Source organism: Rissa tridactyla, chromosome 6 (genome assembly GCF_028500815.1).
Source record: "Rissa tridactyla isolate bRisTri1 chromosome 6, bRisTri1.patW.cur.20221130, whole genome shotgun sequence".
Taxonomy (NCBI): Eukaryota; Metazoa; Chordata; class Aves; order Charadriiformes; family Laridae; genus Rissa; species Rissa tridactyla.
Genome location: NC_071471.1, coordinates 30,913,235 through 31,054,910, shown reverse-complemented (window position 1 = coordinate 31,054,910; position 141,676 = coordinate 30,913,235). Strand labels below are relative to the sequence as shown.

The window sequence follows — 141,676 nt, the reverse complement described above, 5'->3', positions numbered from 1 at the left end:
ATATATCTTCCCTCCCCTTTTCTTTTCTTGTTTGCTCCCCTTTTACACATTTAAAGAGGTCGCTCAAAAACTTTAAGTGTAGCAGGTTGTATGGTTCTCTTTTCATCAAATATAAGTAACAGTAGGGTTTATTTTTAAATATGAAATGCAGCATAAATTACTGCATTTAAATATGAAATGCAGCAGAAATTTAATCATTGTTAAAGATGAATAGCAATATATAGGCTTGGCATAGACAGCAAGTTCTTAAACTTTGTACTTGGGCGGGGGGGCGGAAATCAAAATTGTGCCTTGGCAAAACTTATTCATTCAGAATCCTGAAACATCAAGACTGAGATACTAATAATAAACTTTAATAGTATCTTACTGTGTGTGTTACTTAGTAATGTACTGTTCAGACATTTTTATTTGCACCAGTGAAATTTTAACTGAATTAATTGGTCTTATTCTATGAAGAAACTGTGTCTCTTTGTAAAGAAAATTGCTTCCTTCCAAAAGGAAAATGGCAATTTGTAGTTCTTTATATTTGTCTGTTAGCTAGCTAATTCCTGTTGATGATTGCAAAAGCCATCATATCTTGTAGGCCGTACAGTTGTTCTTATTTCCAAAAGAATTTGTGCACAATTTAAGCAAAAATGTACATTTAATACATAAACTATGATATTTACTAATCACAAATATGCATATCTGTATTTGGGAGGCTTAATGCTGTTTGGAGTGGGCCTGCAATTTTTTTAACTCTACAAGTAGAGCTAAGTAGTATAAATAGTACTAAACATTTGGAGCTTTTTTAAGTAGCCGAAATTGCCTTTGCCACTCAACAAATATAACGTAACTAATGTTATGTAGGAAAAAGCATAAAGGAGAGCGATCCACAAGGATGTTTGCACGTATACCTACTATCCAGTAGCAGGATACTTCATTATAGCTTTGTCGTCTGTAACATTTATGTTGTGAAACTTTGAGAAGGAAAAGACAGCGTCAGCTTCTGATTCTCTATGAAAAATTTAACTTGTGAATTAGCCAAAGAAGTTACAGGTGCTACACATCTGAAAATCATGGTTTATTATATGAGGAAGAAAACTTGAGGCAGTTCATTCAGCAGCTTGCAAAGCCAGATTCTCTGCATGTGTTTACATCTGTAGCCAATGGCTGGTAAAAAAAGAGGCATAGCTATCCACATTGGGAGACTGAAAGTAGCAACTGTAAGGAATTCCCCTATGCTTATTGGATTGCTAGACTTGTATCTTCCTCACCAGATCAAAAAATGTTTGAGTCCTGACTACTGCACTAACGTTGAGGTACGTAGATTCCAGTGCACACAAAGTTTCCTTGGCATGGGTCTGCCCTGTTTTGTGTGGACAGCAGTTGTCTGACAAGAGATCTCTTTATTTTATTTTTTTTTTTGTCTGTATGCCTGACTTCAGGCAGCAGCTGGGAGAAATAAACTCCTGAATACACATTTCAGTAATGCTGCAACTGGCTGTAAGCAGCAGGCTTAAAACAGCAGCATGCAGATACATGGAAGGCTGGTGCATTCCTGATGCTCCTGTGTGGAGCAGACAAGCTGTCCGCTCCGCTCCCAAACATTTCATAGGTGTTAAAATGGCTATATATAAATCCCACAGAAATCCCCTGGTGGGGCCATTTGCTTTTCACTGTTTTCCCGTCCCATTGTCAGTTGAAAGTGTATGTTACTGTTGCAAGGCCAAAAGTGACAGCATATGATGTGAAGTTTAGATGTTTTAGCATCAGTTACTTTATGGTGGCCACATCTGTATTCTATATAGGTGTTTGCTCTGCATGTTGCTTGGAGAAATCATCTAACTCTATAGATACTGTGAACATGATTTCATTTGCTGGGGTTTCTTTTTCCTCCTGATTTTAACAGAGATATGCAGCTGAAAATGGTCTCCTTCAGAGATACAAGTGGCCACAGTTAGTCATGGGCAGTTACAGTTGCCGGCTGCTGATCAGATCAGCCTTGCTGGCTGCTGTGCACGATTACTGCAAGTTGGCGGTTCTTTCAACAACACTGTCAAATATAACCAATCTCATCAGTTTGCTTATATAAGGTATATTATGTTTATGCTTTTTCAGAGTAGGGGAGGTAACCTCTCCCTCTAGGAGACATTGAAAATGTCTTGCACCAGGGAAACATCCACATCGCACTATCAGTCCCACCCTTGCAGACAGCGAGGAGCTCCCATGCTCTTTCAGAGTGATGGGAGAAGCCATGCAGCCACAAGGACAGTGCAGGTAACACTTGCTTTTTGGTGGTGCGCTGGCAGACGTAAGGCTTCACAGCTTTGTGCTCTGGAGAGTGTTTTAACTCTTCAGATGGGACGTAGAAACCTGCAGTCGCACCAGGCCCTCCTTCCTTCATCTTTGTGTATTATCACTTAGCCCACCGACCTGTGTTTGAGGGTGTACTTGTTTATTTTCTGGTGTTAAAAAGGAGCTTCTCAATCTCCTAATTGGCAAATACTACAAAAAGGTTGCAAAATGCTTGTGAAAGTAAATTTAACGTTCAGAGCTCTGAGAGCTGTGCTCTCCCAAAGGGAAATAGGAGTAGGAAAGTCCTTTCTAGTGATCTGTGCATGTTTTTATTCTGTTTGGTTGCTGCTGTGGAATGTGCTAGTGATTAACAGAAAGTATAAGTGAGAGGTATGAGAGGGTGATGAGCCGGAGCTGTCTGAAGAACTGTATTCCTTCCTCAGACAGCCAGATGGAGTCTATAACCATTTCTGTTACTGTTTTTGTGCTTTCTTTAGATGTTGCACATCTTCTTTAGTTTAGTATGCCTGTTGGTCGCTTAAAATAAATACATTGCCAAAGCAGATGTGGTGAAGAGTTGGGTTAAGCTTAGTCTGCTTTTTGTACATCTGTTTTACTCCCTACAGTAATCCTCTTCCTGTTTCCTTCCCTTTGTGGTGCTCTTAAGGGCTGCAGGAACACCCTTTTTCTTCTACAGCTCTATGTGTCATACATAAGCACGTGCCTTTTCTGTAGAGTCTAGAGATGTTTTCATTAGAACATAAAGGCTCAGGAATAGGACAATACAGGACATGCAAGTAAACTTCTGCTTCCTCAGCCTCTGTTTCCAGTGGTTGACTCTACTCAAGATGTCTGCATTAAACTTCTACAAGGAAAAAAAAAATCAGGCCTCCAGAGTTTAAACCAAAATAACTTCCACAAAGGCACCTTATGTGCAAAACAGCAGTCTTCCTATGAAGTGTCAGAAACTGTTTTGTTAGATTTGTTGCATTGTATACATTCTACCTTACTGTAGAACTTTGCTTACTCTTTTTAAAGGTGCTACTAAATATGTTGGAGTTTGGCATGGATCCTCAACAAGCCTTAGCTGGAGCCTGGCTTTGCTTGAACTCTTCAGAGAGAGGTATAATCTCAGTTTAATGCTTGAAAAATAGACAGTTAGGTCAGGAGTTTCCAAATGGAGCACAGACAGTAGCAGAAGTGACTTAGGACCATGTAACCAGCAGTTCTCAACATTATCTGTATGTAGCAGAAAAGGGGAGGTGCTGTACTGTACCTCCCTGCTGTTCTCAGGCATGTTGGTAAAGGAGTATTTTGCTTGCTTAGCACATAATCTGAAACAAAATAAATTTGCTATGAGGTGGCGTGGAAACTCATTCCTGTTGTGATAATCTTTTTATATTCATTAAGCGTTAATCATAGGCTGGATTAATCAGCCATCCACTCACAAAGTCTGTGTATGAAGACCTATGTAACAGCTTTATAATTGTAATGGTTCCACAGGACACATTTTAAGTTTCCTTCAGCCTTTTCTATGCCCCCGAGTAGCACTCAATTAGTAAATGCTATGACTTCAACTTAGGGCAGAATGTAATTGATCAAAATCTTGGGAGTTGATGGAGAGTAACACAAAAAAACCCCAAGGTGTCTTGCCTGAGAGGCAAGTGATATTGAATCATAGGACACTTGGATTGGAAGGAACCTTAAAGACCATCCAGTTCCAACCCCCCTGCCTTGGTCAGGGACATCTCCCACCAGACCAGGTTGCTCCAAGCCCCATCCAGCCTGGCCTTGAACACCTCCAGGGATGGGGCAGCCACAGCTTCTCTGGGCAACCTGGGCCAGTGTCTCATCACCCTCACAGTCAAGAATTTCTTCCTAATATCTCATCTAAATCTCCCCTCTTTCAGTTTAAAACCGTTCCCCCTCGTCCTATCACTCCCCTCCCTGTTCAAGAGTCCCTCCCCATCTCTCCTGTAGCCCCTTTAGGGACTGGAGGGGGCTCTAAGGTCTCCCTGGAGCCTTCTCTTTTCCAGTATTGTTGAGATGGCTGCAGTTTCCTCAGTGTCTGCCTTTTTGGAGGACAGTCACATCTGACTCAGTTCAGGTACAAGGGAAGGGCTGTTACTGGGTTTTTGTTGGGGTTGGGTGTTTTGTCCTCACCTTCAGAGGAAACTTCCACTAGTTTTGATTGTTTCCTTTGTCTTTGTGCTTGTGGAGAGCAAAGAGTGGGCCTACTTTTCTGCTGTGAAGATCTGTAAAAGAAAGTTGCCTTACTTCCTTTTTTAACTTACCATATAGTAGTGCTTTTCCTGGAAGAGCTCTCTTTTGGAACTAGCACCTGAACCAAACCCAGTCCTACTGAGACCATCAGGATGTGACTCTGGGGACGATGCCTCAGTTCATTTCCTATTACTGCAGAGTGAGTTGTGCCTGACTCCTGTGCCATCAGTAGCTGTTGTTATTGAGCATTGTTGTCTTATGTGGAAGGCAGGTGGCGTCTGTTGCTTGAAGACAGTATTTCATGAGCTGTTGTAGAAGATTTGAGAGCCAGAGGTCACTGGAGCCAGTGGCCCTTGAGTGGGCACAACAGAGCCTATCTGGTCATAGCCTGATTATTGCTAGAGGGAGCTGGTGGAAATCTTGGGACTGCCTGTTTTCCAAGCGCTTGTAGGAAGTCCTGTGGGTGGGATCTGACCCCTGAGGAGGTGGCTGTGCAGTGGCATACAACTCTGGAATGAACGTGTGTACTTCTGCGGCATTAACTTCCATGTCTAGGCGCACTAGTGACATGACTACTTTTAGCTGTAATTACAGTTCAAAAGAATATAAAACTCTTAACTCAGGAACTTAGTCTTTCCCCACCTCTGAACCAAACAGGGGTTCGTTAGAGTGGCACCACATATCTTGAGTTAGAAGGGCCTTGTGAAAGGAGCAGCCACAGTAAAGCATTGTATATAGTACAGGCACCACATCGCAGGCAGGTATCTTGTATATCTACACAGAATACAGCCTCAGTTGTATTCTTCCTGTACGTTTCCTTAAAAAAAGACTAAGAATTAGTTAAAATATAATCAGTGTTAAATGTTATTTTCTTCTGTTTTTCTCCATTAAATGTTGCTCAGATTAAAAGGGATCTTTTGCAGCCTCATTTATTCTTTAACTGTATCTCTTAATTGTTCTTTTTTTAATTACACATTCTGCTTTTAAAATGTGTGCTACATCTGTATAGCATTTTTGAGGTCTTGATGTGCCCAGTGGAGGAACGTGACCATGAAATAGTTAGCTAGATGACTGCCAGCTGGTTTAAGGACCAGCTGGCAGCAAAAGTTCAGTGCACTGAATGCATACTGATAAATGAACTTCAGAGTTCCAATTTAAATGATGGTAGTAAAGGTTGATGGAAGGGTGGGAATGCAGTTTAGGAAATCATCTTTCAAGAGTCTTGTGATCATGTCTGATTTGCTCTTCTCATCGTGATGTATGCGATCCAATTACTACTGATGCTGAAAGATTTGCAAGCAAATACAGCATGATGCATTATCAGTCATGACAACTTGAAAGACGTGTTAATTTTAAACACTAAATTCCACATTTTACTGCTATGGAATCAATACATAGACTGTTCCTAGTGAAGAAGTAGTTGTGGGATCATTCAGCAAGAATGACTTTTAAAGTTTTTAACTGGTAGGAACTTACTATGTCTAATTCCAGAGACAAGACTGCATGAAGCATATGCTAATGAAATAAAATGGGCAAGGAAATTTGTTGCTTTTCTTTTTTTCGTTCCTTTTTTTTTTTTTAGCATACAGATCCAAAATATTTGGTATGATAGAGGTAATCTTTGTTTTGCTAGATTAGAGGTAAGTAGAAAATTACTCGTAGGATCATTATATGAGAAACACAAAGATGCTTAATGATTTACTTCTGCACCACAGGAGCCAAAGACATAATCATGGTATTTTTTCGTTCCTTGTTCTCTGAAATGTCAGAATTGGATGTCTTTTACTGGACATCTGATTTATGCGTATTGCTACAGGGGAAGGGAGTCACAAAAACAGCACACATCAAGCCTGGAGACAGTCTGTTCATCAAGCTGCGCTATGCAGAGGTATGTACGTTGAGATGATTCCTACAGCCATGACATGCTACACAGTATAGAACAGAGTATGCTTATAGTACAGTGATGGCAATGCTTCATGCTTGTTTAACTTGTGCAAGAATGTCACAATTTAGGGATAGGCTGGAAAGACAGAATGCAAACATGCGTGTAAATATGAGAGTCCAAGGGAAACAAGCTTTTGTTGGTCTTTTTGCACGGCCAAGGTTTCTGCCACACAGGCTGTGGCAGAAATAGCATTTGTCTTATGTCCTACTTTTATCATAATAACACTGTTGCAAGAAGTAATGAATGCAGGCTACATCATGGCTTTTATATGTCACCAGAAAACAGTTTTTTTTGAAGTGGTTTATTTGATTGTGGAATCACCTTACAGAAGTGTTGCCTGTCTAGGGTCAATAATAGTTGTTCTTAAGTAAGATTTATGGGCTCTTCTTTAGAGAGAAGAATTTCTATATGCGTATTTAGTGGTAGCTCTGCCCTGACTGTAAGCTTTTGAATCTCCAAGCTGGTTGGTTGAGTGTCAAAACTGCTTTTGTTGCATCATTGCTGACTCCTCCTTAGGTCAGCACTATTACCAATAAATTAAATCTTCCCTATTTGTGTCAACGTGTGTTGTTGCATAAAAGTGTGAGCGCTCGCTTCAAGCTGACTTCTTCTATGGTTCACATTGGTTTTCTGTCTCAGAGGGTTGGCAGTGATAGCAAGCGAGCATATGCATGTGTGTTATAGCTGTGTGAGGAGCGGTTGATTTCATGTTCGGGGATCTGCCTCATGGCAACAGGTGTTTGCTGCTCCTCAGAAGTAGCTCATTACTTCATCTGAGGACCCGCATGTAATTAATAAAAGTAATGTGGAAACTTTCTTCTGGCTGTGACCAGGAGACCATAGACACCAAGGACTTCAAGGGAACAGTTTCCTCTTGTGACTGTCCAGGTGGAGTTTGCTGGTTGACGTGTCCTCGTGAGGTGATATGCCTGAGGACTGTTGTAGCTACAGTATAGTGTTTTTGTGGATGATGGCTGGAAAACATGAGCAATGCACCACTTGGACATTGAGAAATGGACAGTAACATGGACAGGTGTTGATCTATTTGATTGAAGGGAAGTCATGGGTGTTCCTAAGGTCACTGGGAGCTCTGTCTGAAGAGCTGGCCAAGAGGCTTCCCTTTCTTCAGCTAACAGGTGACTGCACGTTCATCACACACTCCCAGCAGTTGTCTGAGCCATATTTGCCTCTGTGAGCAGTAACCTGCTAAACAGTGGGAGAAGAACAAATGAGAACAGCTTATAAGGGAATACAAATGTGAGTTCATACCCTGTGTTTGATACACACCCATTGTGTTGCCCAGACTTTCCGAATGCATCTGTGCAGCCCATGCTATTATTTCCCAGGCCGTGTCTCATCTACAGATGTTATGCTGTTACCACACCCTGCCAGTGATGCCACAAGAGGTGCTTCCCTGCCATTAACCTTTTGCCGACGGTGGGGTGGGACCAGGAGTTTTGCAAGTTAGAATGAGAAGTTCTCTGGTAGAAGTTGTAGTGTAGGGTGTCCAAATAGCAATGATATTAGTAAAGCCCCCTCGATTCACATCTGACCTGTTTTCATAATGTACAAAAAAAAGCCAATTATTTGCCTCAAGGCTTTTTGGGTTTTCTCTTTAGACTGTTTTCAAGGTAATTGGAAGATATTTGTCATGTGTCTTTCAGCTGTGTCTCTTGATCACTATTGTTGTCTTTTAGCAAACCATGTCTAAGGTTGGCTGTAAGGCAGCGTAAAGCAGTAGGACTGACTGACTGGAGTGGTAGAAGAAACTATGGAGAAGAAAGACATTATGCTCTTCAGTAGAGTGACATCTTTCTTTCCATTTTTCTGGCATCTTTAATTTAAATCAGGAGATTGCCATCAGTGTTTTCTGAGCAAATATAAGAAGAAATGTTTATTGCAAATGTTTTATCCTTTGGTTATAAGGAATGAGAATCTCTTTAGGTGCTAAAACAGTAAAAAAAAAAAAAAAAAAAAAGGCAATGTTCGGTTTAGGTAGGATTAGCAAGATTAACACTGGGGATTTGGGATAGCTGAGCTATAAAAATCTCATTTCCGTGAAGGGAATAGCAGCCAAACTGTTCTGACTGTGTGCCAGAGAACTAAGGAAAGAGGGTTCTGTGGCATCCTCAGTGCCTTATGGCATGCACATGCAACAAGTTCGAATATGGTAGTGTGTCCAGTCAGGGAAAATGAGCCTTTTCTGCATGACCCTGCTCTTGACAGCATGTGGGCTCCACATGATGGGTCTGGGTCTGCCTCACCACTTCTGCATTTATTTTGCAGATATCCTTCCCTCCCATCCCCCTTCATTTCCTCTTTAGTAGAGGGATATGGGTGTTTCCAGGATTAAAATGTATTAGTGGAATCCAAAGATCTTTTTTTGTACAGCACTTTGCTGTTGCAATCAGTTTCTTCTGTTGATTATGATGAATCACTTTGGGAATCTGGCTTAGGGCGGAGGTCTAGATGTGGTTGAAGTAAATTGCCTTTGTAGAAGAAATGTGATATGTCATGGTTTTCTTTTTCTTGATAAAATTCTGTGGGTTTGTGTTGGGGTGTAGGGGAGACCTCTCTACAAGTGTTTTGTAACTTTGCAAGTTGTAGTGACTTTGACAGTCTTTGATAAAGTGATCCTCTTTGCAATAGGTAAACTTAGGACTTGTCCAAAAATATAGCAATGGTTTCCAATACACTGCTGAGCTGGAGAAAGTAATTTCTGTTACTCCTGTTGTGCTGGTTGAGGAGCAGGTACAGAAAGCTGGAGAATGCGCAGCTTTTCAGAGCTTGAATGTAGAGAGCTCTTCTAGTATTTATGAGATCTCCTGCTTTTTGGCATCAGGAAACGCCTAGTCTCTTTCTAACATCTTTATTTTGTGAAAGAAGCAGGCTTCTGTCTCCTGCAATAGAAGAGCCAAAGCAACAATGACCATTGAGTTGGATTTTTTTTGTCGTATAGAGGTGCTGCTGGATCCTTGGACCCCATGTGAAATTAGGCTTGGTATTAGATACCTCAGTAATTGGACAAGGCACCTAATATTAGCCACTTCTCTGGCGTGAAGGGTCAATGTCCTGCTCCATGTAACGCTGTTCTGCTGACAAGCTTTATCCTGCCAAATTGGTGATTTGGGGATACAAGCCAGTTGCTGTAATGGTTTACAAACCACCCCCTTCTGCCAGAGAGAATGTGGAAGTCTCTCACAATGGTGCAACCTGCGGGACCTTTAGAGTGTGCTATCAAAATTGCTTCACTGCCCCTCTGATTGGTCATTCCTGTACCACGCTGCAGTAGGTGCTTCTCAGCCAGAGCTGAGGACTGGACTTACAGCCTAAAGTTAGGCTTTAGCCTAGAAATAGACTTTTGTTGTCATTAATAACACTGGGTTATTGACTGCCTTTATAATATGCGTTCTTTGTCCAGGACAGGTATCGGAGCTACAGGAATAGTCCTGTGAGAGAGAAATAGTGGAGTTTCCCAGGCTGTGGGGAAGCACCTGTGAGTAAACAATTCTCTTACCTCTTTAAGTGCAAACTCTGTTGTTCTTGTATAAAAGACTCAAAACCTGATTCTGGTTTTGTTTATACTATTGCACACTCTGCCGTTTCATGGTGCTGCAGCATGTCCCAGGTTCCAGTCTGGGTCCTGCTGTTGATGAGAAGCTCATGTTTGGCTACTTGCATCATTTCAAACTCCACATGCACGCAATGCATTCCAAAAATCCACCACTGCTGGCTTTGCCAAGCAGTAAGATTAGGATTTATGAAGCAAACAGGCATGAGAAGGAAATAAGCTCAAGATTTTTGTAGCCTACATGATTATACAGGAGAGTGATCTGAACTACTGTTGTGTTGTTTGGGGTGTTTTTTTGGTAGTAACTGCAGACTGCAATGCCCATGCAATGCCCCGCATGCCTGATAATGTACCGAATTGATTTTAAATACAGTTCTTGATTATGTGAAATTTTATTTCAAATCAAGTGTTTAGAAAACAATTATACAGGTTATAAATAGAATAGATTTTAAATCTACTTCCCAGTGGCAGTATGTATGGTGTCGCGGTTGGTGGTGGAGTGTGTTGGGTGGTGTTTTGAGGGGGGGAGTGGTTTGGTTTTTTAGCAGAACACAATAAAGGGAGTTTTCAGTTTCAGCCATCTCCTTATGCAGAGGAAACTTGTAGGATGATGTTTATGCTTGGTTTAGTCATCAGAAGTGCACAATAATGGTAACCCTGTGTTTCTACAATTGGAGGATATTTCTCATGATGAAGGAAGTCTCCAAGGTCAACAGCTACAATACCCGGAGAAGTTACATCACAAAGCCGCATCTGCACAGGACTGCCCTCTTCCCTCCCCCCCCAACACTTCTTTTTGATATCTCTCTCTCTTTCTCTCTCAGATTGAGTGTTGTTCACATCACTTGCAAGAATACAATGGATTTGACTTGCACTTCTGTTTACAGTGTTATTTAGCTGTTAAAAAAAAAAAAAATACACACGCCCAAACCAAAAAAAACCTGAGTATTTTTCCCCCTAAATAACTGAAAAAGTCTCACTACAGTCATCTAACATACTGTACGTTCCCAAACTCAGTTTGTCTAGCTACTGGTTTTGCAATGGGAATTACATTGTGTTATGATGATGGCTGCAGCAGCACCTCCCAAAACTAGTCTGGGCCTGTGTGTTTCTTAGTTATCTTCATCATGTGATAGTAGTGTGCATGGCAGCTCATGCCTCTGTGTTGAGCTGTATCAATGTGAAGAAGGAAGCTTTTTGGCTATTCTGGCAAAATTTGCATGAGGAAAAAGAGAGAAGGCTAGATCTTAATTTTTCCAGGTCACTCTGTATCTCCATTTACTATGCAAATTAATGTTACTGGTACATATAACACAGTTTGGAAACCCCTAATATAATACATTTCTCTGCGATTTTTCTTTTTTGTGCTTCTATACGTGGAGTTTCAGTGTAAGGACAGTATTTTATAATCCTCTTTTTTGAAGTAGTGTTTTTCACCAGTGTTTGCTTGGTTTAGCTTTAACAAATGGCTGTTAATCTAAATCATCTTGTCTGAATTTGGCAAGAACAAGGACACTCTTTAGAACCTGTCCACTTCATTTGTTTTTCCAACCTTGTTCTTATTCCATCAACAGAATAGCAAAGCAAGAGGTTGCTCTACATACTCCTCATTGCTGTAGACCTTATTCTATTTATACCCAAAACTCTGACTCAGTACCGTTGAAGGCAGCTGAGTCTTTCCCTGGCTTCAGGTTGTTCTGAATCAGTCTATAAACCTAAAAGTCAAAGCTGCTCCTAACAAAGAAAACAAGACCTTTTTCCTTCAGTTCCTAACAGAACTTGTGTTGTGGTTAAGCCTGTTGTTCATGTCTAATCATGTTCACTGGTCATCATTCCAAGCATCATATGTTAGAGTGAAATTACCGAGTGTTCAGTATTTCATTGATTGCATTGGATTTGACAACAATTATTGCATTTAAAAAAGGGTGGTGGCTTTCTGCCATCCCTGTTCCCTCACTCTGCAATTGGGAATGGAAGTTATGAAGAGGTGTAAACGTCATCCAGGTAGCTAGGTAACCCTGAGTATTTAAGGAGGTGAGAATAAAGGCTGATCTTCTTTTAGGTGTGGACAGGTATGAGAGCAGTTAGATTGAACTAGTGGAAGAAGGATTTGTAAAGCTGAGGACATGTGTTTCGGAAGGCGTGCTAGATGTATTGGTTATAAGTTGCTCATCCTTGCCCTGCTCAGCATCGTGGCCAACATTTTACTCTATTTTCCCAATGGTGAAACAAGATTTGCTTCAGAGCATCATCTCAGCAAATATGTGGAGTGCCTTCATGGCATCGTAGGTGGAGGCTTTATGGTAAGTAACAAGCTAGTGGTTTCTTTCAAGTTTATTGTGGAGCTACTTGATATTACTGTTTCTTTACCAGTTACGTTAATTTATTGATCAAACATTCAGCAGGAACCTCTGGAGTTTTATCAAAAGAAATGAGTTATATTACCCCATAGATATTATTACTTACTATTGGTTCTCTTATCTACAACAGTATATCACTTTAGAGCTAAGAAAATCATAGGGTCTAGGTCACAGAATCCAAACGCAAAATTGGAACCAAGCCTCTCAGCATGTCACGGTTTGCGTAAAGAGTTAAATCTTACATTTTTGTTATATTATTGAACTATTCTCCTTTTAAATGTCCCTGGATAACTAGCATTTAGTTACAATTCCTTAATTCCTATTATCTGAGATGTTGACATTTCTCTGCCTTAGCTCTTTATTCCGAGGAATCAAGTGGCAAGTATCAAAGATTGCATTCGAGTAACAGCAAAGGATGAAGGATTGAGCGTGTTCATTGTAGGACATTGTTAATCTGAAGCTGCAGTTTTCTACCTTGTCAATTTTCTGGGCCACATCATAGCATATTTAAGTTCCTTGACTCCAGGCTTCCTTTTTCATTCATTTTAAAAGTCCTCTTAGACATAGGCTACAGATCTCAAGGTATCTGCAATCACAGGTTGAAAACGATTGCATGATAAGGCGCTCCGCCTTGTGAGAAGTGCTTACAGCTGTGTTACAGCCTCATTAGAACCTAGACTGGGATCTGCAAAGACTGGGCTCTACACACAGAGTAATAGAAGTGAAACTGATGGAACTGCTCCTGGAACACACTTGTACAACCTCTTCTGAACCTGCAGCAACTGGGGCTCAGGAACAGGTTTGAGTAAGGGCTGACTAGTATGTGACTGTTCAACTAGATAGTTTTTATATTAGCATCCTGTTAAGTAAGTCTTTGCAGTAATACTTTGCCGTTTCTTTATGGTTTTACAAGGTACTCCTGGCTGTAGAGTCTTTATATATACGAGCTATTATTAAGTCCTGTTAGTGCTGGTGGGGAGGATACTATGTTTAATCAACTCTGCTCCTTCTTGATTTTATGCTAAAAGCTCTGGCCTATGGATGATTTATGTTTCTTACAGATAGCTTCTGCTTTGTTATTTTGCATTTCTGCCACAGGAAACTGCTTGTGAAAACCTAGAAAAAGCTAGATGTCTGTAATGAGATGTTGGCCTGAATTGGGCAAAATATTCCTAGGCTTTCTACTCTAGTCAGACTGGCTTCACACAGGCAGTGATGGCTACTCTTCAGTAACTAATATCTTGTAGTAGTAATTGATTTCTTAATGAAATAATTATGAGAGACTTATCTTGTAGTCCTCATTTGGAAGAAAGTGCATGTTTTTGCAGAGCATTTTATTTACAGGATACAGCCTTTAATGTGAACAAAACCTCTTAAAGTTGAAGTACTTTAAATTGCAATTGTGTAATACCACAGCAGGCTCTTTATCGACAGGCTCTTTATGAGCTTCAGTGCTGTGTATACACAAAGTGGAAAAAGAATATACCTATCTTGGTGTTGGCGCTACTGATATCAGCAGCGAGATGCCTACTATGTTAAATCAGAGTAAACCTGAATAATTTATACAGGCTGCCCCCGCCCTCCTGCCAAGAAGCGATGTAAGTGAATGCAATGTGAGGACTGTGTTTTATCTGTGCTGTCTCTGCAACAAACGAGAACGGTGCGGTTTGTTTGCTCTGTGCCTAGGTGCTCATTCCAGCTGCAGTATTCATTGGGCTTCACAACGATGACTGCTGCGGGTGCTTTGGCCATGGGAACTGTGGGAAAAGCTGTACGGTAAGTGAGCCTTCATGCTCCAGCCCCAGATAATCCCAAAGGCAAGGCGATGGCTGTGTTGAAAATTCATGTCTATGTTTCTTTGCAGATGCTGTCCTCAGTTCTGGCAGCCTTTATTGGGATCCTTGGCTCTGGATACTGCATAATCATTTCAGCACTGGGCTTGTCTCATGGACCATATTGTTTGACTCACCTAGGAAGAAAGTGGGTCTACCCTTTCACTTCTGGAGGGTAAGTTGCCTCTTCATGAGGATAACTTCCCCTATGTACACATAGTCTTTATTCCAGTACCTTTCAGCAATATCCACTAACCATACACCAATATCCATTCGTAAGTTTATGCCTCTTACTTAATAAGAACTAAAGAGGTGGCATCAGTTACCCATGCTGCTATAGTTTAAAATCAAAGCAATATAAATCCTCTGACCTGCAAAAAGGGATCTGAACATATATAGGTAACAATATCTATATATCACATACTGTGCATGTCCGTGAACATCTCTAACACAAAGTATAAAGCTTTAGGACTTTGAGTAATTTACAAACAGTTGTGATGAAATTTTTCTTATTATTTGTGTAAGAATCTGTTTTGTGAGGCTTGCTTCTGAAGTTGCTTTGTGTCACTGTAAACTGGCATAATACCTTTGTTAGTGACAATGGCGTAGAACGATTGTAAATTGAATTTGAAAAGGTTTATAAGAATCATTGTACAATGCAGGGTGTGGAGGCCCAGAATCTCTTAATTATCCCTAATTAGGGTTCTCCAGCAAATGAAGCCTATGTAGCTGAGTTGGCTGCTATTCCCCATTAATCCCCTCAAGTCCTGTAGGTTGGAAGAGGATTTGGGTTGGATCGTGACATGCTTTTACAGTGTCTGTATGATTGACAACTTCAAGACTGTTTCTAGTAACAGTTTATGGCTGATGCCAAAATAGAGACAGTTTGAGTACTAAGAGGCCACATAAAGATCCTTTGCAGCAGAGTTTGAATTTTACATCTGCATCGCATCCCTCCCAAGAGGGGGGGCATTCTTGCTCCCCCACCCCTCCAACCATGACTGAATATAGAAGAACTGAGTTCGGTCCTTGCTGAAGACTCATGAGTGCTGCTGTTCTGCAGATGTGGGTGAGGAGTAGCCGCTGGAATACTGCAGTACCCCTCTACATTTCTTCTGTGTTAGGCTCTTCCAGAGCAGGCCTGTGAGGGGCCAAAGACAGCAGCACGAGAGAGGAAGTGACCCATTTGCATCAGATCAGTAATTGCATCCTTTAGAATATAGGCACAGTCCTGAAAAGCTCTGTGTTTTTATAGCTTAGATTTATTTTATTTTTTTTTTTTAGAGAAATTAAGACTTAACAAAAATTTGTGGTTGGTAATTCAGTACATTCTTAAACAGAGCAAACTTTGCATGGGATAAATAAACCACGTGATTTTCTTTTCCCACTGAGAGTGATTATTCTTGATGCAGTTACAGACTAGACATAATCTGTTTCTAGTGCATGGTAAGCATCCCACTCTCACAATGTTAATGTGCTTTAATTGCTGTGTACAGGTACTTGTTTGAGTATAACAAGTGGTCTCAATGTCAAGAACCTTACAACATCGTGCAGTGGAACGTCACCCTCTTTTCCATCCTCCTTGTCTTGGGAGGAATAGAGTTCATTCTATGCTTCATACAGATCATCAATGGCATTCTTGGAGGACTATGTGGGTTGTGCTGCAGTCATGAGGAGGTAAGCCATTTGCCATATAACCATGACTCTCAGATGAACGTGGAACACTGCTGTTACTGATGCTACTGTGGAGTCTTACTCAGCAGCTGTTTTTAGGTATAATTAAGCCACAATTTTTTTTTTCCAGTGTACAAGTGGTTTTGTTCTTTTTTTATAGTGCTGAAATTGTGTTCATCACTTTCGTGTAGTATTTGACCACATGCTTTCAGCTGATTCCTCAGCTGTCACAGTGAAGTTAATTTGCACAGGAGCTGGAAGTCTTGGTTTTTTTTTTTTTTTTTTCTCTCTTCTCCTTCCCCCTCTATGGCACATGTGGTCATCAGCACTATATAGATGAAATAACTGAAATACAAATCTCCTGGTGGTAGTGGTCTTTGCCATGGCCTAAGCCATTGTTGCATAGTGTGGCGCAGTTTTCTGGTAGGCAGCTTATTCTAACTATATTACTTTAGCCTTGTGTTTTGCTCACAGCAGCTGACAGACTACTGAGAATATGCCGTATGTAATGAAAACTGCAGCATGCTTGCATTGCTTAGTAAAAATAGGATAAGAGAAGGAATTAAATAGCACATAGCTAACAAAAGCTGCAGAAGGGTCTGAAGGGGTTTTTGAAGGTGGGGGATTTTTTGAGTGAGGAAGGGGGATTCCCTCCAAATTTCTTTAGAATCTTGTTAAACAGTTTGAGCGTGTTAATATCAGTATCGTAGTGGTAGTATTATAATTGCAGTGGGTTAAGGTATGAACCAGATATGGTTTATATCACATACACACATTACGGCTAAGAATGTTGTTCACATTTTTAATTGACATAGTTGAATGTTGGCGCTCTTTCAAAGCTATTACTGTCTTCTCACTCCTGTCGTCCATGCTGTAACTGCAGTACAAAAGAGCCATGTTATGGTTGTCCAAATGTGGCCAGGTTAATATTAACTCTTATAATTGGATATAGTATTAATGGTCTTCCCCTTAATATCTGTTTCTTTCTTTTTGTTTCCCCCACAGACATACGCTTGCTAGAAACTTGACAATGCCTTGACGTCGGTGCATGTGTGTGGTGTATTGAGTATTCTGTGGTTTGTTGTTTGGGTTTTTTATATTCCATGCATACTAAAATACACGTTGTTTGTTGTCAAACTGTGCTGTTGCCATCAATTTAATGGACTTGGGACCAACCTTTGTTGTTGGAGTCATATGCAGGTTTTCCACTAACCTGACTGTGCCTAAAGGCAAAACGTAGCCTGAATTTCTTTGGTCCATCTCATCTTAGTACAGGCAACTGCCTGAACAGGTCACTAAAGATGCTTCTCCTCCCCCCTCCCCCCACTTTCTGCTGACACAACAGCTCTGTACTTTGTGCTGCTTTCCCAATAAAGTTGCACTTTCATTCCGAAGTTGGAATGAACACAAACCAAATCTAGTCTGTCCTGGATATAAATGAATACTCAACTGGGGCAAAAACAAAGCAGCAGTAAAATGTAGATGGTCGAAGGCAAATCGAGGCACTTCACCTCTTCAGGATTTTTCTGAACTTTTCCTGTATTTCAGAAATAAAGATTTGTATTCAAAATACCCAGCAGGTGTCAGTGATTCTTTCCCTGCCCGTGCTGAAACACTGCTTTCCTGGTCTTAGAGTCAAGGATAGTGGTGGCAGGAGGACATGGACATGAAGTAGTCAGGTTATAACCTACTTCTCCTCTCCAGCAGGCTCTGTCAGAGTGAGACCTCTGTTTGGTTCAGATAATTTAGCTGAGCCAGGCAACGGTAGTTCAAGGACAGCTCTGTGACAGATACAACTCTGTATGCGGAGCCTGAGTCCTGGCTCTGGGCGAGCAGTTCACTGCTGCTGGACACTCCAAGGGCCGGAGGGAGGATTCTGTGCTGCTGAGCCTCAGCTCTGGCCCTTCTGCTGCCCGCCCAAGGAGGGCTTACCAGTCAGAGTCTTGAGACGAAACAAAACCTGGGTCTGGGTCCTGTTTTCTACCTCACTCAGCAGGCTCACAGGCACGGCAGAGTTCAGAAAATATAGTGCAAATTCAGGTCAGCAGTGATAGATTAATCTGAAATATTTGACTTTGCCAGTAAGCAGCTTGGAGGCACTATTTTAAGATCCTGCATAAGAACCTCTGAAGTGTGGCTTGTAGTATATTGCAGCAAATGTTTTATCTCAAGGTATGCTGACAACAGCATTGCTAGTAAGGTCAGTATGCTACTGGCAATAGCATTTTTCAAGTGAAAAACAAAACGTAGCATGCCCTTTATTTTGAAGAAATTAGGATGGTTGCCATTATTGCTCAGTTTTGAAATCTATCAATTAATGTTGTCTTGGAAAACAGGCAAGTTAGTTTCTCTTTATGGGAGAGAAAGAATTTTCCCTGGGTGTCAGTGCGTACTTAGTACCATTTGTAACTAGGAGGGTGGTCTTTAAAGGTAGCCAGAAACTTGCGGTGTATCTCAGGCTGTCCTCACAGCCAAGTCTGCCCAGTACAAATACATATTTGAAAAAAAGAAATTAACTGTGAAAACAAAATTGCGCACACACATCCACAGCAACAAAAGAACTCACAGATGGGAAAAGTTTGTGTTTAGAATCTCAGGATATCTGCTTCTTGCAATACCACTTATACATGTGTAAATGCATATAAGTAGTTGAGGGCGGTCTTTAATACCGTTTCTGCTTGTTGTATTTATCCCTGTCTTGCCCTGCTGTGGGAGGGAGGAGAATGTGCACGTGCACATACACACACAGAGACACAAAATTCCTTGCTGCTGTGCAGTGTGATGTCTTTGTATGTGAAGAGGCGGTGTTTGAAAAAGGACCTGCAAGTTTAAATTAAGTGTAGAGTGAGAGGAGGAGAAGACGGTCTTAATGGAATAGGGTATATTTCCCATGCAAATTACAGGTTTTTTGCCTTAGTTGCATAATTGTTGCTTGCCTTTCTGGTACACACAATTAATTAAAGAACTGAAACAATTTTAGAAATTCCAATGGACAGAATGATTAGGCTAGAGTTTAGCATGAAAACATTACCTCAGATCCATGTCGCGCTAATGCACAGCATTGCCACTCACTCTTTGTGCTGTTGGTTAAATTCCTTTATTGCCTGATGCATAAGACAGTGTTTGGAGAATTTTATTAGTTACGTTGTGGAGAAATGGTTGTTTTAGGTTAAATTTATTCCAGTTAGCTGAGAAGTCACTCATCCAGAGTAAACATGGCTTTTCGGTAAATGGGCTTGGCATCAACTCATGTGTGTTGACAGCAACAGGGAAGCAGTTCTTGCAACACTTGGTAAAATAATTGAGAAAATGGTTGCCAGGTTTGCTTAATACTTAGTATAAAATGGTTGCTTCCTCTTCTAGCAGTACAGTGTGGCAGCAAAAAACACTCCTTGATTTGGTATTTGCAGAGTTCAATTTAAATACAAAATAAGTCATGATGCTGTACTGCAGAATGAATGCTGCTTCAGGTGTCATTTTCCAAGTAAGTTTCTTCTAATCAGAACAGATTGCTATGGGAAGTAGCAGCAAATCCGATTATAAACTAAGCTGCTTGCTAGTAATTTTGGCCTTTGCTTTTAGAAAAAAAAATATTTCAGCCTATGACAGTCCTGGGGGTGTGATGCGCCTGCTTTTAATTCAGCTGTTTGATCTGTAAGGTGCAGTGTTGATGGCGTGAGCTCTGTCCATGCCTGTGAGCCTGCAGAGAGAGGTTTGCTGCTTATTTCGATTAGAGGGAGGCCTGGAAAAAGTGTCCATAGTGATTAGGAGCAAAACAGGAGACAGGGGAAGATCCTCAGAGTAAAGTTGGAGGACTTCAAAATGAAACCTCCTAGAAAAAGAAGGGGTGAGGGAAACCAGGGAGAGTCACAGCAGAGAATGGGTAGAAAAATGGTGTAATTGCATGAGTACCACCATGCCCATTTCCTTGGGTGATCTCATTTGAAGCAATAGGAAGGAATTACTTACCATGTGCGGCCTGAACAGCTTTTATGAGATTATGAGAGAAGCCTTATGTGTGCAGAGCCTAAAACAGCTCATGAGGAAACAGAAGGAAAATATGCCATGACATCATTGCTTCTAAAATCAGCCTTCTTGCTTTTGATAGAGCCCCAATTTTTTTTTATTCTCTGACTACAACTTTCCTATCGAGTAAACCCTAAGCTCATTCTTGAGTTGCTTTTCTGATGAGTCACAGGGGCATGGAAAGAAGGCTTGGGGTGTGCTGTGAGCATTCAAACAGCGCTGGCTCTGTGTTACTGGGGTGGATGTTTAGTGGTTTAGGGCTTAGGGAATGATGACACATGAAAATGGGGAAACTGTCTGGCTTTGGCTTTGCACAGTGCAAAACAGCAGGCATTTCAAAAAACAGCCAGACCTTTTGTCCTGTGCAAGGAGTCACGTGTACTTAGGTCAGATCTGTAGCTGTGCATACTCAGCTGTAAGCTCAGAGTAGAACAACTGGAGAAATAGCAGGATTTAATTCATGAAGCAGGTCAGCTTCATAATGCTGTGGAAAAGGGTAATTTACTAAAGCGTGACAGTAAGTCTGCCTGGCGGTTTCTAACCGGTGTTGTTTGGCCTTCTGTACTCTGCAAAGTGGCTGAGCAGCAAGTGTTGGTTCGCCCTTAGGGTTCTATCTACCAAGCTCTGGTGTTAATGAACTGTGGTGTGAGGCAATGTGAGGCCTTCTGTACAGAGACTGGACGTATTTATCATTTGACAGCCCCCTTCCCCATGTAAGGTAGGAAAACTTTTGAGCTTCAGTAAGGCTGAGTAACCTGCCTCGTATCACAGCACATCTGCATCGTAATCCTGTTTTCGGGAGGAGCGCGTTTCTAGGCAGTCACTAGGAAATGGGATTGTTGAAGTTCCTTCCCGAGTCTGACTTCTAGATATATTTCATTTGGAAGATCATAAAGGAGGATCTTTTAGAAGGGAAACTGCTGCTTAAAGGCATATGCTTAGAAAGGACAATGAGTTTAGACAGCGATATTCATCTATTGTTCTGCTAACTGTTAAGCACTTCTCTATCTCTGGAATCGTACCCCAGTCACCCGGTTCCTGTGAATATGAAATGACTGAAACAAACTGAGGAGGTCAAAACACTTTTCATATTTTAACCCTTGTGATCTTTTGTTAGCTTAGAAAAGCAAACTTCTAAACTTCTGGAGAGATGGCTTTAGAGACATGTGGAAGCTGTTTGAGCTGTCTGCTGATACCTCTTGCGCTTTGGAGTATTGTTGTTAACATCCTATTATACTTCCCTAATGGGAAAGCTTCATATGCTGCCAGTTACCAGCTTCCCAACTACGTGTGGTACTTTGAAGGGATCTGTTTCTCAGGTTTGATGGTAAGTGTTGATTCTATGGCTTTTTAACAAACTGCATTCTACTGCAAATAATACCGGATTACTGTGCGGGCTATGTAATTGTGCTTTTAAAGAGAAAATTATTTTGGACTACTTTGGCAACAACACTGCAGGCCGAAAAACTCAATCAAACAAACAAACAAAAAAAGATAATATTCTGAATGACATGCTATGTATACTATTTAATTTCATGTAAGTGATTTTGCGGGGTTGATTGGGGGTTTTTTTCTGCTGACTTTATGTGTAATTTATGCTTGTATTATGGAGGCATGCGCTATGTTGATTTAATCGTCTATGGAGGTTGCGTTAGAGCTCTTTTACCAAAACAAAATGAAACAAAAACTGAAAAAGCTTCTCATAACTGTTTAGATGTATTTAAGAGCTGTATGCAGTCCCGAATTTATAGGACTGGATACAGTTCACAATGCATCAAGTGCCACTGTTGTTAGGCTGAGTACAGAAGATTGTCTCGCTGTGATTGGCATAGCAGGATTTTTCTCCATTACGTTTGTAATATGCGCATCTGCAGTAATAAACACAGAATTGCTCACTGCTCATGCCGTCACTATGTTCGTAAAGAACAGCAGCCTCAGGGGCAGAAAGCAGTTTTGCAATAAAAATGCATGCACGCAATCAGCATTTAAAAAAGTCTCATCTGCGTAAGTAGTGTGTTTTTATGAAGGTGCTGAACTGGGAGAGTTATTAAAACATGAGACATCCTTTTGAAATCATGTATTCTTCCTAAAGCAAATAAAAAACCCCTGGTCTTTTCTAGCAGAGGAAAAAACTATCAGGCAGAGAATTTGAACAGAAAAGCCTAGTTGAAAATTGAGGAAAAAGTTAACTGCAACGGTGACATTCATATTCTGAAGCATTTTTAGCCTTAGGATTATTACCAATTTATTAAAAACATGTATATTATCCTGTTACGAACAGGGCAGCAGCATGTGAGAGCATAGTGCTGTGATTCAGAAACATTCCCTTTTCATATTTCCCCTTTCAAACCAGTGCCTCCCTGAGTGACAGTCTGTGGTTCTGGAGTCTACAGTTTACTATTTGAAATTATTCTAGTATCAGGTTTTAATAGTCCAATAGTCTGAGAAAAACAGTATGGATACTTGACAGAGAAAGTCCAGGTGAATTTAACAAAAAGCTTGCACTACTTTTTCTAGCATAACTGTGTTGGTAAGGAAGGTGATACCCTGATCCATGCAATTGGGTCAGCGAGAAGCAGTTGAACAGATGTGGTTGTATCAATAAAACATCCTTCCTGTCATTGGTATTGATTCTTTTCCTTGTGAGCTTGGTTTTATTCTTTCAGCATCACTGGTATCGCTCTGGCTGCGCTAGTAGCGCTTTGCTGTGATGGGGGCCACTGTACGCTTCCAAATACAAGAAACAAGGACAGTGACAGCCTCATAAAAACAGTCCAGTTCCATGGTGCACCTCGAGTAATTGTGCTTTCCTAGGGAGCAGCTTTAAACTCTCACCAGAGATTACAGAGCATTACAGATGCAGTCCCTTCCACAGGTGAAGGAGACTTTGGCTTAATATCTGCAGTCATTTCACTGACCTTACAATGTCTCCTTATAGATCCTTCTGTTGGCAGTAATTCTGATAGCGCTGGAGTGTAGCATGTTCTACCGGTGCTGCCAGAGTGAGAGCTGTAACAAAACCTACAGGGTGAGTCTGTCTTCTATTTTTGTGCATCTTGTTAGCATTTGTTCTGTGTGCCTTCCTGCTCCCGTGTCTCCAGCACATCCTTCTCCCTCTCCGCTGCTGTTTCCACTTCCTTTCGCAGAGAAGGGTTTTAGGCTGGGTTGGGAGGTCGCAGAAAATGTAGCTCCTTCCTTCTGATGCAGAAGCAGGATGGAAGAAACATAAACAAAAAATCCTTGTAAAATAAAATAAGAACGTAGAAGGCCTGAGAGTTTCAATGAAGTGCCTGAACTAAATAGCTTCATCCCCTTGCTTGTGTTATTTGGAAATTATTTTTTTCCAGTAACGACTCAATATGCACTATCATCTGGAATGCAAACACGTTTAATGCATGGTTGTGTTCCTCTAGCATTTTGGGAAATGATTTTGCAAAAATGCAAGTTAAAAAAAATAAAAAAATGCCCTAACAATATTTAACTGAGAGTTGTGAAACTGTCTTAAACTCTGTCTTAATCTTTATTTTGTATGTCTATGCTTACTGTTCTTTACCTGGTATTTTTTCTTTGTGAATATTGAAGTTTGGGACAATCAAATGTGAAATTCAACGCCAAGGAAGTAGCTAGGGAGGCCGAATGACTGTATTTGCTGTAGACACTGTCCCCACACAGTAATATTTTTCTCTCTTTACTTCAGAGTTTCATTTCAATTGTGCTAGCCCTGCTTGGAGTTGCTTTCTCTGGATACAGTTTCATCGTGTTTACTTTGGGGTTGATCCATGGTCCCTTCTGCAACTCCTCAGATGGATGGGATTATATCTTCAAAGACACTGCTGGAGGGTAAGAAACACCAGTGTAACTCTTCTGGAAGAAACTGTTCATCAAAACAATAGTCAGACAAATTCTCTCAGAATTTTACACAAAATGGCAGTGTCTCTTGAACACAAGACCTATAGTGATGAGTGAGGTTTTTCAACTTCTTGAATGAGCACCAGAATCCTCAAAGGTATTTGCCTCCTTGTAAGGAAAGATTAAATGTAAAAATCTTCGTACTGATCAGACCTGGAGGTCCATCTAGGTAAGTGTCCTTTATCTGGTGGTGACCACAATCATATGTGTAGTAAAGAATATAAGATTAGAGTGAGATAGATGGATACTTTCTCAGAATATTTTCTTGAATTCCTCAAGTTTTTGGTTCAAAAACTATAGATGGCGTTTTTATATTAAATAACTCAGTAGGCTTCTCTTTAGCTCCTAAAGTTCAATGAAGTCTGTGGTTTGACCACTAGTAGTTTTTGCATACAGCCGCTGTATCTCATAAAACACTTAAGCGAGGCTGACAAAGTGTTGTCCCTGTCCCAGCCTCCTAGAGGCATGAAAGGTTTGATTCAGATCTGTAACCTGAGGCTGCTTTTGCAAGATTTTACATTATCCCTTTAAAAGATCAAAGTTTTATGAGACTTGAATATTTCAAGTCATATAATGCCAAGCTCTTCCAGCTGCATTTGAATGCACTGAGGATTACATTTGTCAGAGGATCACAAACAAGTTCCTTCAGCATCCAACAGGAACAGTTCCTAAACTATGGCCTTCTCGGACTTAAGTCAGCTTTATTTTAAAACACTGAAGTGCATCCTGCAATCTCTGCTATGGGTCACCAGCATTACCATCCCATTTGGAAGTACAAAAATGAGAGTTTGAGTTCAAGGTAAAGGGACAAATGCGGCCTAATGCTCTCCAGATTTGGCTCAAAGCATTTCAGTTACGAATGTTTAGAAAAAAAGGCAACTGACGCTGAGCAAGTGAGTCTAACAAAGGTTCTTGCAGTTAACCTCCAGGCTATAGCAAGTCTCACAGTTAAAATGGCATGTTGGTTGTGCGTGTTATGATCCTCAAGGATGCAAAACATGGCTCTAGAACAGCTGGGAACTGCACGTGGTTTAGGCTGCGTGCTCTGGTTAGAATGATGGCTTTGGGATGTCCCTGGTCTCCACCACTGAAATTAAATCAATAAAAGGAAAATTCCCGTTTTAAACTTGGCTTTTGTCATTTGAAAAAAACAGCAGTGTCTTTCCAACACTTGGGTGTCCAACAGGGAAACTAATGAAGCAGATGTGTTTGAGGAAAATAAGTCTTTTCACTCAGCTGAGTTTGACAGACCTATGCAGGAGTTACGCTGGTGTAATAAAAGACTAGAGTCTGGCTCCTAAACTTGAAGCATATAAAGCCCAATATGTTTTTTTCTATACATTATAGGTAAAACAATGTGTATTAAAGTTGAATTGCACCCACCACATTTAATCTACTTCACACTGTTTCTCTAATAGGTACCTCACAGATTACTCGTCTTGGTCTCGGTGCACCGAACCTGCCAACGTGGTGGAGTGGAACATCATTTTACTCTCTGTTCTGATAGCTCTTAGTGGACTGCAGTTGATCATCTGTTTTCTCAAAGTGGCTGCTGAGTTGAAACGGACACTTTGTGGGACCTACTCTGGTTTTGTCCAGGTAGCAAAATAGCTGAGGTAATTTATTCAGCATCTTCAAGTCGGTGTAGCTTCAGCAATTTCTCTCAGTTGAGGACCTACCCTCTTATACATTCACTATGCTACCGTGTTTTTATTACCAGGGGATATGTACTGATAATACATCTATTGTGTTTGATGCACCCACTAATTCCTTGTGGTATACAGGGATTGGTGACTGCTCACTCTGACCTTTAAGGCTAGGATTGAGAAGAAAAAAATGTGGCTGGGAATTCAGCACCAATGCTGAGTCCGTTACTCCTATGTCAGCAGGGGTTTCTGAGGAGTTTTTTTCTGGCATTCAATTTAAAGTCATTCTTAGCAATGTGTGGGTTTCACAGCAAACAGAAACAAGACAACACGAGGCAATATATAGCAGTCATGATCTAGGCATCAGTTTTTACTGTTTTTTCAGTACCTTGTTGGAACAATAACTGAGAGGGCTCTGCTTTGGGCAGAATAATTGGTTGGAACCCCAGAGCTGCTGACCTGCACACGGGTGTGGAGTGGTGGGGTTTAGTGCAGCATTCAGTTCCCCCAGCTGGCGAGGCTGCGTGAAATAAGACATGCTTACCTTTCCTTGTCCAGCTGCACTGGGGTCAAGGAGCCCTCAGGGTTTTTACGTAGCCAACAATCTCAGTGATGACAGCAGGTTGGAGAAAGATTTCTAATTAGGAAAATCTGCAGCGCACACACACACACATATATATACGTCCACCTGCGCACGCAGAGAGTAGGGTTAGTTCTACTGTGTAGGTGGGAGACGCCGGGAGGCAGAGCAGGTAGGATGGTGGTGCCTCTGCAGCATGAAGCCTCCTGAGCAGTGCTGGTCACCAGGGGCAGAGGAGCTGCAGGTGCTCTTGGTCAAGCAGGCAGGGAAGCACTTCTTGGAGGAATGTACTGTTACAGCAACCTAGGATAAGGTCAAGGCCTGAAGCAATTTCTCTCAACACATTCCCCTTTCCAGTGAAAGAGCCTCGTCAGCCTGGGGCCCAGCCCAGCTTCCAGTGTGGTCCAAAGCCATGCTGCCGCTTGTCCCCAGGTGCAGAGTAGGGTCCCCTCTGCAGCCCTGCGTATGTGTTTGGTTTAGATCGGATGTGGATGTCAAACAGTCGAACAACTTCCATATTAACTTGAGTTGCAAAAAAGAGGGCAATTACTTCTTTGCTTTTTTTATTTGCAGGCCGGGATTCTCTGAAAATGGCAAGGAAATCTTCACTGGTTCTCCCAGAAAAAGAAAGAAATGGCTTCTCCAACACTTACGATGGTAGATTTGGGTGCTGCAAAGACAAATGAAACCCTTGTATTAAGTCTTTGTCTCTCAGTCCTCTCTATCTTGGATGAAGTTGTTTAAACATCTATATTTTTCTAGTTGCTTTCTAACCTGTCTGGTTGTCCCTGACATTGACTCTTCATTTTTTTTACCCTCCAGCTTCTTCTGACAATAGGGACGTTTTAATACCATGGAACTGCTTTTTGTATTGAAATCACCTTTGTTTGAATAAACTGCTGTAAAACTGCTATAGAACTGCTTTTATACTCCCCTCTTTGTTTAAAATGTAGAAATATTTGTCATTCCGAAAGGGCCTGATTCAAAGCCCAGTATGTCAGGAGGGGTTGTTCCCTTGATAATTAGTGCACTGGATGAAGCCATGATTTCTAAATGAATAAATTTTCATTACAGGCAGAATATGATGGTCACGAAAGGCAGCAGCCTATCCCGCTCAGTCTGTCTTGGAAGTTCTTAACTGCACAAAGCAATTACCGAAGAAAAGCCTATTTAAAAAGGTATCCAGGCCTGATTGAAAGATGAGATACACAGCTCTGACGTCAGCGGTGCTAATTAGTATATGTTAATAGCTGCACTGGGTTGCTTTTTATTTTATACTTAGAGGCAAACTTTTGGGGTTTTTGATCAAGTATTATGTGATTTGAGGGAATGTATGAGGGGACGTTGTGAGCACACAGTGCTAGCTTATTAATACTCTTCTGAATACCCTGAGCTTGCTGCAATGGAAGGCTAACGTTCTTCACAATAATAATCAGATGAAAAAGAATAATCTGTTTAAAATTAGCAGCTAAAAAGTCTTCTTAATTCCTCAAAGTATTGTTATTTAGTTCCCAGTGGAAATTCAGGGATCCAGAATAAAGTGGACATATGGCTCATGTGCAGCTGCATGGGCAGCATTTGGCTGTGTTCAGCACCCTGCTTTTGAGCGAATGAGCACCCAGAGGAATGTGGAATATGTACTTCAGACTCGCAGTAATGCATGTATCCTTATTGCGTCAGAACTAGTGGGATTCAGCTTTATCAACATCTGATATTAAACACTGTTAGAACTGCAAATCATACAATAAGTGGCAGCTGTGGGTAAGATATTTAGAAAAAATAGAGTATGTCAGTCATTTAATTCTGTTTCAAGACAATATTGAGATTTTGCCTTGATATTCCTTTATCGTGTTGTTTTGAAAAGCTGATTTCTTCCTGTAGGATTTGAAGAATGCATCTAAAGTTTTAATTACTTAGTTTCTATTAAGTTGCAAGAAGTAATAAAGAAATGAACGATGTTTAAGAATGGGGATAGTCTTTTGGGAGATGGTTCAAGGTGGCATGGATGTTCAGAGATGCGTAATAAAAAGGCATGATCACAAAATAGGGACTTTTTGCAACAGCACACTTGTTTTTCCCTAGGCTTAAATATACATCACGTCATATGTCTACTTAAATGATAATCCCACATTCTTATGAATTTATGGGTATTGTTTTTGGACAGAAGGAAAAGAAAGAAAACGTAACGATCAACCCGTACTCCTACCAAACATCTTGGAGAATCTTGTTGATTTCATGCCTGCAATCCATGGAGCTGTTTATTTTGAAAATGTTAGAAATATTTGAAAAAAGGTTTTGGTTATTTGGATAAAAAGTAGTATGTGTGGCGTAGACATTCAAAGCAGAAACCTCCTAGAACTGCTAAATATTCTTAAAGTGAATGGCGTCATTTCACTAAGGAAAGCAAGCAAACAGGGTATTCTATTCAGACTCCAGCTCAGCCATGGGGAAAATACAGGCTTATCTTTAGGCAAACAGAGTCTATTGAGATAGATTTTGCTATGCTGGATGAGAGCAATGAAATACCTTAAAGTCACACCTGGAAACTCTTAACCCTTTGTCTTGCTCCTGTATATGTCCTCTCCACTTTTCAATAACTTGTCTCTGGTCATGGAAAGTCTTGAGTGTGGCAGACAGGACACACAAAGAACAGTATCTAGCTTGACAGCTTTTTCCATAGTAGTAGTACTAGTGGCTGTACCTAACTACTGGCAAGGCTTGCCTGCCTTTAATTAATCTTTTCTTTTGTGATTGTGTCTTGTGAATTTGCATTTCTACTTTGTCACAGGCTGGTATCTCCTATTTTAACAGCTTAAATCAAAAAAAGAGACGTGTTATTTAGTTCTCGTTGTTCGTATTGACTCTGCAACCCTCTTTATCCATAATCCAGATATTGGCATCTCCATTGCTATAGCCAGACTCAACCATGACTTGATGGCTCAGCTTTTAAATGGGCAGTTTGTTAATTTCAAATTGGTGGTAAGAATTCAAAAGACTAACAGTGAGTTGCATTTACAAATTCAACAACTTGTTTCACACAGGGCTTTCGTATATAAGGCAAAGTTAAACTTGATCTAATCAACCTTATCGCTCTCTACAACTACCTGAAAGAAGGTTGTACTGAGGTGGGGGTTGGTCTCTTCTCTCAACTAACAAGAGGACATGGCCTCAAGTTTTACCCGAGGACATTTAGATTGGATATTAGGAAAAATTTCTTCACCCAAAGGGTTGTCAAGTATTGGAACAGGCTGCCCGGGAAGTGGTGGAGTCACCATCGCTGGAGGTATTTAAAAGACTTGTAGACGTGATGCTCAGGGCCATGGTTCAATGGTGGACTTGGCAGTGCTAGGTTAATGGTTGGACTCGATGATCTTAAAGGTCTTTTCCAACCTAAACAATTCTATTATATAAGTCCTGAATCAATCCTAAATAGGGTGTCTCTAATAAGAGGTGCTATGAACTGTGCCTGGTAGCAAAACCAATGTTTCTGTAAGGAATATTAACTGACTTGAAATCCAGCTGTGACCAACGACTCTGATGGTGGTGGTTGAGGGAACCAATCTGGATCTCCAGCTGCAGAATACAGACCTCAGCCTGACAACAGCATAGAGAAGTGGGCCATAGAGTCAGGACAAAGCTCACGCTGTGCTTGCGTACAAGAAACCCTTTCCTGAAGAAGCATTCCTGAACCTGAAGTGCATGTGCTGCCTGCTGAAATCCACACGGAAAATACCCCAGGCACACCTGGAAGAAAGCTGCAGATCTGAGTTTATAAACTTCTGTAAGTGAGGAGTTAAAGCTGAAACCTGGAAGTAAGAGTTCCAGCATTATTCGTTCCTCATAGCCAACGCACTTTGCCGGAGTATGATGATGCTGTGTCTGGAACAGGAATGTTATTCACTTAAAACACTGCAACTGGGAATAGCTGTAGAGATCTTAGTTTTGACCACAAATAATTGTGGACAGAGATTTGTAGTAAAATACGGTGGAGCCCCATCCACCTTTGCATTTTGGGGCATGCTATTCCTCACGTAAGTAAAAGTAAGTCTTACTGAAGTACGATTCCCTGATTGGGAATTCTTCACCTGTTGGATGGAGGGTTTTCTCCACACTGCAAACAAAAAAAGGGTGTCAGAGGACTCATGAAACTCCCCAGAACTTTTAAGGGTATTTACCTGCAGAGGTTTGCAGGAGGTCCGGGCAGCAGCCTATAAACACATCACTGAGAATAGGGAATTGTGAAATTGCGGGGTTTCAATTCAATCTCACTGGGAGCTTTTGTTGAGACTTTTTTGTCAGAATATTCCATTTTGGGGGTTTTTTTGTTTGTTTGTTTGTTCTTGTTTGTTTTCCCTCAAGGAAAATTTTTGAAGTAAAAGATCAGCTTTATCTTTTCAATGCAATTGTGAGGACTTTCAGAACAGTCATAGCATTTCAGCATCCTCAGTATGAGAAATGAGGTATTGTGGTGTAAAACAATAAGGGGATATTCATGACACCAGACTGCAGACTCATCGTTTAACCAATTAAATTAGGTGCTCGGTCCTTTTAGGCCCTGTTTACCAGAGAAGAGAGGTTTCTGCTCTTCAAACACCCTCTGAAGGTAATAATACAGGCTTGGGGAGCTCAGTCACCTCTGTCAGTTCTTTGAGTTCCTTAAGTGAAAGATAATAGGAGTGTGCTCAGGCGCATGAATATCTTAAAGTTTGGGTGAGGCACAATCAAAAGCTATAATGGAAAAATCTTGTCTGTCAGAAGTTTTTGGTTTATCTTTTTGTAAAAAAACAAACCATGCAGTTCTTTTGCAAATCAAGAAAAAGTAATTTAGGGGAGTCAGGGGTCTAAAGGCAAAGAAATGCTCGTTTTTCACCCTCAAATAATGTGGAGATTTCAAGACGACGACTCATGTGGTTTTTTCTCTTCCTCAGTCCAATGGAAATTTGAACAAAAATAAACCAAATAGCCCACATATACATGAACAGGCTGTTAGAGTATTAGCTGTTAGAGTATTAAGGAATGACTTTGAATTTTAGTAGTACAAGAGGAGATAAACATTTTATTATTTTTAGCTCAATTAATTTACAGATGCAACACATGCAACGTGTACAAGCTGACCTTTCCACTGAACCACTGACCTTCATCCACGGCAAAGAAAAAAAAAATCCCTACAGAAATCATTTTGAGCATGTGATGCCAACCTGGGAAACTCCAGAATTTCATCATAGATTCGGTCAGATTTCGAAAACTTGGCTTTGGTCACAGTCATGTAGACAAAACTCGAATCCTCCATTTAATGCAGATGTGTAGAAGGTTCAAAAAGCTGAGATTATGAACTTCAGTAGTGTGACAGTGCCTGAAATTTTTTATATGAATAGTGATTAAAATTGATAATTTGTATACCACAGTCCTGGTAAATGAGGTTTAGATTTGTATGTCATTAAAGGAAACCTGTCATACTTTAGTTATGTTCTAAATCTGAGTCTTCTATCCAAAATGATCACCTTTTTTTTCACCACTAAGAACATAGCTTCAAAGAAGATTGTGATTATTACAGATATAAGTTGCCATACAATGAAAAACGTAATTTAGAATAAGTGTGACTGTGTCAGTGCTCAGAGTGCAGAAGAGATTTTTTAAGAATTCTCAAGTAACTGAAGATATATATTTTTATAATAGAAGTATTTACAGTTTGCAAGTTTGCATGTGGCTTTGTATGTCGAAAGCTTCAGCCACAACCATGATGTGATGGATGTATGCTTGAAAAAAAAGGCACTTGCACGCTTTAGTTAGTGCTTTTTAAATGTCCCATGTTTAAGGTCCAGTTGTGTTCTTATTTTTTAATGAGACTAGCAGATACATAATGTTTACAGAACTTGAATAGAGTGAAAGGATAACCTTCTACACGGGGTAGTACCTTCAGATAATGGTAGCAGTTAAGATTATCTTGAGCTTTGTACATCTATTATGCTTTTAATCACTGAAGAATGTGACTTAGCCTGTCTGGTGATAGACTAGAAGGAAGATAACACAGGGAGTTAATTTTGTGAAATTTCTGAGGCTCATTTCCATTTGGCCAATACTGAAGCTACCTGGACATGAGATGCAAACATCCCCCCCAGCCCCGAACAGCAGTCCTCTTCATCTCTAGCTACATATGCTACATTTTGTGCTAAAATTGCATTTCCCAGGGAGCTGCGGTGGGTTAGCAGAGCTTATCGTAGAATCATGGAATGGTTTGGGTTGGAAGGGACCTTAAGGATCATCTCGTTCCAACCCCCGTGCCATGGGCAGGGATATCTCCCACTAGCTTCTCCACCTATACCTTGGTGTCCAAACGTGGCTCTGACGCCAGTGCCATCCCTCGTCCGTTTGTGTCACACCAGCGTGGCCACTGCTGGGCAAGGGGCAGCGATCTGTAGGGTTGGGACGAGCAAGGGCAGAGCCCACACCCGGGGGCTGCCTTCCCCGCGGCCGTGTCAGTGCAGAAACACCAGGGAAAAGTCATGTCATTTACAGCTTTTCCCAGGACACTTAAAAAGTTGTGTTCTTGTGCTGCGCTTCGCAGAAATTATATTCTCAGTAGTAGCTATAGCGAGAGTGATAAACATGGTGAAGAATGTAATTAAGCTTAAGGCTGTAAATCTATTTAAATCTACAGTCCTTTCAATTCAGCTACAAAATTTATAATCCGATAACAGTCTAAACGGTAATTTGTGTGATAGAAGGTTGGCAGAAATTGAAAAAATTTCTTTGAAGATTAGCTAAACCGACCAGAATCTTTTGTTTACTCTTGACACACAGAGACGTTGTGCAACATTTTATTGTGTTCACCAAAGCAAACAGGAGCCGGGAGGGGGGAGGTGAGGAGGGGTGGGCAGTGGGAGAGACAAGAATTTATAAAGGGAAATTGCTTGTATTTCACGTTTTCCACAAGGTTCGTGAATGCAAAATGAAGCTATTCTTCCTAAGCTGCTTGCTGGCTTCTTGCTGTTGCCGAGCTGGGGCAGTGAAGAGGGAGTACTACATCGGCATTACAGAGACAGTGTGGAACTATGCGCCTGGCAATACAGACATCATCTCTGGACAGCTTTTTGCAGAAGAAGAGTAAGTAAAAGTGTTTACACTGGATGAGTTTGATTTTACAGCATTGTCTGTTTTAGGCACTAGGACCAGAGTGAAAACCTGGTGAAGGCAGGGAAATGAATCATGTTGGTGTCAGTGGATTTTCTGTCAGACATATAAGGGAATTTTGATTTTTTCCTGGCTTGCTTGAGAATTGAGTTCCAATGTGGAGCATTGGAATATGCAGGGCGGTCTGTGAATTTGTCGGAATGAAATGTTTACTAAGTAGAGACTAGAAAAAGGCCCCAAATGTCTAGTGATGTTTAATTTTGAACGGCTAAGGTGCTAGTGCTAAAGAGAAGGCTGTTGCTGTTATGTTTTTAAATGCAGGAGTTTGACAAATTTTGAACTTTCCTGTTAGGCACAGGTTTCCTTTTTAGATAGTTACTGTTGGCTGTGGTCATTTCCGCTTGTTGGAGGTGCAGCCGCAGAGCTGGGTCCTTCCACCCACGGTGAAGGAGCTGGGGGGCTGGGGAGGAGACAGGAGGGTCCTGTGCAGGGTGAGAGCGAGAAGCAGGGTGAGGATAAGCATGGTGAGGAGGAGCAGAGTGCCCTGAAGATATGAATAATCAATAAGGAAAACTCAGATATAAAAGGCATCAGAGAAATATTTGAGAACAAAAATGTTCCTTCCTTCTATTTTTTCAGTGCCTTTAAAATGACAGAGGACTATACTAAAATAAAAACAATGGAGAGAGAAGTCAGAAATCAGAAAAATCTTAACAATACAGTTGTCATTTAGTCTGTAGATGAGGGATTAGATTTCCCGTGGTTTTCTCTGGTGAGAGCCAACAATATCTCAGCCATAATCTGCCACTTCATCAGACACAAGGCGAAGCAGTCAACTTGCTTTGTTTGGTGGTTGTTTTTTTTTTCCTCATAAACTGAGTGACATGTAAGATACTGCCAGTGGTTCAGCAGGCTAGAAATTCTGATAGGTGGTGGAAGCAGGGCATCTCGTCTGAAAACTGCGGGGCAGTGTTGTCATACAACAAGCTGCCACCGTTCACTGCACTTTCACTGCTTTTCTCTGCCTGGGGGCAACTTGCAGCATGATAAATTAATTCCAGTTTTTCAGTGGTTGTATGCCTGCAATGGGGCTGGTCCCTTTTATTGTACTTTTTGTTTTCAGCTTCTCGGATTCTTCCTCTCCGCCTGAACCCTTCAACTATGAGGCTGTGCTTGGCTGGAGATGAATATTTATAGGGGCAGGGAAGAGTGTGGTGTACCTGCTGGAAGGAATACTCTACAACTAAATGGTAGCTGTTTGAACAGTCCAAGAAGAGCCATAACATATTTGTTTGATTTAGTTTGCGGCTAAAAAGCTTCATGCACTCAGTCTTCCAGTAGCTGAGCCTTTGCAACTAAGTTTATGCTTTCCAAGTTTCGTGGAGCTCTGAATTGGCATTTTAATTACACTTCAGATCTGTGCTTGCCAAGGTACAAACAATTCCTTCCCCACATGCTCAAACAATGCTCAGCCTTGTGGGAAATACTTTGCATTTTTGGGCAGTATTAGCTCACTTCACAATATGGCCTTCTGGGAACATAAAACCAAGTTGGCTTGGTTTCCCGTCATCCCATCCCCTCATAAGATGAGCAATCGGGAGGCTGCTGATCTTCAGGCAGTGTTGACCTATCTCCTTCTGAAGTAGGTTTACTTCCACAGCTGCTACTTCCCACTGAAATGGGCAGGGAAGTGTGCAGGAGGATTTGTTGTTGGAGATTCTAGGGTTTGGCTTGACAGCACCAGCCAGAAGTAGCTCTATGGCTTTGAACAGCCAGTGCTGGCAGCTTCTCTCACCATTGTAGTTAGCAAATAGAAGCACGTTTTCCACAAAGATAACTCTTCTCAGAGACTAAAATACCTAATGAAAGGTACCTGACCCTCAGCACAGGCAAAGGTTGGCTCCAAAGCTGTTCCTGGTTGATCGTTGTTAGAGATCATGGTGACCCCTCGCCTGTGGCTGGTGGTGCTTGGGCAGCAGATCCGTGATAGCTACAGGGTTCAGAGGTATTGGTACCACCTGTGGGAAATACCATCTCCATCAGTCTCAGTTTAGCTCACGGCTGTTTCCTCGCTAACCAAGGTCTCATTTTTAATATCATTGATTTTAATATAATTAATAATTAATTGAGAGGAGCAACGGTCCAGCAGTTAAGGCACTTAGTGATTGAAGAGGTCATTGCTAATTCCCTGCTGTCATGTAACCTGTTTGTGTATTATCGGGATGAATCTGTAAAAATGAGACTTTATCAAGCTCTGATACTGTGATTCATCTATGACTGGTGAGCAAGCTGAGGGCTCGGTCTCACCGATTTTAGCACGCTGCATGTCCCCCTGCCCCATGCACACACGGGACGTTAGCAACACCTTGTAGTTTTGCTCATGTCCAAACATCTTAAATGTATTTTACAGCTGAAAAGTCTGTTCCTCATTGCAATGGAGCAAGGACTAGGCAGTAATAGTGTGATGATAGAAATTATTATTTTTAACAGGCCATGGAAAATTATACAGCAATTTAAGCATGCAAGTACAAAAGTTTTGAGCGATAAGAACTATTAATTGCCTTGTCCACATGGTCTCAAGTTTGCCTGAAATTGTATCAAATACCTTCATCTTCAGTGTGCAAAATAGGCAGAAAAAAATTCAGGTTGGTGCATAATATTTAATCTCTATCTGGGTGCCTAATTCTTTACAATAAGAGACATATTTACTCCTAAACACAGATATATTTGCGACAGCACTACGGAGGCCTGGTCTTTATTTGAGACCCTACTAATTAACACCATTCAACTATAAACTGAGTATCTGACACTACGGATGTGTTTGTGTATTTTCGTTACAGGCAGGCTGGAGTCTTTCTCAAAAGAGGCCCAAATAGGATAGGAAGCACCTACAAGAAGGCTGTCTACATTCAGTACACCAATCACTTATACGATGTGATAGTTGACAAACCTTCCTGGCTGGGTTTTTTAGGCCCTATCATTAAGGGAGAAGTCGGAGATTCCATTATTATTCACCTGAAAAACTTTGCTTCCAGAAACTACACGCTGCATCCACATGGTGTAAGATACACAAAGGAAAATGAAGGTAAGCTTGAGTCCGTTCTGTGCCAGAATTTATCAAAAGTTAGTCATTCCTCTGAGTGTAAGTGATATTCTCTCATCAAAGAGAAGACTGGTCAAGTAAATAAAGATTTAAAACAGAACATAAACAATTTAAAACAGGAGCTAAGAAGTTTGATAATTTTGTCAAGAGTGAAATACAAAGCCAAAAGTGGAATTCAAAAAGAAGGCATTTTTAGATCAACATTTCACCTGAAATAAAAGTACTTATGTTTCACATGAAATAAGCACATAATGGTGTACAAGAGATGCAAGTATTGAGGATATCTAAAGGAAAAATTGATGCCGTTAACAGGGATAACTTAAAGTTACAAATTCTTAACGCTAAATTTGTATATGTTGTCTATAAGATACACAAGATTTTCTTAAAATGGGGAAACAGCTACTGCTTATTAATAAATTAATGAGATAAAAGTCTGACATGCTTTAACATGTATTGTAGGGGTGCTATTGGGATTAGCGATGATTTGCCCTTGCAGTAGCTGATGTTCCCTCGCTCAGCGTGTGAGGCAATGAGGGATTTTCTGCACGGACGGCACCAGGATATGGCTGCTGAAAATTTTATTGAAAACAGTGCGTGAGTTGTTGAGAATATGATGTCGTCTCAAAAGCAGTCTTTAAAAATTATTCATCAGAAGAATTTATGAAGTATCAGTCTAACTTCTAATATTTTGTTAAGTTTTTCATTACAACTAGGATGTGGCTTGATACGGACACGTTCTGTGGGAGCAGAACAGCGTGTTATGTAGCAGTACATGCACTTTTTGGAACAACGTTTAAATATTCTTTTCTGTTGCTCTCGTTCCAGTGGCACCTATATTCCTTGAGGACATATGCAATATTTTAGAACACTTTCCAAGATTAATATTTAACAAGTGTTTCACAAATATTTGAATTGTTATCTTTTTAGCAGAAGTACATAGTGTCCTCCTAATAAATTAAGAACTAAATTTAATGTGCCATTAATCGAAGCACTGCCATGGAATTCAAAGGCAAATGAAGAGACTCCTAAAGGGAAGGAAAAGAGCTACTCACCTGATTTTAAAGAATTTTTTTACCTGTATTCAGATGTTCAGTCTGTGTTACTGCAACATGCAGTCAACTTTAAAGCATGGCAGGTGCTACCCTGGCACCATATTGTGAATGTGTTGTGTTAATGGCGGTGGTGTGGCATTCTTCAGGTGCTTTTTATCCCGACAACACCAAAAATTTGCAGAAGAGTGACGATGCTGTGGAGCCTGGAGGCCAGTACACTTATACATGGGACGTGACAGAAGATCAAGGTCCAGCTAAGGGAGATGCAGACTGCATAACCAGGGTTTACCACTCCCACATAGATGCTCCAAGAGATGTTGCCTCAGGACTCGTTGGACCTTTAATAATTTGCAGGAAAGGTAAACTGTAAATAAATCAGTAAGTAAGTAAATCAACACGTATGTGAGGTGATAGATAATGGTTATTGATAAATATCAGTGAAATAATTTACTGTGAGAGAAGATTACAGTTAATTTGGAAATAGCAGCTTTTTGTCTTCTCAATTAGCTGCCTTTCAATAATATAGGAAGTAGTTTGATTTTGTGTGTGATAGCAAACATAATTTGCAGAATACTTTGTCCACAAATCCATATGAGCGAGAAATGTTCATGCTAGTAATGCAAAAGGATGTGTAAATACTGGTATGAGAAACAGATTTACTGTAATCTTATCACATGCAACGTTTATTCTTAGTAAAGTTGTTTTATAGTATCTATCAACACTGATTTTTGTTTTCTGAGCGTGTCTGTAAGTTTACGTGTACACTTACAGTCAAGAAAAGTGGCAAAATATGAAATAAACTGATACTACACTTAAAAAGCTGTCAGCTGCCAAAAACTTTGAATATACTGCTTTCTTTTTCAGATACAATGAATAAGGGCAATGATAAACACTTTGATGCTGAATTTATCCTTATGTTTTCTGTGATGGATGAAAATCTCAGTTGGTATCTAGAGGATAATATCAGGACATACTGTTCTGAGCCTTCCAAAGTTGACAAAGACGACGAGGACTTCCAGGAAAGCAATAAAATGCACTGTGAGAGAATGTTATATTAATGTTGCTTGTCACTGATACGGTGAAGTAATATTTTCATGTGTTGTCTCTTTTAAAGATAAACTGTAGATAAATTCTTTTTTTTAAGCAGGGCCTTTTCTTGGAGGATTAAGAAAGATCTTTTTAAATAATAATGATAAAAAATTTTAAAAGTAATGGCAAGTGTTGTACAATCAAACCTTTGGAGTTGTGATATAAAATTCTTAGGGGCCAAGAACCTTTCTGCCAGTATGATTTCCCAGGTGCTCTAAACAGAGTTGTGTTGCTTTGTTCTGTTTCTTAGTCCTGAACTCTGTACTATAATATCATAGTTTAGAGAAACAGTTTTTACTGTTAGTGTCAACAAAGAAGATGCCTTTGGCTCTGACATGGATTCCAGCCTCGTGGCAGGAGCTGCTGGTTGTGCAGGTAGTTGTGCGGATGAGGCATGTGTCTGATGTTGGCTCCCTTCCAACGGTGTGGAGTTTTGTTTTGAGCCTCTCTCTATTTTGAAAAAATAGAGCAATGGTTGTATCACGCCTGCTTTTGAAGAAAAGATCCTAAGTTTTGTGAAGGTAACTGTAATAAATAACATTTCTTCTAGCAATCAATGGATACATGTATGGATACCTCCCAAACCTCACAATGTGTGTGGAAGATAAGGTAAAATGGCATCTTTTTGGCATGGGTAATGAAGCTGATATCCATGCAGCCTACTTTCATGGACAGACCTTAATAGAAAGGCATCATCGAGTCGACACCATCAACCTCTTCCCAGCCACATTTATTGATGCTGTCATGATACCAAGGGTTGCTGGGGAATGGCTGCTCAGCTGCCAAGTGAACGACCATATCGAAGGTACAGAATAAATTCCAATGATCGGAATTTTTTTTTAGCTTAAGCTAACAGTTTACTGAGTCACTTTAGCCTGACCTGGCTATACGCCAGACGATATTCTCTTCTAGGCAGCAAAACTCACATCGTACTTGAAATGCCTAGAAGTGTGTTAGGCGGCCTTGAGGAAATTCTTGTCTTGGATTTTATCAGTTGGCAGCAATTGGCACAGCTGCACTTTTGAAAGCCTCAACTTTAAAAAAAAATAGCATGATGCTTACCTCTTACTGAAGGGAATTAACTACAATTTTCTGTTTGCCAGCAAAATAGTCAGGGCTTATTCCATGTTTGGGCCAGGGGCACAGGACAGACAGGCTGACTTGCCTGCTGGCAAAGACGTGCTCTGGGAAGTGCACTGGCTAATAAGCAGAGAAGATCTGCATTTCTCTTCCCTGTGTCTTTCTGTATTTCCAGTGTTTGCTAACCATATGAAATACTTAGAAGCTAATTCTCCACTTTTCCATGATTCTATATCCCACTTTTCCATGATCTATATCCCTAGAAGTGAGTTAGAGAACTAATTTGTCACAAAAGTGGGAAGGAACACAGAACTCAAAATCATTCTCCAGGACTTGAAAATTCTGGCATAAAAAGGAGTATGTTTAGCCTATGGATTCAACTACACAGAGGTTATAAGTTTTGAAATAGCTATCACATCAAGCAGCATCCTGATGTTGTTGAAGCATCCTTGGCAAGAATTAAATCCTACAAATTGGCCTAATCTGTAGCTGTAAAAGGGTTCTCTTTATTATAGTATTTGTATCTCCAGCAAGCAGGTGTGCTAACAGACCTTTCTCCTAGGGTGCAGGGATCCGGGAGTTTCACAATTAAGCTTTGATTAGATTTAGAGGGAAGATGGTCAGCCTGGCAGCACCTGGCCTTGACTGAAGTGCTAACTGACTGCAGTTTGCACTCCACCCTGATCTCTGTAATACCACGTCAGGTGCAACTTTACCAGCAGAATGCACTTCACCACACCTGTCTGCCCACGTAAATACCATGGTTGTGTTTCTACACCCCAGTGCAGCTGGCCTCCATTCTTTTATATGATTCCTCTTCCCTTTGGTTTGTGATTTGCAAGTGCATCAATGGTATGGGAACTCTGCAGGAAAGAGAGGAGCTATTGTAGACAGGGAAAGAGAAAACCAAGTGCAGTTCCTTATCCCTTTCTCAGCTTCCTTGTTTGGTTGTTTTGTTTTTTTTTTGCAGGTGGTATGCAGGCCCTTTTTAAAGTAAAAGATTGTAGGAAATCCACAACAGTTCACAAGGAGAGTTCAAAGATAAGACAGTACTTCATTGCTGCTGAAGAGGTCATCTGGAATTATGGCCCATCTGCAATGAACCATTTTACAGGACAAGAATTAATCGCTGACAGGTAAATGCTTCTAATAAAAGAAGTTTTACTTTCCAAGCAGAATTGATATAAACATGCTAAATAAGGTAAGACATATGGTAGAGTTGACTTTTAAGCAGAACCTCTTATTGTCCTCACCTTTGCTTAAATATTAATGCCAGGATAAGTATCAGACCAAATTAGGTCTATTGTTTTCCTTGCAATCTTACTATAAATTTTGCTGTAATGTTAGTAATCTCACTGGGATGAAGATGAATTGTAATGTCCTATGTAAGCAGTGACCTCTGATGATTCAAGGCGGTTGATAATTCTGAGTTAGAGAATAAAGCTAGGAATTCATGATCATCTCCTCAGCTGATGAAAATCATGCTAAAGGCATCTCAGCTAGCAAATGACTTGCATGAGGTAGCTTTGCCCTTTGCTCTGTGTTTACATATTTAAGACCTGGATTAATTCACTGAATACAATGATTCCTCAGATTTTTGTTCTGTGAGTTAAAGAATACTTACCTTCCCCACAAGGGATGAGGTAGAGTTCATTGTTTGAATAGTGCTCGTAAAACATCGAAAGGTCCTTTTTTGAAGAGTAAAAGTGTAGACTAAAAAGCATAGGCTAAATCTTTTCACTTTCTATTTAGATGTTACATTTTCTTGGTGTTTGTATCTACTGTTGTTGAATTATTTGTAACTTTTAATAAAAAAAAAAAGACTAAACTTCAGGTTATGGAATATAGACTGGAAATCATTGTTGATGAGTCTCCAAGCGTGCTGGCTTTATAGTGTCTTCTTCTTAAAGAGAAGTTAGTGAAGGATAATGGATTCCTGCACATCCTCATATGGGACTGCAGGTAAGTGTGTGTCCAAATCACTGAAAGGAGACTCAAAAGAACCTTGGAAAATAGGGTTGATGTCCTGACTGCCTTTGCAAAGCTGAGCATTATGACGTGAACTGTTTGCATCTATTCCCGTTTCTTTTACACAGTGAATCTCACGTATTTTTTGAACAAAGTGAGACAAGAATTGGTGGCTCTTATAAAAAAGCCATTTACAAAGAATACACAGATGGTTCTTTCACTGAACATAAAAAAAGACTCGCAGAGGAAGCACATCTTGGACTCTTAGGTAAGACACCTAAAATTATTTCATGTCAAAGATATGAGAGTAAACTGTCAGTTCCACTGGCTAGCCAGCAGTGCCCCTCCACCTCCAAGGGGGGCCCTTGGCTCTCCCTGCCTCCTGCAGGTGCTGGTGCCTGTGGCTTCCTTCAGGAGACACCCCAGGCTGTAAGAAAGCTCTAGAAGGCAATGCTGTGGTCATCCCCAACCCGCCTGTGGGAATACGTCATGGTCTCTGAAGGTCAGGCTCTGGATTATAAGGCCAGGCAGGTCTAAACCTGTTAGTAACCTGTCTGCGTCTGGCATGGCTCTGGACTCAGTTTGAGGTTGGTGCAAAGGCCTGTAGGTCCCTTTCCAAAGGGAGGAACTGTCCTGCATGTCCCTGGGCCTCCGTGAGGAACCAGGAATGGAGCAGTGCAGCTGCTGCTGGGCTGCCACGTGATCCAGGCCGTGGGCTAGGGACCAGGTCTGTGGCCACAGAGGCCGGGGGCAGTTCCCCACGCAATGGGAAAAGCAGCCAGCCATTGATTGCGACGAGCTCGTGGTGATCTGTACATCACTTGACAGACACATCTTGTGACTAGCCCGTGTACTCTTTCCTAGGCCCTGTTATCAAGGCTGAAGTGGGCGAGAGGATCAGGGTGACCTTCCGGAACAACGCCAGCCGCCCGTTTAGCGTTCAGCCCCATGGTGTGAGTTACCGCAAGAGCGACGAGGGGGCACGGTACGGCGCCGCCTCCAGAGGTGCGCCTGCGGACGGGGATCCTGCGGGCACCAGGGAGCGAGCTCTCCTGCATGCTGATGTGTTAAAGCTGATAAATAAACGTAGGTGTAATTCCTAATGTTGATTTCTGTAATAGGTACTGAATCTCCAGCCTCTCACGTGAATCCTGGCGGTACGTTTACATACGAGTGGAACGTGCCAGAAGACGTGGGCCCCACAGACCAAGATCCAGACTGTCTAACCTGGCTCTATTACTCGGCGGTGGATGCAGTCAGAGACACCAGCTCCGGCCTTGTGGGTCCTCTCTTGGTGTGCAGGAAAGGAGCTCTGCTTCCTTCTGGAAAACAGGTCAGTCAAAGCAGAAAAATGGAAGCATTAGCATCATTGCAGCTGAATCTGCTTTCTCTTCCTGAAGTGTGCCCTCGGGGCCTGCCACACTAATGGCCACTGAGCAGCACCTCCTCTCCACACCACAGCCTCACCCGGGTGCTGAGGGGAACACAGAAGATGAAGAGAGTGGGTTTTGTTTTGTTTTTAAAAAAAAAAGGCAAACTCAGTCTGGTTCCTGATAGAAAGCCGTTGTGTTGTGAAACCACCACCGCAGTGAGTACCGCTGGTATTCAAGTCTCAGCTAGGATGAGAATGACTAAAAAGAAGCGGAGACTTTAAAGACCAAAACACACGTTCATTTCCGGAGGTGGTTCCTGCTGGTAGAAAAAGTATTAGCAGCAGATATCTAGTCACCAGATCCAGCAATTAGAGAGCTTTGAGATTATGAGAATGAAGTATCAATGTGTGCTTCTGTCCTACTTTGTGAATTATACTTACAAATTGTTATGCAGATATAACTTTCCCCCTGAGATTTTCTGTTCACTCACTTCTATTTTCCTTTGTGCTATTTCTTCTCAACAGAAAAACGTGAACATGGAGTTTTTTCTACTTGCCACAGTATTTGATGAGAATCTGAGCTGGTACTTGGATGACAATATTTTGATGTTTACACTAAATCCTAATAAAATTGACAAAGATGATGAGGACTTCCAAGAGTCTAACAAAATGCACTGTAAGAAAATTATTAGCTACCCAAATATTCATTTCTACAATAAGGCTGTTACTTTTGTGATCTTATGTTGGAGACTGGGAAACTGTAGAGTGGCAGAGACGTTTCATTCCTTTCAATTGGAAACAAAACCACGTTTGAATGAAATTCAATTTCAGCTAAATGTGGTAGTTCAAAATGTAATGCCAGCTGTTCAGTGTCTTGCCTGGCAGTTGAGCATTTAGCACTGTTAGGTATCACTTGGAGCAGACAGGAGGAGGAATTAGGTCTGTAGCCCGTGTGCAACCCCTATGAATGCAACCGGGCAGCAAGAGAAAACCAACCTCTGCCCTACAGGTGGTATAGCTGAAAGGAGGATTTTCACAGGATCGCAGACTGGTTGAGGTTGGAAGGGATCTCTGGAGGTCATCACCTCTAACCTCAAGCAGGGCCACCCAGAGCTGGTTGCCCAGGACCATGTTCAGGTGGGTTTTGAGTGTCTCCAAGGATGGAGACTCCACCACCTCCCTGGGCAACCTGTGCCTGTGCTCGGTCCCCCTCACAGTGATAAAGTGTTTCCTGATGTCCAGAGGGACCCTCCTGTGTGTCAGTGTGTGCCTGCGGCCTCTGGTCCTGCCAGCAGCCACCACTGGGAAGAGCCTGGCTCTGTCCTCTTTGCCCCCTCCCTGCAGGGGTTCATGCACATTGATGGGATCCCCCTGAGCCTTCTCCTCCCCAGGCTGAGCAGCCCCAGCTCCCTCAGGTGTTTCCTCACAGGAGAGATGCTTTTTTGTCCCTTTGTCGTCCTTGTGGCCCTTTGCTGGACTCCCCCCAGTATGTTCCCGTCTCTCTTGTACAGGGGCCATTCCTACTATTTACAGAGCCTTGATACTGAGCATTCAGTGGGACCTATGAGGCCCAGGCTTTGAAGGTTTTGCACAGGAGCAGGCAGAAAGGATTAGTAACCCAAACTAAAAACCCCTTCAGATTGTCTCCTCCGTGTGGCTGAAGGGTTTTGCAGGGGATAAAGCAGGATGCTTTACGCATCCTGCATACTCGACGGGTTTTGTACTGTGGAAGTGCCAGTTGGTCAAGTCAGCTACCTCTGCTTTAGACATTGAAAGGAAGAGCAGTTAGAAATTGTTTTTAATCACTTTGTTTTAAAAGTTGTTTTGCTTGAGTTCACTCTAGTTTTGCTGATGTGATAAAGTGTTCTATTACTGATATTTCCACCAGTCTAAGGCATCGCATTACATCTGAAGCGTGCATTATTTAAGCCGTACAGCAGCATTAAGTAATATGTTAATCAAGGTGGGTTTTCCTTCTTCAAATTTTCTGCAGCCATTAATGGTTACATGTACGGAAATCAACCTGGCCTCGAGATGTGCAAAGGAAGTGTGGTCTCCTGGCATTTGATGGGCTTGGGGTCAGAAGTTGATGTCCATGGGATATACTTTTCTGAAAACACATTCGTAACTAAAGGAACAACAAGGGATACAGCAAATCTGTTTCCACATACATTTCTTACGGCTATTATGAAACCTGATTCTGAAGGTAAACGACTTGTTTAAAAATCCCATTACTAGTTTAGAAACTGTTGACCTATGAACATTTTATGCATAGAGACAAGCTTTAAATAGTTGGTATTTTGATCCTTTGGGTGCTAAAACTATGTACAGCTGTGTTTGAAGGACAGCAAACTTGTGTTCATGGGACATACGCTCTTAATGCTAAAGCCTTGATTTGTCTAGCTTCTATGTATGCTGAATTTTATTACTACAAGTAGCCATACTACACAAAGAATTTGGATTTTATATGAGCAATAGCCTGTGTCTCAGTCTCTGTACACTAAATCAACATAGGTAATACAATCTCAAGATCTACTAGGAACAGATTTTTGTCCTCAAGTCTTTGTTTCTTGTACAACCTCTAGGAGTTTTTGAAGTGTCGTGCCTGACAACAGATCACTACACAGGGGGCATGAAACAGAATTACAAAGTGAAACAATGCCACTGGTGGAATGTGGATCTGTCTATGTATTTGCATGAAAAGACTTACTACATTGCTGCAGTGGAAGTTGAATGGGATTATTCTCCTAACAGGACATGGGAATTTGAGCGGCATCAATACCATGAGGAAAGGTACTTTGGAATATACACAAGGGGAAAAAAAAATGCAAAAAAGTCAAGAAGCAACTCGCTTCTCCTCTGAACCTTTTCCTCCTCAAGGCATTTCTAGACACGCTTTCTTTGCATATTTATTCTTAGGGCTCACTTGAATTTGTGGTCCTTCTCTAGTAATGTTGTTGTGTAGCTGTGAGCCAGACAGCACGATGTTTGTGAAATGGTCCAGCATTTCTGGTCCAGAAAGGCAGCATGGTCCTTCTGTGGGCCAGCTGCGGATTTTCATGAATCCTGGATAGTGCACATGCATTTATTGTTTACTGACGTTGGTACAGTCCTTGATGTGCAATGCTTAGAATGTTCATTGTTGTAGATATGATGACTGCTTTGTCCTGATATTTGATTACTTTCAGTATGTAACGTGTCTTTGTCTCGTGTTTATCTCTGCTCTGAGTAAGGTTCTTTCTCACTCCTCTCAATTTCATTAGCTTACACAAGAGAAGTCCATGATCGAATCCACTCACTTTGAAGCTTGTCATCTTAGTGTTTTATTCACAGTATTTGAATCTCAATAAGAGGGAACTGACAAGTTAGCAGAGGAGACTAAACAATTAACAGATGAATTTCTATGCATTCCATCTGTATAACTTCATTTGAGGTTCAAGTAGTACACTGTAGTTTCCTAGGTGTTTTTATATTTTATATATATTTATATTTTCATATTTTATTCTTTTTCCTCAGCTTGGCAGCACATGTCCTTGCCCTGCACACCACAGTGGATGCTGTCATAGTTCTAAGCACAAGTAATATGGACTATTCTGTTATGGGACTCTTTTTTTTTCCCCACTGTCTCCAGCCCCCATGATCTCAGCGGAGAATCCGTCACCCATGTTTTGTTTCAGCAAGACACTTAAATTTCACAAGTTTTAGGCTTCATTTCAGATCTACAGAAGTCACTGAGGGCTCTACTTTTCAGTACACAAGTTGCTGGATGACTTCTTGCAATTTGAAATATCTGCCAGGCCGAGCACTCAGCATTCTCTTAAATACTGTATAGACTTGGACTATTTATACTGTTTTTTTAACCTTCCAGGTTCAGAGAAACCACCCAGCTTAACAAGAATGTTTTCATGTTGAAGATACCAGTTATCTATGAGATAGATTACTGTTTCACTGAGATGGATTTTTGTTTGATGTTTAATTGACATACCTGCAAAAGATGTTTTAAAATACATGAAGAAATGTATGACGTATTCTTATCTCTACGTTTTCGTTTGTTGTTTTGTTTTGTTTTCCCAGCCCTGGCAACCCATTTTTGAATAAAGATGACAAATTCATTGGCTCAAAATACAGAAAAGTAGTATATCGTGAGTACACTGATCAGACATTCAGCACTCCCAAACACAGAGCAGAGGAGCAGCAGCACCTGGAAATTCAAGGTAGAATCATCATAAAGTTCAGCTTTGAAACTGGGAAAAATGCAGTGAAACAAACCAAGAAGATGCTATTTGAATAATACCGAGTATAGTTCTACCTGCACAAACTGCCTAAACCTACATGGAATTGCTACTTTTATTATGGTGCTTTCCACACAAGATTACATTGCTTGCTCTACAAGGAAAAAACCCTCCTGGTTTGCTGCCTGATCACAGGCCGGTATTTTCAAAGTCAGCGTAAAACTGGGCAGCAACATCCAAAGTGACTTGAAATACACAGTAGGTGCTTGGAGCTTTTGAAACTTAGGCCTTTACTTATTTTCAGTGACTCAAGATGGCATATCATAGTGAATGACATCATCCGTGTATAGTTTTTAGTTAAATTATGAGCCAATGTTGTGTATTTGCACACAAGAATCTGACTCTCTCTCTCTGCTCTGATATTTTGTAAAACCAAGTTAATCTTTCTTTTCAATCCAACAGGGCCACTGCTTATGTCAAACATTGGAGATAAAATTATAATAGTTTTTAAGAACTTGGCATCAAGACCTTATTCTATACATGCCCATGGAGTGAAAACAGACAGTTCCGCTGTGGCTGTAACTAACCCAGGTATGAAAGCATCCTTGGTTATTTCTAGCACGTAACACCAAGCCTTCTAGCAAGGTTTAGCGAGCTTTCAGTTTAGCATAGCAAGAAAGACTTTGGGTTTTTGTGTTTGTTTTTACCTCAGGTTCTTAAATTTTTGATGCTGATTATGACAAATATTTCTACAATTAAGATGGCACTGCTTCCTATTGCCCTTGACAGATCAGTACTTTTTTGACGCAGCGTGGCTGCACCTTTATGAAAGCAAACATTTGGCTGCACAGGGAGAGCATAGCTCATGCTAGCTGTTGTTTCAGAAGTTCCTCTGTGACCTTTACAAAAGATACTTTTTTTTTTTTTTTTAATTAACTATGGTAAACTGGACAGTGCAGCCACACACACACACAAAAAAAAAACCGCCGGCAAGAAGAGTCAGGGATCTGCAGAAGGGAAATAACAATAAGCCAGCCAGAGCAGTAACTGGGAAGAGGATGTTTGAGACAAATAAAGGCTATAAATGGAGCTAACGTCTGTTTCAGGATGACCTCTTATAGGTCAGCACATTCATCGATATTTATTAAATTCAGGTGAAACAAAAACATATGTCTGGAAAATCCCAGAGAGATCTAGTTCTGGGAGAGGAGATCCACACTGCATTGCATGGGCCTACCATTCAACGGTGGACATTATTAAGGTACATTATCAATTATCAATCTCAAGGGTTTTGTTCGTGACTTCAACACAGATATACTTCCAGCAAAAGATGCGATGAGTTTGAAATGCTTTCTTCCCTGTCAAGTCACTCCCCCCATTCCCACACCTTTGAATTTAAATGTCTGTTGAAAAACGCAAGGAAGTCAGCAAGTCATGGCCCTTCATGTTCTTGCTCCCTGGTTCTGCTGTTGGTACAGATCACCTCCCTCACACTTCATTCTTAAAGCTAACACTTTGTAGCTTGCTCAATAGCTAAACAGTCACGTGTGGGAAAACTAACACGCAACTGTGGAATCTGCCATTTTTGTACAAGCACCCATTAACTTAAGATGACTAATAATTTTTAATGGAAATTAATGTATTCTTTCCTTCGTGTCTCAGCAAACACAAATAAAGCGTCAAGAAGTATATTTTGAATGGAAACCAAGCTCGAAATCCTAAAACATAATAAGAATTTGGAGAAAAAAGATGAGCAAGAAATTAAAATGGAATAAACTTTTATTTCTAGCAAGAGATGAAAAAGGGGCAGCTACTCTTCATAGTCCATTGAACTTGATCCATGGGTAGCACCAAGCAGTGAAGAAATAACCTTGTTTTGTCTGACACTGGCTACCTTTATTCTCAGATACTGACAGCTGTAAAAGTAGTAAGAGGATTCACATCTGTCATTTAAAGTGCTTCTGCTTAGTTTGCAACTTGTAATTATATAATTTTTCATGTGTAATTTCAGGACACTTACAGTGGATTAATAGGCACACTTGTTGTGTGTCATAAACATTATCTGCCATCATTTCATACCAAAAGGAAAGTTCAGTTTGCTCTGCTTTTTATGGTTTTTGATGAAAATGAGTCCTGGTACTTGGATGAAAACATTAAAACCTATTCTGCCAACCCGCACCTTGTTGACAAAGAGGATGAGGAATTCCTTGAAAGTAATAAAATGCATGGTATGTTTCCCAATTTAGTTAATATAACTCCGGAAACTATGAAATTATGTATTTGAAAGTACTGCACGTAAATTTTACTTTCTCATCCCCTGTGAATTTCCAGTTCCAGGGCAGAAGGCCTGAAAAATTTAATTCAAACTATTTGAAAACACTGTTAATGCCACTGAATGACTTTGTTTGGTTTTGTTTTTTTAAACTATGGAAACATGGTCCCACATTGAAATTTTGAGGAGAGAAAGAGTAAAAATGAAACTTGAAATTTTGATTTGATGTCAGCAAACAACTGTTGTGGCTAAGTTGGAACGGCAATGTGCGTCCTGAACGCACGTCCTAGCAGAGCGTACCCTTTGCAAAGAGCTGCGGGAAATGCAGATCTTCAACTGCAATGTTAGCAATGGTGTATAGTAAAGAACTTTTCTTTTAACTATGTCTTATTTTCTAGTTAAATACGGAATATAATCAGACCCATTTGGAATATGCTGTCCAGTTGTTTTGTTTTTATATACCATTCAAAGCCATTATTTTGCCTGGCATTGGCTTTCAAATCTTGTATCCTATTAGTTTAGAGAATAACACTACACAAAATCTAATTTGTTTTCTCTGTCTTGCTCTTTCGCTCTTTTTAGCCATTAATGGCAAGGTGTTTGGAAATTTACACGGTCTGACTATGCACGTTGGAGATAAAGTAACCTGGTATTTGATGGGAATGGGCAATGAAATAGACATTCACACAGCGCACTTCCATGGCCACAGCTTTGACTATAAGGTAACGGGTCCTTCCCACTAATTTTATGTTGTCTTAAGAAGGAGAGGTAAATTGAATACAAAGGACTGTAACCTCTGGTGAAAAGTCAGATGTTACGACATTAAGCAGGACTTGTCATTTGACCGTAGAGTTTTTATGCCCCAAACCTGTATTTGATGAACACCCGAGAGATGGAGACTAGCTGCCAGTAGCATCTGCTGACTGGTAACCTCACAGGTTGCTTCGAGGAGGTAGCTGTGAATTTTCATGGCTGTGGCGAGACAACAGCTGTAGTCTTCCTTCATTTCCACTAAGTTGCTAGTTTATTAATCTTTTAAGCATGAAGTCGATGTACAAAGTGATGTTTCTGTAAAAATGACATACAGTAGAAGTTTTTTCACTCAACTGTGATTAAAAAATTTGGTGGGAATATGCATAAAACGTAGCTTAAATTATTGCCGTCTGGTAATGCCATGCCCTTTAACCATTATTTCTTTTTGTCCTGAAGCAAACAGGGGTTTATCGGGCAGATGTCTTTGATCTGTTCCCTGGGACCTTTCAGACTGTGGAAATGACCCCGCAGAACCCTGGAACCTGGCTATTGCACTGCCACGTCACTGACCACATCCACGCAGGCATGGAAGCAACCTACACCGTGCTCCCAAAGGAAGGTAGGAGCTTATCTATCTCAGTAATGGTCATTATGTTTAAAGATGCAGAAGGGGGCTCTCAGACGGGCCAGCGTACTCAGAACCAGTTCAGCATCCAGCAGTGTTTCATGTCGTAACATTGATGTCTGGAGGCCAGAACCCTGCAAGCCACCCAATCATATTTGCCTCAGCGCTGCTGCTCAGAAAACAGAAGTAGCTAAAGGACTGGGTGTTAACTGACTATTGCTTCAGCTTCCCATCAATTAAATTAAAATGACAGACTTTTATTTAAAAAGAATTCTTCGTGAGACAGAGTATTTCTGTACCCAAGAAGTGCCAGTAGTGTCAGACTCCCTCTCAATCTTCATTTAAAACAAAAAGAAGAGCTGGTAAATAAAGCTGAAGTCATCACCCCTAACACTTCAAGTACTGAAAAACTAAATAGTGTTTTCTTTCTACAGGATGTGTTTTAGCTTTACAGACACTATTATCTCGCTTTAGCAGTATTACCTGTAAAAATAATTGAATCTTGAACAACTGTGCAAGTTCTTCTTTCTACAAAATCAATACAATTTTAAAAGCAACACTTTCCTGTACTCAAAAGACAGAGCATAATAGGTATGCATTATAGCTAACTGGCAGAAAGAGAACAGTAGGAACATTTCAAAATGTGTGTATGTATATATAAATACGCCACTATATAATGTACATGTGTATCTATACTAAAAACATAGACTAGAATGTTAAACACAATCTAGTTCTATTTTATAAACCATTCTGACGTACAGAATACATTGTGCCAAACTTGCACAGATAATAAAAAAGTTGACTTAAGAGTTCACAGAAAGAGATGCAGAAACAGACTTTAACTTGTAGAAGCAGCGTGTTGGATTTCTCATCATCAGCCATCTGAAGTGCATTAAAACGTACCCCTCAGCGCATTTTAAATGCTGTTTTTAAATCTAACTCTAGAAGGTATTGAGATCCATTGCTCTCATTTTGGACTCTGCTGTCCACAGGCATAGAGTATTCTTTTGATGAAATGTGTGTAACAAAAGCTATTTTCCCCCTACAGACAATCATTCTTTGTTCCTAAGATTATTCAATCAGTTCAAGTGTAACAGTACGGCAGACACACGAGAATGATGAAAACGTTTTACCACAGTGATTCTCCAAGGACTCCCTTCAGTCAAGCATTTCTTGAGAAATACTATGTCCTGGACCTCCACGTGTGTTTTGGAAGACTTCATTTGGTGGCCCACGGCTAACAAAAGGGCCACAGACTAAGACAGCTGAATGGATACAACAGCTTTATAAGTATCTCTTTCTCTAAATAAAAATAGTATCTTGCAAGCTAAACATATTCTAGGTGATGCCTAATGCATGTTATTTAACTGCTGAGGAACACAGAAGAGACAAATGAAAATGTAATTACTTTTTTTTTTTAAAAAAAGTTTGTAAATAACACTGTGTAACAGCGAAATTTGTTTTAGGTATCTGCTGTCACGTTTTACTAGTCAGATATGTTAGTAGTTATTGCTTGGAAAACAGAAATTTGGTTATCACTTTAGGTTCACACTTAAAATATATACACTGTCATATACTCAAACAGCTAAAAAAAATAGTTCTGTTATCTCCATTGAATTATTTTTAAATTTTATCCAGTAGCATCTTTTAAGATAGTGAAAAAGATGCAATGGCCGAGGGATGATGGTTGCACAAGATGTTTTTGTTTTTCTGTTATAAAAATAATTACGACAGACAAAGTTATGCTGAAATAAGTCTGATGAAATTCAGACAGCGAAGGACAAAATTTGGTGACTACTACACCTGAGAGCTTTGCTCTGATGAATGGCCTTTTGCTGTCCGTTACGTAGTGCAGACCTGGGCAAATTAAGCAGCAGTATTAGTGCGTGACCAATGCTGGTCAAAAATGAAAGCCGTAAGAGCAGGCATCGTCCATGCCATCCAGTTATGGTTTAATAGCCGAAATCTACATAGGTTAGACCCTGTGAAGAGAGGGAAGGACGTATGGGACAGACAGGCAAAACAAAACGTGGGCTTTACAGCTACCAGAACAAAGGAAGCTGCTTCTCTGTAACAAGTCTAAATCTCTTTAGCCTTTTTTACGGTAGAAAGATTTCACCGAAATCAGCATAACCCCTACTAGTAAATTAGATCACTGATTTTGGCTATAGCAGGAATCCTACATAGATAAGTTAATATTTTTTTTCTTTCTCCTTTTTTTAAAAATATATTTTATTTGTAATGTAGACGATCTCTTCTGATTCACTTCTACAGGTTTAAGTAGCATTATAGCTCCAGTCAAAATGGATTTGATAAGAGTCAATGTCAGCTAATTAGGCCTTTAGATGTTTATGGGATCATGGAGTCATTGTTTTATTTGTGGTAGAGTCTCAAAGAACCAAACTGCATTCATAAGAAGGTCATAAACACTGTGACAGTTTATTATGATTGAATTCTAGCTGAAGGAACAGAAGGATGTTTTCTGGAAAGACAAACAGCAGTACATACCTGCACTAGTACCTGAGATGCTTACCAAAAAAACCTAGAAGAAATGAGTTTTCAGCTGGATTTGTGACCTAGTGATACTTCAAATACTTGTCTACTGACTGAGCACAACAGGAGAAGAAAGAAAACAAAAAAGAGCAAGCAAGCAAGCAGAAGTTTGTATCTTCCACTGCCCTTGGGAACACTTCTCTTTCTCTTTGATTTATGGCCTCTTTTTGTGAACTGCTAGACGAAAACATCTTCAGTGTAACACTTGCATGGGTATGTAATTAAGACAACAGAACAGCTGACTGGTTTTGCCAGCTGGAATTCAAGGGAATGTAAGTGGGGCCCAGTTCCCCTTGGAAGCGTAAGGCACGCACTCCTACCGTCAGCCACATGCCGGAGCTTAAACTCCTCCTCAGCTCAGTGCTCCAACCAGCTAACACAGAACTGGGACTGCTTTACTTTCAGTGAGCACTGCATGCCCCAGCGCTCTGTACAGTCTGTATTTTTAGCCGCCTTGGCCGTAAGTTCACCCTCATGGAGAAGATGAGCGACCCTGCCCAAGAGCCAAATAGCTGTGCTTTTACCAGTCCAACCACCCTCCAGTTCTGGTCTGCTGCCTCCGTCAGAGCATAACAGTATTAGCTTCAAAACAGATGCTTTGCCTCAGACAATAGCTGCCATTCACTAGCTGTCGTAAGGTTTCAACTGAGAAATAAGCCGATTTACAGTCCCTGTACCTTATACGTCCCACAGGACCTTATACGTAGTTCTACTGTTCGTTTCATTTACTTTTTCATTCCAGCACATCCCTTGTGTTTGAGCGCATAGTAGACTTTCCTTGGTTTAGGTCAGCAGCTTCCTTTGGCTGCAGTGAAGCAGATGTGGCAGGAAAAATGCTGCAGTTCCATCTTCTGGTAGAAGACTGAGGAAATCCCTTAGTTCCAGCTCCATTGCAACAACTGATAAAGTTTCTGCCCAGAGCAGGGGAGAAAAATCTTTTTTAGGTATTTTGGTTTTAGAACAAAGAAACAAAAAAACATTAACAATGTAATTACTAACTGAAGTCATCAAATTATCTACATATTGCAACTGTAATGAAATTTGAGACACTATACAGCTATAGGCAATCTCAAAAGTAAACTGAAATTATGTCTTAGATTAAAACCATACCTCTGCCTTGACTCAGGTCTACGTCTGGCACTGATGCTTACGGAAGTCTGATCTAGTACTTGACGTGTTTTGTATCCAATGCAAAGGAAGCCCTAGACATCTGTACTAGCACCGTAACTTAGCACGTCTGTAAAATGGGAAGTTCTGCGAGCAGCATCTCCCAGCGATCTGTTTAGTATTATGTTCTTAAGCAATTACAGCACAGTTACTGCGTGAAAACAATGTTTCAAATGAACAAACCACCAGCACTAGAAACTAGAACTTTATGATAGAGCATGGCAACTGTGCTGCACAATGCAACCCCGTAATGCTGTTTTTCTACCCTCAGGCATTACATTGCGGGTTTTAAAAAAAAAAAAAAAAAAAAAAAAAAATGCTTTATTCAATCTTATTCTATCAAAACAAATGCACTGGCCCCTCCTCTATACACAATATTATGGCCTTCCTACAAACATGTAATAGGACTACATCAACTACTGGGCTTGCTTTCTCTACTTCTAGTAGTAACACATTGTGTTTTTTTCAGTCTATGACCTAATCATCAATACACACTTAAAAGCCCACAGGTTTATCAACAGCAGCCTGTTACACTGTCATTGCTTAGAACCATATAGTCATTTAGCCTAAAATACCCCCAATTACTATCTGTGAGTTCTATTTAGTAAGGGGTTTTAATGGCGTCCATTCCTGACCTATATAGGAATTTCCACAATTATAAGCTCCCCACAATTTACCTGTTTTCAATACAAAATAAATGTCGTGATTTTTATATGAGGCAGCAAACAGACTGTACATTGCAAAATCCTGTGCTGGTGACTAGAAAGCCTGCTGAGCTGCATTAGCTTTAACTGTAGAAAAAAGTCCCCCCCCTTTTTTTTTCCAAATTATCACATCCGTAGTCCATCACCTGAGCAGTATTTAGAATGTCAGATGACGTACAAAGGCTTCCGGAGTTGAGCTGCAATCAACCGATTTACCTTTCAGTGATGAAATAAGAACAGGGCAGTCATTTCCAGTGAGTCTGGCTCTCTTGCAAAGTTCAGGAAGCAGCTTGTTCCACCACAAAGCCTAATCCACAAAAACCCACAACAAAAGTGTAAATTAACAAGCGCTGCAAGTAAGAGTATGAAAGACCTGCTAAAAATAATACACTGAACTAAGCTCAGATGTGTACAGAGACAGGTAGGTTACGATGAACTCAATAATTAATTTATATAATGCTTTGAAATGCAGTGGTTTTGCACATGTTGTATTTTCAATTTTCAGTGCAATCTTTCTATGCTCGAAAATTTTTTTACACAGTGCCCCCTAGTGCCTCTATAGATAAAAGTTTATAATAGGAAAAAAGTCACATAATTAGCAAGACTAATGCAGTCAGAAGATTAAGGTTTTTCCCTCCAAATAGCTCCAAGCAAAGTGTGAAAAGCACTACAGCAAGGACACTGCTCTGTCTCCTGACCTGATTTGTCTACTTCCAACAGCTGGAGCAGTGAATTATCTTTTGTGTATAATTTTGTTGATAAGAATGAAGAGAGAGGAAGAGATTTCTCTCCTTCCTTTTAAATGTGTCATCTCTTTTCTTCCACCCGTGTGCACACTCAGTACTGCAGCCTCACATTCAGCTCTAACTAACGTGGAAACAATCAAAGAAAACTATTTCCACATCTGAATAAAAAGCACAAATCTGTTCTAGTACGTCCATCTGGTAGCGGATCACCTTTGCTGACTCTGGCTAGCAAAACTGTACAATTAATTGAGTAGCTGTGATGCAAAATGGACGTAAACTCCTTTACTCCTGGAACACTGGAACAAAATCAGTTCCAAAATTAAAACTGTATAGAGACCTAAAGGGAAAACAGGACATAAAGAACATCATTTTTCCACTAGTGCAGCAGTAATGTTCTGATGTTATAAGGTCAGAAGATGCCACTAGAACACAGGAAAAACACATTTACATGTGATTTTATTTGAAGGAGTATATTCTCTTGCCAGTTAGCTTATCACTAAAATGTCACATTTTGTACCACAGTGTCAAAACATTTAGAACACTGACTAGTGAGAAACTAGCTAGTTTTTCACTTACAGTGGAAAAAGGAACACATTACTCTCCCTTTTCCTGAGGCACTGTCCCATCTGAAAAGACTATGCTTTAAATTTACTAGAGCAAACACAAGAAGTCACAGAAGAAAGTGGGCAAAAAAAATCCATTAAAATTAGTGAGGACTGAGTTATGGAATTCAAACGCCAAGCAAGAGGTGCAAAGCAAGCTAGGCAATTTACTTTGTCTGAAAGCTGGGCTGTTTGATCCATCCAGAGTCTGTCTGTACACAATAGCATTTTAGTTAGAAAAAAACCCCAACAAAACCAAAACAACAAAACTGAACAACTTTAATGGAAGTAGCTCACCCGATTGTCATCTTTCAGCTCGTGCTGAGCGTACGATACAGCTGCATCAGGACACTTTTCGAGAAGCTGCTCAATGGCTTCCTCGTACTTGCCAAGACGGGTACTGCAGAGCACACGGATGGTGAGGCCGACATCGCCAGCCTCTGTCAGAGGCTCCAAGACAGGCAGAGCTGAAGCTATATCGATTGACTGACTACATAAAAGAGACTGAAGACAAGAAGAAAAAGCATTGTTGAGATTTAAGACAAACTTTGCCAAAAAAAAAAAATAATGCTAACCATAACCCTAGAGCAGAAGCCTTTACTTAACGGAATAATTTTGAAATAATATTTCTTTTAATAGATGTTACTGAAAACTCAGAAAGCAAGTTTAGAGTGGACTGCAAATGTAAATATCATTGTTATCGCCATATCTTGTATTTTTTTCTTCCACCATTCTAATGGGCCTTTTAGTTCAACTTGGATAATCTCAGGGAGAAGGAGGAGTGGAGTCCGCTACGGAAAGCTGTTCATACATACACGAACATTTGCAGAATGGATCTAAGCTGCAAACAGTAAGATTTAAGGGTTTCATACCTGTAGTTTTGAGATATCTTCATGGTAATCTTTATCAGATGGAGTGCCCATTGACATTATCGAAGTTACCCATGGGAAAATCAACCCAAAATGATTACAGGAGTTTATCTATACAAGAAAGAATCAAGTTGCAATAAAAGAAATACTTCTGGTAGTGACAGTTCCATGTGAAACCCACCATAAATGAGGAAGATTTTGCTCTCAAATAGCATCATTTTGAATAGCAGCCACTCTTTCTTCTGGTTCATACAATTTAGTAACAAATAAACCGGAAACTTCTATTTAATTCTGTATTTCAGATTTTCCATTCAAGATCCTTTAAAATTCATCATTCACACATTTTTCTCATTTAGTCAGCTTTATAAAATTGCAAACACTCCACCTGACAAACTCTCATCCTTTCATTTTAGCTCTTATTTCTGTCCAGAGCCAAGATTCCTATTGGAAGTGTATTTGTAAATGTCCCCAAAGAGTAGGACTCCCCAGAGCCAGCAATAAAGAGATAAACTGTCCAGAATTAAAATATTAAGGATAGTATTTGGATAGATTTTGGAGGGACAATGCAGTCACAAAGCTTCCTCTGGGTGGTATACTTACCAGATCCTCTGTTGTTTTCAGCGGCTTGGTCTCAGGAAGTTGCTGCTTTGATATTCTCCAAACATACTGAGAAGTAACCCTCAATAAAAGCTCCTGAAGTATTTCTTCCTGAGAGCACACTACAAGAAGAGCTTCCCAGAAATCCACCAAGAGCTGAGGAACGGTGTTTTCACTGTTACTACACAACACCTAAGGACAAAACCATTAGAAGACAGAACTTAGCAGAGACGACGGTAATTGTTAGCAGCAGAAGTAAGAAGAGGCAGGAAGAACGTTTTTTCACTTTTACTAGAAGCAGAATTTTGGTTCCTTTTTTGTCTTGATGTTTTTCTGATAGATGTGATTCTACATAATACAGTGCTAGGGAAAGTAAAAGTAAGGTAATCAATTCTAAATGATAGATTTGATTTCTTCTTCAAGATTTACTCCACTACCAGAGACGTCAGCACTGTCAGCAGGTATTTGCAGACTGCTAATTTGGAGGATTTTATATATGCCAATAGCCAAGCAGGTGTCTGCGAAAGAAGGATCTAAAGGCTGTGATAAGAGATGCTGTGTAGCTCAGTTGGGTATAAATGGTAAGACCCACAAGGGAGATGCTTTAAGGTCTGGTGTGCCAGCGAAAGAGACTTTTACTTGGTTTCCAACTGGCTTTAAACAATTTCTGATACAGGTCTTTCACAGTAACAGATACAAGACTGCCACATACCTACACTGAAGAATACCTGGTTTTGATCCGAACAATGTTATTCATTGTGGAGAAAAGAAAAAGAGTTTCTCTATTCCCAACGTAAGTAAAGAAAACTTCAGTGACATCAGAAAAAATACTCTATTTAATTCTTCTCATAAACTGCAGAGACTGACTCATTGTTCAGATTATACAGAACATCAGAACATTATATGCCTTCATATTTAAGTCTGATTCTTTAGAAGCATGTTTCAATCCTAATGATTGATGCGGAAGGAGCTTAAGGAAGTGATTTACTTAAATTCTGTTAAATTTCAGTAGCCTTAGGAAGCCCAGTTACTAGGAAGACACTGAAAGATCTCTGAGATCAGGGTATTCTCCACTCAAATGACATGGTCAAAACAAAGAACTGGACGTAATTATTTTTTTTCTTGATTTAACCAGTATTTCTTTCCAGAAGGTTGAGATTCTGACTCTATTGTTACCTAGCATGACTGGAATATATATAACCCTCATCTCCCTCTTTATGAAGAAATGCTGAAATGTGAGTGAAGGAGTGACTGAGGCTGCTTTGCTTACCCGTAACAACATCAGTATGAGAAAAACAGAAGCAAAAAAATTACCACAGGCCAACCTTGAAAAAGGTATCTGCTTCTTCCAGTTCAATTTTATTGTTCTCATGTAAAGCCACAATGGCAGCCACCAGTAAACCCGGCTGCATCTCCTTCAGGTGAACAGCAAACTCCGTTGGAATAACAATTCCTTCCTTACGCTGTCTCAAGAGTTTTGGTTGCCCAATGAAGCCACAGGCCAGTATCGTCTACAAACATAGTCAGATATAAATCAGGTAAAGAATTCAATCCACATATGATTCAACAGAGCAAACTCAGAATTTCCTCAGGCAGTGAAGTTTAGACAGATGAAATGAAGGAAAGTCAGGGCATGGAAATAAACCCTTCCTGCAACTGACAAACCAGCTCTCCAGAGACCGAGCTCCAACCCGTGTGCCGGAGCAGCAATAGGTCATTTGCCTCAACACTGCAAGGAACATGCTGTTGAAATCTGGAGTTACTGTACGTATAAGACAGACAGATTTCACTGTGAAACCCAAAATATTCAATACACATGGTGTTTTGAAAAATCCCTGGCTGAAATTTCAATAGACTACTTCGCTAAATTTCAGTAGACTACTTCGCTGAAGTATGATTTTTATTTTGAAAATACCCCTGAAACAATGATCACGATGTTCTGCACTATGTGCAACAGTAAGCTGTTTCTGGATATCTGAGTGCTTTTGAAGGTAAGCATGACAAGATACTATTTCCACTTTAAAAGACAGTGGGGAAATGATGCCCAGGCAGATTAAATGAATTACACAGGAAATATAAGGTAGACCTAGGAGTAAATTCAGATTTCACCCCGCTATGCTTACAAACTATCTTTCCTTTCTTTATCTTTCTGAAACTGCTGTTGTTTCTACTTTGCAACAAAATGCCTTTTAAAGGTGAGGTGCAATAGAACATTTTTTTAATAGCTCCGATTAAAAAGAAACAAAAAGGAAAAAACCCAACACGCAAACCCCAGCCACCTTGTTTTCTAAATAACATCCATGCAGTGGAAGGTGCACGTTTGCTCACAACACGGCAACTTTACTTGATGGTGCTGCAAATGGTTAGAAAGCAGGTGGTGCTGAATGTCGTTGTTGAAACAGCCCTCCACAGCTCCCACCTTGCAATTCAAAAACTGCTAACTTTGAAAGCTCTCCAGGACTTCTCCAACCAAAGCATGATACCTGACTTTGAAACAGCTATCAGTTCATTTTAAAAGTTTCTAGACCTCCAACATCTCACTCTCAGAAAGAGTCTGTACTTCAAGCTCTGTCACCTTTGAATATTCTGACAGTGCTCATCAACCATAACAAGAAGTAATTTACAGACTGGTCTCAGTCTAAAGAGCACACGTGAACATGTATGGCAGAGACTACTTCACTAACATTTTTCCCTCATTAATACGGAATTCTTGCCTTGATAGCACTGAAGTAGGCTCTGATCTGATCTTACTAAGGGTTAAGTACTTTGGTTCCACATAAGATGGGAAACGGTATACAGACACTGTAGTTTGTGTGCACCATGGACATTCCCCTCCAAGAGCAATTTTATAAGGACACACAGATGGCATTTTCAGGGGCATATCACATATCAATTACAGGTGGAGAGGTGTAAAAATGCTCCTATACAACCCTGCCATACTGCTGAAGAGCGATGCCTTGTTACGCCCCAGTAAACAGCATTTAATTTATCAAGAATTAACAGCTTCAAAACTTTTGCGTATTTAGTAAGGCTTTGGCAAGCTAAGACTACCCTCCCTGCAGGGTAAACAGTACAGTCCCAGTATATGCCAGCCCTCGATTCTGCTGCCATTGCTGACATTCAGTGGAGCCTATACTGCACATCAGGGGGAAGGGGAGTAACTGAAAGTTTATTTTACTGTAAAATACAACTGCCAGCCAAACCTACTGACTTAGCCTTTGCAAAGTGTGAATAGCTCATGCTTTCGGCATACTTTACCTCCTTATAGGAGTCCATCTCGTGTTCATACATCACCAGGTCTCCCATTTTCAGAGCCATGAAAGCCTTAGTAAGTGTCAGGACCACTGATGGCATCATCTTTTCTACTTTCTGAAGATACTTCACAGCTGTCAAAGGACATACGTTTGTCATGCAGGGGCTGCAGAGGATATGCGGCAGCTGCACAGGGTCAGCAACACAGAATATTTGGAGAACTTTATTTGCTGATTCCTATTAAAATAAAAGCCATTTGACAGTTTAGACCTTTCCAGATATACAGTCTTCTATGGCATATGAAAATATTGTGGGGTTTGGGGGGCGGGGGGTTGTTTTGTTTTTTTTATAAAACAGACAGAACAGCTTAGCTATCAAATCACAGTGCCTTTCCTGCCTCTTTCCTCCCTCCTGGTAAAAGTAAAGGATCTCTAACCAGCAGGGACTCAACCCATATTCTGGGGTGCTAAGAGAACATCCACCACCACAGTGAATTGGTTTTACCAACCCGTACAATTTGGCAATGTTCAAAGAAACAATTTGTTTTGTTACAGAAAGGGGAGATGAAAGAAATTTGTGGCAGAGCTTTCCTAAAACAGAAGTGCCCCTGTCTGCAAGCAGCAACTAGGTCATTAGCAATTTGCATCGTGATAGCCAAGCCCATAATATGCTACTCAAAAGCAGCCCAAAGCATCGCAGGTGCTGTTTGCTATTTTGTCAAGAAAAACGGGAAAATAAAAACCATGTGAAAAAGAACAACGGTGAAACTAAATCAGCAGCTCAGCATTTTCAAAGGGAATTTAATTAAAATTTGATACACAGTTCTTAAAAATAAAAACTAAATCAATAGATTAAGAAAAAAACACTTGTTTCTACCTTACTTAATTCTTCATTTAAGTCTTCATTAAGAGAATGAGTTAAGTAAAATATAAGTCCTCTCTCATATGTCTGTATTTCATCACCTTCTGAAACTAGTCTCTTTAAAACTTCAGTCATGGATAAACCTGACATTCTGTAGTATGGCAAAGCAAGGTGGTAATCCTTTGTGTCAAACCTGAAGGCAACAGAGAGGAAGGAAACTAAGAACAAAACAACTAAGGGCAACACTTTCGCCATCACTGTTCGTAAGAGCTGGAATAATACATCCAGCAAAGCTGCAGACACACCGGTATCTGCAAATACATAGCTAATATTCAACATAATGTTGTATTCTGTAATCAATGACAACGAAGACAACCAGATACTGCAGAGACGACTAGATTAAGCTGTTTTCATAGAACATAACGATTTATATTACATATGCGATGATACTAACGTAAAACAGCAAAGACTGATGGATTTTCATTTTAAGGTTACACTACTGGAAACAAAAGCTCATCTAATATCACTTTGACATCTAAAACATACCTGCTGTAGCAGTCTCCTAGGAAGGCACAACTTTCTCTGAATGCTCTTAGAAGTTCTTCTTTCTCATCTAATTTAAGGAAACTAGGGTCCATCATAGCTGCTCTGACCAGTAAGTGAGCCTCACTTAGAAGATGGATGCAACTCTCAGTTTTTACATTTTCATACGTTCTACTATAATCTACCTAGAACAGACACAGGATAGACTTAGGCTGCTGGCGAAAATTAAGAATATACAGGAACAATTCCAATGAGGGCAGCAGTCATTTGAAACAGGATTATAGGCTATTCATGAGAAATACACTACGTTATATTCAGCAATGACATGCATCAGAGATTAATTAACAGTACTTATTTTTAGTCACCAAACAACAAAAGCAGGAGTTGGGCAATACCATTTCTCTGTAAAGCTGAATGGTTGAAACAGTGTTTATAATATATAAATTCCAGCCAGGCTCTGACTCAGAATTTGTTCTGGATTTGATGCTGTCAGCCTTTCTGGAACTAGAGAGAAAGAAAGAGTTGAGTTGTCAGTGTCCAAATAAACACTATGCAGCAAAAACCCCCCACTCACTCAATAACTGAAATGCATAAAGAAGTATGTTTGCAGGCTCCTAAATGCTTGACAGTTACGTTGTGAATTTTAGTCATAATGGCTAATAACAAAACGGGGATAGGCATCTTCGTATAGAGGAACAGCATCAAAACTATCCACTACATCTTCTCCCGGGCTTAAGACCAGGTAGTATCAGATATTTACATAAAGGTAAGTAATTCAAATTAGCTACGACGTTTACTTACTTTCTGTAAGGACTTACTGCAGCTGCCCCTGCAGCTCTATTAAAGTGTTTGCCAAGACATGGCACAAGAAAAATATTTGAATGCTTTTACTCTAATGCATTACATGTGTAATGTAATGCCCTAAGGTTAAAACACTGTAAGAAAACACAAACTCCTTTTGTTCTGTTTTTTTGGGAGGTTGGTTTTAACTGTTCTGGGATACTTACATCTTCATTTTCAAATTATGGTGTTAAGTAGACTAGTATTTGTTCAACTTATGTTCTTTACAGAAGACAAAAAGCGTATCTTCCTCAAATGCCAACAACAATCTTTGAAACAACACAACTAGCAGAAGAAACTGTGCTGTATACACAGAGAGCTACAGTATTTTGAATTACCATTCTCCTTGATGGACTTATCCTCATCTTCTCCTGAATAATGTCTGTTCTAGGCTTCAAGAAATACTGGTTCCAATAACTCTTCCATCAACTATAGCTGTCCCACTTTTGTTAATGAACTTGAACCAACTTTAGAACAAATGTGATTTCTGAACAGCTGTTTTAGGATAGCTGTTTAGCTGCTTTATTGAAAAGCCCTCCAAAAAGAATGGGAATAGCCATTCTCATGGAAATAGATAAAAAGTTTCAAATGCCTCTAGCTACATACATCCTATAAGAGTATCTTGGGCCAAAGTCCAGTCCTTCTTTTGTCATGGGTTACTATAGTGATGTTCGTAACTTGTCTTGGAAAGAACCCTTAGCCAAATGTAAGACATTCTCATTTTGTGCTACAGCACATTTTGTTAGCCTGTAGCTTCGGTACTCCTACATATTTTTGTTCCTAAGGATAAAGATTTTTTTCTTCTCCATAGCAGGTATGTTCTTAGTAACATTATTTCAACATTATTTACGAAAGTTAAGTTTTTTACAATCTTAAGTAACTTATTTTGTTGATTTCAAGCATTTGTGACCCCACCCTCATTTCCTATATGTCAGTTAATACAGTAGAATTGGAGGAAAAAAAAAAAAAAAAAAAAAGCGCTGGATTTCTGTTCTCATGCACTAACTAGGGAATTATTTCCAAACAGTTTCTCCACAGAGGAACCTCTCTAAAACTCCAACACCCACAAATTCAGCACTGTACACAGAGCTATAAATACCATCTCCCCAAAAGACACAAATCCTTACAGCATCCTTCTTGTAGGCTTTCTTCTCTCAGTAATGTCTTCTGAGTCCGCCTTAGTCAAAAGAATTATATGGTTTTTGAAATGACAGATAGCTCTGGGTCCTATAAAAAGCTGCATTCTTAATGTGCAGACATCCAGTGCGACAGGTGGACAAGCCTACAAAGGAAAGTGAGTGTTTTGCAATTTCAGCTAGTATTTATTTTGAGTCTTTAAATAAAATAAAATAAAATAAAATAAAATTAAAAAAAGAAAACTATGAAAATAGGTAATCTTTGACCAATGATCTGACACTAAAAACATTCACTGGCTTTCCTAACTTTTCAGTGCTTTACTTAAACAAGAATAAAAATACTTTAAAACTATGACATAAATAATTTAACAAAGGGTAAAAAAAAAAAAAATCATTTCACTCTTCAAAGCAACTACACAGTTACAGCTGTGTGTCTCAAAATAACTGAGCCTGTAACCCACAGTGAAAACACAGAAAGCTGAGACTGGAGAAGGGACAAGACAGATCGTGTCATGTGTTTATATTCTTTATCTCAATACCTCTATGGAGAGCAGAGAATACAGGTTCGGCTCTTGAAAATTTTATACTACTTCTACTGTCCCATTGTTTCTTTATGTCTGCTATCTACATGCTCAAAAGAAATCCTTAAATGCTAACTTAAAATACACTTCAGTCTATCTTCCCTGGTATTTTTATTAATGTATATCTCAATCTTTACAATTCAACATATTTCTACTGATAAGCAATTTAAGGAAGAGGAAAAGTCTAGGCCTCCAAGGATCAAAAGCCCTCCTCCTAAAAAGCATGCACCGAGTATCTGGTAGGAGACTTGTCTGAGTGCCTACACTCCTGTTAAAAAACTGGTTTCTTCAGGACACCTGAGAGAGAGAAACATCATCAGCTGCAATAAGGAAAAAACTGCACCCTTCATTCAGATTTATAAAGGAAAGTATGGAATTTAGTTTAAAACGCAAGTGATTTTATAGCTTTTGATGTTTTTGAAAACCTTCTACGAATAGTCTAGAGTCTTAAACGGCAATACTAGATTGTTTCATTGAGACATTTGTAGACAATTAAAATACAATATGCCATATATGTGAGTAAAATATTAATTTTGGATGTTATTTTATTGGTTTGGCCAACAGAAACTAACAGGATTTCAGAAGGAAACTAAACGCCGTACTACTACCCACATTCTTTTAGCAAGATAACAACAGGCGCACCTTCACAGTCGTATCAATATATGGATCCTCATCACGAGCTGCTGCTGCACTGCACCGCACTGTGAAACACTGCAGTTTCTCACTAGAGGGGAAGAAGAAACCACGACGATGAAGGAAAAAAATGAAGACTTGCAAAAATCAAGTAGCCAAGACCACAGAGAATCAGATCTTCTTTCTTTGTAGAAATGGGCCTTGAAGCCTAGGCAGGAGGGCGTGCCGCACTACCACATGAGCCTACCCAGAGAGTTCAGGAGGGTATGAAGAATATATCACAGGAGAAAGAAAGGAGAAAAAAAAAAAAAAGGCAGCAGCATAGAGAAACATAGTAATACTATCAGTAAAATCATAAGCATAGTACCTTGTAATGACGTGCAGGAACTGTGGAGTGAGAACTGCCTGCTCTGACTTCTCCGAATACTGATAAGTAGAAATCAGTTCTACTAACTTCCCAACAGAGTAGAGATATCCAACGTGAGGTAAAGAGAAAAAGCAAAAGAGACTCAGTAGTTCTCTCTCATTCTCAGTTTCCTCATGGGCAGTCACGGAACCTCCTAGAGGTAACAATTAGAAAGACATTTTATACACCTCATAAATCAAAACCTGGCAATTCCTTTGCGAGCCTGATGCCTAAAAGATACTACCAGACCTGCCCAGGTTGCAGACTGGTTTTGTTAGTAGCTAGTTAAGAGAAAAAGAACTACACGAAGATCAGCGTACAGGTCAGATCAGTGCGCAGATCAAAAATCTGTACGTCATCTCATTTGGAGGCATTATTAACAAAAGTGTGGATATACCACCGCGTGAAGAAATTCTATAGACATAACAGAATCTGAGAGCCCTGGCAGATTCATCACAACGAAGCATCCATGGATTGAATGATCGGCCTGATCTCAGACAGCTGCTTGCGAGCTCATCCATAACTGCAGTGCACCAAAACACAGGTCCTCGCTGTAGGGAAAGAAAGGCTGGGAATGGCAGGATTTATCTACAAAGCCACATGTAAAGGTTGTGTTCAGATTCTACAGAGCCTTTCTCAAAGACCGCAGATGACACGAGAAGATAAGGTTGCTGGAGTTAAATGGCAAGCAGCTCATTCTCTTGAGTCAGCTGCAACTTAAATGGCGCTTTGCTACTTGGCAGACAGACAACCACAAACTGGGTGAGCAGGCAGGAAAGCTGACTGATAACATACAGCATTAAATTTTTCCACGGGTCTGCTGGGGCTTGAGCTTGCGTGTGTTACTGAGCCCCTAAAATCTGCCTTCATCCCTTGCGGTTTTAATTACAGCCTGGCAGAAAAGTAAATAATCTTAGAATTGGAAAGAATCTTATCTTAGAAAGAAAACAAATAATCTTAATGATTATTAAGGTTTACTACTCTGATTTACAGCGTTCACTAATGAGAGGCAGCCTAGCATCCGAGGATAATTTTATGAATGCGATGTAAAGAGTGACTGTTTTGTGACGTAACGTTGATCAGTAGAGAACTGATAAAAGCTGATTTAGTCTTCCTCTTTTGTTGTGGTGAACTGATATTTTAGTTCAAGGTTTATGCAGAACTTGGAGAAACTTGAAGACTTTTTCGTTAACAGAAGCTCAGTTTAAATTATTGAAAAGGAAGGAAAGACCTTAATTTAAAAACAAATTATACAGAAACAGTATACAAAACAGAATATACAAAGACACCCCTTCCTTTCCCAGGTCTCCCATGACACAGGCCATAATGCATCCATGCATATCCATATACCTGTCCGGTATACAGGAAGCAGCTGAACAGAGTGCAGCTTTGTCTCTTCACAAAACCCAAAAGGCGACTGGTCGGGTGTAAAACGTCTAGAGAAAAAAATCCAAAACAGCAACATGAGACCTCAGTGAGAAATGACAATGAGCTACTTTGGACAAGTAAACAGCACCGCCTGTAACAGGCATGGCTGGCGTTTTAATACTCCACAACAATGTGCACTCCTACTACTACTGTGAGAAGCACAGCAATGCCAAGAAGCACGTGGCATAATAGAGACAACTATCTCGAGTTCTTGCAACCAAAAATCCTCTTTCTTTGCTTGTCTACAAGACACATGTCAAAGTCTGGGATCACCGGAAGACATGTTCCAAATGATCTGAACCTCAGTTTAACCTTTTGCCCCTGCCTCTCTTTTTATTCAACTGAGCTATATGTAACATGGTGCCATCTCCAATCCCGCTTTTCTTTCCTATTGTGTGTCATCCTGTTTCCTGCTTTGCTTTGGAATTCACTGATGGACTGTCAGAGCAATTCTTCCTCAGTTTGGGATAAAAGTTTAATGGCTTTGTTCACTAACAAAATTAAAAGTATAGTTTCTTAGCGCTTAAGATATTTCGTAAACTCCCTTTGCTAGCTGGAGAAAGGGAGAATATTTTTTTTTTAGAGGTACTCAAATAAGTATCACTTCAGCTGAAGCTGATGAAAGCTGCAGAATAAATAACAGAAGGCAATACCTTGATTAAGGTCACACAGACAGGACTGCAGATCAGTCTTGTGCATAATCCTTTAAAATCCTTCTCTAAACAATAACAGAATTTATAGAATCATAGAATTACAGTACGGTTTGGGTTGGAAGGGACCTTAGAGACCATCCAGTTCCACCCCCCTGCCCTGGGCAGGGACACCTCCCACTAGACCAGGTTGCTCCAAGCCCCATCCAGCCTGGCCTTGAACACCTCCAGGGATGGGGCAGACACAGCTTCTCTGGGCAACCTGGGACAGTGTCTCACCACCCCCACAGTCAGGAATTCCTTCCTAATGCCTAATCCTAAATTAGATGGATATCTAATCCCAGATTAAATAGATCCCAAATTCCTAAATTTAACATAAACCGCTTCAGAGTAAGGTGTGTTTCACGGAATGAGGTGCCGGATTCTGCGCCTGGGAAGGAGTAACGCCTGGCATAAGTATAAACTGGGAGGGAGCGGAGTGGCTGGAGAGCAGCCCAGCACAAAAGGACCTGGGGATGCTGGTCAGCAGCAGCTCAGTAGGAGCCAGCAGCACGCCCTGACACCAAGGGGCAGATGGCATTCTGGGGGGCATCCAACACAGCACAACCAGCTGGTCAAGAGAGGGGATCATCCCGCTGTATTCAGCATTGGTGCGGCCTCACCTGGAGCACCGTGTGAAGTTCTGGACCCCACCATTCAAGAAGGATGTGAAGGTCCTCAAACGCATCCAGAGGAGGGCAACCAAGCCGCTGGCTGGGCTAGAAGGCATGTCCTGTGAGGAGCGGCTAAGGACCTTGGGTTTGTCTAGTTGTGAGAGAAGGAGGCTGAGGGGCAACCTCATTGCTCTGCAGCTTCCTGAGGAGGGGGCGTGGAGAGGGGGGTGCTGAGCTCTTCTCCCTGGGATCCAGCGACAGGACACTTGCAAATGGTTCTGAAGTAGGGTTTGCTATATTAAAGCTTTAAACTAATTGAAGTAGGTGCTTAATATATTAGAACTGTAAATTAAAGTAGGAGCTTAATTTAAAAGACTGGGTGCCTTAAGGCTGTACAAAGAGCAGATGCAACAGTTGTAGTACTAACTGTCAGAACTTATCTCCTATTTTTTAAAAAAGAATGCTTTAGGTCAATATAACCTTGTAGTAGAAGCTTATCTCTCAAAACAAGGGGCCCAGGGTTACTGAGGAACGCAGAGACTAGTCAAAACTAACACTTTTGATGCGCCAGCAAGAATAAAGAAGTAGAGCAGAGGCCTGCAGTTCACCCACAAGTCACAACGATGAAGAGGAGTGGAGGAAGTAAACGACCACCAGATGTCTCTGAAAACCACCGAGAGACTCTTGTGCGCATGCGGGAGTGGGCAGTAACCTGTAATAATGAGTTAATGAATGGGTAATCATTTCTTGGAAGACTAGTAAATATGCATACATATCATGTATTTAATCTGTACATCTAAATCAGTCGCCGCGCACATTAGGTGGAGCAATCCCCTGTGCGCCCGGCGCTGCAATAAACAATACCTGCTTAATAGTCACCAAGGCTACTGAGTCTTAACTTCGGCATTTCACTGCATCAGTTCAAAGCTGTGTCCATCAGGCGAGGTTTGGACTTGGCATTAGGAAGGATTTCTTTACCCAGAGGGTGGTCACACACAGGAACAGGCTTCCTGGAGAGATGGTCGATGCCCCACGCCTGCCAGTGTTTAAGAGGCATTTGGACAATGCCCTTAATAATCTGCTTTAACACTGGGTCAGCCCTGTTGGACTAGATGATTGCTGCAGGTCCCTTCCAACTCAATTATTTGATTCTATTAAAAAACAGGCTGGTTTTGGTATCACATTATTTGCTTAGTGAAAAAAAAACACACCAAAACTTGTAAAAACCCCAGAAGTCAAAGTACCAGGATTTTTCTTTCAACAACATGTGAACCACAGCTTATTTCGGTTTCTTGTAGTAAATTAACTCATGATGGGGAAAATACATTGGTAATACCTGAAAAGCAGATACCGCACTTGGAAGCGCTTTGTGTCTTCTGTCGGTAACTCTGTGGACTCCAGCGTGATGGGTATCTCACATAGCTTACTTTCTTCCCCAAGCAGCTCCACTGGCTTCTGACATATGATGAACTCATCTAATTCCAGCTGCGAAGTATGTGATGAAGGGTCTTCATCTCTTACACCTTAACAATGAAAATGCTATATTAATTGTCCAAACCATTCAATTTTGCAGTGAGAAAATGATATGACACAGTATCAATTAAATACCCAATCACAGCTACCTAGTTAGCATCGGCTACCTCAAACCATGAGATTTTGAAAACAGTGATGCCAGAAGATGAGAACAATCCTTCATTTAAGCCTCAACAGTCTTAATAACCAAGAGCCAAGGCTGCTAAAAGAACTAGTGAACTGTTCATCGTAGGGCAAGTCCAAGGCAATCTGTGCTGCAAAGGGCTGGCTGTCAAAAAGTGTCATTCCACCGGGGAGGTTTTAAGAAGGAAAAGGCAGCTATGATAGAAAGCTGCATTATCTTAAACTCACTTAAGTTCTGAAAAACAAATCCTAACAGCATTCAGAAAATAATGTGAACTTTTCTCTGTGGTCTTTAGAAATAAAAACAACTAGTGGCAGATGTCATTATCTGAGTTAAGACCCATCTTCACTCTACGAAGAACATTCCAGTTTATACTTTCCCTATCTGACAAAAGTGCACATACGTCACCACAGAAGCATTCTTAAATGTCCAAGTCAGTACGCACAGTCCTTTTCAAGCTTCATGAGATGCTGCTTCCGTTCGGCCTCCCACCGGTCCCTTAGAGGAGACACAGTTATTTGGGCAGCGACACTGGTGGAATAATTTTTCTGAAGACAGCACACTGAACTACTACCGCTTTGATCTGGACCATGATGGCACCCCAGAGCGGGGACCCAACTCTTTGTCTGCAGAGGCTCCGCTGTCCTGAAAGGGTCTGCAGAACGATGGCGTATTTGCGTTACCTCCAACTGCAGGTGGTACAACCTTCCATGCACTAGACTATTCAGCTGACAGTCCTAAGATGATCAGGAAATATTTCCTGAAGGGCAATGACCTTGTTTAAGCTGACTGTGAGAACAACCGGAATGAGTTAGCAGATTCTTGGAAATAAAAAAAAATAAAAATTCTGTACTTACCTCCATCCACAGGTTTTTCTAGCGTGCTAACGTTATGTGCGCATTGCTCCGTCCTGTCTGCACTTTGCTCGACCAGTTCCAGTTTCAGGATCAGAACATCCAGCTCTGTTGTTACGGCTATATGTCTGGCACAAAATGCAACTTCAGCAGGAATGAAGTTATCAACGTGTAAAATTAAGGAGCGTTCGAAGTCTAGCACAGTCAAATTCTCGTTTATGACCAGATATTTCAAACAGAACATGACTAGTTTATTTTTGCAGCCCACAAGAAGATCTCCATTTACAGGACAACATGAAATGCACAGGGGAGGATCTGAAAGTGGCATTTCCACAATTGACATCTGTTCTTTTAAGGTTTCGCTGTATGACTCTTCCATCTTGTGACCAACCATCCGAACGCAAACACGAGAACTCCCTGCAGACATGCACCTCCAGTTCGTATACGCTCTCAGGAAAGTGGCTTTGCTCTTTTCTTCAATTGTCACCAGATAGTCTCCTTAAAAGAAAGCAGCAGTACTGATGAGACACTTAAGGACTAGATGACACAGTTCTTGAGCTCTTTCTTTACCTGCTGTAGTGCATTACAGAAAACATCTTACATTCTCAACTCTTACCTAAAATTCCAAAAACAGTTTCCACCAGATTTTCTCTAATTATGGCCAATGCGCAAGTTTCTTTGCTGGGTGGAACACACTCCACATACCATTAAAAAAAAAGGCTTCTAGATCTAGGTCCAGCCTAACTCTAAAGCGAATGCACTGCAGGAGCTGGGATTGCAGACAAGGTGTTTCCTCCCCCACGAACGCGCATTAACGGGAAAATGTTTTGTTCTCTGAAGCCCGGGGGAAGTCGCGGATCCCCGAGGAGCCCTGGGCCCGGCCGGAGCGACCGCCCGCCCGCGGACAGCGAGGGCAGGAGCCCAGGCTCCGACCGGGCCGCGGGCATACGGCAAAGACAGCGCCGTGCCGCCCGGGCACCCCGCACCGGCCCGGCCACCTCCAGCGCCCGCACGGCTCCCAGCGCCGGCCCGGGACGGGCCCTAACGCGGCCTCAGCGCCGCGGCGGCCGAGGAGCGCTGCGCCCGCCGCCTGCCCCGACCGCCTCCGCCCGGCCCGGCGCGGCCTCTCCCCTCAGCCTCTCCCCTCAGCCCAGACGCTGGCGCCCGAGCCGAGCGGCACCGACCTGCCTGGCTGTGCGCCATGCGCAGCACGGGGCCCAGCGTGGCGAAGGAACCCAAGGCCTCGCAGCGGCCCTGGTCGCCCAGCGCGAAGGCCTCCACCCGGCAGCTGGCCGCCGTGCCGGCCACGAAGAGGACATCGCGGCCGCAGCAGAAGCGGGCCGGCTCCCGCTCGCAGGGCACCACTCGCTGCGACCCGAAGGGGTGCAAGTTGTAGAGCCGCACCATGTTCCCCGCGCGGCGGCACAGCACCCGCGCCCCCAGCCGCGCTCCGCCGCACCCGCCTCCCGGCCGGGGCCGCCCCCAGGCGGGGCCGCAGCAGCCGCCGGGTGCTGTCGGCTTACGGTCTCGCGTGCAAAAACAGAGGCGATTTTGGCCGTTTTGTATCTAAATACAGCCAGGCTTCTTTACAACTCCATAAATTGCGCATACACTGCAGGCAGCCCTTACGAGGGCTTCCGAAAATGGTTTGCTTCTGGGGTATCGTCAGCACACACTGCCCTTTTTCTGCCTCCTGGTTTTGCAGAACATGTAGGGAAGGGAAAAAACAAAGCCAAACTTAACAAAAACCCGAAACAAAACCCTAGAGTTTTTCTCCTATTCAGGACGAAAAAAAACATTAAGCTAGTGGGTCAGCAGTTTTTGCCTGAGCTGCATCCTACAATTTAACTGTTTCCAAGTGCCTATGAAGCCCCATTCATTTGAACATGCTGTTAAACATTAATATTTTTCTTTACTAGGACAAGGTAGAAATTTTAAAATGGCAATGCTCTTTTGTTTTCCTTTTATCTGAATCAAATGCAGGGAGCTGTGCAGGAAAAATTTTACTTTTGCCTTTGTATAATGTCACAACCACACCACCACCACCCCCTTTTTTTTTAAGTAGCAAGTTTTATGTCATTAGCAAGTAACCTGGTAGCAAGCTGTAGTTCTGTTCAAAAGTGTAATAGCATCTGTCATAACTAGTCAGGTAAACCTCTGGAGTGCAGTATTACTCAGTTAGTTAACTCTGGGGATTTTAATGCAAATCTGTGAAGCCAGCCTTACTGGGAAAATCTCTTTAGGAAAGCTCAGGTTCCTTTGTATTGCATAGACAGGCTTGGAATAGTAACCGTGTTGTTAGTGCTACAACAACCTGAAGTGGCAGCAGTCTCCTGCTTGTGAGAAACCAAAAATCAAAGACAGTATGTCTCAGAACATGTTGGGATCACAGGAAAGTGCACACAATGTCCTGATTTGATAATTTGCACATGACTAAATGCTACCAAAACCTGCAATCTCAAATGGTCCTTACTTCGTGAGTATACACATAAATAGTAAAGAAGAAAAAAACAGAAGGTAGAACCTTTAAAACTTTATTTGAAAACAATTGAACAAGTGAACAGGGTTCTTAAATTCTTTTTTTTCTCTAATAAGTGTTTGCAGGCTTCAGTTTTCCAAATACTCATCTGCTTCTTCAGCCTCTGCTTCCACTGAGTCTATGCCGACTTCTTCATAATCTTTTTCAAGGGCAGCCAGATCTTCCCGGGCTTCAGAAAATTCTCCTTCCTCCATTCCTTCCCCAACATACCAATGTACGAAGGCACGCTTAGCATACATCAAGTCAAATTTGTGGTCGAGACGAGCCCACGCTTCAGCAATAGCAGTTGTATTGCTTAGCATGCACACAGCCCGCTGCACCTTTGCGAGGTCACCACCTGGCACCACAGTTGGAGGCTGGTAATTAATGCCCACCTTCAAGAAAACAAACAAAAACTTTACGTACAAGTGCTAAGGCTTAAAGACTTATTTCTGTTAATAATTAAAAATCACTATGGCTATGAACAAATAAAATAGCTTACAGTTACTTTGCACTTCATAGAAGTATTTAACAAAGACATCACAACACTGTAGAATGATTGTTACCACTGAATACTATACAGTTCCTAACAATTCAAACATTGAGCACTTAAAAAGCTATGTACATACCTTGAATCCAGTCGGGCACCAGTCCACAAATTGAATTGTACGTTTAGTCTTGATAGTAGCGATCGCGGCATTGACGTCTTTGGGAACAACATCACCTCTGTATAACATACAGCAGGCCATGTATTTGCCATGGCGAGGATCGCATTTTACCATCTGGTTGGCAGGTTCAAAACAAGCATTGGTGATCTCAGCCACAGATAACTGCTCATGATATGCTTTTTCAGCGGAGATGACAGGGGCGTATGTTACCAGGGGGAAATGGATGCGTGGGTATGGAACAAGGTTAGTTTGAAATTCTGTCAGATCTACATTGAGGGCTCCATCAAAACGCAGTGAAGCTGTGATGGATGAAACGATTTGCCCAATTAATCGGTTTAAATTGGTGTAAGTGGGACGTTCAATGTCAAGGTTACGACGACATATGTCGTAAATGGCTTCATTATCTACCATGAAGGCACAGTCTGAATGCTCTAATGTTGTGTGGGTAGTTAGAATAGAGTTGTAAGGTTCCACCACAGCTGTGGAAACTTGTGGTGCTGGGTAAATCGCAAACTCTAGTTTAGATTTTTTTCCATAATCAACAGAGAGCCTTTCCATGAGCAGAGACGCAAACCCTGAACCAGTGCCACCTCCAAAACTATGAAAGATAAGGAAGCCTTGCAGCCCTGTGCACAGATCAGCCTATAATGGGGTGGGGGGAAAAAAAAAAAGTTATTGATGATTTTGGAAAAAGCAGTATTAAAATAATCGTTCAAACACATTTCTTAACGTTTGTTAGTTTTAGATTGTTATAATAAAAAACCAGCATTCTTGAAAGGTGGTCTTCCTCTTCTCTTCCGTGTTTTTTACTCAAAAGTACCAGTGCCTCCACATAACTTTTTCTGAATAGCAGTATTTTAATATCTAAAAGTTGCTTATTGTCTTTGATGCCATTTTAATACTACTGTAAGAAGAGCAGCTGTGCACCACTGTCATAAGTTACTATAAATTACAGCTGAGCTACAGCTTTAGAATCTGTTTATGTTCCCATTCTAACTTTCAGCAAGTATCAATTAGATGTTGAAAACAAGAGGGTTTTTTATTTTTGTAATTTTAAACAGACAATTGCTATTTCACTTTGAATCTTATTACCCTATGGGAGTTTCTCACAATGCAGTGTCAATATAAAAAAACACTAGAGAAGTAATTAAAATTGCTAAGCGTTCAACCAAAATCTGAGGTTCAGGGTACTAGAAATATTTTGCGTTGACACATAATGGCATGATTCAAACTGAAAATAACAAATAAAAAAGTATGAAAGTATTTCAGAACCTAAAAAATTTTAAATTCTACTGATTGCATTTTTCATTAACTGGGGGGGGAATAAAGAGATAAACATTTGGTTTTGTTTTGAACAATTAACTATGCACAAAATTCTTAGGGAAAAAACACAGCAAGCCATCATTACAGATAGCTACACAGCATGAATTCTTACCAGTTTGCGAATGCGGTCTAGCACTAGATCAACAATCTCTTTTCCAATAGTATAATGGCCTCTGGCATAATTATTGGCTGCATCCTCTTTCCCAGTAATGAGCTGCTCAGGATGGAATAACTGCCTATATGTACCTGTACGCACTTCATCTACAAAGAAACAAAATACCACCACATAAATTTGATCTGTTAATTTCTGTGTGCGTTGCCTAGTGACTACACAATAACCGCACATGTCAAAAGAGTGCAGACAGCATCCCTGGCTATACACAGCTCGTCTAACTAGCTAAAAAGCTCACACAATTCAGCCCCTTTGTTTAGGGGAAAACATCAGGCACTCGCAGAGCACTATTTGCACGTGAGAACGCAGGTCACTCAGAAAACTACATTACAGGTACAGACAAGATTCTGGGTAGCAATTAAACAAAACTCTGGATGCAGTGCAGCAGTCTACAAAGATAATCCACACTCTAAAAAAAGGTCTGTTGTTTTCCAGATGTTGTTACCTGTAGACCATTGTTTCACTCCTTTCAAATAATAACCTCAAATGTCAAAAAGGCATCCAGACACACATCTTTTCAAATCTACAGTGTTCTGAACAAACAAAAAAGACTGTAAGGAATCTGTAGGGGATCTTCACTTTTACACTGGAGATCTTTAATGCTGGGTACATACCAACTACGGTTGGCTCAAGGTCCACAAACACTGCTCTGGGAACATGTTTACCAGCTCCTGTCTCACTGAAGAAAGTGTTAAATGAATCATCTCCACTTCCCATAGTTTTATCACTTGGCATTTGACCATCAGGCTGGATCCCATGTTCAAGACAATACAATTCCCAACACGCATTTCCAATCTGAACACCAGCCTGACCAACATGGATGGATATGCATTCACGCTGCAAATTAAAAACAGAACAATGATAACGCAATATGGGGCTATCTGTCTTCTAGATTTTATTCTCATGATAACTAGCTACCTGTGGGTTGTATCTTTGCATGATCTTTCTCTGCTGCAGTATTAGTCTGGTGGAAGGTGTCCCTGCCCATGGCAGAGGGGCTGGATCTAGATTATCTTTAAGGTCCCTTCCCACCCAAACTATTCTGATTCCCTGGTTGCTCTTGAGTGACAATTTAACAGATCAAATTGTCTGACTCTACTCATATTAGCTGACCTGGGCTGACTTTGAGAATATTGAAAGATCTTTAAGACAACATAGTCCCTATGAACATATAGGGTGAATACAGATTCATCATCCCTTGCTATGCCGCACATATGTTATAGTTTCTTTTTCACCTTCCTTCAGTTTTGGAAGACTTCTTTATAAAATATCCCCTTGATTTGCTGACAAATGATGTACTGGGTAACTGCTGCAAGAATCTTTCCTGCACTTAATATGTTTTCCTTTATAATAAGCATAGGGATATCCAGCCCCTGGCAATTCATACACATTTGAGTTCCTCTGTGACATCATCTGAGAGTCCCCATCAAGTGTCATCTGCCCACGTTTGGCCATCTCCTTTGATCCTAAGCAACTGCGCCATGTATGTTTAATCTCTCAATATCTCAATTTTGTCTTACATCCTGGACAGAAATAATCTGTTTTTCTAGCGTATCTAGGAAAAAGAAGGGGTGGAAAAGAGAACGCAGGGTGTCTGGGCTGCTCTTTCCCGTTTTCTTGACAGCTTCATCAAGGCTTGTATCTTCGATCTCACGTTTCTACGACCCCCCCCGCCGCGGCTCTCCGGGAACCTTACAGCAGCGGGGCCAACCCCGCGCTCGCTTCCACCTCAGCCCCTCCCCTCCCCGCCACCACGCGCCGGCCGCGCGCGCGGCGCCTACCAACCACCGCCGGCCCCGTCCCCCTCCCCCCTCCCCGGCGCGGCCCTTTCCAGCCGTTGGCTGTCGCTCAGGCTCCTCTCCGCTGATTGGCTTCGCTTTCCCGCCGTCCCTGCCGCCCGCCTCGGGCTTCAGTCAGCCTCGCGGCCCCCGCCACTAACAGGCCTCTCCCGCTTTCTGCGCGTCTCGTCTCGCTAACCGCCGGCCAGCTTCTCTGCCTCGCCCCCCTTCAACTACTAACTCTCTAACAATATTAATGTAATAATAATAAACTGACTTCTCTCCTCACCGATCCTGCCATACTGCTACCGCCGAGAGACTGCCTGCAAGTCCTGCTGCAGTACGTGCAGCCACAGTCCCTCAGACTGCTGCCACAGCGCTCCCAAACGCCCGGCCCGGCCCGGCCCTGCCCTTCCCTTCCCCCTTCCCCTCCTAAGCCGCGGGGTCCGTTCCCCACCATGACGCCGCCCTAAGCCCAGCTGCTCCGGCTGTGCCGCGTCGACACCTCCTTCACCGCCCGCCGAACTGCACCAACTGTCGCGATCCAACCGCCTCCAGCCCCTGGCGCTCGCGCGCTGGCTCCCCATTGGCTGTAACCCGGGGCGGTCCGTAGGCTAAAGGAGACCTCTGATTAGCCGAGGGCGCTCTTCTCCTTCACGTGGGGCGATGATTGCCACATGCTCTCCCGACAGCGGCCACGCAGCGGAGCATGCGGTGGGCGGGGCTTGAGCGGCCGGAGCGCTGGCGGGCGCCTCAGCTGCGGGTTCTGAGGTGAGGTCGGGGGGGGCTAGCCTTCGCCAGGCCGGGGCCCGGGCCCTGCGCCGCGTTGCCTCGCGTCCCCCGGGGCCCGTACCGGCGCTGGGGCTGCCTTGGGCCACCGAGGGTCCGTGGCCGGCGGTGGGGATGGCTGCGAGGAACCATCCCGGGGCCGTTCTGGAGGCCGCGTGAGGGCTGAGCCTGTCGGGGAGAGCTCTGGCGGGCGAAGCGGGGTGTGCAGGGTTGCAATGAGCTCGCTCGGCTGTTTCCTGAGGTAGCGGCCGTGCCACAGGTGGGGGCTTTCCCCTCCTTTCCTCTTTCTTCTTTGCTTCCCTTCCTTTCAGATCCTACTTACCTTCCAGTAGCCGCCATATCCCCTGTAATGCTCCCCATGGAGCCTTCCTGCCTGGAGGATTTTCCTGGTGATTACGTGAGGCAGGAATCGGAGACCAGATGGGCACACGAAATGTGGCAAATGGTCTATGAATTTTTTTACTAGCAGCAAAGCTTATTTTCCTGTATTAACAGAAATCTCACAGCAAGAAATCCAGCTAGAAATCTTTATTTATTTTAAGGTACTTCTCATCAAGATTGGCCAGGAAGGCATTACAATCAAATAGTCCTTTTTTTTTTGTATTGTCTTTTTTTTTTTTTTTAACTTGGGCACAGCCTTGTACAATAGAAATATTCAATCTAGATTATGACAGAGTGAATGAAAGTTGAAAAAATTTGAGAGGGAGGTGCCTGAAAGTTGAAATGGGAAATGAAATTCCACATGTTATTATAAATGTCAACCTATTCACATTCTACTCCTGTAAATTTTATCCTTGCTCTGTATTTAAAAAAGGTCATGCTGAGCAAAAGATGTTCTCTGTTTCAGGAGTCTGCCCACAAGGCTTGATTTCAGGTTATTGGGGGTAGTTTTCTGTTTGTCTGCAAAATGCAAGCTATGTATCTGTGGTTCAAGGAGAAAACAAAACCTTTCAAAAGAAACTCAACAGTGCTTTGTTGTTTGTTTTTGTTTTTAAAGATTGAAGCTAGAGTATTTTTCTATGAGATACCAATTGTTCCAGTGCAAGTTTCATACAATTTTTTATATGAGGTTTTTGGTAATTTACAAACTATACAAAATTTGTTGGCAAAGTTTTAAGGGCAAGTAATTGAAAAGCTGGAATTTGGCTGCTTCTTGTTGTTTGTGGTTTTTTGTTTGGTTGGGTGTTTTTGTTTACCATCTTTACTCCATCTTTAGATAAAATGATATAATTTTATTTCATCTAGCATCCAGGTTTATGGAATAATGCTGCATAAATCCCGTTTTAACAAAACATTTCTTTCAATCAATAGTGGCTGCCTCGGTGACTTTGTGAAAGTGTTTATTTTCAATTATTTAATGGAATGGAACAGCACCTCGGAATGGTGGGTAAAAGTATTCGTTTTTAGCTAAGGAAGCTTTTAAAACTCATCCTCTTTCTTGTTCTTTAACAGTAGGCCAACAAAGAAGAAAAATTGTATTTTCCTCATCTGTTGTTGGTTGCAGCAAGTAGATTACAGCTCATTTGGCTACAGTTTTTGAGGGAACCTGCAGAACTACCACAGTGGTTTCACTGAAGTGACATGAAAATATTTTTCAAAAGGCTCTGTCCTGCAAGGATATAAACGTGCTTGATTGTCACCGACCAGGACAATGGTTGATGAGTTCACATGTAGCTACTTTATTGGTTCTCAGCAACGTACCTTTTGTGCATACGGTGGTGTACCGTACGCTTGTATCTTGTTTGGTGTACTAGAGGTACTTTCTAAGGCAGATTCTTATTACAAGATGGACTCTCAGAAACCGCATTCTGACGACCTCAGGCCTTGCCCTTTGCATCCTCTTTCATTTTTCTTGGCGCGTTTGCAAATTCCCTCACGTGTTCTTGTCTGTAAGTTACGGTTAGTGGCAGCGTTCTCCGCCACCGCAAGTCCGTCCTGGCGGGGGGGTGGGCGAAAGGCGTCCCCGCCCCTCCGCCGTGTCCTCATTGGCCAGCGCCTGGGAGGCCTCCGGCCGCGATTCGTGTTTGCCTGCTGGGGTCTGGCGCGCGGGCTGACGGCCGGGGCGGGGGCGGTGCGCACCGGGCTCGGCGGGAGCCGCCATGTCGTGGAGGCTGCCGAAGTGAGGCGGGGGAGGACGGGGTGGCGGGGGGCGGCGCGCGACGGTCCGGTCCGGTTTTGACCTGTTCTGTCCCGTCCTGTCCCGTCCCGGCCCCTGTCTGTGCCGCGCCGTGCCGTGCCGGCCCGCACCGCGGCGGGTCCCGCCTGCCCTCGGCCGCTTCGCGCCGTAGCCTGCGGGCGAGGCGGGCTGAGGTGGCCAGCGTAGAAACTCGGAGCCTCCGCCGCCGCCCTGTTCTTGTCCTTGTCGATGCTGAGTGCCAAGGCCATTGGCGCGGCTCGAGCATTGGGGCAGGGTCCCCTCAGCAGGGTAGCGGCAAAATGGCGGCCGGATAACCCGTGGCTGGCTCGGCTGCGGCGAGCTCGGAGCAAAGCCTCTCAAACTGTTCCTTCGTCCTCTCAGAGGAAACGGAATGCCGATTATACAGTAGCTTTAGATACCATTTGCAAAAGAAACCAAAGTTTTACTATTCTAAGCTTTGAGTAACTAGTATATGGAAACTAATTTCTTTAATTGGCAGCACTAAATTAATTCACTGCCACAGTGGGGTAGTTTTGGGATGTACCAAAGGTCATGGTTATTAAATATGTGTTGGAACTTGTAATGAGATTTTATTGTTAGGTATTACTTGATTAAAACGATTGTTAGTGTGTCGACTTTAATTCCACAATGCATCAAATGCATGGCCAGAGCCATTTCCATCCTTTGGTGTTCCATAACACCAGTTACACCTCTGTCCCCACCAAAAGGGGCACCGGGCTGACGGAGATACATAGTGTAATTATCCGAGTCAAGTTGGAGTAGCTGATTAAAGTCCATTACTATTAAAGTAGTAATAACAGATGTCAAGGTGTGATAGTAAGCTTAGTAAATATGTAGAGAACTGTTGTAGCATTTCAACTTTTGTGGATACAGGCATGGAGTTATAAGAGTTAATCAGTTACAAACAGGGGGTTTTAACCTTTTTTATCTATGAGAAAAACTGGTGTTAGGAAAATACATGGAAATTTTGCTGTGTCAGATATAATTAGAGATGTAACTAAATCTGGAGAATTAATGTTGTTGACAAAGATAATCTTTTGAGGGAAGGTAGGGTGAAATGCACAAATACCATAGTTTAGTCAGTAGTCAGCTCTTTATTGTGATTGGCTTAAACTAATTTATTGGGGATTAAAAAACGGCAGACAAGGTTTTTTCCTAATATGAAACTTTTTTTTTAATGTTTCCAGGTAGATATTGTCTGAATAAAGTTGTGAATCTCGGCTTTATGGGTAGCCTTATATAAAGGGGTAAAATAGATTACAAGGAATTAATAGTTCTATTATTAAAGTAATTGTCCAGTATTTCACACTTTATCTTTCTGCAGAGATTCCGCAAGAGGATGCTCTCAACAGAACATCTGCAGAGGAGAGAGAAACTATTCCAGTTTTTCCTCTTCTGACTTTTACTCCAGACTTGGGTTGGAAGACTTCATCTCTGTAGATGACACCTCTGGAACAGAGGAGGATACAGACTCAGCTGTCTTATATGGAACTTTGCGAGGAAGTGTTGTTGGATTACGATACTACACGGGGATTGTAAGTGCATGGTAAATTATAAAGCAGAATAAAAAGTTGTCAGCTTTGGAAAAAATATGTTTAATTAAATTTAAAAAAATCCTAGAACTTTTGGCCAAGTATAATTTTAATAGATTTTTTTTTTTTAACTTGCTGTATTGGTCATTCTTCACGGTAAGTAGTTAATCTAAAACTTCACTTCAAAATTTAGTTAAGGTAGCAAACTTTCAAATCTGGTTTAGTTACTTTGTAGTCCTGCTCACCACCATAAGGCAAATGAAAGTGACAGAAAACAAGAAATCAGATTTGTCTTCGAACTGTTTACATTGACAAGAGGGGCTGTTTATTCCCTTACGGAATACCTTAGCAGTTGAAAGTAGTTCTTGCTCCTAGGAATACTTTTGAAATTGCTGACATCTATCTAGCTCTTATGTAATGCTTTTGGTATTCTGAATAAGTAGTATGTTAATAGACTGAACAGAATGCTATACCAAATTAATCTTTAAGCTTCATTATATTTAAGTAAATGTATATTAGATAGTTCGGACAATAATTTGCAATTAAATTAATGTGTTCTGGTGTTTTGTTTGTCTTGCTTTATTAGGTTAATAACAATGAAATGGTTGCACTTCAGAGGGAGCCCAATAATCCTTATGATAAAAATGCAGTGAAAGTAAATAATGTGAATGGAGACCAGGTAGGCCATATAAAAAAAGAACTAGCAGCAGCATTGGCAGGCATTATGGACAACAAACTAGCATTAATTGAAGGGTAAGCATGAAGATTATGCTTTTGGTTCCATGAATATAAATAATGGAAACTGTTGTTGCTACACTAGCAAATTCTGAAAACTATTTGTAAGCGTTCTCTTGATAGAAATGACAGCTCTTTGTAATAAGATTAAAGCTGTGTGTGTTCAGACTCTGTTCTTCTGTTGAACTACTTGCATACAGTTCTTTCCCATATATGATAAATGTAGAGACATTAGTGAGAGCACATTCCTTAAAGATTGTTATGGAACGCTTAAATTAACTGCATGTGGTGGTTTGTATAAAAGGTTTACATGGTATGAGTACTAACACCTATCTGGAACATTCTGTGTTTTGATGAAAATAAGCACTTTGTAGTACCTTTTGGTGAAGAAATGGTTTATTCTAAAAATTTAAACAATTAAAAGATTACTGCTGTGGGTTTTTTCCCTGCTTTTTATCAGGGTTGTCCCTTACGGAGCGAAAAATACCTTTACCATGCCTGTACAAATGAGCTTTTGGGGAAGAGACGAGAACAAGGAAGCAGTGCTAGATCATCTAAAAAGGCACGGATTTAAATTGGCTCCTCCTCTAAAAGGTAAGCTTTGAAGCTTTGTGGGTTTTTTTCCTTTTTAAAATACTCAGATTGAACTTGCCACAGGTTGGAAGGGCTTAATCCTTGTCATAGTCTTGTCATTAACAAAATTATTTTTTAATTTAATTGGGGAATAATGCAGAGCCCACAGCTATTAATTTTAAACTTCATAGGAAGTACACTTTTGTGTCCTGTCTTTTATGTTACCTGCCAGCAATCGGAGATGCATTTGAACAACCTCAGAAATATACTCAATTGCATAAGTTCCTTAACAATCCATAATGATTCTCTGCATTTCTCCAGACTGGAAAAAAAAATTTTTAAGAAACATGTTAGGCCCTTTCATAGGGTGAGTGTTTCAGGGACAGTGCTGCTTTTTAGCAGAGTGCTAGGGCGTATATCCTGCTAGTGAGGTATGAGCAAATGGAGATGAGATGTCTGAACAAATAAGCTTAGCACATCTGATGCTTTGCAGAGCCAGCCCCACATCAAAAGCACCTGTGTTCCTGGAACCTACTAGGCCTTGTGGAAGCAGTGGTAGTCAGGAGTACAGATGCCTGTAGAAGTAAACACTTGGTGGGGTATAGATCTGTTTTACATATAGCAAGATTTCAGTTTTTATCTTAGGGGTTCTATTGAGCGTAGTTAACAGAAAAAGAGTTTGGAGTAAAAAACATTTTGTGTTATCATTCATCATACTGTTACAACTCAAATTCCATGTAACACAGCAATTTCTGAGAAACGTGGTTGCCATCTTAAAGGATCCCAACCCATAGCTCATTGCCTGTGAGTCTTACAAAGCTTAGTGGAAAGCTTTTGTGGCCCATTGAAAGTAAAGGGTAAATTGAGGCGAAAAGACAAATGGTGAAAGCTACTGTCTCAGCCCGCAGTCTGATCAGCATGGTTACTCATGAGCCAGTGAAGGCTGAGATTGGGAAGTTGTCATACTGTTGTGTGTCAAAATACTATCTTTTTAATGACAAGTAGGTTCAGAATGTGGTTTTGGATCAAAGTGGATTTCTGGGAGAGCTGGTCCAAGTTACAGCGCACCGGTTCATGCTGCTGTGCAGTTGACAACTGAACAGGTTTGCATTTTATACTTAAACACTTGGAAGCTGGAATTTTAACAATGGGGGCCTTTACATTTTTCATTAATGAAACAGTGCTTGTGAAGGGAAGTTTTGGTTGTTCAGTAATTTTTTTTACATTGTTGTGGTGGTGAGTTTTCTTTTCTCTGTCCTGATGCTTTACCAGGTAACAAGTATGTTAAATTCTCAAATGAAAATAAAATCAGACTTCCAGACTTTATCTTCAGATTTGACCCAGGGTGATAGGTGAAGGGTTGGGTGGTGGTTTGTTTTGGGTTTTGATTTTTGCTTTTTGTTTGCTTTTTCGAATTAGAATAAGGTAGTTACTTTAGTGAGTATTGTACAAGATGTGAATATATTTAGCCACCCCTTCTCAAGTTTTTGCTAGTATTGGCATGTGTTTGTCTTGGAAAAACTGAACTGAATTTTTATATAGCAGTAGCTAACAAACATACTTCAGGAAATCAGGTCTAAAGTGGTAGACCTGTCTATACTGTTTACCATATGACAGGTAATTGTAATTTAATAGAATCATTGGTTATTTATTGAGGTTATTTTTAATGGCAATAATTTTAATTGCTATTTTTGTGTTCATTTATGCAGCTTAAAAGTGAATTTGACAAATTGTTTGAGGATCTGAAGGAAGATGATAAAAGTTGTGAAATGGAAGGAGCAGAGGTATTTCTTAAGCTAGAAACTGTTTTCTATAAAAATATAAATACTTAAACATCTTCATGCATATTTGGCTTTGTTGTCTGGACATTGGAGATGCTTGAATCAGAAACAAATTTAGTAGATACGAAGGACTTTATAAAAATTTTTTATTCCAAAAATTGAATGTCTTATTTAATAGGCGAATAGTGCATAACATATCTCTCTGATTTGCAGGCTGTTGGCACACTTTTGCTTCCCCATCAGAAGCAGGCTTTGGCTTGGATGGTTTCACGTGAGAACAGTAATGATTTGCCACCGTTTTGGGAAGAGAGAAATAACTTCTATTACAATATACTTACAAATTTTGCAGAAAAGCAGCGACCTAAAAATGTTCTTGGAGGAATACTGGCTGATGACATGGGGCTGGTAATATTAGTTAATGAGTTTGAATTTTTTTATGCAGAACATGTGTGCGTATTTCTTGATTGGTTGTTCATTTGATCCATATTAATATGTGCAAAATATGATGTTTTTTTCTGTTATGCAGGGTAAAACGCTTACTACTATTGCATTGATTCTCACAAATTTTCAAGATGGCAAGCCTCTTCCTGTTGAAAAGATCACAAGTGATAAGTGTTACGAGGTAAGTTAAAGAAAAAGATTGTTTTAACAGAGTTAATATAGCAGTTAATAAAAAACGTTGTGCCTAGTAATTTTCTGTATGGTGAACTTTGTATGCATTTTGTAGAAAAAGTTATTCAAGTACATCAAATAAGAGGAAGAGTAGGATAGATTAATTGAAGGTAGGCAGACTGTTATTTCAGAGTCTGTAATTGAGCTATAGACTGTGTTATCTTTGGAGTGTATACTTAAGTATGCCCCAAGGAATACTTTATGAAGACATAAGCATATTCAATATTAAGTTTTATAAATTCTTAAGTTTCTTCTAGATTTCTCCTGTAGGCAAGTTGTGACTGCACAAATAGAAGTGGTGTTTTTTTCTAGAGGGTATGCATGTGTAGTTCCTATGTGGTTTGGAGGAAATGCCTGAAACAACCACAACAGCAAGCAGAGGGTCTTGGCATAAAGTACACAAATAAATAAATAAATATCAGTTTATATTATTGCCAAATACTTGAAAAGAGAGGAGGGGAAACTACAGTTAGTGAACTAACAGCAATGTGCAGACTCTTCTTACATAGTGTAATTCAGGTGTTTTTTGCTTTTGTTATGATACAATTTTCAAGATGATGAAATAAATGCTAGGATTAGGTGATTTATTATGGAATATTCCCTGACAGTATTAAGGCTGGGGGTTTTGTTTCTTTTTACTATACTTGTCTAAATTTAAGAAAATAATGCTTTGTGTTTGACTGCAGAATGTTAGCTGGAAAGTGTTATTAGTGTGTTTTCTTTCAAGGGCAACGTGTAGGCTGAGTTTCCCTGCTCTGCCTCTCTACACTTTCATTGAAGCCTATATGTGGCTACTACAAAAAAAAATATACAGCTTTTTCAGCACCTTTAAGTGACTTATTTGCCACTGAGCAAGTCTTTTCATGTTTCAGAGCAGTAATTACTCACTGGTCAGACTAGTGTAGTAATGTTATTGGCATTTTTTCCAGTTGTTACATTAAAGAATAAAAGTTTCCATTCCTCAATAGGAATCTCGTACTAACAGCATGAACAGCGTTGGACGCGGACTATGTAAAGGTGACAGCAAATTATGAAAAGTCCAGTAATGTTTGCATGATAATGTTATTACGTAGAGTACTCTTAATCTGTGATCAGTGCTGGTCTTCACAAACTCTTGACAAACTATGTATCTCAGAGAAGTATTTCAAACATTCCATTAAAGAAATTTCAGTTATGTATGAGAAGATCGAATGCCTTGTGAGAAAGTTGCACCCTGTCAGGAGAGTCACAACATCCAGGAAACGTATTCTGGGTTCCTTTTCCTTTCCTTTTTCCTTCCTTGAGGAAGGAAAAGCTCCTAGAGGAGCACTTAAGCATCTGTTAGAATCTTGTTTGTTTAAACAGTGAACATTAATAGTTAAATTGTAATTAGGTTCTGTATTAAGTCACTTTTTTCTCTTTTAAATATTTTTAAGTAATGAGCAAATTACAAGTATTTAGAAGGATTTTATCACAGCTGTGGTTTTCAGGTTGTATTGGGAGAATTTATAGGTGTATATGAAAAATTACACTTGCTGTTGGTATGTTTTGTAACTCATCATGCTCTTGAAAATGACTGAAGAAACGTATGGGGCTTTAAGTTTCGCGGTAACTTTCCCTCGCTGTTCTCCCATGCAAGGAATTTTAATATGGATGGTCTAACTGATAGCACAAGAGAAATGAAAGGGACCAATAGGGAGAAAATACATTAGTAAGAACTGCCTCTGGTGAAAGTTGTTTTTATCAGTACTCTGGAAGGGAGAAAATGCAGACTTTCATGGGGGTCAATGCGAATGTGACCAGAAAATCAGAACCTTTACCAAACCTGAAGTGCCTACACTGGCGTCCAAGATAGTTGTTTTTTTTTTTTTCCAGAGCATCAAGCATTTTAACAAGATACTGTTTACAGCAGTGAGGGGAGAGCCTGTTTCTACTATTTAAACTGAAGAAGTGATGATAATGTCTTTCAAACCATTACAGCCTGCCCGCCCCCATTTCTCGTCCTATTGAACATTAAATTGATACCTATTTCTTGAGTCTTTGCAAGTTTTGCCATCTTCAGGATTGTTTTAAACTTTTAAAAATATTTTTAAAAAATCTTTACTGAAGCTTAAATCTGGAATTCAAGCATGAATTTACTTACTGGAGTTATAGGAAAACTCTTTTTGCAAACGCTGTTGCTTTCAGTTTTGATATCAATTCTGTCCTAATGCATTTTCATTTTTGCATTTGCTTCTGATAGGCTGTTGTTGGCAGAGCATGGAGGTGATGCTTTGCTCACTACCTGATAGAAGACCTTAAAAAAAAAAAAAACCCAAACAACCCCAACTAAACAAAACACCCCCCGTTATCCCTTCAGTGCCCCCCCGCCTGCATGCACATCTGTGATGTTACCACATTTTATCTGTTAATGTTGCTGTTATTCATTTAGTTTGGGGCAATGTAGAAATCATTAATTAATAAGGTTTGACATGTAAATTACCTATTTAGCATTATTTAAAACTTCTTTGTAGAACTGTATCCTTACTGTTAACAGTACAGTGCTTACATTTGATTTTTCCTCTTTTCTTCTTTTTGTTTTTGATCACCTTCAAATTCAGTACACATTTATAACTTTGTAAATACTTACCATTGTTTTAAGAGTATTTTTCTTTTTCATTTGTGATCGCAGTATCAGTAGTACTTGTCCTATTCAGAACTCAGGTTGTTTTAAAGGAAGTTTGTACTTGTTCTGGATCGAGTTATGCTAAAGTTGGTTTGATAACCAAGTTGAAGACTATGTATGTTTTTCATAAATACCAATTTCTTCTTTATGAAGACTCTAGCAATGTGAAGGAGCCTGGTGTTTCTAACATAAAAAAGTCTGAAACTACACTGTTGAAATACTCAAGCTGTATTCCAAAAAGGTAGGTAGCTGGAATAATCTTTTCCTTTTTGTTGGTTTGCTACATAGATTTTGAGTGAAAATAAAGTGATACTTGGTTATGATTAACCTCAGTCTAAAATGTGTTCCTGCTCTCACCTTGCCTTTCAGTGTGCTATGCTTCCACTTACATTTATCATAAGCGTTCTGTATCTGTGTTGCACGTTGAAATATATTTAAAAAGCATTAATTCATTCTGCGTGGCTTGACCGACTGCATGTTTGGATGTCTCCTTCAGTAATAAAGGTGTCTACTAACATCAGTGTGTGGCATCTGAAAAACTGGCTGTGAAGTAATCTTTCTACTAGTGTCAGTTCGGCTTTTAAGGGGTTAAGAAATACTTTGCGGGCATGCTTCTTACAGAGAGACAGTTTTGGGCTGATGAAGTTGTGATGCTTACTGATGTGTTTGAACCTTCCCACCACACTAGCCTTTTCCTATAATTGGTGTGAACTTCAGTGATAATCTGTTCCAAGTTTTATGGGCATCATTCACATCATTCACCCCGTAGCTTTGTGTTCTGTGCTTTCCCTTTTTCTAACCCTTCTAAAGAGAAAAATTTCAAATCACAGTGGTATCTTAGTTGCAATATCAAGTTCATTTGCTTTATGCTCTTGAGATTTAATACATAAATTCAAGCAGTAGTCGAGTTGGGTTTTGGTGTTTGTTTGGTTTTTTTTCTTTCTTAATGATGATATCTTAGGGATAAAGCCAAGAAGCCCAGATATTCAGGAAGCAGTGATCTGGGAGAGTCTGAAGAATGGCTACCGCAACAAACAGAAAGTAAGTTGCTAGGAATTTTTTTAATTTGTTACTGTGACACCCAGTGTCTTGCTTTCTGGAGCCAAACCGAAAAGGATTTATGATTAACTGGAAAAGGAATTAACTAAACTACCTGGGTTATTTTGGGTTTTTTGTTTTGTTTTTTTTTTTATTCAAACAAAACTTTAAGCAGAAAATTTTAGAAATTGCTGAATGGGAAAGCAATGTTTTAGTCCTAAGTGTTGTAGTTTGTTTCCTTAGCTGAACGAGCGGTGGTGTAACAAGCTATTAGCAGGGTCAGACAGATGGTGAAAAACAAAATTGCCAAAATGTTACAGTTTGACATAGACTTGTTAGGGCACTGCGGTTGGAAAAACAAATGCAAAATATTAAGCCCGTCTTTTGTGGTAAATACCTGAAACTGATCATGAAAAGGCGAGAACATGTGTCATTTGTTGAACTGAGTATCTTGCATGGAAAAAAGTGAAGTGGTACAGGTGCTCTGGAGTAAGCAGTTCAGGTTTAAAGTACTTGGGGTGAAATCTGTGCTAAACTATTTTTTTTTAATGACTGGTAAATGGCATTCCTCTGAGGATTCGTAACCTGAAATAGATGTATAAGATACTATATTTCTGCATGCACACCTGCCAGTGTTCAAGGGACGTCTGGGTGATGCTTATGGCTTATTTTTAAGTAGTCCTGCAAGGAGCAGGACTTGATGATCCTTATGGGTCCCTTCCAACTTGAGATACTCTACGTTATTGTATGGGAGAGAAGTTGTTTAACAGGTTTGACTTTTATGAAACTTGTCATAAAAATAAATGTATGCATATGTTCTGCATGGTATGAAACATGTATGTTTGTTTGGCTTTTTGCAGCAACCTCTTGTCATGTCCAAGAAGACAGTGGCTTTGCATCTGTTCTTCTATCTGCATCTACTTGTTTAAAAAGACAAACAAAGAGAAAAGGTAATGAGGAGATAAACAGATAACGTTAATTTCTGAGTTTTTCTGAAGCTGAAGTATTATACATATTTGACTTAGGTGAAGCTTAAGTCTTTGTAAATTGTTTTGATGTTTTTCGGGTAAAGAAATCTAGAAAGGACTTCAGGGAACCATAAGTTTCTTGAACTTCTACTTTGCTTTGAAGTGAGCTGTTAATGCCGCTAAATACGGCTTCTTTGTTCTCAGGTACCACTAGTGTTCAGAGTATTTCTTCTCAACTGACTGATGTTGGCCCCAGAGCAACACTGATTGTATGTCCACTGTCTGTCCTAAGCAACTGGATTGTAAGTGCTGTTAATGTGTAAATGTGATGGATGTTCATTACGATCCTGTAGTAGTAGTACTCCCTCTAGTCTTTCATGCTAGTAAAAGGTCATGATTTTCCTTTTTTATGGAACAGAGCTGATTTCACAAGGGAGGCTTTGATAGAAATTTAGAAACCGGAGTAATATTGTGATGAGAGTGCAGTTCCGTGAGTAGCGAGCTCACTGCTATCAGAAAGAGCAAGCTCACTTTGCATTCCCTGCTTTTGACTAGGCGGATTCACTTTTGCGTTTCTGGAACTCGTGTGAATTAACTCCTCTAAACCAGATGAGGAAGGTGGAGGAGAACATGTCCTTCTTCTGGCATGCTCAAAATAAAGTATTATTGTACATTATTGGTAGTGCATGTGACACTTAATTTCACAGAAGTGCTCAGTAATTTGGCGATCCTGTTGGTGATTTGTGGGAGTAGGTCTGCTAGGGCAAACAGGCTGAAGGACCCTTCTGGCTTCCGTCTCTGCATTAGTTAAACTTTTTTGTTTTCCTGACAAATATTAAGGGGATATCTAACTTTCAAGTTACGTTTTTGGAAGTTTTTGCTGTCTGTGGTTAGAACATTAATAAGAAAAGGATTGTAGGTAAAACATTAAAATCATGTAATTGGGAAACATCAAATAGTGTAAAAAAACTAGTACTCTGTCAATTCAAAACTGAAAAAAGAAAAGTTATGAGTCTGGTGCTTCAAAAATCAAAGTATTGATTTTTTTTTTTGGCTGTCGAGATTACTTTATGCTGAGTGCTTCATAGAACAAACACAGGGAATATAAACGCTGGTTTTAAAATGAATACTTTGACAATTGTGCAGTCATTTATGTTAAAACTCAGGTGGTTAATCCAGTAAGGGGAAGAAGCTGTAAATGAACAGTGAAAGAATAAACAAAGAGAAGATGAAGGCAGAAAGTGAAAAAGAACATAAAAGCTCTTCCACTACAGTTTGGGAGGAACAGTGGATTCTGAAGTGCATATACCACCAGGATGTGAATTTATACTGTGCAAGAAGTAGAGGTAGAGTTATCAGGATCTTATACCATGTCTATTACTAATGACTGAGGTGACTAATTCTGGTCCCTCTTCTCACCTGAGTGGAAAGGTAAAAAGAAACCCAAGTTCAAATTGCTTTTGTATAAGTGGATGTAGAATGGCTCAGAGCTAGAGGAAGTGATTTTTAGTTAAGGCAACTTACAAGAATTTTATTGTAACAGTATCTTTTGGATGACTTCTGACAACTTTTCTTTCAGGACCAGTTTGAACAACATATCCGCCAAGATTTTCATGTAAATATTTATGTTTATTATGGTTCTGACCGTAGCAAAGACCCATCAGTTCTTTCAGAACAAGACATCGTTCTGACAACGTACAACATCTTAGCTACTGATTACGGAGTAAGTAAATGAGAAAAAAGTGTTCTTTGAAGATCCCTTACTGTTAAAGTCTCCCCATGTTTGGGCTAATGGTGGCGGTATATGCAAGTGCTATAGTGGTAGGCAATCAAAAGGTTATAACTGTAGTTTTTCTTTACATGCTTTCTTACGGGTTCACTGTGGTAGTGAAAGGAGCTTTTTATTGATTGCTCCTGTAGAGAAAATTTGACTACAATAATGACAGCTTAGGGAAGAGTCTTTTTAAGGATAGAAAAGGATAGCAAGTGTGTATGTAAAAAAAAAAAAAAAAAAAAAAAAAAAAAAAAAATAATCTCAGTGACATGAGGATCTCATTTCTGCCTGCCCCTATCAAATTCAAAGAGTATGGAGCATATAAAAACATAATTCCATAGTTCTTGTTGCACATGGGCTGCAACCAGGTAGCTCATTGCATGAGATGTATTTGTAAAGTTTGTAAAGTTATGTTTTCGTAGAAATTCCAGCCATTTTAAAAGCCTGAAGATTACATCTTTAAATATAAGATAAACTTGTAATTTGCTCTCTGATCCATTTTCCATATCTCTGTCTTTGAAGCCTGCCTTCTTTTCAGGCTTAGCTTATTTTTGCTGTAGCTCATTGCTCATATTCAAGTATGAGAAGAGTGGTAACATTTTCCGGGAATTGTTAAACCTAAAAGAAGGAACGCCTCATTCTTAGTTTTGCTCTTCTGTGCCGATAAATAAACAAGATGTGAATAAATACTATCCATCATTAATTGTGGAATTGTTGTATTTCATCCAAACTGAAAAAACGTATTTTAATTTGAGTAAAAGATTAAAAAAATACCGTGTTTCAGATCAGAGGTGACAGCCCTTTACACAAAGTCAAATGGCTGAGAATTGTGCTGGATGAAGGGCACACTATACGAAACCCAAATGCTCAGCAAACTAAAGCTGCCTTAAATCTGGAGGGACACAGAAGATGGGTACTTACAGGTAAAATATTTGACAGCAGAGAAAATGCAGTGCAGATCATCTCAGAATAACACCATCTTGTGTTTTCCATTTGGGCTTTCCACTTTGGCTTTTTCTGGGAGATGGCTAATGTCTGTCTGTGTCAGATTCGTTTGGAATGTTTTTCATCTCGTTTTTGACAGTTCGTTAGATGTGTCTTCTTTTAGTTGTTTTTGATTTTGTTTGCTTGGTTTTGTGGTTTGGTTGGGCTTTTTTAGTTTTTGTTTTTATTCAGTTAGTAGACACAAATTTTTAAAATAACTTTTGATATGCATGTTTGGTGGAAGTGCAAGTAAAAAGGGACCTATTTATGATGTGACATGCCTGGTTAGAAGCTCAACCTCTTGCATACTTATCTAAACCTTAGTAGCTTTTTGAAATGTAGTAGTCATCCTAAAAACTGCCAGGGACTATGCAAGCATATGATCCTTAAATGTAATTTAAAGAAGATCATGATGTAACCACTGCTCGTGAAGCTGAAATGGAAAGATTAACATCCAAGTCTTTCTAGAACTGAGACCTACAGTTTTCTCAGTCTTACACTTTTAAGTGTTTTGTAATATTTTAATTTAAAAAAATAACTTGTATTATACTTAATGACATGTCAACCTAGTTATGAGAGGCCTTGTCCATGATGCATGGTTTGGAGAAAGCACAGAACTTTCACTTTGACCAAACATTTGTTTTTTTTAGTTTCTTTGAGGTTTTACAATCTTTTTTTGTTTGTTTCTTTTCTGTTTAGGCACTCCTATCCAGAATTCTGTAAAGGATTTGTGGTCTCTTATTTCCTTCTTAAAACTGAAACCTTTTACTGATCGAGAGTGGTGGCACAGAACAATTCAACGTCCAGTCACAATGGGAGCTCAAGGAGGACTTGGGTATGAAGTGTTCCTAAAGGGTTTGTGAATGAGTATGACTGGCAGTGCTTGGGCAATGGGATGAATTAGTGCTTTACGTTTAAAATTGAAATGCATGTGTCATCAGGGCTTATTTCAGCTTTTTTAGTTCAAATTAATAAATACTATATAATTCAAATTATTTAATATTTCAAATTAATGAATTATATTGTACTGTTGCACTTGGATTTTGTACAGAATATGTATTTATGCAATAAAATGAAAAAAAAAAAGAAACAAACAACAAACCAACCCCAGCTGGGTAATATATTGTCTATAATACGTATTTTTAGGCGTTTACAGTCTCTGATTAGGAGTATTACCCTTAGAAGAACTAAAACAAGTAAAGTTAAAGGAAAACCCATTTTGGAGTTACCAGAACGTAAAGTACTTATTCAGCATGTTACGCTGACAGAGGAAGAGAGACAAATCTATCAGTCTGTGAAGAAGGAGGGCAAAGCTGCTATTAGCAGGTAAGTAGAAGGCTTTCTTAATCCTGAAGGTTGAAGTTTGATATCACAAACTTGTGTTTTGGAAGTTTTGATTATGTTAGCTCTAGTAGTGAAGTGTATCAGTTTGTATGCTGTAAGCTAATAATTGCAAATTAGCATAGCATCTGTTCAGTTCTGAAGAATGAAATAGAGACTATTGCAGAACTATATATTAAAAGTCCTGTCTTGTGAGAAACAAGGGTACCAGGTACGTAAAGAATGACCGTAAATTTTTGTCACCACGTATTAGCATTTCTTCTAGTAAAACATGGTACTGGTAGCATTTTGTACCTTGTTTCAGAAGCGGATTTGAGAAGATATGTTCAAACAGGAAAGTGAAAAATCAAAACATCATTCTAACAGCTAAACTTAATCACTGATACCTGTTACTTGAGGCTGTAGCATTTCACACTAACGATAAAACTCTTGTTCAGATTTTTCAGTGAAGGGACTGTGCTAGCTCACTATGCTGACATCCTTGGTGTCCTGCTTAGATTGAGGCAGCTTTGTTGCCATCCTCATCTTTGCATAAATACATCTTCCTCTAGTTTTTCAGCTGGTGAGTGAACGCTTTTGTGTTTTCCAAGCTTTCTAGCTTCAGCCTTCCTCTTTTCAGCTTGGATTATTGAATTTTTAGCTTTGTTACCTTTATTTTTTTTGTACCATAATATGTTTGAATATGTTTGAGTAGTGGGTACTTGAGCACATACTCGAATATGAATGAAAGCAATGATGTATGAATAGTTACAAAAGCTGGAAGCAGGAGTTAATAAGCTTTGACAGCCCATACAGAAATGACCGAAGAGGACCTCTGCTGAGCCAAATGCAGTATGCTTGTTAAAAAGCAATGTATCTGTTGTTGTAATAATTTACAGAAGTGCTTTTACAGCAAATTTTTTTCTTTGCCTCAGGAGAGAAGATGTAGAGGAGCTTTGGGGAATGGCTTGTAGATTGGTAGCCATGTCAGCAGAACAACTGCCTCTTCAGCAGAATAGGAAACTGTTGACTTTGTTGCAGCTGTAAGGAAGGGTGAACACAGAGAACTGAAAGGAGAGTGGGATTTAATTTTTGACAAGCCAGAGCTGTACGGCTGCATAGAGTTAAAAATGATATGCATGTCTTTCAGAAGAAAGTAGAGTCTGTTTGAAATACTCTAAATTTGAGAAATCTCAAACTTACTATTTTGAAAAATACTATTTTGAGATGCTGTTGGCATAGGCGTGATTTTTTTTTTTTTTTAGGAAACTGAAAGATCAGTGAGGTATGGTCAGAACCTTTTTTAGAAGGTTTTCGTTTATCTTCCTGAAAAATACAGGATGGAGAAATGATTGGATAATTGTTCAATAATTATTTAGAAGTTAATTAGTAATTAGTGTGATTTGAATTTCTTTACTTAAAAAATAAAGCAGTCTTAACTATAAATAGTGTCATCTCCATAGTCTTGTTACTACTTGAACTGTTGCCATATGAAAACTGCTTGTTCCCATTAGGCTTTGTGTCGTATGTGTACTTACCACTGAGCGTGCAGTTGAGGTTCTTTGAATTCTATTTACCATTTTTCCAAGTAAGATTACTCTTAATGTCTTTTGAAATAGTAAGTTGGAATTTTTTGTAGGATTTGGCAGCTAGTGTTTTTATACATTGAGGGCTATATTCTCATTGTGTATAAACTGTCCTAATTTCATTTTGGATGTGTGCCAGCACACAGTGTTTCCTGTATGGTGACCTCTGGTTTTAAGTATCTTCCTATATTTGCAGATAATAAAACTCCTGAAGAACTGCGTGAGACATTAGTGAGTAAAATGAAGTTGGTTCTGAGCTCTGGTTCAGATGAAGAATGTGCAGTTTGCTTGGAATCACTGACTCTTCCTGTGATAACACGCTGTGCGCATGTGTTTTGTAAGCCATGTATTTTTGAAGTCATCAGAAGTGAACAGGTTGGTTTTTCTATGGTTACAGTTAATTGTAATAGCTATTCAAAAGCAATGAACTGGTATCACCAGAAGGCAATCTAGCTATTGTTTTAAATCGTAAATGGTGAACAGTGCAAGCCGTGTTATCAGCTGGGTTATCCAGCTGATAGCCAACTGTATCCTGGGCTGCATCCCCAGTAGTGTGGCCAGCAGGTCGAGGAAGGGGATTCTGCCCCTCTACTCCGCTCTGGTGAGACCCCCTGCAGTGCTGCCTCCAGCTCTGGGGCCCCCAACATAAGAAGGCCATGGACCGGTTGGAGCGGGTACAGAGGAGGCCACACAGATGATCAGAGTGCTGGAGCCCCTCTGCTGTGAGGACAGGCTGAGAGAGTTGGGGTTGTTCAGCCTGGAGAAGAGAAGGCTCCGGGGAGACCTTAGAGCCCCTTCCAGTCCCTAAAGGGGCTACAGGAAAGCTGGGGAGGGACTCTTGATCAAGGAGTGGAGTGATAGGACAAGGGGTAACGGTTTTAAACTGAAAGAGGGGAGATTTAGATTAGATATTAAAGAAGGAGTGCTTGACTGTGAGGGTGGTGAGACCCTGGCCCAGGTTGCCCAGAGAAGCTGTGGCTGCCTCATCCCTGGAGGTGTTCAAGGCCAGGCTGGATGGGGCTTTGAGCAACCTGGTCTAGTGGGAGGTGTCCCTGCCCACGGCAAGGAGGTTGGAACTAAGTGGCCTTCAAGGTCCCTTCCAACTCTAACCATTCTATGATTATAAAAACTCTTGGCCTGAAGTCAAACTACGGAGAGAGTAGCTGTCAAACTGAATGTTAAGGTCCATCAGTATTTTCAGAGACCTTTTCTGTAGTTCTCACCTTACTTTGTCCCTAGGGTAAAAGCAATTGCATCCAGTATACCTTCATATGGCTGGATGCCTCTTCGCTGCTTGTATGGGATGTGATGCATATATACATATGCATGTATGCATGCATACATATATATATATATATATATATATATATATATATTTGTGCTTAAAAGAGACCACAGCTGTGCATTGGAATTTGACTGTTGAACTAAAATCATGAACTAAAATAAACTAAAACTCTCCTTCCTGTAGAAGCTGATAACCATGCGGTTATCCATGGCCTAACCATGAGGGCCACCTTTATGGCCCTTCTCTGCACTCTCTCCAGAATAAGCTTGTGGATGAGCGTCTTTTGATTGCTTTTTTGAAAAACATGGTATTTATTTTTGTTGTGCACTTCTAAGCTATGCTTTTCCTTCTTGTTTGCCCTTTCCTTTCTAGGGCAACCTGATAGTGTGGTAGTCTCACCATCCAGTGCTACTACACTTTCTCTCTGAAATTGTTATGCCACAGTCGAGCTGCAAGTGCCAGGCTAAACCTAGGTGGTGTTCTTTATAGGAGGCAGCAGGGGACAAATTAGTCCCTGCTTGTGCATAATCAGTCAACATAACAAGACAAAGGTGGGAATTGTTGGTCTGGGATGTAGACTGACGTTGTTTCGTTGCCAGACACAAAAGATTCTGATGCAGATATCCCAGTCGAGAGTTTCTGAGAATTTTGAGGGGAAACTAGTGACGTGAAATTATTCTCTTAAGGAAAGAGCACTTGAAGGGGCCTTTTTCCAGTGGAGAGGTTCTTGATGTGTCTGTAACAGTTGGTGCCCCTACTCAACCTTCAGGCGTATTTAGGCATGCAGAGAAATAAATTGTGTTACGACATGGAATCTGTATTACTTGACTGTACAGTCAAGTTATTTACTATGCTTTGCCTAGAAAGGACCTTGGAATCTGTAGAAGTAGGGCGTTTGTCCCATCCCACATTGTTCCACAGATAGCTTTCATGGTAGTGAAGTCTGAACAGGGGTGGGTGTGGATTCTGCTCTTTTGAAGTTGAACTATCATATGAGTTTATAAATCAGAGAGTGAGTAAGGCTTTCTTAAATTTGAAGTGATTCTTCATTTGAATCAATTCCCAAGGAAGTTTTTGCAGCTTTTTTTGAGACTCTTATTTCAGATTCGTTTGTGTTAAGATTCTGTCTCTTGAAAGGATATCTTTATTGCTTCAGTAAATTCATGTATGCAGATTGTGACTGCCAGCCTCTTTAATGGGCTGGGGGTTCATTCCATGAGATTAGTAGCCCGCAGTATTCATAATCTTTGTGAGGTTTGCTTTGCAGGCTGTCTAAAGATGCCTTGGTTTTGTGGCCAGGTTACTCTATAAACCGAGTTAGCTAATTTTAAAGGGTTGCTCTGTTTGCCAAAAGTTTTTAACGTTTGTTGTTTTTGCTTCGCAAAGTTGTGTATTTTTATAGTGCACACAGTCTTTTGTTAAATTTTGTGAGTAGTCCTACGGAAGTGCTATTGTATAAAGTCTAAACTTTGCCTTATTGAGAGTATGCTTCAGAAAAAAAGCATTTGGTGTTAAATTATGTCTCGTTTCTCATGTCTGTTGGGGAAAAAGAGAAGATACCCCGTGTCTGGCCCTGACAAAGCATATTTCATCAGACTGCTATTATTTCTGTGCAGGCTTTGAAGAAAAAGGGTAAAAGGTCATTCTTTGTTTGTAACTAAGAAAGATCTTGTCTTTGAAAGTTGGTTTATTTTTCTGGTATTTTAAATAGTCTTCTCCCCATAGCACAAGTATTTGCTTGCTTTTAAATCTTGAGCTGCTTATTTCAAGTATAAATATGCTCAGAAAGAAAACCACTTTCAGGGGAGGCTGAGTGTTTTTAAAACATGTAGCATTTATGTCACCTTGTGTTCTCACAAAGTATTTTAATTGTTATGTCAGAAGTGACAAAGCAGTGTGTTACAAGAATGAATGCACTTCTGAGGATTTTTTTGTGTGAACACACCTATGTAATAATTTCATAAATTGAATGAAATACAAATGCTTTGTAAAGTCTTTAGTACTCACTATAAATAATTTGACCTAATATGTTTCTTCTAATGTTATTTGGGGTTTTTCGTAGCCAAATGCCAAATGCCCTCTCTGTAGGAATGAGCTTCAAGTAGAGCAGTTGGTGGAATGTCCCCTAGAAGAGGAAATAGACACCAATAATGGAAAAAAGTCTGATCAGGAGTGGATATCCAGTTCAAAGGTACATTCCATTGTGTTTTACTCAGCTTTTGTTATGGTTTTGTAGAGCACTTTCTAGAATTTTTATGTAAATATGCTGAACACACTTCACATGTGCATAACGTACTTTAAATTACTATTTAAAAGTCTGCAAGCATGTCTAGCCAGCACAGGAGAAAACGCATAATAAAATCTCATCACTAAACAAACAAGACAAGAGGAGCACCACTTGTAATTTGATGCTGGTCACTGTACAGTACATAGATGTGTATTAATTAAAAAAAACTATTGGTAAAAGAGCTGTTGCTTTGCCTTATGTTTCTATTTCTGAAGATAGAGTAGTTCTATAACCACTGAAACTATTCAGCTCTTAATTTACTTTTGGAAACTAAAAATTTAAAGAAATCCTTCTTTCTTAAAACTTGTCTAAAGAATATATATTCTGCACTAGAGGGGAAAACTGAATGGGCATCATGTGTTCAATATAACACTTGTCAGATAACCTAGTGAGATATTTTTATTTTACTTTGCTGACCTGTTTCTGAAGGTCTGCCACATTTATTTTTGCCTCACCTTCATTGTGCATTTGCTGCTAGAAGTTATATCTTCCTGCCTGTATTATGACCTTTTTGTTTTGAGACTGCTTTTCTGAAACATGAAATTTTTAATTTTAATTTGTAATGAAGTTATTGTTCTTTCAAAAGTTGCTTATAAATTTATCCCCTAAAAATCCTTCTGTGGAGACCTAAGAACTAGTTTGGGACATTGTGCTCTAGAATAAATTAAGATGTTTTTAACTTTTTTTTCTTGTTTACCTGATGGAGTTACTTGCATTCTCTAGTTAGTGGTTCTTTACCTCATCATAGCTAAACCTTAAATGAGAAACTGTCAGTGTTCTTCTGCCTCAGATCCAATTCCTTGCTCTTTTTGTTCTCGTGTTGGTCCCAAGTGTGCTTCTGGTGCCTCTTTATTTTCTGTCATGCCTAGTCAAGGGTCTTCCATAGCTTATTTGCCTGAACATTCCCAGGGGAAGCCTTTCTTGCTTCTTGAGTATGGCTACAGGAGAGCACTTGCCTTGTGGCTGTCCCTTGCTTAAGCCTTACTTTTCAGAGTTCTGGTACTCTGCTGCTTTTTTCCATATGGATTGGAGGTAGGGGAATTGTTGACTCCTGACAGTGGGAAGTGTGTCTGGAAAATGGTATGTGAATCCTTTTCCCCAGTTTGTGACCATTAGAAGTGCTCAACCCTTAGTTTCCTTTGGAAGCTAAAAGAAACCCTACCCACAGAATTTAAGATTAGTTCGTTTAAAAGGTATTACTGAACAGTGGTTTCTCAATTGATGTGAACTTTATCAAAGCACCTGTAGGAGTGGAATCAAACTAAGTGAGAATAAGCTGCATAAGTCTCCATTTGATTTCAGATAAACGCTCTCATGCATGCTTTGATAGAACTCCGGAGGGATAATCCAACTGCTAAATGTCTGGTGGTTTCTCAGTTCACAACTTTCCTGTCACTGATAGAAAATCCCTTGAAGTAAGTAGAACTACTGTCATTTTTAATAAATGCATGCCTTTATGGTATTTAGAAAGATCTCTCAAAGAATATAGCATCCTTTTGTTTTTTAGAACTTCAGAAGAGAAACAAATTACTTAAATGCTTTGTTTAGTGGAATAAAGCCATGAATCTCATTCTTATTTTTAATGTATCACCTGTTAAATGCAGAATTTAAAATATGCTTTTCAAAGTAGAGGTCAGGAATTTAATGTATTTATTTCCTGTTGTCACAGAAAATGGATTGTTAAATGGAACATTTTTACGTTCTCTTCAGAGAATCAGGGTTTGCCTTTACTCGTTTGGATGGGTCAATGGCACAGAAGAAAAGAGCAGAAGCAATTCAGTGTTTCCAAAGCAGCCAAGCAGGATCCCCAACTGTAATGCTTTTGTCTCTGAAAGCAGGTGGAGTTGGATTAAATCTGACAGCAGCTTCCCGAGTGTTTTTAATGGATCCTGTGAGTAATGGGTTGTTCATAATGATGTGGCTTAATCTAGGTGAAGCTCCTTTTTGGTGTTTTCCTAAGAGGTAGAAGGAAAGCCCCTCTGAGAATGATCAACACTGATGAGTATCTGTTAAAGGGCAAATAGGGCTTTTCTTCATTGGTTTCCCTGGCATGTTTTTGTTTTAACGCAATATTTTTGTGCTGTCCATTTATTTACTGTGAATGGAAAGAATGCTAATAGTACTGGTAACAAAGTGGTGTGTAGCATTTGATATCTGTTCCTTCTTTATTTCTTTCTCTTTCTTTATGATACTTTTGAATGTGGTTTTCTGTTTGTTTTATTTAATAACTTCAAAAGCCATAAAGTGGAATTTCAGACCAGTGTATTTTTTTCTGAGTTATGATGCAGTGCTTCTCTGCTTTAGTCTTTTCTGTTATTTTTGTGAATTTATTAATAAAGACAGATATTAGTCTGAGGTTACTTTTTGTGGTTGTAGGAGACTGAGAAAGATGGTGGTATCTAAATTTAGGAAGTTTTTTCCTTTCATTAAAGCACTCAGGAATGCAAAATTACTTGTAAGGAATAAAAATGTAAATTACATTTATTGATAGCACAATGATATTCTTAACAGAATTGGTTTATGTCTTGTGTCATTGTACAACGTAGAAGTTTTTCTGTTCATTTTCTCCCTTCCCCACTATTTACTTTCTGCTCTGATGTCCTAGTTTTTTGGCAGTTGGAAACAGACAAATTCTGCAGTTTGTGCACTTGAAAACAAAACTGAAGTAAATGAAAATAATAGTGTAGCTTTGGACTTGGGCATCTGGTAACATGAATAGTAAAGAAAATGTACTAGCTTGGACATCAGGTTAGTGATAATAACAGCATGAAGACAAAGAGTGAGAGTATGGAGAAGTTGCCTTGGAAAAAGGTTTTTCATGAACTGTGATACCTCTTCACAAGTATTGTTTCTGTATGTGTTGCATTGAATAGTTCAGTTGGAAGGGACCTGCAACACCATCTAGTCCAACTTTTTTTTTTTTAACAATTCTCTGAATAAGAGATTGTGGAAAGTCCAAGAGAATTTTCATTTTCTATGAATATAATTAATAAGGTATAATGCATACACCATGCTAGGGCAAGCAATGGTAAGAGAATAAGCTAGACCTTGTTAACACTGAGTAATCTACAGTATGTAGTTATACCTCACAGACCAGCGCCAAATATAACTGCATCCTTTATACACCATTGAATGACTTCTCCTCGTCCTGCTGCTAACCATGCCGTGATGGTAACCATCCCAAGTGACAGTGGTTGACTACTTCTATTTGGTGAAGGGGCAGTGGGGCCACATGATCCTTTATGATCTCCCTTTTGAATGTGCAGTGCCGAATGAGATTCAGTCATGCATCAGCATTCCTTGAAGTGAATTAGCAGCAATAATAGGATTTAAGAAGCAGACATACCTCTGGAGCCAGTGGAGTAACCAGTTTTTCTACTCAAATTCTGTGGATTTGTTGTAGAAATGTAGCTTAGACATCTGCATTCTTTCTCTGAGATGCATTAGACCACAGTGCAAGGGAGGAACATGTCTCCAACCATAGACTACTTTCTCCCCCCCCCTTTTTTTTAATTACTTGTTTGTTTGTTTAAAAGCAGTCATATCTGCTGAATTCTCACCTCTCGGAAGAAATATGAACCTTTAATGTGAGCATATTATGAGTATACAGATGTTTTTCCGAGGCTCAAGTTTCTCCATATTTTCCCATGTAAAATACAGTATCCTTTGTATGAGATATTGTAGAAAGGCACAGAGGTATTGCAATTCAGTTTTGTTTGCTGGACTGATGAGAGAAGAAGATTGAGAGTAGTACACTTTGGTCCTCCTCGACTACAGCAAAGATAGAATGGAACATGCTTGTCCATGTTTGGATTAGATCTTTCCTCAAGACATAATCTTGTTTGTACATCAGATTAGGATTAGAACTGTTTGCTGTACGTAGCTTGCCACAAATGTTCATCTTGCAGTGACAGATACATCATAGAATAATACAATGGTTTAGGTTGGAAAGGACCTTAAAGGCCATCTAGTTCCAACCCCCCTGCCATGGGCAGGGACACCTCCCACTAGACCAAGTTGCTCAAAGCCCCATCCAGCCTGGCCTTGAACACCTCCAGGGATGGGGCAGCCACAGCTTCTCTGGGCAACCTGGGACAGTGTCTCACCACCCGCACAGTAAAGAATTTCTTCATTATATCTAATCTAAATCTCCCCTCTTTCAGTTTAAAGACATTACCCCTTGTCCTATCGCTACCTGCCCTTGTAAAAAGTCCCTCTCCAGCTTTCTTGTAGGCCTGTTTTAGGTACTGGAAGGGGCTATAAGGTCACCAATCTCGATCTGGACATTGAGCCATTGACCACTACCCTCTGGAAGTGACCATCCAGCCAATTCCTCATCCACTGAACATTTCACCCATCAAATCTGTGTCTCCAATCTAGAGAGAAGGATGTTGTGGGGGACCATGTAAAAGGCCTTAGAGAGGTCCAAATAGACAATGTCCATAGCTCTTGGCTATTCTCCAAAGACAGCTCTTCACACTCTATCCATTTCTTGATGTAGAGGGCAACACCTCTGCCCCTCCTTCCTTGCCTGTCCCTTCTGAACAGCCTGCAGCTATCAATAGTTGCACTCCAGTCATGGGATTCCTCCCACCAGGTTTCAGTGATGGCACTTGTTTGGTATTTATTTTGCAGATTCATGTCTTAAATGTGTTTAGGCATCAGAGGTTCTTAGAATCTCAAATGAATTTTTTGTGCTAGCCTAGTGCTGTGTTTTCCCCCCTTCTATAGAAAGGGATTAAGAAGAGTTCCTAGATAACTTTCATCATGTGGGTGACATGGCAAGGTGAGCCCATTGCACGAGAGTTGCTTATCACAGAACATTATTACATTTTAGGTAGATTTAAATATCCATTCTGTGAGAACTACTAGTACTGTACCTTTAGGTAGAAAAAAATGCTGGAAAAATGCAGAGTACGGACTTGGCATTTCACAAATCCTTATATTTAGTGTTATACCCTAAGCATAAGTAGGAACAGCTACACTACCACTTTGTGTTCATCAAGTTTCTTGTTTACCTAACTTGGTGATTATTGTATATACTAATGGAAGTATACATTTTCTTTCTTAGCAGTCAGGGGACTTAGTCTACTGATAAATAAGTGCCTGTGTTCAGCTGGTTTAGGCTTTGCTATCAGGAAAAGGGTACTGAGGCAGTTAGTATATGAACTGTTTATTTCAGAATTAGAATGATAACAAGATTGTTTCAATGTCCCCTAGACTCTTGACAGACTTAGTTTTTTTTTTTAAAGCATTTAACTGATCCTGCTTGTTATGAATATATAACTAGAAGTTCTCAAAACTTTCTTTATAGCAGGATGCTTTAAGAGTGAGACGTCAGGTTGTGTGTAATTAATCAGCAAGCAATATTTGTTCAAGAGCTTATGGTACAATAACTTCTTTGTGATTCCATGTGCATCTTACTGTGTATTTTGAAGGGAGGTTATTAACTTGTTCCTTGCTGCTACTGATAGGCTTGGAATCCTGCTGCGGAAGACCAGTGTTTTGACAGGTGTCACAGGTTGGGTCAGAAGCATGATGTTGTTATTACAAAGGTGAGTTCAGAGATGATCTGTTTGAACAGTTTTCTGATTATGAATAAATACATTATTTTCCAAAAAGCTTTACTATATTTTTAAAAGAATTGTGACAACATATGTCTCACCAGTAAACTTAAATTGTGATTTTTTTATTTTTTTATTTTTTTTTTGAAATGTGGGCTTTCAATTTTAAGATTTTATTAAATGTAACCTACTTCCCATTAAATCATTTTAGAAATTAGATGTCCCTGTTGAGCTATTTGGAGTGACTAAGATGGGGTAGTATTGCTGTTGCCTAGCCTGGCTATTAGTTTTGTTGTGAAAGTATATAAAACACCTTTGCTTTTGTCATAGCAGCTTGTTTAGCTGCGGAAGAGCAGCTGGTCTGTCTCATAAATATCCAGTCACAAAAATATTACTTGGGAAATTGAAGACAGGCTGTCTTCTATTATAAGTAGCAAAGAAGAGACAGATATTCTTTCAATAAGTGTTTAAAAAAAAAAGGCAAGAAAAAATTAAAATGACAACCCTTTTCCTCCAGCTGCTTTATAACCCTTCCCTCTTGCGTTTTACTTAAAAAGTAGTAATGAAATGATGTAACTCTGCTTTTTTTTTTTCTCCAAAGTACCTACATTTCTCATCCTAAACTTTAATTAAAAAAAAAAAAGAATCCCTTCATTTCAGTTGGGCTGTTTTTTTTCCAGTTCATTGTGAAGGATTCAGTGGAAGAAAAAATGCTGAAAATTCAGAACAAGAAGAGGGAACTTGCAGCAGGAGCCTTTGCTACCAAAAAGCCTTCAGCAAGTGAAGCAAAACAAACCAAAATTAATGAAATTAAGGCTCTTATTGATTTATAGCTTGAAACTGTGGTATTTTGAGTAAATAATATATTTAATATTTTAGTTAATACTGCTCTTCAATTTACGTCTCATGCTAACTTCTAGTTTTGGTGTCTTTATGGTCAAAACATAAATGCCTCAAATAAATTATAAAAACTAATTTGCTCCTAAATGTTAATTTAGAAATGCACAAACTTGATTTGCACTCCTGAGATCTTTCCAGTGTTAATTTCTTCAAAATGTTGCTTATTACGGCAATGCTTAAGACTACATTAGAAATCCATAAAAAAAATAAATGCATATTCGTGCATCGTAACTTGCAAGAATTGAATCTCTTTTTAGAGGTGAAAAGGTAACAGAGAGTAAATAACGTGCTGCACTTGAGACAAAACCCTTGAGAAATTAATTAGCTTTATGTTCAGTCTCAGTGTTCCTGATAACCAAACAGATTATCTGGATTGTTTTTTTTCAGTGATCTCTTCATAAGGAATTCTTACTTTTGTATGCAATGTTCAAAGATGGTATTTAATTCAAAATCTTAAAGTATTTTTTTACTATTTCTGAATAATACAGAGATGCAGCAGGGAGTTCCTCTGTTGATGACTTCCCATGAGCTAGTAAAAATGAAGTACTTAAATTTGTATAACACTTTCTTTTAATATTTTACTTCCTTTAACAGGATTCCACTAACTTCTGTAACAGTAAAAGTTTTGTGATTTGGATAAAATCATAGGCTCGTATTGATAACGTGCTTTCCAATACTTTCACACAATACGATTGCGCTATGTGCAAAGTAGAATATGACCCACTCACTTGTCACTGAATCAGTTATCCCTTGCAAAATAAATTAAACAAAACAAATTATTTTAATACCTGCCAGCTTTCTAACACTTGTCTTGCATTGCTAAGTGCTTCTCCAATCCCATAGATGTGTCTTAATGGAGTGCTGATCTGGATGCGTCTTGATTTATAGAGGAAGAACTTAGTAAACAACTTGTGTTTGTGTACTGCAAAGTAATAAATAGCACTGAAGAATCTCAGTGCAGTATTAGTTGAATATTCTTGTCTGTACCTTCTTTCTCTTTCCATTTGATCCTGGTCTTCTATTATGTGTTTTCTTAACGCTAGGCTGCCTTCCCTGTTACACTCAGAATTGGAGGCTGAGATTGCTATGTTTAGGTCCCGTTTAGATTCAGGAAGTGCATTTGGCACCAGACAAATGGAATCTGATTTGCTTCTGATGCCTTTCACCTTTTCTTATGTCTTAGAATACCAGCCAGCTGATTATAAGATGAATTGCAAACAGAGTAAATTGAAAAGGACTGAGAAATAAAGGGAAGATGTCTGATATTTGGAGAAACAGTGAGCCAGTGGAAGGAGCGAGAAAGGAATTCAAAATAGGTAACCTAATAAGCTGATGCAGTTTTGGGGGAGCCAGCATCTTAGCTGTGGTAAAAAGTATGTTTTCAGTCTGTTAGAGGAAGAATTAAAAATACATGAATGATGGAAGACAGCATGAACCCCAGTTAACTGGCTGTCACTGGAAAGTTGACAAAAGAATAAGAAAACAGAGCTACACCTGATTGAAGTGTTAATTGGTTTGGTTTGGATTTTTTTTTTCTCCTCACAGACTTTATGTAAGTTAAACTTCCTTTGTGTTTTTGTCATTTAGATTCTAAGATAAGCTGGAGAAATAATTCCTGATTATGCATGAGAGATTTGGCTGAGTGTCATTCTTTCCAGTTTCCAAGTTAAAATTCCATGAGGAAGAGACACATTTCAAGGGCTAGTCAAGCTACATCATTACTTGTGTTAAAACATACTGACATTTTGCAGAGTGGCTGAGTTATGATTATGAAAACAATTATTAATATCATTTTTCCTCTACTAGATGATGGTTTTCATGTTCCAAAGCCAAATAAAAACTTACTGGAGTTAGTACTAAGCTGTATGGCTAGTTAAGGTCTCTCCCAAGAAAGCCATTAATGTATCCAAGAGAACAGTTAAGGGTCAAAGCTGAGAGGAGAAAAGTCCTGTCTGATTTGATGGAGCTGTTCAGTTAACACGGGCTGTTAAAAACCATGGTGTTCTGGTTGTTTGGGGTTTATTTTTGCTTTTCATGATCTGTAAATAGTCTTTGGCTATTTGGTATATTCTGTGGCATGTTCTAGAAATTAAAGTTTGTAATTACAAACTTAACATTTTTAATTCCAAAGACTCTACCATTCTGTGTTATTTTTTTACCCCCTACATAAAACACAGATGTAAATGAAAACAAAATGCTTCTAAAACTTTTAAGAGTTGCTCTGAGTTGTCACCATCTAAGGAACACCTTATATTAGATTATATGCTTTTTAAAATGGAATTCCAATACTTGAGTCGCAATCTAAGCAGGGCTAGGATTCTTTTGAGTTATGTTCTGAGTATAGTGTTACTGCTTTGAGTAACTACATTTTGGAGCAGAAAATTGTTTGATGTATCAAGTGATAATATTACAAGGGATGAAAAGGGATCTCTACTTTTCTGCAAGTGCTGCCTGCAGTAGTTACAGAGGAAATAGTGGCAGATAATGACATAAAGGTCATTTTATTGAAAATATGCTGTATAGAGTTTGGTATAGATGTCATACCTTTCGCTTTCCTGAGGCTGTGGGTAAACACTTGATCATAGTATGAGTCACAGAGGCTAGGACAGAATGGTTTCATAGGTTTTCTTTCTTTACTAACTATATTTGTTAACCCAAAACATGCAGGTTGTCATCTTATTCAGCATCTCTCCTTATCTTCTTCTATTAACGTAACAAAACTTACGTGTTAAACCAGATTTTCACGTTGGTATAGTCTCATGCTTTTACACTTTCAGTTCTCTCCAATTAAGCTTAAAAAGAGGTAACGTGCCTATTCTCTACTACGAATACAGACAAGGGGAGCAAAAGTAAGACTGTTTTGCTGTCTTCAAAAGAGTATTTTACCTTTTTCCATAGAGTATTTTGTGAGCATGCAGAACTCCAATATTTGTACTTGTTGGATAAAGTATACTTTTGTCACTACAGATTGTAACCAGTAATCCCTCCTGCTTTCACACAACTTCAAATTTACCTGTTAAAAAACCACAACACGGCAAAAGAAAAACCCACACAGGAAAGGGTTAGTTACAACCAGGAGTTCAGCTGCTATGTACTTCTAAATGGCTACCAGCTACTTTGGTTTGGACCTAATCTTTAGATTTTTTTGCTAAATGGTGATCAAGGAATTTTAGAGCAATTAAGTAGTGAAAACAAGTTGAAACAAACTAACTCATATACCCAGATTCTGTCTTCTGCTTTACCAGCAAAGGGTGAGAGCTTGTTGATTGTTTATTTTATCTCTAGGCTAAAAGTTTATCACCCTCACTAGCTTGGTGCCAAAATCCTCCTTTATCAGGAAATAATGAAAAAATATTTTCTTAGTGGTTCTGGACTAGTACAGAGTACAGCTGTCAAAGACAGAACACTAAGTAATGTGGTTCTGTTTAGACTTCTGGCTACAGGACAGAGCTGAAACTTAGTACGGAGAACAGCTAATCTCCATCTGTCTTCAGCATGCTTTTGTTATTGTGGTATTGTTACTGCTGAGAATACAACGTGTAGCCTGACTGTGGCAAAAAAAAGCACTTTCTTTTACTGTCTGCAGATGGAAAGAGTAGTTTTCCTAATCATAGTAGCTAGTTACTTGAGCAGCTACTTAGTCTTTCTTCGTGAGCAGCTACTTAGCCTTTCTTTGCGAAACTAATAGCATCATCATTGTGTTTAAAAACAAGTTCACAGCATACAGGGCTACGTTAGGGATGAGTTTCTTTAGTCACTGCAAGAATCCCTCTGTGCTGCTTATGTGAGTAGCCTCAGCAGGTGCTTCCTCCACTGCTCTGTCCTAGGCTGAGGGCAAGCTAATAAAGGGATTGGCTCTAAACAGCTCCCTTGCAAATGACTGTATACTCTGTAAATAATTACAGAGCTAAAAGCTGGACACTTGCTAATGATAGCTGGAGTAGCCCTAGCAAAGCTCAGGGGTTATATCTGTTGAATATTTTAGTTGGACTGCTTCAGAGCTCCCTTTTTTTTTTAATTGCTCAAGAGTTTAGGGAAGCCAGAAATGCATGACAACTTTTTATTTTTGTATCAAGTGAAACATTGCAAGTAACAGATAAAACTCAGTTTACTAGTCCCATAGTGTACAGAACTGAAAAATGCATTCTGCCATGCTGTAGGCACTGTGCGTAAGAACCTGGTCAAAACTTCAGTGCAATTGTGACTGGAAGAGCAAAGCAGTGCTATTACTGTTACATCTGTATGTATCCCAGTGTCATTAATACATTTTTGGTAAAGCAGAATGGCTACCACTCTAGTGTATGAGCAATCCCATGAATAAGATTTTACTTCTAAAACAGCAAGCAAAGGAATCACTGCTAACCACCTTAATGAGGTGAGGTAACAAACCCAGTTTCAAGGAATATGTTGAGCCAATTGATCACAACAGAAGAAAATTTAAGCTGAAAATACCTGGTTTTATCTAGTAGGGAGAATTGGAAATTGGGCAGTTATAGGTGGCCCAAGGAATTCTGCTTCCTAGCTTTTGCTCATTCTTCATCTGTAGCACTGCAGAGGCCTTCAGCCAAGAAGTTTTTCATCAAGCTACTAGCAAGTGTAACTGACCACCATCTACACCTTTCTAGCTGTTAGTTCTGGAACAAGTCCTTGCATCACCACTGTTTGAGACAGGCATTTCTACTGAAGGTAGGTATCAAGTTTCTTCTTGATGTTGTCAAAGGAATCCACTCCCAAATAGTCAGCTTGGCCCTGTTCCCACCGTTCCTTGCGTTCTTCTGAAGATACGGTTGGTAATACTGGTGATGATGCTGATAGTGATATGTGGGACACTGCCTCTGTAACCTCTGCCTAAAAGGAAAGGCAGAGTAAAAATACAGAAATATTTTGCACAGCTAAAGCGAGCAACAAGGTATAGAATGGGACAATGAAGTAGATGTTCTCATGCGCAGCAGCAAGCATTGCCAATGGGCAGGGATTGTGCAGCTTTCCTAGCAAAATAACAAAGCAGAGTTACAGAAGTTAGCAGGGACAGGGAGAAAAGAAAAAAAAAAAGAAGAAAAGTTTAAGTTCTTCATACCTCTCTACAGAAGCCACAAGAGAAAGCCAGAGTATAGGCCAAGCCCGATAGCTGCAAATAGTTTGTTAGAAAGATGTAAGATTAACAAGAGAAAGCACATCTTAAAAGATCAGTAACTTTGGTCTTAGAAAGGTTGAGAACTTAAACTGGCCTATGTACTAAGCTAAGACTATGAAGTCTCCAGTCAGATGCAAGCCACTAAACTCTGAGCGAGAAGTAGAGTTAGAAGCATTACTTTGGCTTTGGTAAGTATTGGGATGCATCACTGCCAGTCTACATAAGTGTTCATTCTCTAGTTATCCCAGGCTTACCTAGATTTGTTTCACCATGCAAGATCTACATGTACATATTGCATGCTGAACTGGGGTTCTTCTGCTTGAGAACCTTACTAGCTGCAACACAGTTAAGAGTTAGGACCCTTCTCTGTATATATATTAAAGAAGTTGCTACAGTATAACTTCTGGTGCACCATTAGCTGCTTAGACAGACTGTTCTAGGCAAGCAGACAGCTACATTCAAGACCACTATAGCATGCTTATCTGCTGTAGTAGTATTTATTCCAAGCTTAAAAAGAACAAAACCAAGAACCCCTGCGTCCCACAAACTAAACCACACCCATGCTTTGAGATGGATAGAGGGAAGAGAAATCAGTGGAATGGTAAAGAACCTGTCATCCATACTTAGGTAGTTCCTACAAAAATATTAAAGGACATACCATGCTTACACCTGTAATACTTTCTTTAACAATTCCATGCTGTTCTAGTAGTGGTAAAACATCAGCTGTGTAGATGTCCCACCACATGTTGAGGAATTCTGGGTGAACTATTTTAGGGTCATCCATGTTGCCTTTTATGCTTTTTGTTTTGGAGTCATACGTGTAATTCCATGGTTTTATGCTTCCCAGAAAATGCACCACTTTAGTATTTGCACCAAACCTGTTGGACAGAAAACGTTAGAACCCACAGTTTGTGGGGGTGTCTAGAAAACAAGAGTTTTGACTGGCAGTCATAATTTTTATTTTTTTAACCTGCAATTTCTGTAGGTGTCCAAAAAACAGGAATATGAATATATTTAGAAGGCTAAACACTAAATGATCAAACTGCCAATACCTACTGGGACTGAAAGCATCGCTATACAACAGAAAAAATGCAAATGGAATTCTACATTACACTAGTCAGAATACAGCCAAAACCTAATGGTCTGGGCTATTTAAGTACTTACAGCCAACTCAAGTCTTTAGGTAGAGTGGTGTCCATAGCTCAGGAGAGAGCAGTCTCAAGCAGCCGTTGCAATCGGAACTGGTTTTAAAAGTGAAAAAGATTCTACTCCAAAGTCAGAGATCCAGATAGTTAGGCATTACAAGCATTACGTAGAGAAGGGTCAGCGTTACAGTTACCCTTTCAGCTTATAGCCCTATAGAAAAGGATCATTGGAAGGCCCTGCTGTGGAAAGGCTGCCTCCCTGCAAAATAATAGCTTTGTATAACTTAGGCATTTCAGAGGCCTTCTGATCTTGGTGCAGCAGGGTCTTGCTAGACAACCACCACTTATTTTCTAAATAACCTTAGTTTAGCCATGGGTGCGTTTTCTGGTGGTGGTTTTTCACTTGTTTCTTTTTAAAACTATTTTAACTTCATTTTCAATATGGACTTTTAGCTTTGCCTCAAATGTTACCAGTATGTTCTTTTGCATTAAGAGCATAGATGAGATACACCCCTTTTGAAGTAAAAAGAACGCTAAAAGAAACAGCATTCATTCTTCTATGGTTCCAGAACTAGAGTTCAGCTTGATTCAGATTTGTAAAAAAGCAATACCAGGCTCTCTAGTAACAGCAACTGTCTCACCTAGTTCATCACATATTAGGATTTCTTATCAACATAATATGATTAAAATGAACAATAATGCCAAACTAGTTTGTCTAACATTGTTAAGCACACCTTGGTCATTTTGACCAGGACTACAATGTTTAAGGAGTTTTACATATGCAGACTATGCAGGTGTGTTTCAAAAACTTTAGAATATTTGAAACAAGGCAATATGCATTTGGATGGGGTTTTTTGTACTATTACAAGATCCGTGACTGTATTTAAGTGTTTACATTCAGTGTTTTGAACACAACTGATCTTATTGCAGAATGAAAACCTATGCATGTGTGAAACAAGGTCTAGTATTTGCACTAATTGCAAGAAAAAAAAATTCTGTCTTCTAGAGGTCAGTTCCTGGGCTTTAACTTTCAACTCCATGTGTCAAGATTTAACATAAGGGGACTACTGTGGCTGTCACAGCACTACTTAACAGCCTGAGCTTTCTTCATCTCAGGCTGCTGCTGTTCTGAGGAAACTTGTCCTTGTTTAAAAATCAAGGCTATTTAAGCTAGAGAATGCCTAAGTGTTATGTTACACTTTCTGCAAATGGAGAAGCGTATTCTTAGTAGTCTGTCCAGTTAAGACCTGTACAACGGTTGACAGATGACAGGCTTCTACGATGTTTTCAGTGTCTGCTTTCTAGATACTTTCTAGATCTGCAATACTTTCTTTTGACATTTAAGCTCAACTGTTCGGAAGCTTTATGTCCACACTGGCCTCAGCAACTAATCTGTCTTTCCCCATCTCCCAGAAAAGTCCTTCATCAATGTTTTGAAGTTAGAGAGCATTTGTCATGAATTGGCATTTTCCTTTGGAAAAAGGATTACTGGGACTGCTGTGAAATCTAGTCTCGCTGTACAAAGCTGCAAAAAACTTAGCTATTGATGTCAGTAGGTTTAAATTTCACTTTATTCCAACTGCTGATTATCAGGCATGTAGCTGCTGATCTAACCAGGGGAAGTTGTTCCACCTGTCAAGCAGGGCATTCTACTTAAAAAGGGCTGGACTTCCAGCATTCTGGTCTTGAACATCTGCTGATTTCAGTTAGGCAATTGATTCAATCAGTTAAATGGAATTTTTGTCAGGAGCCCACAGATCCACTTAGTCTTTTGTGGCAACAACGTCATTTGTAAATTTAACAACCAGTCAGCCATGGAAAGAGGACACACTTTACAATCGATGTTAGCTTATCGAGTGCTGTCCAACTACTTAGTCATTCTTAGGCTTGCATATATTTCTTTAAATAAGTGTTCCGCTTTTAGCATGACAGGATTTCAGATGGTATTCCGATCACAAGACATAGTTTGATCTTGAGCCAGCAACAGTCCTGCTTATGCTAGCTGCTGTTTTAGACACTAGTAACCTGATGTCATTCGGAGATCAGATTGTTTTTATGCAATTGGTACTTTCCCTCCCCGCTTTTGAAGCTCTTAATGAATAAGAGTTTCTGTGTAACATTTCAGCTTCCCCTGCTTCCTCCTGTGTTTATTGTAACACTTTGACTGACCCTGTCACTGATACTGTTTACTCACATGCCAAATCTAATACTGCTAGCTAGGGAGGATACAGTTGTTTTCCTTACACAGGAAGCTTGCAAGGATATGATGGTTGGCTGTAGTCTTTGTTCCATCTTGCTATTACTTAAGGAACTGTCTGAGATCTAGAAAGACTGTTGGGAGAGAATTATAGCTTTACACAAGTCTCTGTTCACCATGTTTATTTGAATGGTATAGATTGATTAGATGAACTGTAACTACTGGTTGTTAAATACCCTAAGTAATTTGCGTGAGGAAAGGGCACGTTATGTAGGTAGGAAACACCATCACCAGTGGCATGCTGAAATTCAGCTCAAGCTGATTCAAGAGCTACTACCTTTGGTTAGAGATGTAACGGACAGTATCCCATACTGGAGTAGTGGTTCTTCCTTTTCCAAGTTACCTGTCAAATGTGCTTACTCTAAATCAACTTCGGTGTTACCACCAGGGATGAGTTGTTTAAGCTACAGATACACCTTTCTGTCTGCATGAATCATGAGATGATTCATTTAACTAGTATTAATTTATTAAACTTTTTTTTGAAAAAGAAGAAAATTATACCTTCTTTTAGTGAAAATAGTTTCCCTTTAGAAAAAACTGTGTAAGTTCACATCACAGCCTGTTTATTCTATTACAATAAATTAGTTTATATAAGCTCTGAAAGTTGTCTTAGAATGTTGAACTTACGCTTTAAATGCTGGAAGGTAGGAATATACAGAAGTGCTGCTCAAATTATAAATAAATGGTAGATGCTTGCTCATGTCTGTTGTTGCCCAGCTGCTGAAAAAGGTGTTTAATAACCCCTGATCTGCACCTGAAAGAGAAAGCATTAATAGGCTACAAGCATCAAATAGCTGTTTTACGATCTTTTTCAATCACTATGCTAATTAAGTGTTGGTAATGCAGTTGTCATGTCTGGTAGGAGTTTGGCACAGAGCACTAGAGTTCTATTTGTGAACGACCCTGTAAACCTTGCAGCCTTTGAAAATCCAAAAAAGGCAGAGAATGAAAAAGTATGTGTGGGATTACTTTTCTACAAGATAGCAGAATATAGCTGCTCACAAAGTCAATTTCTTTTACAGCTTAAGTTCAAGCTGTATAAGGCATCAAAACCCAGGACTTGACAATTGAGTACTGTTCAACTTCAGGAAAGCTGTAGCTCAGAAGATCAAGTACCAAAAATTTGTTTTATTACTTATGCTTACAGATGCATGATCAACATCAATGCCAGAGTTGCAGTATCAGTGGTCTGTTAGAGCTACAGCCCTGGATGTATCTACCTGTGATCAGATCAGGAAAGCACATTCAGTCTTGGTGACTACTCTAGTAAAACTTCAGCAAATTCCTTAACAGGCAATAGGCATTCCTAGTTATTTACTAAAAAGCTGCTGACTAACCCTTAAGTGAAGGTAACAACTACTCTGTTGGGAGGGGTCACCTCTTAGTTTGCAAGCAGAGGTTGTAATGAGGTCAGATGAGTCTGAAGTGGTTTGGTATGTCAGTAGTAGAGTAGCTAAACAAACCAGCATCCGGCCCACAGCAGACTAGTTTATACAAAGCTACTGAGAAGTTACTTATTTATATCCATTCATTCTTTATTGCAGTGAATATACTTGGTCTTTAAGTGCTAACAGTTCCTCTTATGAAGGAGATTGAAGGTAATCCCTCAACTTTCATTTGCTGTCTTCCCTCCACCTATAACTGTATTCACAACTAGCATTGCTAAGAGAGGGTAAATGCATAGTTAGAAAAGAGGCAGTGTTTTATTTTAATCTTTATTCTTCTAAAGCACTCAGTCTCTGACTCAGTTTTTTTTAATTGACCTGCATTTAGATTTAAGGCAGAACTAACATTTACACCCTCACTGATGTTTGAGCAGAATTTGCTTTTTGCAACTGAAGTATCTAGACACTGGGCATAAACTTAGATGTACGGACAGGATACTGGCAAACATAAATTCTAAGTATCCTGTTACAGCTGTCAGCAAGCATGCAGATTGCAGAGGGAGAAATTGCCTAGAGATTCAGTCCGGTAACTTCAAGCCTCTGACTTGAGTCTCAACCCATAAAGGGAGGAAAGCACTTTTGAAGAAATTGTACAAGAGAATAAGAGTCAAAGAAATCAGGCCAGTCCTCTGGTCTTTACTCAAAGTTTCATTATAACTTCTAACTTAATGACATGTTAAGAATGTGTATGTTAACAGTGACATGATCTAAATGAGACAGAAGTCTGGGAAGCCCTCTCAGAATGGATAGCTCATAACTGAAGGGGCAGCAACAATGTATTTAACTTATTCTATAGGACTGTCTCCCACTCAGATTGTTTTACATACTTGGCTTTTTTTCAGATGGCATGCATTTGTGCCAAAGCAGCCACTGAAAGTGGCATTTAGCTGTCCTAGTTCTGAGTTCAATAGTAGTCTTGTTGTATAAACTTGACCTTAGACATAAGGTGAAAGAATCAGGTAGTAGTTACATTAGCAACATATCTACAGATACAGTCTTGCTGCATTATGTCTTTATATGTAAAAGCAATCATTTAAAATTCCAGGCTAAAGAGCCAGAAAATTGTTGAAGCAGTAGCAGTGTTTTTAAGGTATCAGTACTACCAGATTTATTTTAAACGCAAACTTCCCCCCCCCACCCACTTTTAGATGGCATCTAGAATTATGCATGATATATTCCTCATTATATAGAAAGGTAAAGTTCAAACAGAAAAAGTAGTTGTCTACATAAGTAGCTATCACTCTACCATTTCTGGACAACACCATTATACAGGAGTCATCTGTCTGCTGTTATAAACATGAGATATCCCAGGAAGCCTTGCGTTTCCTAGTTACTACTACTGCAGCTGGGGGGCTTAGAGCTTGACTTCAATTATACATAGCTTGGTAGCTTGTTGAGTTTGCATGCCAGTGTCCCACTAAGGGCAGTGACCCTTCACAGACATTTCTCTTATAAAGTTTCCTAAGAACTTTTATTACTATCTAGATCAATTTAAAGTTTAAATCCCCTTTCTCCCAACTGAGTTCATGAACTCAGCAGACAGAATAAGTCTCCATGGTCTCATTACTCAGATCAGTGCTACCGTTTAATAAAAACTGAATAAATTTTAAAGCTGAAGTACAAATTACAGTTCTAGAAATTTAATACCTGAACCATTAATTCACTGTTTTTGCTGTTAAGAGCTGCAACAATTGCTTCATGTTTAGGACATTGAGGAAGTTTCACCATTGTGTGGCTTTAGCTTTCAAGTCAGAAAGTATATTGTGGACACAGTTCTGTTAAAGGACAGGGGCCTTAGACCTAGAAGATGGGTCTGCTAGCAGTCGAGCACAAAGCTCAGAGGAGACAATGACCAAGTCTCAGATATTCCTGGAGCTACTCAGTGGTCAGTTTGCACAAAGATGTGGGTTTGTTTGGGATGTGTTAGTTTTGTTGTTTTTTTTTAAAAAAAAAAAAAGCAACAGTTCAGTACCATACTACAGCTTTTGCTGTAGCTGGTGATCAGTTTACACCCAACATTTGAGAGCTCTCCCAGAGCTACCAACTGCTGCCTTGCCAGAAGCAAGGTACAGACAGACCCTTCATTAGATTGCAGTACTCCTTTTCACTAGAGTTTATTCATTAAGCATCCAACAGCAACTACTGTTCTTTAAGAGGCCACACATAGGAGTCCACACAGTAACAGGGATTATTCTGCAGACTAGAATTGACATCTAGAAAATTTACTTTTTTACAAACTACTGAAAGGTAAGTCAACAGGCTCGCTAATTACCTTCTATTAAGAGCTCCATTTTATGATCTTATTTATGTAGTTATCTGTAGCTTTTTCAGTTAGACTTTGTTTTGTTCCACAGTAGTTACATAATGAAATTTAGTGACAGGAGACAGCTACAGTCATTCAGAAGCCTTTTGCTATAGCAGTCTTCAAGCAGTGTGTGCATTTACTGCAATGGTAATAGATTTAGGAGTCTTACAGGACAGCAGGACTTGGCTTCTCAAGCTTAAGTCTGGCACAGTGGCTGATCCCAAGTGACCTATAGTGGGAAGCAGCCAAGGCTACATGCACTTGATATTGGGAAAGAGATGGTCACCACCCTATAATGACACGAAGCTATCACACAGCATGTGAAGAGATAGTTGCATCTTCAAGTGTTTGTTTCTCTGAAGCAGCATTCAAGTTCATCAGTACTATTTTTTCCACAGCAACTTGAGTTAGCATAGAATATTCAAGCAATGAATGTTAGGAATGCATGAAGCATAGCACTGCAGTTTCATTTACTAATGCCTGCATTGTGCTTGCTTGAGATTTCTTGTTACATGATTCTACATTGCTAATGCTTACAGCTACTAGTTTGGAGGCCAAACTCTTAGGGTTTTATTTCATGAAGTCTGAAAGAAGTAGTTTTACTACAAATTGTAATAATAGCCTCTGTTGTGAGAGGGAAATAATTTTTGTGTCATTAATACATTGAGTTCAGAATTCTATCATACGGAGTCCCCATGGCACATACGTAGTTACTGAGCCATCCCAACCACTACTACCATTTTGGTCTAACTTATATTGAAATACAAATTAATACATACCATCAAAGCTGCCATTCTCTGTGGCAAACTGTAACAGCTGATTGTATGTTTCAATGGAAGGTCGGTAAACAAAAACTCCAGAATTAAAACAGTCAGGCCAACCTGGATCTGGTGCTGCAGAAAGCTCTTCTCTCTCAAAAAGCTCATCAATATTTGACAAAACCTAGTTTTAAAAGGGATAAAAAAGTTTTCTGCTTTTTAGGCTAGGAATTGGGGTATCACATTTTAATGGATTTTGACATCCACCTTAAGACATGAAAGTTCTCATATTGATGCTCTTGTCTTATGGAAGACAAAATTTTATGGAGGTAGTCCCCACAGACTATGTTACAACTAATTTATATGAAAAAGGCACATACATTTTTAGTTACTAGTCCAAATAGTGAGAAGGCCTCTATTATCCCTCCTTTAAAAAAAAAAACCACAACCCCCCCACCCAATAAAACCAGCCCTGAACAACAAAATAAAAAACAACCCACAGAAAAAATCCAGCAACCCCCATACCAGGTCATTACGAGGTACCATGAGACACAACCACTTACCATTGTGTCTGCATCCATGAAAACGCATTTTGAAAACTGTGTCAGTTCCCAGCAGTGAAGCTTTGTTAATGTGACACCCAGCTCAGGTCTTTTCATTAACGCCAAGTGTGCTGAATCCCCACTATCCAAGACATTTACCAATATGACTTCATCAAAAACTTTTTCCAGCACTCTCCTGGGGAAAGAGTTAATTGCCAAGATTTAGCTCTATTGTTATTCCAGCACCGGACCACATGACAGATTCCATAAAGAGAAGTGGAATAACAGGGAACCTGGCAGTATTTCTTAAGTCATCAGTAAGACCTGACTGCATGTGTTAGAATGCACAGGTACACCTGCGTGCCTCAAGGTTTCTAGGTTGTAGCAGGCACATTTTAGGGAACAAAGATGTTTTGGGTTTTTTATTCCACAAACAGGGCTTGCTACCAAGTCCAGTAGGTCATGGCTACGTAGTACAAACTTTCCACTCAACTTTTTTTCAGACAGACTCTGATTTTTAGCAAGTTAACAGTACTTCAACAGCTTCCCATTTCTTAATTGCCTGCTTAGAGGAGCCTGAGCAGGACAGTAGCTGAATCCTAAGCAGCTGGAACAGAAGTTTGTGCAATAGTTAGTGACAACACTGTTCTGGATTTGTGACTGTTAGGGACATCTGACTAGACCCAGTTAAAACTTTCTTTATCCCATAAAGTTTTAAAGACTCATTTAATCATGGCTGTGGGTACAACAGTGTTTTGACCCAGTACCATCTTCGCTTAAGGGTGACACCTGAACTTTCAGACAGTATAGTGAGATTCTGTGGCAGGTATCCGATTTTTGCATTAGATGGTAAAGCATTACCATTAGTCCGAGAGGTTAATGAGTTCATACTGCATAAAATATGAAGCATCTGTTTAGTCTCACTGTTCTGCAGTGTATCTTGAATGCTCAGCAATTATCATTTGAGCCACAGAGCTTGTAAGGCAGAGTTCTAAAACTCATTTACAAGGCTGTCTTTATACTGACAGTTTGCTGTGGAGAGTGGCTTTTGAACTTAAGATATACCTTGTTAGCAGATACAGCGAGAAGTGCAAGTTCCAGTTACACCACAAGGTAGGTAAGGTATTGCTGGCCTAAGGGCATAGTACTAGCTGGCTTGCACTACATATAAGCACATTTATGACTCATCTTAAAAGAGCACACTCACCTAATAGGTTAGAATGGATGTTCCATATGTAACATCTTTATATTGATAATGCCATTTAGCTGCCAAGAGACTCCAGAGAGAGTCGCTCCATTTATTATTGAGCCATTTCTCTACCATCTCTATAAATGGAGAGGTATTTTCAGAAGAGCTTCCCCATGTAGAGAATCTTGACCTATCATCTGTAGTTCATGTAGCTATTAAGTTAATTGTTTTTTTACGCTCCTCTTGCATGTGGAAAGAACACCCAGTCCACTCCACACTGAGACTATTCTAGAGAGGCTGTAGGAAGCAGCTGCCCATTAATTTCATTTGTTGTACCATGGGGACCTCCTTAGATGCTTTTGTTGATCTGCTGCTACTTTAGTTCTATGCATTTTCTTCTCTCCTGATAAAATTTGAAGCATCTGCTAGATTTCAAGAGAACTTATGTTACATTATCTCAGTCTAGAATGCTTGTGCAAGATAAACACCAATCCCCTATTCCCACCTCCACATGCATACACACAGTGCTAATGAACACACATATGATATCATATTGTTGGACAGTTCTTTCTAACTAGGACTATGAAAGTATCAAGTCACAGTTTAGTGCTCTAACTACAGAGTATTTGTTAACTCGTCCTATGGAATAAAGAAAAAAAAAGTTTCACATTTGAAGAACTTAGCAGAATTCAACTTCTACTATCTGGAATTCTGCAAGCTTAGCTGTTAAGTTTCCAGAGTTTTGGAAGGTTACTATTAATGAATTTAACTTCTGTTTTTCACCCTTCGTATCAGCAGGAACCATAGCAGTTTGAGGTATATAAGTGACCTTACCTCATAGGATCTGAGACCTGAGGAGTTATGAGTGCAGTCAGCTTCCTTGTTGTTCTGTACTGTTGCAAGGATGAACCAAGTACCAGCGCTCCTTTCACATAGGAGTCATTTGTGGCTAGAGTCACAAAAGACTGGTCTGGAAGAAATGAACTTGGTCAAGTTAGCACAATCCACTCTCTTATTCTGAGACAGATCTACTAGAAACCTAGCATTGTTAGGTAATCATGCTGTGAGACCTCTAAGATGTGCCCTTTAACTCTGCATATTAGGCCTACCTACATGGCTGAAAAAAGCAGATTATACTTGCATAGCTATACTTGCTATTAGTAACATGACACATTGAAAAATGCAGTAAAACACCAACCAAAATCAAGATTGTTGCAAGAGAAAACCAATTCCAGTTTGCCCACAGGTTATAAAAGTTACACCAAATGTTAGAGACAATCCAAAAGGTCTAAAGAGCCTTATTTAGGCCACTATTATACTGGTTTTAAGCTCAAAGTATTGGAGTCAGTGAGCTTGCATTCAGTCTAAAGTTATTAACAGTAGAACTTTGTAAAAGTTACTCTAGGTTCAGTTCTCAACCCTGAAGTTAGGGCTGTGTAAAACTTACATTTCATTTTCAAACAAAAGTAAGCATTGAATTAGATTTCGGACAACAGTATTAAGTTTCGCTAGCTCAGGATTTTGCAGATGAGTTGTTCTGCAATCCATGGCTGCAGCTCTATCACAAGAATGCAAGATTTAAGTGGGAAGTAACCAGTAATATGATTAGCAATTTAAGACTTGCAGCAACAGTATTTGTTCATCAAGCAAAAAAGATATAAAGTTGGATTGTTGCTATGAAGTATAATCTTCTGCTCCGGCTTCTCTTAAAAATAGGTTAAAACGGATCACTTTGCCATATACTGCTTATTGAGGCCATGTAATACAGGCTTTGCATTCTTTCAATTGTCATGTTGTTTTAAACTGCCAGGGTGGGACTGACAAAAGCAAACAAGTAACTTCTAAGCTTCTTCAGTTCACTGTTAACTATCACCATGTAGTACTCCTTTCCAAGCTACAGCGCTTTATAAAGTGTGCTCTTTTCTACCAAACTATTTTTGACACCATCAACAAAATGCTTTCTCCCTAAGAATTTTAAGAGTCGATGTTCACATTCAAATTTTTTTTTACCAACTGCGATTTCTTTACAGAAGTTGTTAACTAGGTTAGATAAGGATTGAAAGTGAGGGGTCTGGGCACTTAAAGGCTTACTATCAAGTCTAGCAGCAAGATTAAAATACTGACTACTCTACTTTCAGAGAGACTGTTATTTGGTACAGCTTCTCAGCCTGTGAGACAGTCATCATCAATATCTTTTTAATACTATTTTAACAGTTGACAACAGAAAGTCATGTACCATAGCTGTCTATAAGCTCTGCAAACCTGGTTTGCAAGCTCTACAGAGCAGCTACAAAACCTTCTATTTTGCTTAGCAGCAAAACCAACTAGTCCCAAGGGATTTAGATTACAGCCATCAATTACAAAGTTCAAAAAGCTTCTGCAATGCCAGGAATAAAGATTTTTTCCAATTCATTTTAGCTACCAATTTGTAATAGTTCATATAATTCAGCAAATCTACAAAACAATTTGTGTTTCTTTGAAGCTTTACAAATGGCAAGTGCATAGCATTTCAAGTGGTGTGACCATCCTAATAGGGCAGCATTTTTCATGACTTAATTTGCATGTTACTCCTCAACTACTCAATAAATAGAAGTCTGCCACACTATGCTGACAGACAGCTCACTAGAAATCCAGAGTAGACAAAGTGGTATTGTGCCCAGCATTCATCCCAATGTTGGTTGTTTTGTTTTTGTTGGGTTTTTTTTGTCCCCCCAGCAGTATAAGACTAATTCTTAAAGTGACCTTGCAACTGAAAGACTAGTCTTTTTCATTGAACTGTTAGCAGGTATACTTCTATCATGTCTCCTCATCTAACTGAAACTGAGTATTCACACACAAAGTTCTTGGAGAAATAAAAGTCAATTTAATGATGGAGTAAAGGCTAAGAAGCCCGCTATTATATCCAACTGCAGTAGGAAACTTCATGACTGCTTGAGAGGAGGATACTGGCAACTTGTAGAGCATCCAAGTTGGTGCAGCTTTCCTAAGTTTTGAATAAATTCCATTCTATTCCATATCTTCTCCAAAGTACATTCAAACATGTTACAGAATCATAGAATCATCTAGGTTGGAAGGGACCTTTAAGATCATCAAGTCCAACCATTAACCTAGCACTTCCAAAAACACCACTAAACCACGTCCCTCAGCACCGCATCTTTTAAATACCTCCAGGGATGGTGACTCAACCACTTCCTTGGGCAGCCTGTTCCAATGCTTAATGACCCATTCAGTGTAAAAGTTTTTCTTAATCTCCAATCTAGACCTCCCCTGGCACAACATGAAGACACATCCTATCACCTGTTACTTGGGAGGAGACTGACCTCCACTTTGCTACACCCTCCTTTCAGGTAGGCGTAGAGACCGATAAGGTCTCCCCTCAGCCACCTTTTCTCCAGGCTAGACTACCCCAGTTCCCTCAGTTGCTCCTCATAAGACTTGTGCTCCAGACCCCTCACCAGCTTTGTTGCCCTTCTCTGGATACGCTCCAGCACCTCAATGTCTTTCTTGTAGTGAGGGGCCCAAAACTGAACACAGTTCTCAAGGTGCAGCCTCACCAGTGCTGAGAACAGTGGGACGATCTGTATGAGTCCATACTACCAGTTGTTGCTTAACATGGAAGTTACATCTGCAGGAGTCTAGTCCATTCCACCTAAACCACAAATGCTCCAGCTGTGTGGGACTCCCTTCCCATCCTCTGTAAACACTTCCTCCACAGTAGGTGATGGTCACACAGCAGTCACCATTACACCTGAAACACACTGAACTATTAGTAATAGCATGGCTGCAAAAACACAGAGAACGTGAGACAGTCACACAGCTTCACAACTGATTTATCCAGACAAAACCAAGCTGCTTTGGAGGCATCTTTGGCTGCCCTGTTCACAGGCTACACTATCTGCACACAAAAGCCCTGCGCTGGCCCTCACACGCCTCAGAGCACGCTGGAAGCCTGAGCTAGGAGCGACCTTCCATGTGGCAGCACGTGGGGGACAGCAGTGCCTGCCCCAGGTGTTTCAGAGCTTTTCCCCAGCAGCATTTCACAGGCACAACCCGGGCTCACAGCTGCTCCCTACTCCTCGGGAGGACCGGGACACCGCACGGTTTAGGTGCAGGATCCCTAGCCAGACCGGCACACCTGATCCAGGTGCGCACCGTGGGGCAGAGCACCGGGCTCGGCAGCCTCACGGACCTAGAAGTGAGGTCGGCCCCGCTGACAACTCCAGGGAAGCAAACCCGGATGGAGAGCGGCCAGGCGGTGGCGGGGACCCACTCCTTGCGGAGCACCGACGCGCCCGGAGGCCGGGCTCTCCCGTTAGCGCTTCGGGAGAGGGACAGGCTTTCCCCTGCCAGCGATGCGGCCCCGTAGCGGCCTCTCGGGACCCTCCTGCTCCCCGCCGCATCGCCCCCCCTCGGGGACAGAACCCCGGGCCGGGTACCGAGGTGGAGCGGCCTGAAGCGGGGCTGAACCACGACCGCCCGCTGAACCATGACCGCCCTCCGAACCTGCTCCCCCCACGGTGGGCCTCCCCCGGGCGCTGGCGAGAGCCGCCGCCCGCCCCGCCCGAAAGCGACCGAGCGGCCAGCGCGGCGGCAGCCCGGCGGAGGCGTGGCGGCGCTGACTGACCTGCCATGGCGCCGGCTCCACAGAAGGACTACAGCTGCGACGGCGACCGCGCTCCCAGCGCTACGCCCGGGGCCGCCCCTTATATAGGGGCGGGGCCACGCGCCGTACGTCGGCCGGCCGGCGGCGGCGGCCCCGCCCCGAGGAATCCCCGCGTGGCGGCGGGGCGGGCGCTCCGCCATGCCCTGCCGTGGCGGTGGCACGTCCCCCCCACCCCCCCCCTCTCCGCCGGCCCTGGGCGGGGCGCGGGGCCGGGCCTGGGGCGGCACCGGGAGGGCCTCACCCCCCCTCCGACCATCCCCCGCCGCCTCCGCGGGTGACCGGGGCTGGGGACCGCCCCGCCGTGCGGGCGGCGGCCCAGGCCCGCGGGGGGGTGGGGGGAGTGGACACGGAGCAAAAAGGCGGGAGCGTGTCGGCACGTGCCGGGCGGCGTGAGCCGCGTGCGCGACGCAAAATGGCAGCCGAGGGCAGTGCTCCTGTGGCGAGCGGCTGGGGCCTGCTGTTCAAAACTGAGCAATGGAAGGATGATGACAGATCGTGGAGGGCATAGACATAGAGAAGACACCCCAATTGAAGAGATGAGGCAGTCCAAAGAGTGGCAGAATCACAGACTCATTGAGGTTGGCAGGGACCTCTGGAGGTCGTCATCTCCAACCCCTGCTCAAGCAGGGCCACCCAGAGCTGGTTGCCCAGGACCATGTCCAGGTGGGTTTTGAATATCTCCAAGGATGGAGGCTCCACCACCTCCCTGGGCAACCTGTGCCTGTGCTCTGTCACCCTCACAGTGACAAAGTGTTTCCTGATGTCCAGAGGGACCCTCCTGTGTGTCACTGTGTGCCTGTGGCCTCTGGTCCTGTCAGTGGCCACCACTGGGAAGAGCCTGGCTCTGTCCTCTTTGCCCCCTCCCTGCAGGGGTTCATGCACATTAATGGGATCCCCCTGAGCCTTCTCCTCCCCAGGCTGAGCAGCCCCAGCTCCCTCAGGTGTTTCCTCACAGGAGAGATGCTTTTTTTGTCCCTTTGTCGTCCTTGTGGCCCTTTGCTGGACTCCCCCCAGTACGTCCCTGTCTCTCATACCGGGGAGCCCAGCACTGGACACAGTCCTGCAGGTGTGGCCTCAGCAGCGCTGAGCAGAGGGGAAGGGTCCCTCCCTCGCCCCGCTGGCCATGCTCTGCCTAATGCAGCCCAGACACCGTTCACCTTCTCTGCAGCAAGGGCACAGTGCTGGCTCGTGTTAAACTCTGTGTCCACCAGCTCCTTTTCTGCTATCCACTGTCTTCCTCGGGACAATGACCTATACCTGCTTTTTCACCAGGATAAACTGAGGAAAGTCTGTTAGGAAGGGGATTCCTTTCTAACCTGAAATAGCAAATGGGCTTTGTCATGAAAGGATTTAAAAACTAAACAAACCCTCAAATGCAAACTGATGTACAAAGAACATTCCACCTCCAAATTTCCCCAATATGGGAAATTATGTTTGAGCTGAGACACTTTTTGTAGACCTGCTTTAAAATCAAATTACTTATGTTTAAAATTACCAAAATCAGCAAAGTGCTTCTTGACCAACAACAAAAAAAAAAGCGTTCAGAGCATACCAGTAATTTATAAAACATTGCCTGCATAAAAATGCGTGAATCATAATTATAGGCAATGCTGCTGATGTTGTATGTGAGTAGGGATTACTAACTTTTTTCCGGTATACAACCCTTTTTCGGGTATCCATGGCTTTGACAGACTTTCTCTGTGATGGTATTGGGCATTGTTTGTGTCTCAGATGAAAGTTTTGAGAAATTTTTAGCCAGCACGTTTCAGCTGGGTCTAGCTTGTTGCTTTGCCAAATTTTTGAGAGAAAACAATAGAATATACACTGTTTGTGATTGCCCTCTCCCCCTTCCCCCTTTCTCCCTTCTCCCCCCCCCTCCCCCTTCTTCCTTTGTATTATGTTAGAGTGGCGCAAAAGAGCATCATCCTTTCTGGTTTCCATGTTAAAAAAAAAAAATAAAAAAAACCCACCTAGGTTTGTCAGTGTTAAGCTTGAAAGTGAGACAGAGCAATGCTTCCCCCAGCCCTATGTGCACAGCTGTTTGCACGTGCTTGTTTGCAGTTTTTCAGATGTTAGTGGTTGAATGGACTGTAAATTCTGCGGTTCCCTGATATGACTGGATTGCATATATGTCCCTGCCACTGAACTCCTTTCCCCACAGCCTGGAGGGGAAACATCACAGGAAGAACCTGAGAGATAATCAGGTGTCCCATTGGCTTCCAGATCAAATGGAAGAAAAGATCATGTGACATGAGGATAGAGGGAAAAAAAAAATAAAATGCTTGGAACAGGCTCTCATGAGATGAGGGCTAAGATGGGAAAGCATCTCAGCCTAGGACAAGCCAAGAAAAGAAAAGCTTGGCCTCAATTTTGATGGAAGAGGATAAATTTAAGACTAGGTGAAAGATAAGTATATGAGGATGGGAACAACCCAGGGAAACTGTATTACTTGTCAGCACGCTGTAGAACTTGATAAAAATCTGGTGAGGATGAAGGAGGAATAGATTTTACTGGTAAAGAGACAGCATTCAGAAAGGATGGACAAAGTGCTGCACAGCAGCTCATTAGGTGAATACTGGAGCACGGAACGAGGTGCAAGTCCTATGGAAAATGAGCCTGTGATCATGCAGCTAAATATTACATCACAGTTCATGTCACAGAAGTCAAACTACTATTGCACATTATAGAACTTCCTACTTTTAATGACTGAGTAACAGTGTTTTAGTAGGAGCTTGTCTATAACTTAGGTGAAAAGACATTTGAAAACACCAAACCCTAAGGAGTAGCTTTGAAGTACAGTTAGGATTTACATAGCAATAACAGAAACTGCTACTCCTGTAACTGGACTGTGTTAAGTGTAAACTTCTAAAGCACTTAATTAGCCATTTACACTGAAGCTGTTTAATAATTTTGCAAATGTGCCCAGTGAGTCCAACCATTAAATTAATAAAACATTGCAGGGAAAGTTTCAGAATAAAACATTATTTCTGCAAAACCTGGAGAAGTAGAGAAAAATGGTCGACTCCATGCATTCAGTCCAAGTTTAAAGTACTGGAATTCAGTTTTTACAACACTGCAACTGAAATGGTAATCTGTCTGGTTAGGAAAGAGTTCCACGACAAGTGCGTAGCTGGATATATAAAAAGAATATAGCCCCATTCAAGACTATACTGAGAGGTTTGATTCCATTTTTGTGCTGCCATTGCTGTCTTGCCCTGTCTTAAGCTTCCCTGATGACAAAACCTGGTTTGGGTCATCCCCTCTGCTTTTTGAAGCCCTTCTTACCTTGATTTTACTGTGAAGCTAGACTGGACATTTATTATTTGAGAACTTAGAATAGTCTACATAGAATTTTAAAATTTGGCACAATTTTTTCCTAGTGCTAGGATTTCCATATAAAGTAACTTATTACAATAGGACTGAAAAGGCTTTGGTGTTTCTATTTGAAAAATCAAAATATTATGCTGTCACTCCAGTTTATTTCAGCCTTTCACATTGTCCTTTCCTAATGGGCATCCTCTTTGCCTGTCCCAGAGCCAGTTATATTTTGGGTCTCGTTTCCTTCAAAAAAATCCACCTGATAGATAAATGTGATAGTCTTCTGAAAAGCTAGGCTCTGTCTTGTTAATCTTGCATTTGCTTGGTGTGTGTTACCACATGGCAGTGAGCAGGTTTAGCGGCTTAAGGAATTCTTACACTTTCTTCTAGCTAACATGATAAAATAAATACTCTTATAAGCCGTGAAGCAAGTAGGTCTCAGTTTCTTTCAGTTTGTATCATTTGGTTTGATTCTTAGTGGTCTATAATGCAAGCTACAATAGAAGCTTTTCTCCTGGTTGCAGGAATAACCTGGCGTCTATTAAGAAGTAAGTTGATGCTGAATCTTTTTTCTTATTGGAGAAATGGTCACCTCTCTCATCAGTCTTTACAAAACTGTTAAAAGTTAGTAACGCTGAGACCTCTCCCTGCTTTCTTAAACTTAACGAAAAGTTTTAAATATTATTGGAGAACACAGAACCACGTACAAATGATTTCACAACTCTCTTCTCCTTTGGCAAATAGCCTAAACAAGGCAAGTGTATGTATGTTTTTCTCCTAACCTGCCTTCCGGAGCTCCATCTCTGTCTGCTCGTCTTTACTAGTGATTCTTCTGGGATGGGAGGCCACAAGACCGACTGATTAGGACATGTGGCTGGGAACAGAAAGCAGTTCCACTCCTCATTTGCCATGATGCTGAGGGCAGACAATGCAGCTACGTATTTTTTTCCCTTTTTTTTTCTTTCTTTACCACTTGACTAAAAACCGTAAGTCCGTGTCTTGCTCCGTATTTGTCCAGGGAAGTCCCAGTCACGTATCCAAGCTGTAGGTGCTACTGCCTCAGTAGGTAACAATCAGTCTTACAGTTTCTTACTTGCACAGATGTGCTGACCAGAATCTTAAACTCTCCCACAGAATACTTCTAGTACCTCATCTAACATGCATTTCATTCCTTACTACAGGAAGCGCTAAAACTCTTCATACTTGAAAGAAACAAATTAGCAGATGCATCCTGGAGATGCAGATTTTTGAGATGCAGAGACTCTAGCAAGGATTTGAGAAGCAGCAGTGGTAATACTTCCACCAAGTTGCTCAGACTTACAACAAGTTCCATGCTAGAATTGTGCTGAATGTCAAGCTAGTACTTCCTCCAGTTTAGGCCATATAATTAACTTTGATCTTATGTGAAAATAAAAAAAAAAAACAATCAGGCTGATATACTGGGAATGAAATTTCTGATTAATATTAAGTAATATTAAGTAATATTAAGTAATATTAATATTAAGTAATTCAGTTACTCCCTTTTGGAAAACCTTGATATCATTAAGTATAGATGCTTCAACCACTGTCATAGCTAAAGAAGTATAATAGCATCAATATTGGATAGGATAGGATAGGATAGGATAGGATAGGATAGGATAGGATAGTTGGAAGGGACCTACAACAATCATCTGGTCCCACTGCCTGACCACTTCAGGGCTGACCCAATGTTAAAGCAAATTATTAAGGGCATTGTCCAAATGCCTCTTAAACACTGGAAGGCGTGGGGCATCGACCACCTCTCCAGGAAGCCTGTTCCTGTGTGTGATCACCCTCTGGGTAAAGAAATTATTCCTAATGTCAAGTCTAAACCTCCCCTGACAGATGCAGCTTTGAACTATTTGCAGGCATCCTGTCGCTGGATCCCAGGGAGAAGAGCTCAGCATGCCCCTCTCCACATCACCTCCTTGGGAAGCTGTAGAGCAATGAGGTTGCTCCTGAGCCTCCTTCTCTCAGAAATAGACAAACCCAGAGTCCTTATCTAGGACTAGAATTTTACTAGAGAAGTGACACATTAACAATAATGCTCAGCAATTATAGTTGTCAAAAGCCTATATGAGCATTAATCCCACATCTCTGAGCAGTTAACTATTACCACATCCATTTTTATGGAGGAAGATTATAGGGCTCATTTAGATTAAATGGGAAGACAGTTTGCAGTTTGTGCTAACATTGTTGCTTGGGAGGTCGTTTTAATTGACCTCAAAGAAACTGTTTCAGCATGACACCATTGCTTCAGGCAACACTGGTCTTTCTTACATGACTCCCTCAGGAGTGCACAGAACATCAGCAATGCAGATCTATGGTGTAACGGCTTCCACACCTGACCTCACTGACAAGGTCTTGTACTCATCAGAGCAGGCTGATGTGAGCCTAGAGGCACACATTCCTGGGTTCTTGACCCAAGTGTGCCAGTGTGCTTGAGGGCTAATTAGTAAGGTCTTCTTTAGGTGGAGTTTTACCTTAGGATGTTCAGGTTTGCGCAAGAAAAACGTCATTAGTCAAGGTTACAAGATGTTGATCAGAAGTCCTTGTTATCAAAACCATTGCAGTGCAAAATGGTCTGTAGGTGTTAAACCCTGTCTCTCTGCTAAAATCAGTGTCATACATGATGAAGGACAGAGGTCTTGTCACATTGCTGAAAAATACTTAGGCTGGACATAAACAGAAATGCATCTGGTGAACAGGAGTGCTAATGAGTCAGCCTTATGAATTCCTCGTTCACAGTGATTGTGTGCTGTAGTGCTATAAATTCCACTCCAGAAACAGGTGATTGTTTTTCTGTTGAAAGTCTGCAGAAAACAACTTCTTGCTGTGTCATCTTTACAGCATCCATTTGGCTGTGCTGGGTGTGTTTGCGATCTCAGGTGTATCATTCCAAGTAAATATCCCTGTGTTAAAAGTTGGATCCTTAAGTTTACTCTCCATCATAGTTACAATAGCTGTCAGATGTAGCTACCTTGCAGTATGTGCTGTATGAAGTGGGTTTCTTGAAAATGTTTTGTGGCTATATTAGGAAGCTAGGCATAATTAGTTTGACAATGCCTTCTCTTATGAATTGGTCTCCGTATATCAGGCGTGGCTCGGTGATGATTTTCTAGCTGCACAGATCACACAGACCATAGCATTATTTATTCTGTGCAAACATTGAAACAACATCTCATGCTTTTCTCACTGTACAGTCTGGTTATTTTTTCATTGTCTTTTATCAGGATTTTCATCAATGTTTCCCCACAGCTTCCAGATTGTTCACAATGCAGATGCAGCAGTTCTGTTCACCGGGCTGGGCAACAGCAATCACGTTACCCATGCCCTGCATTCTTTACATTAGTTGCTCATGGGAAGACAAATTTAATTATAGCTAGTACTAACTGGGGACGGAGGGATACTTGGTTGTTTGTTTTAAAAGCCACAATTGACATAATAAGAAGGCCGAAGCTCCATTTGCTTCTTTCTGATGCTTTTGCTAGTGACTCTTTATATTTTGATGCAGCCTAATGCCTATGAGGGTCAGTTTGTTATAGCAGTTTACGCTGATATAGCTGTTGAGGCTGGCACTTAAGATCTGAAGCAGGTGGGTTTGAGTGGTTTTTAACCTTAGAGTTTTTCAGTGCTGTTTTTGTGGCTGTATTTTTATTTTCCTTAAATACGTAAAACATTTAGAAGCCCTGCAATGCTTCTGACTATAGCATCTTATGAAGTGAACTCCACTGGTTAACTTCAGCAGTTTGTCAGTGCTAAGTATAGGCTACAAATCTTTCCCGTTCTGTGTTCCCCACTATCTTCTGGAGAAGACCTGCTTAAAATGACGGTTTTAGTGTTTCAGGAAAGGTTTAAGGCTTTTTTTTTATTATTATTTGAGGGGTCCTATATGTTCTTCTAATAATAATTATTTACAAGGGATGTTCTGAATATTTTAGATCACATAGGGATGACTGCTACAAAGTTTCTGGATTTTATTGCTGTGTTCTCTGCCATGAGAGGCATAAAAATTTTGTAGGTAGGAATTCCCAGCCATTATCTTTCATCTAAATGTATATTTTATAGCTGTTATAATAGCTATAGTACAGAATTATTTGTGACATGATTCTTGCTTAAAAAAAAGCCAAACAAAACCACCCCACTTGTACATAAGTTGAAAATTGTTTTATTTAAATGTTTAATGGGTATAATGGTCCAGCTGAGAGATCATATGATTTAGCCTGTAGTTATTAAGCACTTAACATTGATATCGCTTATGTTCAGGAGGCCCATTTAGACAAAGCACAGTATCACTTATGTGAATATATGTTGAGGAAATGCATTTCATTTAGGAAAAGGTACAGCAAAGAGTAAACCTCTCTCTGCCAGTAACAATTACGAAAAGTGTAGTAGAAAATACTTTGCTTCCAGTGTCTCCTTCAGACCTGGCACGCCAAATGTCCATAGCTTCACTTAAACTAATGTACTTTTTCCTTCTAAGCATTTTAGGTATATTTAGATCCACTGGTAGGCTTCAAATTTAATGACACCCTTTTCTGATTACTTGTATTACAGAGGACAGAGTTTTGTGCTGGAGTAATAGAAATGAAGGAGAGTGCGCTGCATTTTCCTAGTGATTAATATTTATACATTGCTTTTCTGTTCAGTTTTGTATTGCTTCTTAACTGAACTTGGAGAGTTAAGATGTATCAAAGCTGTGCAATGGTCCAGATAAGAAGTGAAGAAAGATCAAGAAGTGAGACAAGCATCAGGAGTAGCGATTTGGAGCATCTATGATAGGAGAAAGGATTGGGAGATGCCAGATAATCGGCACGAGAGCTCTGATGTGCTGCAGAGTCATGCTGGAGAATGTGGTCATTAAACTGTAAAGATGATAAACAGAGATGGACAGGACCAGAAGCTATAGATTACTGTAGGCTTCTTTAAATTTTTAATCTAGCCTTTTAAAAGCTGCTCATATGAAACAACTCTGATAGGGGAATCTGTATAATGCTTGCCTTGTAACTGCTCATCACATCTTTCAAAGACCTCAGTGTCCAAATATACCTTCAGAGCTAATCATGTTTGGTACAAAGAGTTTTAGTGCTGGTTGCAGCGTAATGGGGAGTGAGTGGAATTCCACTTACTTAAATATGACATCTATGATAGACAATAGAGCAGGACGTAGGAAACAATTTTTAGGTAGAGGTCTTTTACTAGATCAGCTCATTTAGTAGGAGAAAGTAGGCAAGCTTTTTGGGCATATGAGCCGCCTTTAACCTCAAATAAAACCATAGGCTCAATAGCCTTACTGGTTTTCTGGCATATTATAATATACCTCCTCATTAACCTCTGTTCTGTAGGCAACAAACTGTTGGTTTTTCTTCCCCAACATTGTCTCCTCTCTTATCCTCTTAATAACTTCTCTTTTACTTCAAAGCTGTCAGCTATCTTGTCTTCCATAGACGACCTAAGTGATATGCACCTAGCTGAACTCTGAGCAATTGCTTTCTAGTTGTATTTAGTTCAACTAATTTTATTTAGGTCTGACACATCTTTTTTGGACCTGATGAAGGCATCTGAATGTTCTAAAGCTTGCCTGTTTTTTTTACAGCTTTAGTAACTGGTTTAATGCAGCATAATATCTCTATCTGCAAATCTAATGATTAATTTTTGAGGTGGGAGAAAATGAACGAAGAAAAACTTGAACACATAGTGGACGCACCAGACTGAAAACAGCAGTGACAGGAGTTTTAGACATTTAAAAATTATTACATTTTACCTTTGTCTTCAAGCCTTGCAGTTGTACCGGTTACCATATATGGAAGCAGTCCAGAAAACTGATCTTCATAACCCCTAATATAGGTATGTCTTACTCTGAACATCATGAAGGCCAAAATGTTTCCAGGGTCATGTAACATTTGTGACAGATCTTGATAGAATTTTCTGGTTTAAGTGCATTTCTTACCCTTTTCTTGTCTCCTTAGGCATATTCATTGATACTTGGACCTTTGGTTGTACTCTGGTGGGCTTAGTGGGGCCTGCCGGTGTGCAGTCTTCTAAAATGTGCTGGGATATAGCAGGAGTAATTCATGCAACTTCTACAGTTTTGCTTTCTCTCCTTCGCAACAACAAGGTTATTGACCATCCGAGCTTTTCGAAAGCAAAGTACTGTTTATTCAGTCACACCATTTATAGGGGTAAATCTGTAAAACAACAAACTGTTATCCCATTCAACCAGGCAGGCTCTCAGTATTTGTATAGACCACCTGATCCCACCTTCTGGCACCACTATGTGACCCTAGTTCAATTCTCCAGTAAACTATGAATAAACCCGGACAAGCAAAGACGCGTGCTCATGTGAGGGCCACCACTGAGGTTGTTCCCAGCCCTTCCTTGTTGCAAGACCTTTAGCATCAGATCAAACCAGTAAAATGGTACCCCCCATGCCCTTGCAGTGAATCTTTAAAGTGTGTAAGTCATGCACATTTACAGTGTTGTTTTTCCTCTGTCTGCTTTTCCCAACTTTCTGTTGGGACTCCACTGCAGGACTTCTGGGTCTTTGAAAATATATTTCACGTGGCTGAGTTTGCTACAAATACATTTAGTGAAAAACACTTAATGATAAATGTGTCCTTTATTAACATCAAAACAGAAGTGTTTAAACATTTTGTGCTTTCTTAGCATCTGTTATGTTGCTATGTTACAGTCTTTGAATGACCCAGGACACTGCAATAGGAATATTTTTATTCTTGTTCTCAAGGTTGTCCCAGTTGTAATTATAAAGACACATAAATCTTGCTCTACCTTTTGCCCTCACAGTGCCAGCTGAAGCCATCTATTTAGATTTCTCAGAGCTCCTTTTCAGCAAAGACAGAGAACACACAGCAGATAATAGTTTCTGTATGCTGTGGCCTAGCTCCCTGACTTCTTTTGTTACGGAATGGCAGAGAGTAGCCAGGCCAAACAATGATGGAGCTCAGCTGAACTGAATAGGCCTGAGACTCAGTTGGTTGCTGGGCTTGCAGCGGAGTAAAAAGCAATTTCTCTGCATCTATATAGTGAGTGGGAATGCAGGAAAAGATGTAAAGGAAAGGGAAATGGTTGAGAGAAAGAAAAACATGAGGTAGGCCTGGGAAAAGAAGAGGATTTATGGAAACTGAGAAGAGGCTGAAGAGGGCATAGGGTAAATGAGAATAAGTGAAACTGAAAGAGAAGAAAAGCTGAAAAGAATTTCAGCTCTAAGGAGTTTTCAGAATTGGAAAAAGAAGAGACTTTTAAGAATAAAAATAGTGTTTCTTTTGGGGTTCTTGGCGATGAGATAACAATGGTCTAGTGAAGAGGGGAGAGACAAAATCAGGAACTTCGGCTGGGATGAATGAGAGAGATGGATTTTAAAAAGACTTCAGTGCTGAGGCTAAGAGAATAGGGAAGCTAAAGAGTTGTATGGGAGAGAAGTCCAAAGACAGGCTGGAGTGCTTTGGTAGGTAGGGACGTTTGGCAGTATCTCTTGAAACCATTGCTCAGAAAGACTTGTGGAAAATAAGAGAAGCCCTAGCCAAGCTTCTTTATAGCAAGACCTCCCTAGGAAGCCAGTGGATTGTGATATGTAAGAGTGAGCTACAGTCATCTGTTTCACTGGCGCTGGCATGCAGCTGCAAGATAGTTTGTGTCCCACCGCTTCTATTAGACCTTTTCTGCTCAATCTTTCCTTAACAGAGCTACTACTCTGTTCGCTTTCCAATAAAGGAATGGAATTAGCCGGAACAATTATTGATGGGTCTATATGCAGCATATGTTTCATTGTCTTACATTGTACTTGCATTTAGCATGATGATAGAAAACTCAATACTTAGATAACATTACCTCTTGTTATTAATGGCTGAAATAGCAAGAAACAAGTACGCATCTTATCTGTCTGTAAATAAATTTTTTAAAATCTGAAAATTCAGCTTAAATTTTCATAAGAGTTCATTTTCTCAGCCAAGCTATGGGTCTGAAAACTGACAGTCACAGACAGTCACTCGTGAAACTGTACTTTTACTAGTGACTGAATCCCTGTATTTACCCATGCGGTATAAGATGGACCCCATAGGGAAGGGGAATTACCATCCATCAGTGTGGAGGAGGAAGAGATCCAAATTAACCACTTCAGAACATCCTCAGCCATTGCTCCTTGTAGGAACTGAAACATTTCCTTTGAGAATTTAGGATTTGACTCTTCTCTTCCACTTTAATCCATATGCCTTGAATTTGGTATATAATGTTGGCAGATTTCGTTAGCTGGGTTCAGACAATATGTGTTGTCAAAGCTCCATTCATATTGAAGCCCATGTATGATTTTGATGCTGGGCCTGTACAGTCAGTTTCTCCTCATAAATTCTTCTCATTTCACGAGCAAAGATTTGAGTACAACTATACTTAAGAATGGATAGGGAAAGCACTGCTAATGAATTATCTTTGGAGTCCTACTTTCTATGTTGCTGTGTGAACTTTCTGTCAAAAAAAGATTTTCATTTTGCCCTGAAGAGCATTCAGTTGTTCTTGCTTTTCTTTTAAATACTGACCACTGTAAATTGTTTATTTTGCAAGATTTGGTTAAAGTACCTGATACAACTTAAGGATGTTAGATTTGCAAATTACTGCACAGAAGAGGAACTGTGCTAAAACCACATGCTGTTGCATTTTTTCAGTCTTGACATTCTCTGCCTACTAGATAGATTTTGGGAAAAAATATAATTCTTAAATTGAAGTAACATATTCCTCAGCCTTCTCTTCATGGTTAACACAGTTATTTAAGTTGCATGTGCTATCTTCAGACTGGCAAGTAGAAGACAGAGGAGGCTGGCTTAACCCTCGAGGAATCTTGTTATGAGAGAGGAAAAAAAGAAGCCTGAGGGTGCCTGGGCACATGCTGTCCTCCTTGATTTGTGGCCAGTGCGATGAAGCTGGGTTCAGTGGAAGTGCAGCTTACTGCAATCCCATTGATTGATTCTTGCGTATGGTGGCTAAAATCAGGCCTATAAACAGCATCGGTAACACGTTCCTGGTCTGTATCCTCCTGTTCTGCTACACTTCCAAAGGAAGTGGAAGCTTTAAAAGCTGTAGGCAACAATTCCTCAGCTTCTTTTTATTGTTTTCCTGCTTTTATGTGCTGTGGTGTGTATCTGGACTTGCTCCAATAGATCCATGTCCTTCTTCTGTTGGGGGCCCCAGAGCTGGAGGCAGCACTGCAGGGGGGTCTCACCAGAGCAGAGCAGAGGGGCAGAATCCCCCCCTCGCCCTGCTGCCCACACTGCTGGGGATGCAGCCCAGGATGCGGTTGGCTTTCTGGGCTGTGAGCACACATTGCCGGCTCACGTTGAGCTTCTCATCAACCAACACCCCCAGGTCCTTCTCCTCAGGGCTGCCCTCAATAGATTCTCTGCCCAGCCTGTGTTTGTGCTTGGGTTTGCGCCGACCCACATGCAAGACCTTGCACTTGGCCTTGGTGAACTTCATGAGGTTTGCACCAGCTCACCTCTCAAGCCTGTCTAGGTCCCTCTGCTTGGCATCCAGCATGTCAACAGCACCACACAGCTTGGTGTTGTCGGCAAACTTGATGAGGGTGTATGCAATCCCCCTGTCCATGTCGCCAACAAAGTTGTTAAACAGCACTGGTCCTGATACCAACCCCTGAGGAACGCCACTCATCACTGGTCGCCACTTGGACATGGAGCCATTGACCACAACTCTTTTGAGTGTGACCATCCAGCCAGTTCCTTTATCCACCGAGTGGTCCATCCATCAAATCCATGTCTTTCCAATTTAGAAACGAGGATGTTGTGTGGGACAGTGTCAAAGTCAAATCCTTAAGTAATAAATTGTAAGCCCTGAACCCTAGGCAGTAGGCCGTGAACCATTTTGGAGGGGTTGCATCTTTCCCCTGGTGCCAGCCAGCGTGCAGCTCTGTGGTCTGATCTGAGGCAATGGGGAGGAGGTAACTAGGCAAGTGTTTGAAGAAGCAGATCTGCTTGTGCATGTCTGAATTTGAAGAGGGAAGTGGCATGATTATGCCAAAAATGTGGACACAGTGAGTTCCTGAAAGGTTAACCTGAGGTGACTAGTTGGTCCGATTTCTTTTTTGCAGCAAACCTAAACGGTGGGGTAGTCTTCAAAATGGGGATGGAGAGGCAGTGTTTGAGGCTTGCATGTTCTCCTTTACCTTGGGTGTTTTAGGTTAGTGTTTGTGTTCGTATACTAGATTTGGTTTCTTATGTTTTTCTGCAGGGCTTTCAGGTTTTGCACTGCTTTATGCGTTTATAGGATGATGCCTTTTACTATGTCTGTCAGCAAGCAGCTGATCAGAAATTACTGTCACGATGGATACGGGGGCAGTGCCGTTGGTATGCGCTGGCGAGTGCCCACAAGCCTTGAGCAGTAGGCACTGCTCTGTACGGCTCACTTGGCTGGACTTGGAGAGGTTCTTTCTTGTCCTGGTTTGAGCGACACAGGACTAATTTCTCTTCTAATGCTTGGGAAAACTGCAGTTTTAGAAGACTCTGGTGTCCGAATTTGTTAAAGTGTTTACTTTATAGCCATATAGCCAGCTATGTTGTGTAGGTTTCAAGGTCTCGGTGTGTTCCAGCCTTGCCAGGCGCAGGGATGAGGAAGAGCATGACCCGGGCACTTGACCCAAGCTGCCAACAGGATTATTTCATACCATGAACGTCACATTCAATATAAATTAGAAAGTTTGCTGAGGAATTCTCTCTCTCTCTCCCTTGATGGCAGCAGCCCTGAGAACTCCTTGCCCCAGTACCAGACCCCCGAGCCCTTCCCTTCCTCCTGAAGCCGCAGTGCTCGCAGTGTCCGACATTTGCTGTCCCTGCTGGAGCGCACAGCTTCCTGCTGATGGAATGGGCTGCGTATAGTCCTTGTGTATTTTATATTGGTATTGGGATCAATACTGGTTCTTTAGTGTTATGAATGTTAATTATCTAGTCTTATCCTACTAAATCTATTTCTATTAAATCTATTTCTATTTCAGCCCTCGTGTTTCCTTGTTTTTTCCCGGTTCTCTTTCCTGGGTCGGGAAGGATCATCACGTGATAGAATAATTGTCTAAACGACAATAAATTGTCGTGGTTTTCTCAAACCATAACATTTCTCCATCCCTCTGCCCAGCCCCTTGTCCCTCTGTTTCTGTCCCTCTGGCTGACCATCCTTCCCACCAGCTCCAACCACCTATCCCGGTCGCTCTGTCCTGCTCGCTCTCTCTTCTCCCCTCCATCGGCCCCTCCAGCGCCCCCCCCCCCCCGCGAGATTCCCGCACCCTCTGCCCACCCCCTGCCCCGTGCGTGCGCAGTGCCGCCGCCGAGCTCTCCCCCGCCCTCCGCCGGCCACCCCCGGTACCGCAGCTGGGACACACACGCATGCGCAGTGCCGTCGTCTCGGGCCGCCCCCCTCGGTCACAGCCCGGTCATGGCCGCTGCCCGGCTCCTGCTGCCCTCGGCTGGCCGCAGCCCGGCTCTCCGTCCCGCTCACCGCTGCCCTCCCTCCCTAGGCCGTGCGGCGGCACCCGCCATGTTCCTCCGGTAACGGGCGGGAGCAGCGGCTCTGTCCGCCGCTCCGTCCTGTCCTGCCGCTCGGCGCGGTGGCTGGCCGGCCTGGCTCCTCGGTGTCCCCGCTGTCGTGGGGGCGTGTTATGGTTTGAGGAACCCACAATTTATTGTTGTTATCACGCGATGATCCTTCCCGACCCGGGAAAGGGAACCGGGAAAAAACAAGGAAACACAAGGGCTGAAATAGAAATAGATTTAATAGAAATAGATTTAGTAGGATAAGACTAGATAATTAACATTCATAACACTAAAGAACCAGTATTGATCCCAATACCAATATAAAATACACAAGGACTATACGCAGCCCATTCCATCGGCAGGAAGCTGTGCGCTCCAGCGGGGACAGCAAATGTCGGACACTGCGAGCGCTGCGGCTTCGGCAGGAAGAGCGGGCTTGGGGGTCTGGTACTGGGGCAAGGAGTTCTCAGGGCTGCTGCCATCAAGGGAGAGGGCGTTCCTCAGCAAACTTTCTAATTTATATTGAATGTGACGTTCACGGTATGAAATAATCCTGTTGGCAGCTTGGGTCAAGTGCCTGGGTCTCGCTCTTACTCATCCCTGCGCCTGGCAAGGCTGGAACACACCGAGACCTTGAAACCTGCACACCATAGCTGGCTATAAAGTAAATATTCTCACAAATTCGGACACTAGAGTCTTCTAAACGTGCATTTTTCCCAAGCGTTAGAAGAGCCGTTACTGAGAAGTATAATTACTGAACGCGAAATTAGCCCTCTGTCGCTCAAACCAGGAGGGAGTGCCACAGCCAGGACCACCTGCCCCCTCTGCCGGGAGCTGCTGCTCCACCATCCTGCTCCA

General features: G+C 40.7%; 7 protein-coding genes across 16 annotated transcripts; 4 read left to right on the top strand and 3 right to left on the bottom strand.

The window, feature by feature from the left end:
- Window positions 1-11,775: 11,775 nt before the first annotated feature.
- Window positions 11,776-16,071, top strand: TM4SF1 (transmembrane 4 L six family member 1). Its single transcript, XM_054207060.1, has 4 exons — window positions 11,776-12,319; window positions 14,063-14,152; window positions 14,241-14,383; window positions 15,705-16,071. Exons 1-4 carry the CDS (start codon window positions 12,143-12,145, stop codon window positions 15,943-15,945), a joined length of 651 nt encoding a protein of 216 aa, XP_054063035.1. The 5' UTR covers window positions 11,776-12,142; the 3' UTR covers window positions 15,946-16,071.
- A 4,623-nt stretch (window positions 16,072-20,694) lies between these two features.
- On the top strand, window positions 20,695-26,961 carry TM4SF18 (transmembrane 4 L six family member 18). Of its 2 annotated transcripts, none has more exons than XM_054205098.1 (5): window positions 20,695-21,235; window positions 22,847-22,936; window positions 23,606-23,748; window positions 25,236-25,416; window positions 26,617-26,961. In XM_054205098.1, exons 1-5 carry the CDS (start codon window positions 21,059-21,061, stop codon window positions 26,629-26,631), a joined length of 606 nt encoding a protein of 201 aa, XP_054061073.1. In that variant the 5' UTR covers window positions 20,695-21,058; the 3' UTR covers window positions 26,632-26,961. The 2 variants fall into 2 exon arrangements, with proteins under 2 accessions (XP_054061073.1, XP_054061075.1); XM_054205100.1 differs by having other exon boundaries at window positions 20,705-21,235; window positions 25,236-25,433.
- Window positions 26,962-32,926: 5,965 nt separating this feature from the next.
- On the top strand, window positions 32,927-52,056 carry CP (ceruloplasmin). Its single transcript, XM_054205095.1, has 19 exons — window positions 32,927-33,147; window positions 36,015-36,259; window positions 37,476-37,688; window positions 38,194-38,367; window positions 38,969-39,223; window positions 40,469-40,634; window positions 41,595-41,734; window positions 42,331-42,471; window positions 42,588-42,799; window positions 43,364-43,514; window positions 44,832-45,044; window positions 45,424-45,631; window positions 46,913-47,052; window positions 47,533-47,661; window positions 48,225-48,331; window positions 49,082-49,298; window positions 49,925-50,064; window positions 50,552-50,714; window positions 51,769-52,056. The coding sequence occupies exons 1-19, from the start codon at window positions 32,993-32,995 to the stop codon at window positions 51,837-51,839; spliced, it is 3,240 nt and encodes a 1,079-aa protein (XP_054061070.1). The 5' UTR covers window positions 32,927-32,992; the 3' UTR covers window positions 51,840-52,056.
- Window positions 47,150-72,916, bottom strand: HPS3 (HPS3 biogenesis of lysosomal organelles complex 2 subunit 1). 4 transcript variants are annotated; one of them, XR_008466954.1, is made up of 19 exons: window positions 72,637-72,916; window positions 71,456-71,950; window positions 70,278-70,464; window positions 67,561-67,646; window positions 66,172-66,364; window positions 65,814-65,895; window positions 64,582-64,736; window positions 63,010-63,118; window positions 62,618-62,799; window positions 62,087-62,264; window positions 61,217-61,447; window positions 59,284-59,469; window positions 57,962-58,150; window positions 57,365-57,472; window positions 56,790-56,996; window positions 55,361-55,451; window positions 53,951-54,184; window positions 50,211-50,410; window positions 47,150-48,986 (listed from the first exon to the last, which is right to left on the bottom strand). XR_008466954.1 is itself a non-coding variant. In XM_054205096.1 (17 exons), the coding sequence occupies exons 1-17, from the start codon at window positions 72,857-72,859 to the stop codon at window positions 54,057-54,059; spliced, it is 3,030 nt and encodes a 1,009-aa protein (XP_054061071.1). In that variant the 5' UTR covers window positions 72,860-72,916; the 3' UTR covers window positions 53,144-54,056. The 4 variants fall into 4 exon arrangements, 2 of the variants coding, with proteins under 2 accessions (XP_054061071.1, XP_054061072.1); XR_008466953.1 differs by lacking the exon at window positions 47,150-48,986 and having other exon boundaries at window positions 50,063-50,410; XM_054205096.1 differs by lacking the exons at window positions 47,150-48,986; window positions 50,211-50,410 and having other exon boundaries at window positions 53,144-54,184.
- Window positions 72,917-74,059: 1,143 nt separating this feature from the next.
- Window positions 74,060-78,453, bottom strand: LOC128910929 (tubulin alpha-3 chain). The gene is made up of 5 exons (XM_054204967.1): window positions 78,369-78,453; window positions 76,748-76,970; window positions 76,074-76,222; window positions 74,600-75,280; window positions 74,060-74,365 (listed from the first exon to the last, which is right to left on the bottom strand). Exons 1-5 carry the CDS (start codon window positions 78,369-78,371, stop codon window positions 74,060-74,062), a joined length of 1,362 nt encoding a protein of 453 aa, XP_054060942.1. The 5' UTR covers window positions 78,372-78,453.
- Window positions 78,454-78,469: 16 nt separating this feature from the next.
- Window positions 78,470-108,592, top strand: HLTF (helicase like transcription factor). 6 transcript variants are annotated; one of them, XM_054204965.1, is made up of 24 exons: window positions 78,470-78,682; window positions 82,270-82,393; window positions 82,977-83,143; window positions 83,586-83,719; window positions 84,701-84,801; window positions 85,408-85,482; window positions 85,693-85,884; window positions 86,006-86,101; window positions 87,120-87,168; window positions 88,949-89,036; window positions 89,748-89,836; window positions 90,694-90,783; window positions 91,006-91,103; window positions 92,381-92,524; window positions 93,360-93,498; window positions 94,259-94,394; window positions 94,706-94,885; window positions 95,338-95,462; window positions 96,662-96,840; window positions 99,813-99,941; window positions 101,340-101,452; window positions 101,748-101,928; window positions 105,512-105,592; window positions 106,282-108,592. In XM_054204965.1, exons 1-24 carry the CDS (start codon window positions 78,621-78,623, stop codon window positions 106,432-106,434), a joined length of 2,925 nt encoding a protein of 974 aa, XP_054060940.1. In that variant the 5' UTR covers window positions 78,470-78,620; the 3' UTR covers window positions 106,435-108,592. The 6 variants fall into 6 exon arrangements, 5 of the variants coding, with proteins under 5 accessions (XP_054060940.1, XP_054060936.1, XP_054060938.1 ...); XM_054204961.1 differs by lacking the exon at window positions 78,470-78,682 and adding an exon at window positions 80,726-80,819 and having other exon boundaries at window positions 82,183-82,393; XM_054204963.1 differs by lacking the exon at window positions 78,470-78,682 and adding an exon at window positions 80,726-80,819 and having other exon boundaries at window positions 82,183-82,393; window positions 84,704-84,801; window positions 106,282-108,544.
- A 1,955-nt stretch (window positions 108,593-110,547) lies between these two features.
- GYG1 (glycogenin 1) lies at window positions 110,548-126,058 on the bottom strand. Its single transcript, XM_054204968.1, has 7 exons — window positions 125,901-126,058; window positions 122,111-122,246; window positions 120,109-120,283; window positions 119,567-119,729; window positions 115,665-115,791; window positions 112,294-112,513; window positions 110,548-111,349 (listed from the first exon to the last, which is right to left on the bottom strand). The coding sequence occupies exons 1-7, from the start codon at window positions 125,905-125,907 to the stop codon at window positions 111,179-111,181; spliced, it is 999 nt and encodes a 332-aa protein (XP_054060943.1). The 5' UTR covers window positions 125,908-126,058; the 3' UTR covers window positions 110,548-111,178.
- Between the last annotated feature and the right edge of the window lie 15,618 nt (window positions 126,059-141,676).

Coding starts and splice junctions, on each gene's coding strand:
- TM4SF1 (XM_054207060.1), top strand. CDS start 12,143: ATGTGTTTCGGAAGGCGTGCTAGATGTATTGGTTATAAGTTGCTCATC. Junction 12,320..14,062: donor TCGTAGGTGGAGGCTTTATG/GTAAGTAACAAG, acceptor CTCTGTGCCTAG/GTGCTCATTCCAGCTGCAGT. Junction 14,384..15,704: donor TACCCTTTCACTTCTGGAGG/GTAAGTTGCCTC, acceptor TGCTGTGTACAG/GTACTTGTTTGAGTATAACA.
- TM4SF18 (XM_054205098.1), top strand. CDS start 21,059: ATGGCTTTAGAGACATGTGGAAGCTGTTTGAGCTGTCTGCTGATACCT. Junction 21,236..22,846: donor TCTGTTTCTCAGGTTTGATG/GTAAGTGTTGAT, acceptor GTCTCCTTATAG/ATCCTTCTGTTGGCAGTAAT. Junction 23,749..25,235: donor TTCAAAGACACTGCTGGAGG/GTAAGAAACACC, acceptor TTTCTCTAATAG/GTACCTCACAGATTACTCGT.
- CP (XM_054205095.1), top strand. CDS start 32,993: ATGAAGCTATTCTTCCTAAGCTGCTTGCTGGCTTCTTGCTGTTGCCGA. Junction 41,735..42,330: donor AGCACATCTTGGACTCTTAG/GTAAGACACCTA, acceptor ACTCTTTCCTAG/GCCCTGTTATCAAGGCTGAA. Junction 48,332..49,081: donor CAACGGTGGACATTATTAAG/GTACATTATCAA, acceptor GTGTAATTTCAG/GACACTTACAGTGGATTAAT.
- HPS3 (XM_054205096.1), bottom strand. CDS start 72,859: ATGGTGCGGCTCTACAACTTGCACCCCTTCGGGTCGCAGCGAGTGGTG. Junction 62,800..63,009: donor TTCAGCTTTACAGAGAAATG/GTATTGCCCAAC, acceptor TGTCTGTTCTAG/GTAGATTATAGTAGAACGTA. Junction 59,470..61,216: donor AGATGGACTCCTATAAGGAG/GTAAAGTATGCC, acceptor CTATGTTTGTAG/ACGATACTGGCCTGTGGCTT.
- LOC128910929 (XM_054204967.1), bottom strand. Junction 76,223..76,747: donor CCTTGAGCCAACCGTAGTTG/GTATGTACCCAG, acceptor GTTTCTTTGTAG/ATGAAGTGCGTACAGGTACA. Junction 75,281..76,073: donor TAGACCGCATTCGCAAACTG/GTAAGAATTCAT, acceptor ACCCCATTATAG/GCTGATCTGTGCACAGGGCT.
- HLTF (XM_054204961.1), top strand. CDS start 80,800: ATGTCGTGGAGGCTGCCGAA. Junction 95,463..96,661: donor TTCCTCTAGTTTTTCAGCTG/GTGAGTGAACGC, acceptor CTATATTTGCAG/ATAATAAAACTCCTGAAGAA. Junction 105,593..106,281: donor ATGATGTTGTTATTACAAAG/GTGAGTTCAGAG, acceptor TTTTTTTTCCAG/TTCATTGTGAAGGATTCAGT.
- GYG1 (XM_054204968.1), bottom strand. Junction 120,284..122,110: donor CAGGTCTCAGATCCTATGAG/GTAAGGTCACTT, acceptor CTCTTTCCCCAG/GAGAGTGCTGGAAAAAGTTT. Junction 112,514..115,664: donor TACCTTCCAGCATTTAAAGC/GTAAGTTCAACA, acceptor TCTGTCCAACAG/GTTTGGTGCAAATACTAAAG.